The following is a 110,628-nucleotide window of genomic DNA, read 5'->3' as shown; positions in this document are numbered from 1 at the left end:
CTGCAGCATATGAACGTTGAGGGGCGTTTTTTTTTTCATATGGTGTTAGCTATAAATTGTTAGAGATTTAAGTTGCCTATCTCATTGTTTCAGTCAACATTTTAAAAGGACCCATTCGGATGGCGGAAGTTAGTTAGCCTTGCTTGCTAACGTCAGCACTGACTCCCATACGGTGTTCATTTTGTGCTAAAAAAAGTGATCTCAAACAAAATAATAGGATTAAAGATCACTTTGGTTGCACTGCTCATAACTCATAGTGTTTATATCAAACCCATGAGAAGGGGTCACATGGAGAATATATATATATATATATATTTTTTAAAAGGCCAGTCAAAGTATATTGCAAAAGTTTAATCCAGATAACCTCGATTGTTAAATTGTTGGTTGTGTTGTGTCTTTTGAATGACGGGCGCAAAAGCATCGTTCTCTGACTTGTTTAATTACATTTCTATAAGTGACAAAAAGCAAGCATAATTGGAAAACATATGATACCTCTTTAGTTGTTAATACACATTTCTTAAAACATTTTTTTATTCATGTTGGAAGCTGATTGCCTTACTCATATATATATATATATATATATATATATATATATATATATATATATATATATATATATATATATATATATATATTAATCACAGATGGCTTTAAGCTGCAGTTGTGAAGGTGTCAGTAACACGCTCTGTTTAAATCTAATTTAGTCCCAGCCACTAAAGAATTCATATTTACAGCATTATTATATAGTACTTGCAGGTCAGTCATAATATTCATATACATCTTGAGTCCTGCATCATTTTAATCTCACACAGTTTTGCATACATTTACTCACAAAACACAAGCTGACAAGCTGTTTTGTCAGCAATGTCTATATCTAGGCTAACGTTTAAAGTGCCAAAATGTTCCCTTAAAATGGGGGCATGGCATTGACTTTTTTTTTCTCTCAAAAGCGCATACATACAGCCCGGGGTGATGGGCAGCCACCACATTCAAAACTGGATTATATTAAAAGTATATGTATATGCAAAAAGGCTTGAAAGGGCATTTGAAAATGAAGATTTCTTTTCGTCCGATGTTGGTTTTCATAAAGTCTTTGTCCAGTACTAGTGCTTGTCTAGATAAGAAAAATCACTATTTTTTTTAATATTTTGCACAAAAGGTTCCCTTCTGCCAGAAAGCCTCTCAAACTGAGGAGGACAGCACTTCAAGCTTAACCAGTTCACAGGAAACTGAAAAGTGAAAATGAACTTTGAACACAAGCCAAACACAAGGTTTTATGAACTTTTCAGCAAAGTGAATGCCAATGACAGTGTTGCATCTAAATACTTTTTACATAAGCCAGTTTCAAGGCTGTAGTTCATACTAACTATGGAGATTGTATATTATCTGGCCATATGTTGTTATCTGGAGATATACAACTATGAATGCCTGGTGTGTAAAGTAAAGTAACAAAGGACTTCGAGGATGTGAACAGATTTCAGTTTGAAGCGCTAATCAGAAGATGAATTTCATACGGAAATATGAGACACATGATCATTTTAAATGGTGACAGACAGGCTGCAGAATGACATGGATGAAACAAGGCCCTAATTGTGTAAAACCTGATGTATATACGTTAACAAAAGGTTATTTTGACAGTGCTGTGTTTGCATAATCATTTGGTTGCTTTATCACATGACGTAACCGCAGGGCTGTAATCAACAAGTCTGTTGAAGTGCTTGACAGTGCAGTGTTGATTAATTATGATTTTGAGCAGGGCAAAGAAACAAAAAGGAGAGGTTACAAAAAGAAAAGAAAATGACTGAGAGGGAATGGGAACGGAGAGGGAGGAGGAAGAGAAGAGCTGTCGTGATCATTTCAGAGAATATAATTGTTTTTTTTATCATCTGAAATCTCAGAAAGACTGAATATAAGAATGAGAGAGGCCCTCACCAGAAAACAGTTGAATAATCAAATCATCTAGCAAATGCATCACCGAAGAGACTGAAGTTATTCCGGCTCTTTTGAGATATTGATTTTACATATCAGGGACACCTCCTTCACTCTTATAACGCTTCAGAAATTCCCTCGGGATTCAAGATTTATTGGAAAAATATATATCAGAGAGCTGCGCCTTTGTTGAGGACCGACACATCTCTATTGTACTGTGAAGCATTTTGCTTCACAAAGACAACAGCATGAATATATTAAACAGCCACAAAATATATTCTCTGCTAACAACATTCAAAACCCTAATTCTCCCAGTTCCTACACAATTACACAATCAGCATCCTCCCCATTTACACCTCATTATAATCTATAATTAACTTGTTGTTTAACGTCTCTAATTTAAAGGTGGACACAAAAAAACAATGGAAAGAGAATAACATAAAGCAAAACATTATCGAGTCGAGCAGTTCCAGGCTGAAGAGTAATGGTTCTTCAAAAATAACTGAATTAGGTTTTACAGTCAGAACATTAACTACCAGAGTGACCTTTCATTATCCTGTAGTGCTCTTATGCTTTCAGAGCAAAAAGCTCACGGGACAAATGTCTGAGCCAGGCGGACATAAGAGCTCTGCTCTAATAAAGATTTTTGTCCGAATTGGAGGAAAGGAAGGAAGGTTCTTCCCTCAGCCTGCACGCACGCACGTAAACACACGTTAACACCGACATTAACTGTGCTAAATCTCCACCATGTACTGGTTATGTGACAGATATGGGGGTGTGGGATTACGCTTATTTGCTTCCTGCCAGCGAGTAATAAAACAACATTGATACCACTCTCACATCTGACTGTTAAACATAAAGCTATAGTAGTCGGTTAGTTTAGTTTAGCAGAAAGACTGTGAACCGGGAAACAGCCGGCCGGCTCTGGACAAATCCACCCAGCAGCAACTCTGAAGCTCACTAATTAACACGTTATATCTCATTTGTTTTATCCACACAAAACAACTCGGCGTCAAAACGACAAGGCATTGTTTTACAAGGGTGACCAATAACTTCTCGGAGCCGGGAAATAGTCCGGCACATAACACCCCACAGAGAGACCTAAGAAAACCTGCTTCAGAAATTATTTGTGTTTTTTTTAGCAGCATTTCCCATAATCCCAAGATCATCATGACTTTTGTTTTACTGTTACGCACCAAATCACTGAGCCAAATTCTTCGTGTGTATAACGTACTTGGCAATAAACAGTTTCTGATTCAGATTCTGAGTAAAACGTCTCAGCTCGACAGAAGTCCTTTGGCCACGATGAGTTCAGACATGTTTGTCATTTCAGAGAGAGCTCAAAAAGTGGGCTAAAAAAGAAAGCTACAAAATTTAAATTGGATTTTGTTTGCGTTGGCTAGATGCTCCCACGTGTTTCCAGTCTTTATGCAAAGCTACGCTAGGTCTAGTCTCTTGGCTGTATTTTCATATTTAACAGACGGATATGAAAGTGCTGTCATTCTTCTGCTGTAACTCTTTTGGAAAGAAAATATATATTTTCCAAAATGTTGACCGTCCGTGAAATCAATCTGCAACCCCAGCAGCAGTGAAAATTGAGCATCTCACAAAACACTCATGTCAGCCATTACATATTCACGCTACGTATGCACACACACACACACACACACACACACACACACACACACACACACACACACACACACACACACACCTTTTGGACTTTATTCCACTTTATTCCACTTCCTTCCCTCCTCGTCATATCTCGTCATATCTCTACTCTCTTAACACTTCTGTCAGATCATTAATTCATCTCTCCGCACACACACACACACACACACACACACACACACACACACACCCGTCGACACCCCCATAAACAGTGTTAAATCTCCACCATGTACAGCCCCAATTGTAATCTGCCAGCCAGTTGCTAGGCAACGGTGGAACTTGTAATAGCACTCGGGTATCATGGCGGGTGGGGTGGGGTGGGGTGAGGGTGTGGATCGGGGGTGCCGGGTGAGGAGGTTGCAAGTTTTTTTTAGCCTCTGGGAGGAAAATGACGACGCTCGACCACCCAACCATGTATTGAACCATCACGGGACTCAACAGTCGAGACTAATGCTGTTTCTGACAAGAGCCGTTCTACAAGAGGGGTTACAATGTGAGATGAGGGGCAGAACAGCAGGGACAAGTGATCGAATATCGCTGGCATTTATTTCCCCAGTATGTTCTGATAGAATAAGGGTGGCAGAAGGAATGGCTGTAAAGATTAAATATTTTAAATCAAACTTGGGCTGCAACATTTGACTAGACAGCATAAATATCAAAACCTCAGTGCACATAGCACTAACAACAAAATACAAAAACAAGTCATTTCAGCACAATAACCTTTGCCTGTTATGAATTAATCAATTAAATGATCGATTCAGATGCTTATTATTTTCTTCATTAATTAATTGATATTTTGTTCTATAAAGGCAAAGTCAAAGTCAGCTTTATTGTCAATTCTTCCACGTGTGCAAACATAGAGAATATTTGAAAAAACGTTTATCTCCTGTTCATCACAAAGTGAATACAGATAATAATAATAAAGTGCAAATAGATTTAAAAAAAAGAACATTGAGACATAAGAATAACTATCAGTCTGTATTATAGCAGCAGTCAGAGTGGGAGAGTGGGACTAGAAAAATTAAAACTAATGCCCAATATAATTTCCCAGATTCCATGGCGTTGTTTAAAAATGTTGTGTTTTATACAAGAAATAATCTTACTTTAGTTTAGTTTAACATCATATGTGACATATGTGTACATTGGAAGCTGGATTGTTTTGCATAAAAAAGACTTAAAAGATAAGTTGGTTATCAATATATTCAGAAAACTTAAATAATTGATTTATGGATTTAACTCTGCTGAGACTACTCATGAATCCTACATTGAGCAGTTTGCTACGTCTAATTAAACACCTTCACATTGATACATTGATGTATGTTTTAGAAAATTGGTCAATGTGTTAGGAAACGCAGAGACTTTTCCAATTGGAAGAAGGGCATCTCCCATCCTCCTTTCAGGCGGACACGTCATCCAACACCCATGTGATACACTCCATCCCTCATCCCTAAGAGGCAACCTGGGAGCAGAATTGTCAGACTAAGTCAGGCTTACTGCACCTTCTGCCTGTCACCAAGCAGAACTAAACTAACCACCCCAGTGCAGAAGGAGCGCTGCTCACTGGAGCTCAACTGCGCCAAAGGGGGCAATTTAAAAAACATTATAATCACATGAGGAGAAATGTCTCTGGCTTGATAATTAGCAGTGGCGAGTGGGGACTATCTTTGATGCTGTTTGGTTTGGCTGCAGTGCAACATCGTAATGGGCTTGTTCATTATCCTGTTTCCAGTTTTCTCCAAAGTACTTTCAGCAGGAAGGAACAACACACATTCATAATTTATGCAGGTTTTAGGGCAAAACAGCTTTTATAGAAATTCATCCATAACCATCCATAATAGGCACCGTTGTTTTTAAGTGCAGTAAAAATGAATCCAATGCACGTTATAAAGGACACAGTTAAAGAATAGTTTTATATTTTGTGAAAATCCCGTCATTATGCTTAGTTCAGCTGACTGGCTGTAGCTGGCTCTGTACTGAACAGGGATCAATGGGATCAATCTTCTCATCTAACTCTCGGGAAAAAAAGAAAACAAGCTTATTTCCCTAAAATACCGAACTATTACTTCAAATCAGAGTCGAGAACAGCAACTCAACAAGGCTGTTTGGAACCTGGATTGAGATTGTCAGTCAACAGCCATTACTGATGCGGCCATATGTTTTGTCATCCTCTCTGGAGCACTCAGACTCATACACACATGCTCACAGCAGCAAGGTACCTCAGCTACAACAACGGTGATATAGTGACAATGTCTGAAACTGTAGCACCGCCACAGATCGCCCAGGCATATCTTCACATGGACCATTTGTTCTTATTGCACCATGGTGCCTCACTCTGGCTCTGCTCGCCATCAGCCTTTATGGCCCCTGACAACTCATGTGACAAATAGCCTCCAGGCCGCTTCTCTCCTGATACCTCAACTCCCCCCCAACAATCTGCACTTCCTCTTTGATGATAATCGTCTGTTGGCGAAGACTGACCGTGTGCATCAGCCATGGGGAATCACTGTCTGGCATGGGGATCCACCAGCTGCCAGCGTCAATCACCAAGTCTGATTCAAAGCCACTGGTTGTATGTTGTAGTGAAACCATGCCACCATGTGGAGGGAAGAGCCTCAGAGCCCATCAGTTTGATGAGCAGATCACAGGGCTGCATCAAAAGCTGTATCGAGGATCCAAAACTTCAGTTCAATTCATATTTTATGGATGTTGTGGAGGTTTAACTCTCCACAACATCCAGGTGGCAGGTCTTCCTTGGCAAGAGGCCAAATTCCTTCCTTCCACTTATATAATTGTGTTACTGACCTAATCAGGAACAAGGCCTATTGGACTTTGGCATTATTGGTAATTAATAAGATCGCTGACCTGTTGATGTGGGATGTTTGGACAATCTTTGTTTAACCCCACAGGACAGTGTATTTCATTCTACTCCTTAGACTTATTAATTAACGGGATATTTATTTAGAGTTACACTGGCTGCAGTACCTGTATCTTTTAGAATATATTTGTAAGAGGTTTAGTTATAAAGCTTTAAATTACCTTGCTCTTCCTACATTTCATGTTCCAGCCAGATCAGTAAGGTTTAGTTTTTGAATGTTCGTATGTGTCCCATAAAAGTACAGATGGGCGCTTTCTGTTTTTATGCCCCTATATAGTCTTAGTTTTTAAATATATATATATAAATAAATAAATGTTTTTTTTAAATAAACCTTTTTGACCATTGTTTATTTGATTTCTTTCAACATTTTATTGATTTATTGTAATAATAATGTAATCATTTTCAGTCTTGCAAAATTGTATCTATTGTACCGTCTATTTTTGTTGACATTTTGTGTCTGTGTTACTTTAATATACGTAGCTGTGTAAAGCACTTTGGGCTACATGTTTGTATGAAAAATAAAGTTAAATTGAGATGAAACAAAACTAGAGAAACAGAAAGAAACGTGGGTCCGCAAACACTAGTTATGTACAGGATCTTTTTGAAAACACTTATTAGCTTTCTTGCCAAAACTTAGGTGAGACACACATACCCACATGTCTGTTTGGTAAATAGGCATGCAGATGATGAATTTAGTTTTGGATTTAGTACAGATTAAAAAAGATATATAACATGTTAATCAGCCTTTGTATACATATTCTGTCTCCATAGATGTGGTTTGGTTAACTTACAGTTCAGAGGCTTTTTTTTCTTTGCCTTTTTTTGTGTTTTCAGGAAACATACATAGTTTCGAAAAACATAAAATGTACAGAGGATTATAAACAATACTAACACATTACATATAATTGACAACCACCCTGACCCCAAACCCAAGATTGTGACCGGTTGTGACGGTTACTGTGTCAGAGTTGCTCTCTGTAAAGTCACAACAATGTCATGACCTCTTGCTGCGGTTTTGCCTTTTCCTGAATGGACCAGGCAGGGGATTTTTCTTCAGAAACTTCTGCATGTTTTATTGAACTATTTCGAGTTTTCTTGTTGAAATAGTCACTGTCGGTGTTCATCCCACCATCTGCATTGTTTGCTGCTTCTCTCTTGAATGTCCTCTCCATCGTCCTGTTTTGACCTCTTCCTTGACCCTCCAGGCCGGGGGTCTTCATCTCCCTGGTTTACTGCAACCTCAACCCCAGCACTAGTACCAGCCTTTTCTATCTTCATTGATGTTATCAATATTGAGATTGTAAGTGTCATATTCACTGTCGTTGTTGATGCCGTCATTGTTGTTGAGGCTGTCATGGTTGCTATTGTTGTCAATGTTGCAAACATTATCATTGTTGTCATCGTTGACATTATCATTGTTGTCATTGTTGTCATTGTTGTCATAGCTGTCCTCGATTTCATCGTTGTCATTGTTGTCATCGTTGTCATCGTTGTCATCGGCACCTTCGTCCTCAGGGTCGTGCAACAGGTTCACTGTCGTAACTCAGCGCAGCTGCCTTAGTTTGTGATTCAAGAAAGATTCCATCCAGGAAACACCATGAAGTTGATCTCCTCTTGGAGGAATACAAAAGTTGAATTATGGGCCTGCAAGGTAAATAATCACGTTATCATTATCATTTATTGCATTAAACTGAAAATCATTCTTCCTTAAAGATGGAGTCTGTGATTCTGGAGAAAGATTCAACAACCAAACAAATATCTCCCTCCAGATGTACCGTCCCTATCACTTCTCATAATGCATCTGTGGCCTCTCTCCTGCTGGAACAGTGTTGTGTGGCTCATAGAGTGGTCCTGGATAGTGTAAAACTTCATTCATAATGTTGACAACCCAAATTATTATTATTATTATTATTATTAACTTCGCTTAGTGTCCATAAAGTGTTTTTTTCTTTCGAAGCACCATCGTCTTATTTCAGAGGCCTTCAACACTTTGTGTGGCTGCTCCGAGAGGTTCTAATTGAAAATCTCTCCAGCACCCTGACAGCGTGGACACAGAAATAATGAGTGCAATACCACACCTTGTACCTTCTCTTCCTCCCTTTCTCTCTCTATCTCTCTCTCTCTCTCACACACACACACACACACACACACACACACACACACACACACAAACAATTTTCCATGTGGCTGGTTTGTTCTCCTGCTTGCCACACATCAAGGGAGGCTCACCCGAATCACCAGGCATTCTAAGCTTCATTTGAAAACCTCAATAGAAACTTTGAACGTGAAAAGAAAAATATAGTTGGTTGTTCCAAAAGTGTTTTTGGATTAGAATTGCAGACTCCACCTTTAAATAGCATCCTACTTTAAATATTTACATTTCAATTCTGAAACTTAAAGCTGTCAAATGTTATATTATTATAGCTATACTTTGTGTTTAGTGCTAATTAGCAAATGTGTGCATATGAGCAGTTAACATGGCATTATACCTGCTTGGCATTATATTGTTTTTGTCAATATGCCGAAATGAAGAATTTGAAACAGGCATGACTCCATGGGTACATCGTCAGTTAATTTAGGGTTTAATATTTCCGTTTTTAAGCAACAAAAATGTTGGTGGACTCATGGTGATCGTTTAATTTATGCACGAATAGCACACAGATGATTCCAAATTGAGATCTGTGTGCTGCAGCTTTGTCAACGTGAGTCAATATGTTTGGCATTAGTTTTCTTCCGTGTCCATCTTGCCAGCTGGAGAGCAGCCTTCTACAATCGCGTTGCAGCTGCGTCTTTTTTTAGCCTCCACGTTTGCAGGGAGTCTAACTCGCCAGCTCGGGTTTTGCAAATTGCGTCCAACAACTCTGGTGAATGAAGGCTGCTGTTTGGCCCAGGCCTTTCCGAGCTTCTCCTCTGGGCAGGGACCACGCTAGCTAACACTCACAACAACCAGGTAGAAAGGGAGCAGCGGGGCAGCCGGAGCTCCAGTTTGCAGCCCCGGTGTTAAATTCTGTGTGAGGCCGCCGAGTGACGCTTGATTTCGGGGAAAGACTCGCTGCAATGGACCGGTGAGACTTCCACTGACCACAGCATGGACACAGCATGGCGATTTGACCCAAAGTATTCTCAAATCAAGCCAGAGAGTCACGTAATGTGTAAGAGGACTGGTTGACATGTCGGTGTTTGAATGTATGGTTACATATGACAGGTGCAGAACAGGTTGTCTGTGTGCATGTGACACATGTGTGTGGGTGCGTACATATCATTTATTTCTATTATTATCATCATTATTTTGAAGCGTTCCCTTCGCATAGTGTTCTTTAATTTCATTATGATCAATAGACAATTATAACAGGTAGTGGTACTGATGTTTTTCTACAAACCAAATCAAATATAAATATTTAAATGTGCAAACTGCATGAATTGAAATTACTCAGACAGAAGAAATGATCTCGTTAAAACTCAGAAAATCTATTCTCCTCAGTACTGTTTCCATTTTAAGGACAGTGGAAATAGGACTGTTAAAAAGAACATCTACATTTGCAATTTTCCCTTTTAGTTTTCTTATGGCTCAGGGAGGCATTTCAGAGTGGCATACATGCATGTTGTAACAGTGGTGTAATGGTCTCTTTTGTCCCATCAGATTTGCTAGAGTGGAGCACTATAAAGCAGCCATGTTGCTGAGTGGTGTTGGCGATGCTCTGGGATACAAGAACCAACTCTGGGAGTACAATGAGTCGGGACCAGCTATTCATCAGGTCAGTGCAGGACTATACTAAACCACTGCTGAAGGTGTATTTACCCTACAATGACCTTTCTCTCCTTGCAGGAGCTGAAAGAGCTTGGTGGTCTGAACAACATCAAGGCCGAGCTCCCCGACTGGCCGGTGAGCGACGACACCGTTCTGCATCTGGCAACGGCTGAAGGACTGGCCACTGGTGAGGTTAAAAACATGTATCCAGTTTCTGTCCCTCTTTTGCTCATTTAGTTTTAAACAAGCAGTTTATTGGATTGATCTGATAATCAGTGTTGTCCTGATGAGCCCTCACTAGGACACACACACACACACACACACACACACACACACACACACACACACACACACACACACACACACACACACTCTTCATAACGAAAAGGTCAAATCTAATTTCCAGTCTTGCCTTGATTTGCCGCTCTATTACGGCTCTGCACAAGTGGAATGAAAATGGTAGAAATTCAACTTGCCCTTTGCAGTGATAAGGCTAACAGCCCATCTTGTAATAAGGACAACGTTTTCAGTTTGAACAAGTTGACTCTGCGTTGTCTCCCTCGTAGGGAAGCCGGGGGAGGAACTCATGCATGAGGTGGCTACTCGATATGTGGAGGGTATGAAAGACATGGATGGGAGGAAACCAGGGCCTTCAAGCATTTTGGGTGACACAATGTTTTTTTTTTTAAATCACATTTATTTTTAGTTATGGCAGAGATCTGACTTGTGCTCATTTGCCCTTAAAGGAGTCTCCCAGCTGAAGCCTGGAGAGGAAGGAGGCTACCGCGTGCCCTATAATCCAGAGGGGACGGGCTGCGGAGCGGCCATGAGGTCCATGTGCATTGGTCTCAGGTAAGACCCATCGCTCACCCGGCACTTATCTCGCTCGTACACATTTTTAGGTGTTCTTCTATATGAAAAGCTTACTTGGAAGCCATATACTGACTATCTAAATAAGTATTGTGCCAAAACTGTGACTATTGTGGCCAAAAGAATTAACGATAAACAATATTATTGCAATGTCCTGAAATAAAATTATAATATCAGTGAAATTCATATTTTACTTGTGCTTTGTCTATTTTTTTGGCAAATGAGTTACACTCTAAATATAATATGAGTGTAGGAAGATGAAGAGAGAGTCTGTAGCCATAACTCTGTGTATTAAATTAATTAAGAGGTGCTGGATTATTAATATGGTATCAATATTTTCATGTCAGACGACAAATTACAGCACACGTATGTGGAACAAAATTTAACCGCTCAGATCCGTCTCTGTCACTGTTTAAAAAACATCTTCGTTATGATCTTGTAATTCAATTATTATATTCATCAATCAAAAATCCTAAGAATAAAATTACAATAACGGTCTAATCGTAATGCATTCCAGTTTCAATGTTCAGTTTTCTTTGTCCAATTTGTCATTGTCAATCATATTGCAGTATTGCCTTTTCGAGCAATTTAATGACTAAGCAAGGGAATGTAGTGAAAAGGAAATATGTTACAAATTGATATCATTAATTAATATCTTTAAATGGCAGATGTTTGAGCAACTCAAGGTATGTTTGACATACTTAATGTTTGCAGTAATATTATAAGGGCATTTTAGTCATGAACCACATTTATTTACAAGTAAACTCAATGTGAAAAAAAAAAGAAGCAAAGAACCCAAATCCACCTCTCAGACACAGACGGTAACTCAGTTTGGGTTTCGGGGTTGGGGCATTACAGTTGCCCTCCTTGGTATTTGGTAACATGAACATGTTTCTTAAAAGAAATGGCTTGATATATGAATCCTCCCAATTATTGATATGTTTTTAAAGTGAGAAAGAGTTGCCCTTCTTATGTTACTGACATGACTTTCAAAGTTAAGGTCAGAGTCCAAAATAACTCCTGACTTCCTGTCTCTGTACGAATGCATTTCCTCACTCTGGTTTTTGGGATCTACAAAATGTATCTAAAGGAAATAATAAGGGAGCTGATGATTCTTTTTAATTGAGTGATAGTCTGATTATTTTTGATCAATTAATAAAGTGTAGCGAAAAATGTCCATCCCAGTTTCCCAACTCTTAAAAACAATCTAATCTTTAGTTTGGAGAATGTCAGAGTGTTTGACATTATTGCTCAAAATGTGATTTCAATGTGAGTTAATCAGTCAACAAAATAGTTGCGATTAATATAGTGTAGATCAAGTAAGTGATGATTCCGCTCATCGTTTAAGCTCTAAACCAATCACATTTGGTTGTAGAGAAGAATTAATCAGCTTAATTTTCATCAGCTTCTAAACTGTTACCTTTATATAGTAGAAAGAAAGATTCAGGCAGGTTCTGGAAAAGGTTAGGATCATGAGGCAAAATACCAATGAAATGTCAGTGGAGTAACATTATAAAAAATGCAAAGTGCAATTTGGTTTGGTCACCCAAGGACACGAAGAAAACGTGAACATCTCACATACACATTTACAGTTGAAGCACGCAGCTGCTGCTCTTATCCAAAGTCATTTATAATAAATGCAACGGTGGAATAAGTGCACGGTCTTTGATCACGAAGCAGAAAATAACCAAAACAGAGTTCCAGGGTGAAAACAGCCAGAACCAGCAAAAAAACAAACAAACATGATGTGGAGTCAATTAAAGCATGACGAGAAGTAATTACTATAAACAGAGTTTGTATCCAAACAGAATACTAACACAGAAAACACATTTCTCTCCTGTATGATGGACCTCATTAGGCTCACGGTGAAGCTTGCAGCTAAATAAATTATAATAATAACATAATAAATGCTGTTCAGGACCTAAACACTTTGTCCCCATCAGGTACCCAAAGCCTGACCAGCTGTTGTCGTTGGTGGCGGTTGCGGTGGAGACGGGCAGGATGACCCATCCTCACCCTACTGGTTTCCTGGGAGCCGTAGCATCGGCCCTTTTCACAGCATACGCCGTCCAGCGCAGGCCAATCAAGACTTGGGGTCTAGGCCTCTTGAACGAGGCCTGTCCGATAGCGAAGAGCTTTGTTCAGGGTCGAGGCTTCGCCGTGGAGGAGGCCGAGAGAGACTGGGACTTTTTCTGTGACAAGTGGCAGTGGTATGAGCCGCTGATTATAGGCTTTGTTACGCTGTCATGCTGTATTTAGATTCTCTACATCAGTGGTTGTCAAATGGGGGTATGTGGAGACACTCCAGGGGGTACGTGAGATTTCTTTAGATTTATTAAAAGGTTAATAGAAGTTTGCTGATTCAGAGCCTACAGTCTTTTTACAGTCTCAAGGTTAATAGAGGACGACATGAGATTTGAACTAACACTGGTTTGGTTTGGTTTTGTTCAACAGCGCTGAGCTCATTTTTATTATAACATATTGCTCTTGAAGATAATATAAAATTCATACATAAATATGTTGCTTACTTTTCTGTTTAAACAAATACATGTGTGGATATATACAGTATATACAGTATAATATAATGTGTGAAAGTGAAGTAATAACTCATAGACAACTACCTGACATATGTATGTGTCTGGTGTGTGTGTGTATATACCCACACACATGCAGACAGTTGTAATTAGAGGATAATGTGGATGTTAGTGAAACCTCTTAAATCTGTCCACAGGTACCTGGATACAAGGGGCATCTCTTGTGGAGTGGGGCCTGTGATTTGGCCCTCCGCTTATGGCCCAGCTGAGAGAGACGAAGCCTACAAGAGTTTCAGCCTGTCGGGCTGGGCGGGACGCAGCGGCCACGACGCTCCGATGATTGCACTGGATGCTCTGCTGGGGGCGGGTTCAGACTGGCAGGAGCTGATGAGCAGAGCGGGCTTCCATGGAGGTCAGAGATTCGAACAAGATTTTTTTTTTTTTTGGCAGTCTTCTGGTTTAGCTTGATAATCGCAGCATGGCTCCTCAAGAAGACATCCTTTTCGCATCCTTCGGAATTATGAAGACCGGCGTTTTCATATCTACAGTCAGGGCACTCAGACGAGCCATAAGGACTGATGGTCTAAACCAGGGGTCTCAAACACAACTTACCTGGGGGCCGCTGCAGGTAGAGTCTGGGTGAGGCTGGGCCGCATCAAGTATTCCACAAAAAAAGGGTTTCAAGTATTATTATTTTTTATTATTATTTAAGTACAACTGATCCAATCTTCTCCATCTTTATTAATAACAGTTCAGAACATGAACGGGTTCTTCAGAACATGAACAGTTCTTCAGAACATAGGCTTCTCTTGCCTACTCCTTACTGCCAGAGACCTGGCAGCGCTTCCTCTCACACAGATGAACCACATTTGGCTTGAGGGAGGAAGCAGTTGAGACCCAGTATGGCTGCTCATCAGTAAGTTTGGACTTTTACTTTGACTTATTAAAGTTCATGGTGGAGAAGAGCTTTTCACACATATATGTGCGCCCAAAAAGGCACATGGTCCGCTTGAACATCCTGGTGGGGGGCAATTCTCCCAAAAATTGTCCAAGCTTGTCTGCTTTTCCATTCACCTCCCTGAACTTGGCTTTTAGTTCAGTATTGCACTGCAGGTCATTGAGCTCCATTTGAAGCACAGGAGGGGCATCTTGCACATCGAAGGAGAAGGGGTCAGCACACATTTGAAAAGTGGCTCTGTGTGTCTTGAAGTCTGCAAACCTGTGATCAAATTCCTTCTGTAGCTTTAATGGCATCAAAATACTTCTCACCACTGAATGGTGTACCCGCATCCATGAGTGCCTTGCATGCTGGGAAATGGCAGAGGTTTGTCTGAGAGAGCCAAGCTTTCCATAACACACAAGTTTTGTGGAGAATGCTCTGACGTTGTCATAGGCAGCACTGACCAGCTGCCCCTGGCCTTGTAAATTATTTTTCAGTACATTCAGCTCCTGCGTGATGTCAACAAGAAAAGCTAAGTCCATGAGCCATTTGGGATCACTTAGCACAGGAACAGTCATCTTATCCTTCTCCATGAAGGCTTTCACTACTGCTCTCAACTCAAAAAACCTCTTCAAGACGTTTCCCCTGCTGACGTTACCTCGGTGAAGTGGAGCACATCCTCATATGCTGACTCTATTTCCTCCAAAAAGGCGCGGAACTGCCTGTGCTTTGAGCCCCTGGATCTGATATGGTTGATGCATTTCTAAACGACAGACATCACATTGTCAAACTTCAGGCATTTGCTGCAAAGGGCCTGCTGATGGATAATGCAGAGCAATGGCCTCCTCCACACCCTCCTCTTTCAGTTTTCTTTGAACAAGTGCCACCAGTCCATTTCTCCTCCCTGTCATTGATGGCGCTCCGTCGGTTGTTTTTCCAGGAAACCTCTTCCATGGTAAACCGGTATCCACAATGGCATCACACAGCTGGCGGAATATCTCCTGGTCTGGCCATGCAATGGAATCAGTGAGCAACTTCTCCATCACTTAAAAATTGTCGTCAACATCACGGACATACATTGCGCGCTGCGCAGTATCAGTGATGTCTGTGCTGTCATCCAGAGCGACTGAGTATGCACGGAAATGTTTGGCTTTCTCACGCAGTTGATCGTATATGTTACCTGACAGGTAAGAAATGCGCTCTGACTGGGGCTGGGTGACAGGATATATTTTCCTTCCACTTGGTGTCACTCCGGAATCACGTTTCAACCAAGTGACTAACGTTGCTAATTTGCGTTGTACATATAAAACGCCCAGGGCAACGACTCGGCAAAAAGTTGCGTGTGAGAAAAACGCGCGGGCCGCACTAACACTAAACCTAGTCAAGTAGGGGGCCACAAAATATCGTACCATGGTCTAAACTCTTATTGGTCCTAATCTGTCATTGTCACTGTTGGGCGGCACAAATTAAGTTTAAGGGAACGTCATTTATTCAGCAGGTTGTGACCAAGATGTCTTTACTGCAAGGTCTGATATAAACAAATCTACTAATGAATACGGTATTTGCAGGAATCCTGAAGTTACATTTAAAACCTTTTCATGTCACTTTCTGTACATTTTAAGACCTCATTATCACCTTGAGTTCTAATCGGTTAAATCAGCGATAAACTTTCACCAACATTTACTTTACATTGATTGTAAGATAGTCCAACTAAACAGACAAAGTACTTTAGTTTGTGATAACTCGTTGGACCACTGTATTGCAATATCATTTAGAAAGTGGAAACAAAGCACGAGATATTGAACTGAGCGACCAATCCAATGCAATGTTTATTCAAAAGAGTAATGTCAGTATTCTACAATACGCAATATTGTTCCATATAAAACACCCACTATAACTCTGTTATTAGGCGTCCATATATTGATTATTTCTTTTTATCCTCGGACAATTAGGAATTGGAGGTCAAGAATTTCACTATATATATATATATATGTATATATATATATAAAACCAGTATTTCACTTTGATAAAAGTTAATATATGAAACGTTAATACGCAAGAAATCCTTTTTTAACAAATACCCATCACGACATGTGCACATGCATGTAACAGAGACAATGCCTCAGGGCCTGATGTGGATTACACATATGTGAGACCAGGTGCACACAGTGAGATAGCTGCATGTGAAATAAGTTGGCCATGAAACATGAGGCAAGGAACCTTGTAGTAAAACCTTGTTTATTTAAATTGTTTGTCACTTTCAGTGATTTATGCAGTCAACAAAGCCTTCTATAACATTTCAAATTACAGGCACATTTATGAACCTAATTTTAAGTTATTGCTAAAGGCATGTGATTTATCACTTTGACATTTCAGACAGTATTTGTCAGTTACTGTTGGAATGTATCCTGAATTATTTTTTAAAGTCTTTCAATATGAGCTATAAATGAATCCTGAATGTCTGACGTGTAATAATAATCACCACCATGATGGTTTATAGCATTTTTGACATATTACTTTATTTTACTTACTATAAATACAGTTTTGGTGACTTTCTTCGACATGCTATACCAGTGGTAATGTCTGTTCATTCTTGGTTGAAGGCTCTGGTCTCGCTGTCCACTTTTCTCTTTTTGGAGACGCCATGTGGAATAGTGTGTGTGTGTGTGTGTGTGTGTGTGTGTGTGTGTGTGTGTGTGTGTGTGTGTGTGTGTGTGTGTGTGTGTGTGTGTGTGTGTGTGTGTGTGTGTGTGTGTGTGTGTGTGTGTGTGTGTGTGTGTGTGTGTGTGTGCGCGCGCGCGCGCGCGTGTGTGCGGTTTGTTTCCTGGAGCGCTGAACGAGTGCCGTAAAGGCTAGAAAAGCTGCGCCGGTTAAAACAGAAGCGTTAAAGTCTCACCTTACTTCGTTGAAAAAAAATATAGTGTACTTGCTACCAAGCAAGGGGCCTAACATTCACACACAGTAGGCACAGTTTACGGGAGATATTTGGGGTTGAAGTGTCTTCCCGCTCTATAACTGAGCCGCAGACACCATAGTACAGTATTTCATAAAAAAGTTTAAAAGGCCACGCTAGTTTGTTACAAAAAATGCCATAGTATGTCTTTAAAGAAAGTTATAAACAAAGTAATTGTATAGTCATAAAACATGTCAAGGCATCTAATAGCATGTCAAACAAGAATTACAGTTGTAGGCTTCCACCAACATCTGCCCAAACTGTTATGTTATTATATTAGACAGTGTGAAATTGTCCTAGTTCATATAAACACTGTCAGCTCACATAGAAAATGTCATAGTATAGTACGTTTTTAGGCCATATTGTAGATAAACATCTCAGTATGTGAAGTTCCATTTCTGCTTTTCTTCCTGCCTAGGAGACAGTGCCAGCACAGCAGTGATTGCTTGCTGTTGTTGGGGTCTCCTCTATGGCACCAAAGGGGTTCCTGAAGGCAACTATTCCAACCTCGAGTACCGGGACCGACTGGAGCGCAGCGCCGAGCAACTCTACGCCCTGTCACACTGAGAAGGACACCACTGCCGGCTGCACAGACAGTGTGTCCCAGCATGTTACTCCTGAGAGGAAACTAGGCCACACACTGACACATTGACATAGAGCTAGCTGGCATGGTCTGCAGTACATTGATCGAGAGGGCTGTCACCGAGCCACAACGTGTGGCGTCATACTGCCTGAAGGGGACGCAGAGTGCCCCACTAACCCAAAGAGTCATTCCCGCAACAAGGACTGTGCCTCACGAGGCTGGTGTATAAGAGGGTTCCCCCTAGTGACCATTTTAAATTAACATGCAGAATTGCACCACTGAGTGGAACAAATTCAAGCTAATGAGAATGTGAAGAGAATCCAAAAATCCCCCTAGGAGGTAATTACTTAATTTTTCCAGCCTGACATAATCGCAAATGTGATTCAAATTGAATGTGCTCTTGTTATAGTCTAATGAAAAATAAAATCCTGTGTCTCATGATGGCTGTCAACTGCTTCATGGAGAGGTGCAAAGCGGTAACTGCAATATCCAAAACAAACAATCAATGATACAATAAATTAAAACAAAGCTTTGAAGTTGAGTTGAAAACTTTATTTTTTGGCCATTGTTGTTTTAATATTTTTTTTTGTCTTGTTTTTTTATTAATTATATTTTCCTAGAGGAGAGAAGAAGCAAAAAGATGGTTTTAACTACTGTATCGATTATTTTTTTTAAAAGAAAAATGTTCTAAAAATCTCCTCTCCTCTTCAAATCTGTCCTTTCATGCGGTATTCGTGAGAATCCCACGACAGTCTGTTTCCCATTTGTGTCATGGTACTTACAAAACCGCACAAGGCTAAAAACACTGCTGGAAGATGCTGTCTGCTGCTACTTTTATTTTTATTTTATCCACATGTTTTCCTCTCCAACTAGTCCACCCAGCAAGGTGCCTCATGTCTCTAAAATGGGAAGAAGTTGGAGAGAAGAACAGGATGGCAGCAACGCTCGGACATGTCATCATCAGCATTAAAAAGGTCCTCCTCAGTGACACCCAGGTTTTTTTGTACTGATGAATGTTGCAGCAGAAGAAGAATAAGGTGCTGTGAGACTTTCTGTCCTCTTTCTCCTCTGTACGATCCTTTCAGTTTGTTTTTCACGAGTCACGTTCAGTCTGGGCCAACATCCAGCAGGCAGCGGGGATGTTGGGGCTCATTCCTAAGAACAGTTTGGGAGGTGGGGAGGAGGGTAGATGGGGTTTAGTTTCCAGGCTGATGGAAGGGAGCAGGGTGCGTTTGTACCTGCATTGCTGTGAGGGAAACAGAAAACAGCAAACACTATAAATGCTACACTTCAAGCCACAAAGAGGATGATGGGATGGCTTTGGCTTTTACGTCTCGTACCTTGTGGATGTCCTATGTAAAAGTGTTGATGCGCTCCTTGCTGTGGTCCATGCTGGGGATGCTGGGGCACTGAGCCAGGGCCCTGCTGAGGAGGCGGCTGCAACATCACCAACTGGGGCTGACCGTGGTTCCCCGAGTGGTGGGGACCCGACATGGCTCCCTGTACATGGGCCTGGGAGTGTAGATGAAGTCATTTAAATGCAAAAGCCATTTGCAGTGATGCATGAGCAGGAACCATACAGCAGAAAAAGTGTCAACACCATACCTGTGCTAGCTGTCCAAGGGGATATGTTTGTGGGATACCCTGGTGGCTGTGGATGCTGTAGCCCTGAATGGGGTAAGAGCCTTGTGGAGACGTGTGGCCCGGCGGCATGTTGGGTGGGGTCGGTGCTGACAGGGGACCTGAGTGGTACAGGGACTGGGGCTGTGGGCCTGACTGGGCATTCTGAAAGGAAAGATCACCAAGTCAAAAGAGATCATTAATTAATCCCAATAACCATGTCACAGAGGCTGGATTCTCTGAAGGATGAGAAAAAGAGTCCCGAGTCCAGGCTAAACAGGCACCACCTCCCCAAATGAGAGAAAGTAGAGAGCCTTTTCACTTCTCTTGACCTTGTAAAGGCTACAATTCAACACATTTCTTATGTCTAGGATCATTTTGGTCGAGGCTTTTTGAAATGGCTTGTCCACCTGTTATAATACAATTCATCTAGAAATCCAAACTTTGAAGGACACAGCAAAAGTGTTTCGGTATATTTGGGGGTAATTCCAAGCAGTCCTGTGTATCACCTGTCCAGGGCTAGGTGCAGCGTGCTGGGGAGGGGGCTGGTTGCCTGTCGGGGTACTGGAGGGCTGGGGATGATGAACGGCACCCGAGTGGTGGGTGAAGGACTGTGGAGCTACGCACAAAAAAGAGATCATTAGTGTCAAACTGATGCTTTATACTGTTTTACTATCAATACATTGCAAGACTCTTTCTGGAAGTATGAACAACTTCCCATCAAAAAACTCCACTCACCGTAGATGCCCTGCTGTGGTCCCTGAGATCCGTCTCCCTGTGCAGCGAACTGAGGGCCTCCTGGGGGTCCCAAGGCTTGTGGGTGTGGACCCCCACCTTGACCTATCATCCTAGCTCCACCTTGCAGCATGGAGTACATCGGCTGAAGAGGGGGGAGAAAAGAGCTTACGGTGAATGTTTTTAACAGATGTTGAATAATAAGCTCCCAGAACCACTTGTGTTTATTTTGATGCTGCTGCAAACACTCAGCTGACCATTTAAACACTGAATAAATAAATTAAAAAGATGTTCGAGGGCAGACTTCCTACCTGTCCAGGGTAGGGTGACATGGCCTGGAGAACCTGCTGCTGGCTGTACTGCTGTGGGTTGTACTGAAGGTAGGACTGAGGGTAGGGGGACGCGACCAGTGGGGCCCCGGCTGCTGACGCTGCAGCTTGCAGCATCGGCGGGGCTGAAGAACCATGGTCAGAACGCTGTGCCACGACTGCGCCTGGAGGACGTGAAGCATTAATCAAGATGACAGAAACACGGATGGAAAAACAAGACAGCTTTAACCCACTAACAGCAAGGGGCTGTTTTTAAACTGATATTTTGTTTAGCAAATGTCACTGCACTGTTCATCATATGTTATAGCTATCTGGCTTTAACAAGAGCTGACAGGACATTAATCTCAGAAGCAATTTGCGAAAGATGTAAACTAAGAATAAAAACCACAGACATGCAGCGTGGGAGAGAAAAACACTGCTCTTACCTTTGGTCCTGGGGTATTTCCCCTGGCTGACTGTAGACATGGTGTACTGGTACATTGGTGGGGGCTGAAAGACATAAATTATTAAATTTTATTTGCATTACCCAATATCACAAAAATTCTCAGATCTTGAATCGGATAAGAAAAAAACTGCCCCCGAAAAGCCAACTAGTAAATAAAGAAGGTAGAAACCTAAAACCTAATTTGTATGGGAAGGAAAGGTGCAAAAATAAGAAAAAGCGCTGAGCAAGCAGCAAGACTGGAGGGGGGATTTAGCATGCCTAATTAAATATTTGACAACTGGGCATCAAATACACAAAAAATACTAAGTTGGCAATATGAGCGAGTTGGACTGGTGTAAAATGGAAAAGCATCTCCTGCCACTTGCAGCTTTGACATACTCTCTTATTTTCTGAGCACAGTTGTTTTGTTAAACAACTCAGACACAGTTCCGCAAACACTTCAGGCGGTTTAACATTAGTCTATTTGACTTGTTATGCAATAACCATCTATTTCTAACATCTAAATTTGACTGCCTACCCGCTTTGGAATAACAAAAAACAAGACTTGTTTTTGGATGGCACAGTTGCAAGACTTGAAAGATCGGCAAGTATCAGCTGCCACAAGGCAACTTTTTCTGCCATCTCCAGGTTTCACCGCACAACATTTCCTCACTGAGGACGTGTCACATATTAGATAAACTATTTAAAAAAAACGTTCAGATGCTGTGCAGGTATGATATGATGTCCCATTAAAAGCTTTAGTAAAAAAATAAAATATATATATATATAAAATATAAGACAGCAAACGCAAAGCAATGAGACGACCAACCAAGAAATATAATGAAGACTTAATACCATCATCTGCAAGTACTGGGCGCATAAAACGATTCAGGACTCTGCCATTGGTCTGGTAAGCTATGATGGGCATTTTATACTATCGTTTGACTTTTTACAGACTTAAGACTTCTTTTTTTTTTTTCAAAGACTGGATTCTTTCTCATCAGGAATTTTTATTACACTGTTGATGGCCAGACCAGTTGTTGTGCTACACATTTGTTGGGTTTCCTTGTCTTAAAACAACATAATTATTACAAATGTAAAAGTGTATTTGCTCACCTGCACAGAGTGGATCTGTGATACATAGGAGAGGTAGGGGGTGTTGTACAGGGGTCCCTGTCCGCCTGGGTGCTGGAGGACCACTGGGCTGGGAGGCGTCGGCCGAGGAGGGGTTGGCGCAGTGTTGGGCTTTGTCTGTACGACAACCAGAGGGAAATAAAACCGGCATGTCACTTTGCTAATCACAGGGGTTTCAACACATTTTATTAGAAAGGCACTGATTGCAATTTTCCATGCTAATTCTGATTATTTAAAAGTCTGACCTGACGATTCCTTATACAATAATTGACAGATTGTTCCAGGCTACCATTCCAAAAAATGTATTCAACCCTCCCAAAGTAAGTGTAAACTGTCAAAAATGATATGTTATCCTTTTGCTTTGTTATCATCAAATGATTAGGAAATAATAACTTTTGATTCTTTTTTTTTAAATTTTTATAATTATATTATTCAATAGAGGAACATATAACAAAATAGCTGCAGTAAGTATTCGTCCTAAACAATAATATTGATTATAATTTTTATACCATTTTAACATATTCTCTGATTACTAAAGTGCTCTTAATATATTACTCCAACTTGTCCTTTTCAAGGGTTTAGCAGGAGTAAATTGGCTTACCATCGGCATGTGAGGTTTAATAGGGTTGAACTCTTTAGCGTTGGGGTTTAAAGTTGATTTCTTTACTTGCCTGAAAGATATGGGTGAAAAAAAAGTGTTTACAAATGACAAAGGTAAGCAAAATTGAATCGTTTACAAGAGAAATCTCTTTTTAAAACTCACTCTGGCACGCCCTCTGTCCGCTCCGTTGACTCCTCGGTTCCTGGGGTCCTGGCTGGCTGCGGGGTGGCTGGTGAATGCCTGTCTGAAACGGGTGCTGTGCTGGAGCTTGTAGCACCAGGTGTAGTTGTGGTGTCCTTGGTGGCATCCTCAGCAGGGGCTGCTGAAGGCTGAGGTTGGTGCTGGGAAGTACTGGGAGCTGCAGCCTGAGCTTTGGGCTCTGAAGCTGGGTCCGATGGCGAGGGTTGGGCGACCTCTCCGACGGCAGGTGGAGCTGCTGTTGCTGGGGAGCTGGGCGAGCTAGAGCTGCCTCCACTCGGCTGGAGCTGAAGAAGAAAAAAAGCCAACAGATGAATGTGATCTAATGCATGTATCTAAATGTAATCTAATCATTAACTCAAGTATTTATTAGACAATTTCTAGCTTTTTGTCTGGAGAATTAAATCATTTTAACAACTTTTAGCTATCAAATCTAGTGAGTGGCCAGTAGCCCCCCAGAAAATGACTGACAAGCTGAGGTTGTGTCCAATAAAACAGATTCTAACAGAATCATGGTCAAAATGTCAAGACACGGCGAAACCGGTCTGAACTTCAACGACAAAAATGGCTGCACAACAGTAAATAGTCACATCAAATAACTTAATAATAAAACACTACAGTTCCTAATGTACAACCAATGTTTACACTAAGAGGTGTTGCATAAAAAGAGAATATACTTCAATGTGAAACAAATGGTTACAACCAAGTGAATAAAACACAAGGGATGTTTTAAAGAAATCGTCTAACATTAGTGATGTCTCAGCCTCTCGATTAGTCACAGATTTTCAAATTTCAAGCTTCATGGAAAGACAACTCAACTCTTACCCTGAATTCCTTGCCAAATTTACGCAGCTCCTCAATCTGCGACCTTTGCTGAACAGAGGGAGCTGGTGGAGAAGAGGAAACAACCGTTAATCAAAATGTGATCATTTGGGAACGGCAAACTCAGGGCATGTTTCCAAAAACATACAAGGAATCCAACAATGCACAAGTGGATTGTATATCTTTGTATGTACGTGTCAAGTTAAATTAAAAGCCTAATTTATCAAGACTAATCATTAGTCTAATAAACACACCTTTACTATTCTTGCTGTCCTCTGTGTTGCTGAGGTTCTCAGCAGCGCGCTCCTTTGCGACAAGGATCTCATTCACTGTAAAGACGAGACAAAAAGGTCATGTCATCATAGAAAAATGGTATTGACTTTGATTTCAAACTGAGCTATAAAACAGGAGGCGAGAAGTCAGACAGTACCATCGACAGGGAAGAGAGGGGCGGGGCCAGACGTCTTATGTGGAGGCATGGACACAGACGATGTGTCTAAATAAGGCGTGTCCTGGGAAGAACCTGATTTAGGAGAACGAGTAGCTGCATGGACAAGACGGTGAAGAATAAAAGGTTAAGTTTTACGCAGAATCAATCAACAACATAGAGGACTTTGTAACAGTTGACTGAATGTACCTGTGGACTGAGCGTGTGAGTTTGAAGTACGGACTGTTCTGCTCGACTGTGGAGGCCTTTGGGCTTTGGGAGATGTTCTGGAAGAGACTGAAAAGGCAGAACAAAAATCTCCTTACAGTTTTTTGCAATTCATACTGCCTCCGAAACATGCAAAAATGCTGTTAAAACACTTTCCAACAAGTCTAAACACTTACCTCCATTAACAGGCCTGCCAGCGTCAGCCAGCGAGTGTGGGAGTGAGTGGGAATGAGGGACTGTATGTCCGTGTGGGGCAGGGGGACTGGCTGGAGATGAAGCCGCAGAGGCTGGCGTGGGCGCCGGTCCTCCTTGAGAGGCAGGTGTGTACGGGCTCGCAGGGCCAGGGTTCGGGCCTGGGCTTGGGCTTCCCTGGGGGTGGTGGGGAGCGTAGGCTCCACCTCGGCCTGAAAGAGGGTTGTTTCTCTCTGAGGGAGAAACGCCAGACTGGGGACCAGCAGCAGAGGCCAGTGGGGGTCTGGGGGAGGAGGAGGATGGAGGGTTGGATCGATAACTTCCGCTTAGACGGTTGTGGGGTGGAGGTCCACCAGGCCCTCTCTCAGCTCGCTCCCGGTTCATCTCTCTCTGTCGTTGAGGTAATGGAATGTACTTGCCGTCCCTGTAAGAGACAGATAATACAAAGAGTGGGAACGCAGGGGATACAAGAAATACTAGTGCATCGAAACATGATGAAAACTAGTAGAGGTTTAAAGTTCATTTAACATTTTAACTGGGCGGATTGTAATCTATAATCTAATGACAGTAGCACTACTTCTCTACATGCCCAACAAACAATCGGCCCCACTCACCTGGTGCTGGATCCGGGGCTGTCTCTGCCCCTTTCACGCTCTCTGTCACGGGGGCTTTCACGGCCCCTCTCACGATCGTTGCCATCCCGCACCACAGCACTGTATTTGTCCTCCTCACTTTTGCCCTCATCATTCTCCAGGCCGACACGATGGCGATACTGGGGGCTGGACTCAATCTCACTGGCTAGGCGAGCGGCACGTGCCTCCCTCTGACGAAAATTGTCAGAGGTGCCCTTCTCCAGCGGCACACTGGACAGCAGGAGAAAGTGGGACCAAAAAAAAACCGTGATGCTCATATTATCATAATTATTCAGACTAGGAAATAATAATAATCGTATTGACCCAAACAAGATTTTTCCCTATTTCTTGAGCGGGTAAAGATGTAGGGTGCTGTTGTTCGACCCTCTAAAAAGCCACCTAGCTACAATAGCAACCATGATGCGTAAAACAGGCAATATTTCCCAAGTCACCATTACGAGAGTTAGCAGCCATGATGTTGCTTGCATTGTCATGGAAACGCAGCCACTTTCCTAGTATGTCTCCACCTCATCAAGTTATTTATTTTATAGCTGTGAGTCTGCCTGGCATACTCTGTCAGTGTATTGCATAGACTGAAGTTAGAAACAACTATTGCTACCAAGAGGAATTGGAAAAAAAACATTGATGAATATGTATTACACTGCTAACATTACATTCTGACACCGTATGATTACCTGTTTAATACACTTGACCACAAAATAAAGACACACCATCTTTATTAAATTATTCCTGAAGGCAATAAATCCCTGTGGAAACTTACGTATACATAGAAAGGCTTGAATCATATGTTGACGTGACTCCATATTTCACTTCATTGAAACGGAACATCTCATTGGCATCCCAGCCATTGGACTGAAAGAACAAATATAAAAACAAAATAAGAGATTAAATACAGCCTAAAAATAGTCAGTACTTTTAAATAATGCTAACTTGGTAAAACGGTGAAGGAAAAAGTAATGATACACATTCAACTTGTTTCTTTGATTGAGGCATGAATAATCAACTAAATAAGAGCCTGTTTGCATAAAAGTATGTATATTATACAATTTCTGGGTCCGAAAGGAATTTATTTCATGAAATGATCAGTTTGTAGGGATGTTCTGATCCAATGCCCAACATTGGTCATGGTTTTGATCAAGGCATTTATTTAACAGATCGGTATCTGCCATATCAAGCTATTGAGCAGGCAAGTGTTTTTACTCACAATGCTTTCATGCACACAACAGTCATCAATTCTCCAACTTCCCGCCGAGTGTGTCAGAGCAAGAGATTAGTCCAGCATGCGGTTAAACCCTCCCACACACACCATAAACAACAGCAAAACGCAGTATAAGACTGTTTATTCATGTTATTTACCCAATTTATGTGCACTTTTTCCATTTCAGCTCATGCTGTCATGTATGAGCCCCAGAGCAAAAAGGCAAAAAGGGTAATATATTAATGCAATCCGTGCAATTTTTTTTATACAGCCATTAAAAAGACACACTAACGCAATACAGTTCATTCAGGTAGCTCAGGCAAAGGTTATGCCAAAGCAACAAACACTGGAGGACACTTTTAAAAGAAGAGAAATATTTACTTGAGACAGCGACAAGGCCATAAAGACTAGAGGGAGAATTTGTGATTTTGTAAAAAAAGAAATGAATAAAAATAAAACCATTGAGGAACAGCTTGGATGCAGGTATGTTTTTATGCAATGCGGCGCTATTCAATGTAAAGCATATACATCGGATTGATTTTAATGACTTGAAGTGTGCACTGTGCAGCTGTATGGCCACGAAAATAGAAGAATTGGATTGGGACCCTGAATTGGCAGATTCTCAATATTAAATGGCATGGAATGGGACATGTCTAGTAGTTGGTGTTTACGTATGTGTGCGTTAAAGAGACAGAGTGACTCACTGCATCATTTTCCAGATCGTAACTCTCTCCATTGCTGTCTCCTCCCTCCCATCTTTGCAAAACCTTCTCCTTGTGGTCTCCATTGACGCGAGTGGCGCTGATGGCTGTATCTGTGAAGGTGTCTAAAATCCAAGACAAAAAAACTGATGAAACATTCTCCCAAGTGTTTAATTTGGCCAGATTAGTTTACATCCAGCATTATTTGAGTCTCAAAATGTTACATTAAGCACCATTATGTTATCATTGTTTACTTAAAACCACATTGCAGAATATACATTATTTTCTCTCTTTTTTTACCCCACAAGATTAAGAGGCAAGGAACATGTCATGTCACCCAACAAAACCATTTACTTTAAGTAAATGTACTTTAAGTCAACGCTTCAAATGCATCACAAGTCTGTACCCTGGCCACATGTATGTATGTGTGTTCGTACCTCTGGTAGCAAAGTTGAGGTCAACGTCTTTGCAGATCATAGTCACAAGGTCTGAGGGGCTGAAGATCACAGTGTCAGTGATGTCCTCCCTCCGCGGCAGCAGTGATGTTGAGCACTCCTCCTCACTGCGTTTGTGTACAGCGTCCACAGCCAACTCACACTATGGACCAAACATTAAGATGAGGACTATGTGAGCTTGCACAGAATGACTTACAACAAGTTTACCTTTATGACAGAAATACTTGCAGTGCTTCATTAAATTGGCAGAGGAAAGTACATGACGCTAGCTTCTTACCCGAGAACTGAGAGTCTTGAATATGCCTTCGAATACGCTGCCATTCTTCACCCTTATGTCACAGGTGGAACCCTGAGAAGTTAACCAGATAAATTAGCCACAAACAAATTGTTATTTAGATAAAGAATAATTCCAAAACTGGAACAGAGTTTGTAGATTAATTTTACATATTTTGTACACTGCATATTTTTCGGGGTAGCTTTGACACAGGATGCATAACTTGCCTCTCACAACCTAAAGTAATATATGCTGGAGTCATATGGAAAAGGAATTTTAACCATGCAAGGCATGTCTAGAAAAATCCTTAGTCCGAGAACAACATTGATAACAAGCTAAATGACTTACAACAACAGCTGTGAGGAAGTGAAGCATTCTGGCATTGTTGTACACACCCTCGAACACCTGCGGATGGGAAAGGGTATTAAATATCTATCAAGCAAAGTTTCACAAAGACATAACATAAAAAAACAATCACACAGTGACATATCTAAAAAACAACATGGTTTAATGCGTTAACCACTACATAAGATTAGGTAGCCAATTCCAAGGGCAGGGGGAATACCAACACTCTTTTTTACAGGAGAACCACTTAGGCCTATCACACACCATCCCGAATTTAGGGTTTGAACCATTCATAAAGACTATCGTCACAGGTTTAATCCTGATATCAGATTAAATGCACACACTAGTTTCTGATTATATCAAATATATTTTACATCAGAAATGTTTGTAAACACAGGAGAATAAAAACTTCCATATGTTTTAACCCAAAGGTGCTCATGTCCTAACAAAAAATGTAAATCATCACGCATGTATATGTATGTGAATACACCTAAAATATATTAAGATGGTGATGGATTGGAACATGAAAACAAGATATTTCTTCAATATTGTACAATATATAGTGTGTTTGTTTGCTGTCCAACTTTTCTTAGGTTACTCACAGGAGATGACTGGAATGTCGGTTTTGCAGAAGTTCGATTCCTGTGGAAAACAGCACAGTTAAAAGATCTTGTCGTCTTAGAAACGAAAGGAGTGCAACTTGTTTTCAAAGCCTGTCAAGGCAGTCTCACATTGCACATGTATACAACATATAGTGAAGTTCAGAGAAGTTGACAAGCTTACGTAGAGCCCTGAAAAAGTTTCCATATCAGCATTCCTACTGCACTGAAAATCTACAATGTATACTTGGACTGTAGAATAACCCACTATTAATGTCTACTTTACAGATACTTTCCACCTCACATGCACCTTCCATCTGTGTGGCTTAGAGCAAAAACGCTTTGAGCGGCACAGAGGCATTTTTCAATAAAATGCTTTGTATTAATTTAGATCTTAAACTAAACTTCCATATTGGTAAACATATCAAGACATTGTGTTACATTTCACTACAGTCAACAATGGGATAAGATCAATCTTGATACTAAGTGCCCCCTCCATTAAGAAATTAAGAATACACACATGGGAAGGTATCAGTGCTAGACTGTTACAAAACTAAGACGAAGCTGGCAAGAGTTCAGTAAACACACACACACACACACACCTCTGTGACTTCGATGTTCATTGTTTTGTTTGTATAACAGACTCTCTTAGCTACAAAGGAACATTTTTTAATTATTTTTGTTCCATCATCAACGCTTTTTCTCTGGCACTGAGAGGACAAATACACTTTGAATAGCCTGTATGCGGATTTGCTAGCAGCTCACCGCTTTCACCAAACTGGACCAACCTCACTTGTTTTAATCTTCGGTTCAATGTGGGTATTCTCATTGGTCCAAAGCCCCTTTCAGTCCAACATGAGCTAATCTCATTGGATGGAGAGAAGCTCCACATCCGAGACACGCCCACTGAACACACAGCGCCTTAACCGGTAGGCCTCCCAAGTACCAGGACAATCCCCGGACTGTCCTGACCGAAATCCCCCAGCCCGCTTACCTCCCGGCCGGTGTCCTGTTGCCACTGTTGATGCCGCTTACTGGAGGAGACATACCGACGGGGCCCGAGGTTCCGTTGGACGCCTTTCTCCCGCCTGAGCCGGGTTGCTGCTGTTGTTTCAGCATCTCGAAGCAAAAAGCGTTGACACTACCAGTTGTAAGATTAAGCTAACTTACAAACACGGATACCTCACGATGTGAAGTTGCTTTAGAAGCTAACTATCTTTAGGGATATCACCTGTCCCGTAGACCGCAGAGCCGGTGTAACCTCAACAAGACCGGCTGCTGAGCTAACGCTACTCTTGCTAAGCGACTCGCTTGTGGCCTAAAATGTAAAGGCAAAACACCTCCCTATTTAAATTAAATGTAACATATAACTTAACAATCCCCCCCAACTACCTACTCTGTAACCACAGCGGTTATGTCAAAGCAAGCGACTCGTGAAATCACACGAGTTTCCGTGTGATTTTAAAGCAATGGCCGGCTGACTTAGCATTAGCTGTGATCCTCAAGCTCACTTCGGGCGCTTTCCCTCCGGGGTTTACTTTCTTCTCTCTGTCGCCTTGACTGCGACACCGCTGACCCTTCCGTTAAAAAAATGAAGGTCTCGGCGTTACTGTCAGTTACCTAAGGAAGTTTGATTGTTCAGGTTTCTTACTGAAACCCTGCTGCGGTCGGTCAACACCACCTCTCGGTAGGTTCACTTGACTCAATCCGCGCGCGGCTGACTGGAAACCGGCTGGAAGGGGGAGGGGGCGTGCACGTGCACGTGCGCGTGCGTTTTTGACCTAGTAGTGAGCGCGCGTACGTGGAACGGTGTGTGCGATGAATCGATACTTACTTGATTGATCCTTATTTATCTCTGTTATACACAAGGATGAGTGGTTTCTACTGCACACGTGGCAGTCAGCAAAAAAGAAAAAGATTATATTATTTTGCCGACAAAGTATTACTTTGATATTTATTAATTCCACTTTCACTTTCTGCATTTTCGTGCGTAAACTGCTGTTGCTTTCTTTATGTTTTTATTTGTTTTGTTTTTTATTTCATTCACGAATTCGTCAATTAATTTAAAGGACAGCCAAAGTGTAGGCAAACCGACTTGGAATAGTAAAACAACTTTGTCAGTGCGCCCATACACCAGTCATTACGACGGTAGGCTACAGACAACATGGCAGCCTCCATTAACAGCGTTTGTGTTACATAGCAGGAGTTTCTCCAAGGATCTTCATCTTTCTTTGAAACTTGGTTTCTTCTGACATCATTCTGGTCATTAAACTTAAGACTGCCTTCGTTCTTTGTCAAAGAAGTTGTAAGTATGCCATTATTTTATACTCGGAAGTGACTTGTTAGTTGCAATGAAGCGATACCGTACAAAACCAGAACTGTTAGGTGTATCTGTGCCTACATATAAAAGGATTTGTCAATCTTCTTCTGATCCGTTATAAAGATACATGGAATTTGAACTCTAAAGGGTATTTACATGTTGTGATGTTTATAGATCTGATAGTTAAACACTTAACATAAATGAGGAGTATACAGTTTGGCCAGTGCTTTTGAGTGGAAATTAACTATGCTATCATGTATTTTAAGTAAAACTATACTTTGTAATGTCAAATAGTCACCCGTAAAGGCTTGAAAGGTGTTAGCATTGTCCTTCATAGAGAACCATGGCTCAAATGCATTACAATAGATTTAAATAGTGACACGTTGTCATAAATTAAAACAAATTCAGATCAGTTTCAATATTAAAATAATGGTTAAATGTCAGACCTGATGCAACACAAATGTAACACTGCATAACACCCATTGGTCTGGCATTGGTAATACCTCTACCCTTTAAAATCACTATTACACTTTGGTAAACTATTGAAGCATGACTTTTGACGGAGTACTACTCTAATTAACAATCAAATAACTTATATTTAACCAAAGATTAAATTATCTCAGTTGGTTCTGATTAAAAGGTCACAATGTCCACATGTCTGACCATCTAACCCTCACTCTGCAGGTATGCATCCCACATGTTGACAAAGAAGCCTCCCGCCCTGCAGAGTTTCCTGTCACTGGTTTCTAGACGTGCCAGTCACCATGTCCGACAGCAGTATGATGTCATTGTTGTGGGTGGGGGTCACGCCGGAACTGAGGCAGCGGCTGCAGCAGCCAGAGTTGGAGCTGAGACACTCCTGATCTCACAGAAAATACAAACCATTGGTGAGAGAACGAGACAGTTTGCACTTTACAAAAAGGTTTCTCATTGTGCATTCTAGATTTTATATTTGATTCAGTTTTTTTCTTCTACTAAAATGTACTCCTTCTCTCATAACATCCCTTCAAGGTGCCCTGTCATGTAACCCGTCCCTGGGAGGAGTAGGGAAGGGCCAGCTGGTGAAAGAAGTAGATGCTCTGGATGGGCTTTGTGGCCGAGCAGGAGACTGGGCTGGCATCCATTTCTCCATCTTGAATCGCAGAAAAGGCCCCGCTGTGTGGGGCCCGAGGGCCCAGCTGGACCGGCAGCGCTATCGTGACTTTATTCAGGTATCTCAGAAGCTGATGTGGTTTCATTTTCCGTCTTTAGCATTACAGATTTTTGTTCTGTGAATTGATTTAAATTGTTGTTCACTATGTTGCTGCCTGCTGTTTCTCATTCAGTCTGAGCTGCTGTCCACTCCCAGGCTGACGGTGTTGGAGGGTTCAGTGGAGGAGCTGTTGGTATCAGAACCAAACCCAGAGGAGCCGGGACACCACAGAGTCACTGGGATACAATTGGGTAGGGGAACAAATGTTCACCTTAGCTATTTTATCCTATTTTGGGCTTAGGGTGTGAATTAAATTAAGAAGTCTATCAGTTCTTACAAATACTGGCTAGTTTATCTTTACTTGTCTATTAGTCAATTTAATAGGAAACCAAGCTATATATATTACACGACTACTCTATAAGTAGTTTAAAAAACGTAATTTGGTTTCAGGAAAACTTAAACCGCTGATGGCATATAATATATACTGAATGTACTATTACTGTGGTCAAGTTTTTCTTAAATGTATTAACAGTGATTAATACACAGTGGCAAACACTTACTAATTTAAATTGCTACATTATAATTTTTGTATATGTTTGATGTGTCATCAACACATTTAGTCTTGGCTTGCCACTTTTTCCTTTTTTAATCATCAAACTATAATACATTTTCATCATTTATTTTATACTTTGTTTTCGTCAATGTGTTTTTCTTTCTCTATTAAATGATTGTACATGTACAACAAGTTTGTTGTTTGACATTTGATCCCTCACAAATATGGCAACCATTAAATTGCACCTCGAATCAGTTTACTTTTTGTTTAAATTTCATATACAGAAATCAGTTCATGCTTTTGCATCTCTTTTGACAACTTCTCAGCAAATGGAAGCCACCCAATCTCAGCCAGCTCAGTGGTTCTTACTACTGGTACTTTCTTGTCTGGCTCCCTCTTCATGGGCCAAAGCACGTCGCCTGGGGGGAGGATTGGAGACGCTCCATCGAGTGCTGGGCTATCCCAGACACTGAGGGAGACGCTGGGGCTCAGGATTGGCAGACTTAGGACTGGTACCCCTCCCAGGATTGTGAAGGATTCAGTAGACCTTTCCTTGGCTAACCTTCATCCCCCTGACAGCTATCCAACTCCATTCAGCTTCCTCAATACACACACACACTGCAAGGTAGAGTTTACATTTTCAAAGTTCACATTACAAAGTGCTGTCTATAACATGTTTTTGTTCCATCAACAAAAGGCCTTCTAAATTATGTATTTTATTTTGGAACTAATAACTTCTTCAGCCTGAAGAGCAGCTGCCTTGCCACCTGACCTATACTACCCCTGGTGTAGAGAGAGTGGTGAGGGAGAGTCTGCATCTCAACTGTCACATACAGGAAGACGCCAAGGGTCCTAGGTACGTACGTATATATATATATATATATATATATACACACACACACACACACACACACACACACACACACACACTATTACACAATTGTACACAGCGTGTTCTGAAACTCAAAAGTAATAACTCTAATCTTTGTATATCACAGATACTGCCCCTCCATTGAGTCGCGAGTGCTTCGTTTCCCAGGCCGACAGCACCAGGTGTGGCTGGAGCCTGAGGGGGTGACTTCTGACCTTTTGTACCCTCAGGGTCTGTCTATGACCATGCCCCCTGACGTGCAGCTCCGCCTCATCAGAGAAATTCCTGCCATGCACAGAGCTGAGATCCACACGCCAGGTGTGATCCGCTTAGTAACAATTGATTTACAGTACATATAAAAGTGAGTTACACTGATATGTTTGTATGTTCTGTGTTGCTTTAATGTTTCTTATATTTTCCAGGTTATGGTGTTCAGTATGACTTTGTGTGTCCCACTCAGCTGAGCCCTGCCCTGCAGGTCAAAAGCACCCAGGGTCTCTTTCTGGCTGGTCAGATTAATGGAACAACAGGGTACGAGGAGGCTGCTGCACAGGTAGCTGCATTTGTTTGTCACCCCATATTCAGCAATTCAAGGTTCATACAAATATTGTTGGTCATACAAGATGCAGTGAGTCTTCTGCTTCTACTTCGCTCTAGTCTACACACTCTGGATCCAAGAAAACTGAGATCTGATTATTTTAACAATCAGTTATTCAATTCCAAATCTTCTCTAACTGGACAAGAATATTGTTAATACACAATTTTTAAAGTAGTGGTGTTTTCCCTGCAATTCCACAACAGCTCATTTAACCTTCACATTGCAGCTGAATAGCAGGTGATCCACATGTTATTTTTCAGGTATAACAGAATGAGGAGCTTGTTGTCTTTCTGATATTACTTGTATTTGCAGTTTGTATCACTTGGAGGTAGATTCTTCTTCCTCATAGCAAATGTTGGGCATCAAGTTTGTGTACAAATTAGGAACTCACAGCTTTACACTCACCCAAGTACTATTGTTTGTGTCTGTCAGGGCCTGTGGGCGGGAGTGAACGCCGCCCGCTGGGCTCTCTCCATGCCTACAGTGGCATTGTCTCGGACAGAGAGCTATATTGGTGTTCTCATTGATGATCTGGTGAGTCGAGGCGTTACAGAGCCCTACCGCATGTTCACCAGCCGGGCTGAGTTTCGAACCTCACTAAGGCCGGACAACGCTGACCTCCGTCTAACTCTGAAAGGTACGAATAGTTTCTGGGACTTCATGAGGGGTCCGAGGATTTGTTCAACTTTCTGCTTTTTAGTTTTTCTCCTAATGAACGTTTTCCTCTGCCAGGGTTTGAGGAGGTGGGATGCGTGTCCACCATGCGCTACCAGGAGGCTGTGAGAGTTAGGGACAGTTTGCAGGATGCACTGGCAGTCCTTCAGGCTCTCGCTCTGTCCACCCACAACTGGAGAAAAAAACTGCCCGACATGGGTATGAGTGAGACCAAGAACACCTTGCTGACGTGAGTGACAAATATGTGGAATCTACATTACATTTCTCTGACGCTTTTATCTAAAGCGACTTACATGTTAGCTCTATACACCGTAGACACAGCAACGGGGAGTAATTAGCGGTTAAGTGTCTTGCTCAAGGACACAACGACATGGACTAGCAGAGCCTCGGATCGGACCACAGACCCTCTGATTGAAAGACGGGCTAACCACTGAGCCACAGTCGTCCTACACTGCAATGGACTAAATGTGTCCAGCTCCTTTCAAGATTCAGTCAAAAGGTGTCGCTCTTTGGTCCTGACTGTTACTTTGTGGCTTATTTTTCAGCGGTATGGACGTACTGCGGTACAACGATGTGTCCTTTGAAATGTTGGCATCTGCATTCCCAGAGTGCCTTTCACCTCACATGGAATTCTCACAAAGACTCAAGATAGAAGGTAAAAAATAGATTTGGGCCTTTTGAGGCAGTGCAGAAGGATAACTGACTCATGAAGACACGGTTCCCCTTCCCTGTTTCCTGATATTGTGTTCTTTTGAGCTACCATAACATTGTTAATTTCCTCTCAATAAAACGTTTCTCCTGTTATTTAGCTGTGTACAGGCCTCACTGTGACCTACAGAAGAAAGAAATTGAGAGAATTCAGAAGGAGGAGAACATGCCTCTCCCACAGGACATAAACTATTTATCTCTGCCGGTGTCTCTATCTCACGAAGTCAGAGAGATTTTGGACAGAGTTCGACCCACTACTGTGAGTATAAAGTATTTGTTGCTCACGAATAACATTTTGTTCTTTTAGACTCTTGGCTAAATTAAATTAAATCAGATTAATAGGAAACTAATACCACTCTTTTCCTCTAGCTGGGTGCTGCTACTCGTTTGCAAGGTATAACTCCAGCTGCAATCATCCATCTTTTCAACTACGTACGCCACACAGAGAGGAGAACTCACAGAAACAAACCAGACCAAAAAGAAGAGAGGAAAGCGCAGCTGTCCACGAGAAATGCATCTTTACTTCAGTGATATGATGACTCATACAATGTCTTGTGAAAAATACATGTATTCCTGAAACTGTACAGAAAATAAATTATGGTATTTGTTTTACTTGGGGGAAAAATACCTCTTTCTATTGTAAAAAAGCATTACAAAATAACATTTAACAGTAAACATATCAACATCTTTTATATACAAGTCTTTCCTCAAGATAAGAAGCCCTCAAAACTTTGAAAGCTCCCTAACTGCTCCAACGTTAGCTACGGGAAGAATTCTAATCCTATTAGTAACATTACTGTGAACAGCATTAAACTCCATTTGACCTTCTCAGTTACACTGCCGTTGATGACAATGTGCCCATCCAGCTCAGCCGTGCCTCGAGTGAAGAAACCAAACGGAAACTTCCAGTCAGGCTGAGGCGAGCCTCTGGGGGGTTCTGGGTAAACCGTAGTGTCGACAAACGTCACCTCAGTGGTTAGAGAAATAGGGGATGACGTAGGACACTGAAAAAAGAGAGGAGAAGAGTATTTTGGATATTTTCATAGAGGCGAAACAATGTGTGCTGCACAGAAAATAAGAATTTCTGATGCTGGCCTCACAGTGAGAAAGTATAATATGTGCCTACCTTGACATTTTGACACTGGAACAGGTATTTGGCCCCCAGGATGTGGTTCTGAGGAAGGTCTAAGAGACCCTGGCGGGCCCACAGTACTTGGATAGAGAGAGACTTGGGGAGGACGCAGCCTGATTCACATGTTTCCTGTGAGAGGGGACAAACAAGTCACTTTAAATAGAATAACAAGCTTATGAATTCAAACCAGAGGCACACACATTTCAGATAATTCTAAAAGCATAACACTCAAAGTGCTTGACTTTGCTGTACCTGCAGGCTGACAGGACATTCCTGTGTTATGACTCTTGTCCACTCCGGTTGGGAACCAGCGTCCATTGCAATCACATCTGGAGTAGCAAGACCCTGCAGGATTCCGTATATCTGGGAACGCAGCTCTGAGCAGTCACTAGATCGAGAACTAAACAGCACACAGATAGTGAAATGACATGTGAAAGATTGAATAAAACTCACCATTGCATCATTGTCATTTTTAATACTGGGACTCATTTTCCGCAACTCCCCCACTAATCTTCCTGTAAGGAACATCAGTTATAACTATATGCGTACTTACCTGAATGTGCAGCCAGTGAAGGTATTGTGTGTGAAGAGGATGGGTGCTCGTCTGCGGGGGTCAGAGGAACACTCCACACTCTGTGACATCCCCAGTGTGTTCAGCTAAATTACTGTCAAGGAACCATGGTGCCTGATTGATGCAAAGCTAGCTTGATAAATGAAACAATAACTTTAAGAGAAGTTCATGATGATGTTTGTAAAGATACAGGCTTCAATTCTCCATCAAAGCGACCAATGACAGGGGTTCCCACTTTCAATCCGGCAGCAGGTGTTGGACCTCTTGAAGTTGAGCTGGGTGTTGCCAGCTGGGAGAGAGAAATGGTATTTATCTTAGTGATTGAATCCATACAGTGGTTCATTTAGAGATGAAATCTGTGGCTTTAACTGGCTACCTGAAATTGTACAGAGTGTGTCTGCAACAGCAACTGATTTGGATCCACATCAGCTAAGACTATGTTCACTGTAGCATATGTGAGTTCCCCTCTGCCTGTGTATCCTATGACAAACTCCACCTACAGGAGAATCAGGAAAAGGAGAACTTAGTTTGACAAATTTGTGATTTCTGAAGCAATTTTTTTTTTGCAAACTGTTTTCTCTACTCACATTTGTCACCACATTGATACACAAGTTGTTTTGTTCACTTGGTGCAGGCCAATCAGACAGCGGAGTAACTGGGATCTGAAACAAGAGTTCGTAGAGCACCTTACTTTGGAAGAAAAACACGTCTTTAAATGGCATTCAATCCTTATCATATAAAGATAATAGTATGTAAGTATTTTAATGCACACACTTTTTTTACCTGTTAGTTAACAACACCTAACAAGTTAATTAGTCATGCTACAGATTCTGTCTTTTTGTAGATACAGTATAAGGGATGCTGTTTCATTCTAAGACTTGTGCTTGACGACATACAGGAGAAAACCCCAAATGCTATTGTTGGCAGGTGAAATCGTAGGCTGACTGAAACTTGTGCAGAGGCTGTGAAGTGTAACATGAAAGTCTTCCTGCTAATACCATGTATGGCTTTAAGCTGCATGTAAAATGATTAACTTACCAGAAAGTCTGATACTTGTGCCGTCTCTACTATTGGAATCTGTAATGAAAAATATTGATGTTAGTCTATCTACTGTGAGCTTCTCATCAGTATTTGTTTTACATAAAAGCATGCAGACTTGATGACCTTGATCAGGCTCATATCAGAGAAGTAGGAACGGGCGTTGAAATTTGGATCTGTGGTGCACAACTGAGGAGACAACATGCGGCTACAAGACAGAGACGCAGACCTCAAGAACTCTGCAAGGAAGAGGAAAACAGAAAGCGTTTAGAAAAACAGAGTTACGATGGTTAACATGGTGGTGGTATACAGGTGCAATATATTACACACAGAGTGGAGTAATGAAACAACTGTTTAGGCACATGGTGTATTTTTTATAAAAACACAGCACAAATACAGAAAAGAAAATGCCTGAAGATTCGGTTTGAGCGTAGACATCATTGACTGTTGGAGATCCAGATAAAGGGGTCTTCTGGCAAATTATGATATTATGTAATTTTCAGTGGTGCACTAAGAGAGTGACATGAGAAAGACATTGCTCATTCTTCAAGAGGAAGTCACTGACACAAATGTGTAACCTAGATGCCATCCAGAGGTCTGGCTTAGAAAATATTTTGGGAACCTCTACTACACCGTGAAACGCAACTGCTTCACATTCTTTTTATTTGGTGTGAACTTACTTGCAGGGTTGCTGTTGATGCAGAATGCAGCAGCAGTTCCTGGAGATGGCTGACGAAGGAGACCCCATACAGTCGAGTTGGAGAAATATGTCTGGATGACATCATCAACCTACAAAAATAAGTCTTTTATGCATTTAATTCACTAAATATAAACTCTACGATTCCATTTTACTCTTTAATACTTTATAAACAATATATATATATATATATATATCATATCCGTTTACCCTGTAGAAGTCTCTGCTGTGACGGCTGCTTGTAGGTGCAGGTGGTGAGAAGTGGTACGAGTCCCCTAAAACTGGATACTGCGGTGGCGCTTCGATGGACGGGGATGCATTATCTGTTGGGGGATGCATATTTATAACTACTTAGTTGGGAATAATTTCATGTTGCTCATTGATGGCTATTACAAAATGAGTTGTAACATAATGAGTGATTGCCATGTTGACAGCACTGATGATTGTGAATTCATTTCAAATGAATATATTCTTATTACTTCTACTTACTCTCAGACCTGACACAAAACAACGAGTCAGTCACAGTGACAAGAGACAAATCCACATTAGCCGTGAACATTAGCCATTTCTCAATGCAAACTCCTGATCTGTAAAATAAAATGAAAAAACTAATGTAAAAACTAAAATACTAAACTGCCTTATGTACTATATACCTTAGAGCATGTACAGAAGACTTACATGGCTTTCTGTGGACATCTGGTGAAGACCGTACTCAAGTTCGCAATGCCACAATCAACTATGTCGCAACAGCAGCCGATGTCACAGAAATCAGGCGTTAAATTACAGAGACAACCTGGAAAACAATAGAAAAGACTTGTGTTAGTCAGTCAGGACAACATAATGTTAAGAGGTTCACTGGTTTAACAAGAGTAAGATAGAAAACAGTGGATAGTGTAACACTGTTACTTGGTCAAATAAACAAAAGACTGCTGCAGAGTGGAAACACAACATGAAAAATACAGTAGACCTTAATTACCCTCTAAAGTCACCAGAGGTTGGACGGTGGATGTAGGGGGCGCCTCAGTAAAGACAGTGGGAGCTTCAGACACAGCCAGCGTCGTGCTTGCCATTGAGTCCAGAGTGGAGGAGTCCAGGGTGGAGGAATACAGGGAGGAGTCCAGGGTGGAGGAGTACAGGGTGGAGTCCAGGGTGACCGCCTCACTGGTGCCGACACTGGCGCCGTCCAGGGCCGCTGTGCCGCCCGGAGCAGGAGTTGCTGAGCTGACAGGCTCCCCATCAACAGAGCTGGGAGTGACAGTTGAAGTGACCCCTGAATCTGTGGCTGCCTGAGCCAAACGTCCACACAAGACGATACAAATCTGAAAGGAACAATACCACTGGCGGGGATTCATTTCCTCAAAGAGACATAGCTAATAGATACAATATGCGTAGCTAGCTAGTAAGATAGCAAGCTAACGTTAACTGTACACGTAACGTTAGCTTTGCTGAAATTGTTTCTACTAACTTACGTCGCTCGTTGCAACTTCACACTCGTGAATTATTCTTACAATAAAATATAACGGCGGTAAAATGAAATAAAGAACTCAGAAAATGTTTTAAAATTGATGCATTTCACTATAACACTAAACATGCTCGAGGCATAAACACAGCGAAGAGCAAGCTTCTTTTGGTTGCCAAGGAAGTTGTCATGTCGACTTCCGTTCCGAAGAAAAGATTACCGTAAAACCCGTAAACGAGAAGAAGTTTCACGACACCAGATCTTTACTACCATAACATGTCACATTCAAAATACACATTTAGGGTTTTATTTTACAACACTTTGCGTCTGTAGATTTCACCCAATTAACCAAATGTCAGCAAAAGATATGCATCATTAGCATATTTAAACATACAATTCCAGAAAACTTATAAACTTATAAAATAATATAAAATAAAAGTTTTAATGTAAGCAATCACGGGGAGTTTAATGGTGATATATATATATATATATATATATATATATATATATATATATATATATATATATATATATATATATATATATATATAGTTTAATTTATTTCCCTCTATTCCCCTGTAGTAAAATATGCCTAATTTGCATATTTAAACATAATTTAAGAAAAATTGCAATACAAATAATCAACTGGAGGTTATGGTATATTAGTTAAGATGTTTAAATATATCATATTATATTTGTTCATGTAACCATTCAGCAATGGTCTCCAGACTGTAAATTTGACTTTATCTGAGGTAATGGTTGAGTTGAGCTGTTTCCACTTCACTCGCATATACACTCACCTAAAGGATTATTAGGAACATGTGTTCAATTTCTCATTAATGCAATTATCTAATCAACCAATCACATGGCAGTTGCTTCAATGCATTTAGGGGTGTGGTCCTGGTCAAGACAATCTCCTGAACTCCAAACTGAATGTCAGAATGGGAAAGAAAGGTGATTTAAGCAATTTTGAGCGTGGCATGGTTGTTGGTGCCAGACGGGCCGGTCTGAGTATTTCACAATCTGCTCAGTTACTGGGATTCACGCACAACCATTTCTAGGGTTTACAAAAAATGGCGTGAAAAGGGAAAAACATCCAGTATGCGGCAGTCCTGTGGGCGAAAATACCTTGTTGATGCTAGAGGTCAGAGGAGAATGGGCCGACTGATTCGAGCTGATAGAAGAGCAACTTTGACTGAAATAACCACTCGTTACAACCGAGGTATGCAGCAAAGCATTTGTGAAGCCACAACACGCACAACCTTGAGGCGGATGGGCTACAACAGCAGAAGACCCCACCGGGTACCACTCATCTCCACTACAAATAGGAAAAAGAGGCTACAATTTGCAAGAGCTCACCAAAATTGGACAGTTGAAGACTGGAAAAATGTTTCCTGGTCTGATTAGTCTTGATTTCTGTTGAAACATTCGGATGGTAGAGTCAGAATTTGGCGTAAACAGAATGAGAACATGGATCCATCATGCCTTGTTACCACTGTGCAGGCTGCTGGTGGTGGTATAATGGTGTGGGGGATGTTTTCTTGGCACACTTTAGGCCCCTTTGTGCCAATTGGGCAGCGTTTAAAATGCAATGTATGTACTCTAGCTTTTGCTAAAACTCCTTAGATATTTTGTGCTTTTCAATATGCATGTCAGGACATACAAAACTGTTCCATACAAATGAGGGAGCTAGAGCTGCAATGAGCAGATTTTCCTCAGCTCCAAAAATGCTCGACTTTAGTAGTTACTTTAGTTGAATTTAGTATGCAAATTAAGCAATTTATTCTAAAGAAATTAACCAAAGCAGTGTTTAACTATAGGGCAGAAAGTTGTTTTGCTGTACCTCTCTTTGGATTGTACAAAAGTATAAGGTGTTTGTGTCACAGTTGAAGCCTGCACAAATCAGGAAAAATGGTGAAGGAAAAGCAGTGCCTCTGTGTGGTCAGTGTACAACCACAATGGTCTCAGTCATGTGAATAAAAGTGTTTATGTATCTCTGTCCCTTTACCTAAATGTATGTAATGGGGAAAGTGGTAACCCCGAGAGTTATCGAGCATCAATCACAGTACAATGACAACAACAAATATCTCATCAGTTTTCCTGCTCTCTGTGCTGTTTGTATAAATCCTGCCTTCATTTCTCCTACCTGATCATGTATAAAGGATAAACATGGCACATGATGCCATAAAGACAACCTGGTGAGCTACTTCTACTTTCATTGTATGAGTCTGGCCTGAATCAGGACCCTAGGAGGGCTACGTGCCAACGTTCAGGAAAGGAGAGTGTAAGTAGATTAAATCACATTCCTGACCTTCAATCAAACAGATTATTACTATTTGTTCCAAATTTCTTCAAAAAAATACGTAATGGGATCCATGACTATCAATAAGCAGATTTCTTGATCTCACTGTTTTTCCTCTTGATATACTTAGATAACTTCAGTGGCCATGAGCCTAATAGCACCATGCAAGGCTGCAGACTGCAGTGAAAGCCAATAAGAGGAGAACAACATGTTTTTTGATATAATTTGTTTTCTTTGGCTCTTTTCCCACTTATTTATGAGGTGCGCCCAATGAAAATTGTCAGATAACTGATCACATCAAAATGTATGATTTATTCCAAAAATATAGATCCTGTACTGTAATTCTTACTCACAAACGTAAAACGAAAGGCTATTTGTTAAATTTGTAATGATTAACATGTATCTTAAATTAAAGAAAGTTCAATTGGTCTCCAAAGGGATTGTTTAAAAAATCATTGGACATGAAGAATAAATGAGAAGCGCACATAGAGAGGGAAAAGTGGTAAACATCTCATGCTCAAAGAAGACTGCAACTAACATGAATTATTGCTTTTGCTAGACCTTCCTCTGCAAGTTCCCTCATCTTTCAAACTCCATGCTCACAGTTTAAAATACAGGTTTCCTGCCAAAAATCTGAAGTCTTGAGACTTTATACAAAAGATCATAAAACAGGCTGAGTAGTAACCATGACGAGTAAACTAGCCTTTGCGTCTATAAGAGCACTACGCCTTTGAAAATTAAGCAAAGACAACAAAAAAGAATACCAAATATTATCGCTACTACCCCTGCTGCAATTACCACCACCATTACTATTACTACATGAATGATCTAAAATGATCAAAATCTAATCTCTTTTAACAAAATGTTTGGAACAAACAGGCAATGAATTGAAAGCCGGTTATGATGATCTAACTGTCACAGTTTCATCTCAATATTAAAGCAAATTGGTGTGTTTATTGTTCAGCTTTGTCAAACCCTTTCCATAGTTTGCAGTTGGCTGGATGGAACCCTTTCCAGCTGCCCTTTGGTGGTTGCATGTCAACTATAACGAGCCTTTAGTGTCTCTACCAGGTTATGAACGCATGATTAACGGGTTTGAATATACAGATAAACAGTGAGGATTTTCTATTCTCATTAGAGTCTCAATAGATCCGAGCAGATAATTAGTGCTGAGCATTAAGACTTGCATTTTGAGATTTACAATGTGTATTGCTGTAAACAGACCTCGCTGTGAAAATTAAAATTTATATTATATGCAATGTCGCCATTTTTCAAAACCGACTGTCTGAAGATGAACATTTGTCTCAGTGAAGAGAATGCTGTACAAATTAAATAACTGAATATAAAATGACCCCAATGCAAAGGGAATAAATGTACATGAAAACATCAAACTGAACCTCTCAACTTGCTTTTATTACTCAAGTATTTTTCTGCATATATTTTTTATGTGCTGCTGCAGGTCTGTATCTATCGCCTGTAAATAAAAGGATGTCATGACTCTGTAAACGATTCACAGAGAGGCTTACAGCAGTGGGCCCGGTCTGCTTCTATTGCTTACTAATATCTTTTTATAATATGTGCCTGGTTCCTTTTAGTTTTTTGTGAATAGTACCCCCAAAGTGGTCAATATTGAATTGAGTAAAAAGATAATAATTACATGAAGCAAAAGCTAAGAATGAATTTCATGATGGCATTTTTCCAAGTACATTTTTTTTCATGTAATTTTTCATCACAGTGACCTCGCCCAGCCTCTAACCTTTCTCTCACCTTTCTCAACGTATCCTCATATTTGTATGAAATCTAATGAAAGAGAAACTCCTCATGAGGCAACAAAACTACTTGGTTAGGTTTAAGAAAATACATATTTGTTCATGTTTTGGCAACAAAGCAATTTACTTAGGTTTGGAAAAAGATAACTATGGAAATGTAGTAACTTGCTACGTGACCAAATCCACGTTGACTTGTTGTTTCACACGAACATGGGCCCCCTGGTTGATAGATGGGTGTTTGTTTAATTAGCCAGTTGGCTGCCAAAGTAACACTGAGTCAGCCAACTACAAGCTAAAAATGTTGGTAAATGCTGTAAACCGGCATTTTGTGTTCAAACACACTGTGTCTGTGTATGTTTTGAAAATCCTGAACTTTGGCAGGCAAAAGCACAAAAACATGAGATAAACATTTCAATTTCCTTTTGTTATCTCTCATCGTCCTTGCAAAAACTCTTCAAAACATCCTGTCTGCAAGTCTAGCGCCACTCTGTCTGAGTCATACTGTTAAGTTACAGCTCTGTCACGGGGAAGCCTATAATCTATATTTCAATCTGATGTAAAGCAAATGTTCATGAGATCCAAAATGATTTCTTCTCACCTGCGAAGAAGGTGTTTATTCTAATTATTATATTGTTAACTTTCTTCATCTTTATAGTACAATTTAAATTTTTACATGTCATTTAATATAGCGCAGAGTTCACGTTGCAGGTTGCTTTAAACTTTAGATTTAAACTTTAGAGATTCTTATGAGGTTCTGCACTTAAAAAGACAGGACTCAAGATCCTTGGAAACTTTAGGAAACAAGCTCAGCACGACTTGTTTCCTATTTTTAGTGATAATATTGTTTCTACCTTCGGCAGGATATTGAGTGTGGAACTCCTGGAATGTGTATTCTCAACTCTAGCTCAACTCTTTCATTTCCAGCTACACATTTTTGTATATGTTGCAAGCTTATCATGAAATGAGAAGGGGCCCTTTTCAAGCTATTTTTTTTTACTGCTATTGGTTTTTCAGTTGTATTACTATAAAAGTTTGGGTCCAAAGGTGATTTTCAGCTGAAGACTTTCAACATGTTTCTCACAAAAGTTTAAAAAAAAAGCAGACATGAATTCAAGCCTCATCAGATTAACTGCTCAAACAATCCTTTGTACTCTTTGTGTGTGATTATAGTGTGCCTCTGTGGTGTGTAGGGCTCTTGTAAGAACCTCCCTTGTTCCTTCCTCAAATTACAGAGCAAGCAGTTGTGAGGAAAAGTGGAATTCATACGTAACTGTGAATGTTACGTAAGGGCACTTATAGGTCTGCCTGTGCGAGTTCCAGTGATTGCAGACAGACAAGAACCTGTTACAACCACTCAGACAGCCAGGTTACAGAGATAGAAAGAGGGGGGAAATAAACACATTTTCGAGTGACTGAAGCACTCAGGCTTCAGCCGGTGGTTCAGGAGGGTTCCTTTTTTAGATGTCGGAGAGGATTGAGGCTGGAAACCGGAAGACATCAAGAGGACTAAACCAATACATTCAATTCTAATCAAACAGGAAGAGAATTGCAGACAGGAATTTATTGGGGCAGTTGGGATTTATTGGTGCAACAGTGAATGTTAAACAACGGATCAAAAGTCAAAGAAGCTGCTGAAGCCGGGACCCCAGAGAGGAACCAGCTTTAAAACTTTGGCTGCTGGTTCTTGGTCTCCTCAACTAACACAACTCTTGACAGTGTCAGTCATGTCGAAGGAAGAAGAGTTGTCCTACAGCGAAGCCATTCAGAGGGCAGGCGGCTCCCTCTCTCGCTTCCCTCTCATCCCAATCAGAGGAGTTCCTCTCATGTGCTACATCGCCAACAACTGGGAATCCATCTGGGCTTTCTGCCCTGACCCCTCAGACCTCCTCATCGCCACCTACCCCAAAGCAGGTAATTTAGTTCAGGTCTAAATGGATTACCAGTTTTGGGCAGGACAGTTTTTTTTGTGTCTTGTGTTGTATTGTTATTGACATAGTTGGCACCAGTGGTGAAATGTAACACGTTTGAGTATTACTTGAGTATTTACATTTTCTTCTAATCATCCATATATGAGAGGAAACTAAAACTCCACTATGTTTATTTGACAGCTTTAGTTACTTTTCAGATATACAGTTTACATGCTAAACATTTAGCCTAATCTTATAAAATATGATGAATTGTTCAATAAGTTTAACACACAATGGGAATACTTTTATAGTGTGGTATTGCTACTTTGACCTAATTAAAAGATCTAAGTACTGAAATGATGGTATCTATAATAGAATACATAACATGATGACTTTCAACAATGAAAAAGTACATAATCTAAATGTCTTTAAGCAAACCAGTAACCACTGTGAGGGCTAACATTCAAATGGATATGTAGTGGAACCACGTGGTAATTTCTGTGAAATTGTCAAAAAAAAGGTTTGAGTCAATGTTTTTTAGTTTTGTACTTGACTTATTAGTTTTGTACTTGACCTCAAAGCAGTGTGGTTCAATACATGGAAAGTATCCTATTCATTCAACCCAGTGTTGATTTGTATTTTGGGGACATAAGGGACCACATGGACCCAGGAGATAGTTGACCTGCTCTTTCACAACGGAGATGCTGAGGCCTGCAAGCGAGCTCCAACACCCGAACGTAGTCCTTTCCTGGAGATCTTCTCCCCACCACCCATCCCCTCAGGTGTGTATTTACAGTATGTTGCTATGTTTGTAAGTGTGTGATTGACCAAATAAGACCTTCTTCAAGTGTGTGTCCACTTTTGCTAAGACATTATTTCCAAATACATCTTCCAACTAGGTCTGTCATTCAGCACTCCAACTCCTGGAGGAATGTTTTCGTAACGGCTTCTTTTGACACCTTAATCGGGGTCAATAAGCTATTAACCCATCCTTCAGTGCCAAAAATACCCGAACTGCTCAAACGATTTAAACATGTACAGACTGCAGTTTCTCGCGGTGTTAACGTAGTTTATCACTGAAGTTGTCAGGTGATTCCTGTCTCTTTGTTTTGGCCACAGGAGAGCAATACATATAAAAAGAGAACAATAGTGACCTACTTACAGATTCTTCAGACACATTCAGCATTCATTTGGATTTTATGACCACCCGATGTACACACACTTTGGTACTCACTCCTGAGTTGGTTAGGTATCTTGCTAGATGCTTAACTATGGTAGCTAGTTGCTACTTCAAACTTTTGTTTGGTGCTGGGCAGTGATGAAGAAATAGCAGTTGGGCAGGGCAGACTTGCTAATAAAATGATGTCAAGCAAATGCTGGCCCCCGACTGTTGACCCTTGATCTCATTCATATGCCAACTGTGGGTCCTGAATGCAAATGCTCCCTTCCTGTCTTTTGTTTCCATTTGGGATTGCAATCAGTTCGATCAAGTTTTCTCTCTACCATTTTCATCCTCTCAAAACACTGTGTTGGCTTATTGTATTAAGTGCTTCCATTTCATTTGCTCTGGGTCAATTTACCCGGAACATTTTGGGAAATATGTTTATTGACTTTCTTAAGTAAAGTTTAAGGCAAATAAACATTTGCCAAAATGTTGATGTATTGCATTAATCAAACATTACAAAAAATGGGAACAATCATGTAGTAAAACAATGTCATAAAATAGGCAAAGAAAAAGTTGAATGGTAGGTTAAAATTGTGCAGTAGCTTTAAGTCAGTTGGTATATGTATCTCTGTGGGACTCACATCACATTGAATCTGAGATAGAGTGTAACAAAAGTGTGTTTAAACTTTCATACGTACATATACTTTTTCCTGAACTAATGTCTCAGGTCTTGATATTATGAAAACCATGGACCCTCCAAGGATTATCAAGACACATCTTCCTTTTCAGTTGGTGCCTACAGGATTTTGGGAAAACAAGTGCAAGGTAAGACTCAAACTGTCAGAGTCAACTGAGAGCAAAGTCCGACAGGGAATTGTTTGTAAATGTATGTTGAAAGAGTAAATGTCAAACATGAAACTGCTTCATTAAGTTACTCATTGTGGTTATCAAACTCTTTTTATATGCCTCATTGTGTGAAAAGGTTATCTACGTGTCACGCAATGCCAAAGACAACCTGGTGAGCTACTTCCACTTTGATAATATGAATCTGACCCAGCCTGAGCCAGGTCCCTGGGATGGCTACATCCGCAAGTTCATGCGAGGAGAGTGTAAGTAGATTAAATCACATTCCTGAGTGTCGTCTTACCTATATTGAAACTGGTCATTTCTGTTTGCACAAAGCTTTTAGCTGAACAAAGAAATAAGAATCCCACTGGTACATTTACACGCTCCAGCCACGGTGCTTCTGTATTTGAACAAATGTAGGTATAATCAAAGTTCTGCAATCCATGACACCTGGGAATACGTTTCCTAGCCTTGCTTTTGTTCCTCGTGAGAAACATATTACACCTCAATGGCCATGACAGGATTAGCAGCACCCTGCGAGACAGCAGAGTGAAGCGAATGCAATCAGAAGAAATTGTTCCTTCAGATCTGCAAAAGAATTTAAACTGATGTATTTTTATACTTCATTTCTGCTTTGGTGTCCAATTGCCAGCAACTGCTACTTTACTAACACAGCTGCATTACATTTTTTGGGAGATCCATTTAGCTTTTTGATGAAGTTGATAACCACTTTGTTGTAAATTGTCATGTTTTGAATATGTCAAACTGTTAATATCTACCAAATCCAATCATTGCTATTGCTTTACAGAACAGTTGCAAGAAATAACTAATAACATCACTTGAGAAAAATCCCTTCATCTGGTGTTTAACCGGCATTACACGTGTTTTTCTTTTTTTAGCTCTTTAAGTTATCAGGAAGATTACTCCAATAGATTATTAGACCACTTACCCTCTGGGAAAAGGCTACTGGAACTCATTCTATTCATTAGCAATTCACTTACATTTGCAACTGACCTCGTGGGAAATTTGTAAAAGAAAACACTTGATAACTTATCTTTATTCAATATTTGTATGTTAACAATGGACAGTATGACCACAGGTGCCGTTAATAGCAGAGAATAATTACAGGATCAGATAACAGCAAAAGTAATTCACACGTCTGCAATTGTAAATGTTGTTTAAAGGGTTATTGCAAAGATACATCCAGCCAGCAGTTGTATATATTATCAGGTTTTAATAAATGGACTTTGCCAGAAGTGGATTAACTGTCCAGCAGTGATTAAAGAACTTTGCAACCCAAAAGTCAATGAACTGTAATTAATCTATAAAGATAAGTAAATGTATTAACATTATTAAAACATGTGTTGCAACTTAAATTGGCATAAACCTCTTACTGAACTGGGAGTAATGTTACATGAAATAATTCTGTTTCTGCAGTATCGTGGGGCTCCTGGTATGACCACGTGAAAAGTTACTGGATGGAGAGAGAGAAGAAGAACATCCTTTACCTCTTCTATGAGGACATGAAAGAGGTACAGAGAACACATGGACTCAGTACGACCAAATCATGTTGTACATTACAACATACTCTTACCCTCTTATCTCCCAGAATCCTCGGCGTGAGGTGGAGCGCATCATGAGGTACCTGGACTTATCCGTCTCTGATGAGGTCATCAGCCGGATTGTGGAGCTCACGTCCTTTAAGAACATGAAGGAGAACCCGATGACCAACTACTCCTGTATCCCAACTCCAGTTTTTGATCAGTCCATCTCTCCCTTCATGAGAAAAGGTGCATCAGTCTGCTGCTAGTCTTGTCCAGAAGCAAGATATTGATTAAAAAATAACTAAATGAGCAGGGAGTGTACCAATTCCAACCAAATCAACAGTAGAAGCTCCACATAGACAGGATGCATTACTGTTATTGGGTTGTGTCACATCTTGTCTTCGTTCTGTACTTCACAGTATAGTGGCGCCGCCTAGAGGCTCCTGGATTTCTTGCCTTTGCTTCTGTTTTTCTTTTTTTATAGAATATAAGAACGTTTTGTTTAATATAGCTAACATTAACAGTTGAAAAATGGATTGGTCTATTTGCAGCAAATTAATTGAAAATATTATTATTATAGTGTAGTAATTTTTGGACTATTTGAAGGCGTCAGCTTTGGACATTTTTCACTGTTTTCTGATATTTCACCAATTAATCAAATAATCAACATAATAATTGGCAGATGAATTGATCAGGATAATAATCTTTGAGCCTTACTGTTTAAGGATTATTATTTTTAGGGAAAATAAATTGAGAACTTGCTTCTCAGTTATTTTCTAACTAGCATATGTAGTGATTGATGTATATATCTAACACTGCTGTGCTTTATTTGATCTCTTTACAGGTGAAGTCGGTGATTGGAGAAACCATTTCACACCCGAGCAATCAAAGATGTTTGATGAAGATTATGAAAAGCAAATGAAGGATGTCAACATACCATTTAGGGACATTATCTAACGTATTTGTTTTTTTTCCAAACTAATGAAGCTCTTCAAACCAAAGACAGATGTACTGACACTGTGCAGCAGTCAGAGAGCAGAAATACTGTCAGCAAATTTGACACAAGCTAAATACCAAAACAAAAAATGAAACATAAATTAGTTTGAGCCTGTTTATGTTAAACACTGTAATCATTGTGCCTCCTGATGCATTTTCGGTGAATTAGCAAACTCATGGAATGCTCTTCCACACAAATACGCACACACAAAAACGTACAAGACATTCAAACATAGCCTTAAGAAATGGCTTGTTGCCAATGAGGTGTGCAATCATTAATGCACTGTCTGTCCTGTACTGTCTGTCCTGCCTGCTTATTTGGTGTATGTGTGCATTTGTCTTGTTTTAGTGTTAATGTTTTTTTATGTGCCTCCAGTGTATTATATATGCATCTATTGTGGATACACTTTTCTTTGATGTGAATCAGTTGTGTCTATACATTACTATGTGTCTATCTTAGTTGTATTGTGTTATTTAAAATGTATTTTCAGGCTGCCATAAAAAAAAAAAATCTGGCCAGGGACAGCAGATGAAAATTAGCCTCTCTGGCTAACTCTGGCTCACTTACAGTTGTTCTGTTGATTAGTGGTCATTGTCCCTGTAAAAATAAACAAATAAATAAATGTGTAGGAAAATCATCTACTGTATGCTTAAAGGATCAATAAAAATGTGCTCCGCAATATAAGTACATGAGTTTGTAATCATAATTTTATTGCAGCTTATCACGTAAACAATATATAAGACCACAAGTGTTGTGACTAAGTAGACATGCCCATTTTACGTCATGAGACCTCCAACAGAGTCTGCTGACTGCATGGAGCCTATAGAGTGCTGGCACGTGGAGGCATGTAGTTTTTCTGCCCATATGAAGTCATTTTGCAACCCTACACCACACTGTACAAAGCCCAGCCAAACAAGGGAGGCTGCACGAGACACGAGCAACAAAGACTAGAATAAAAGAAATGAGCTGGAAAGTCAATCATATGAAAATGGACAGAGGACACAAAAACACAACAGCTGAGAATATCCAAGTTTAACAAAAAAATCACTTTTAATACATACTTTATTTCTGAGAATAAAATCTTAAATATTTGAATACTTTATTGGCAGGGATACTTCCCTTCATTTGAGTCAAATTCTTCTTTCTTATATAGAGGTTATGCTTATGCAGATTTTTTTGACAGGTTTTATTGAGTTTTCTTTTTTTCAAAATAGGTTTTCCTGTGTTTTCTCCTTTCTCTTATTGGTTGGCTCAATATGGCTCCCCTCTTTGGTTTTGATCCTCCTCTCTCTCTTCTCCGCCTCTTTCTTGCCAAACCTTAAGATCCTCTTCTTCTACATCTCTATTTTTCTGTACCTGGTAAACAGAGAATGGATAATCAGATAGAGAAATGGTTTTTGGACACATGCTTTGATTTCAACAGTGGAAACACTTGACAAATGAAATCAAACAACACAAACTTTCTTTGCAAACAAACAAGTCAAAGTTCTAGAAAGTTGCCCAACGTTGAACTAATCTTACTAAGAAAGCATGATGCCATCTATAACATAACCTCTCACTTCAGAATAATTGATCATTGACATCAAATATAATGAAAGCAGCAAGCTAACTAAAATGGTGTTGCTGAAGTCATTATGCATGAAGAGCATGACAATCTCATTTAAAAATATTTCATAAAAAGTTTGGTAGCACTTTATTACATCATCTCACCCCCATTTATAATTTAGAAGCAGTATGTGAACATATAATAAACTGTTTGTAACACCTTATAGTGTATATAACATTGTATGTGTTTAATAATATATAGTATATTCAACAAGTACAACTTCCCCATTAGAAAATACCCTATATAATAACAACAGTGTAATATTGTAATAACAGTCTTTATCTGCTCAAACACGAGCATGCTGGGGAGAGTTCAAAATGTTATTTAACTCCATCAATAACACTTTAAAAGCCCTTACCTTTGTTCCCAGCTACATTATAGTGTGTTACAAACTATTAATTATATGTTTATACTCTGCTTATAAATCCTTGTAAAATAAAGTGTTGCCAAAGGCTTTTTGTGGGACACTGATCATATCAAGCCTTTTACAGAAGTGGTACCAGAACAGGCATTGGTCACACTCTTATATACAGACAGAAACAACCCAACAAACAAGCTGTACGGCTGACACTGACAGCAGCAACTCAGGTGATTAGCTCACCTTCCAACTAGACATAAAGGAGGACATCAGATATATAAAGCATTACTCTGGGATTTCCCCATTCATTAGTCATCGTGTCACCTTGTCAATTGTGACAGTTGCTAGATTCATGTTTTCAATTAAGTCATCAATTAATTAAGAGACTCTGGAGTTCTACATCTAAAGGAGTGTGATAATATGCAAAGTAGACCTCGCTGAGGACTGGTTTGCATATGAGCAGGAGCATATGCGACAAAACAAAAAATACACCAGCATGCACATAAACTACAGATACACAGGCACAGAGATAACCAGTAGCAGTTCAAGCTGTGGAATACCTTGATTTAGTTACAAGCTAAAGGTGGTGGGTTGACTGAATTTAGTCTGGAAATCAACAAGGGGTGTTAATGATGAGGGAGTGACGGAATAGGACAGATCAAAACACACACATTATTCAACTTATGATGAATTTGCCGACCGAAGAGTTGATGTGATGAAATTTGGTTGACAGCACAGGATGAAGATGAAATGCATATACACAATTACACAGTTAAAATATCAATGAATGATTAACATAATTATTAAAAAAAGATTACAGTATTAACACACTTAAATCACATTCAAACTGTTATTTCAAGAAATAAGAGGGAAGTCTTAATTTGTTTTAATATGTTAGAGTGGATGTATAAAAAGTGAGACTACTTACATTCAACGTAGTTGCGGGCCACGAACTTCAGCACCTCATCAATAAGGATGACGGGGAAGGAAAGCTTCAGGACTACCATCCACTGTTCCATGTTCAAATGGGTCAACTTGAAGACCATCTGGGGGGCAAAGCAGGGGAATCAGAACTGCTGGGAAACTACAGTGGAGAGCAACTTCGACATATACTCCACGTCACAATAACTAAATATAATTAAATCAATCTACAGAGAGCACTTGTGGCTGACTTACGGGCAGAGGGTCAACATAGATGATCATGAAGTGAAGGGACATGGAGAGGGTCATGGCAGAGAGCAGCCAGAAGTTGCTCCATGGGGGCATGCGAATCAGAGACTGGTTCTCAGACAAGCTTGAAAAAGAAGAAAAAAAGGTGTTATGTAAATAAATGTTTCCAGAGGAAACCACTGCAGTCATCATAAAATGTATCATCATGACATGTGAAGTATTACCTGTTGAGAGCGTTGCACATCTCAATGGTGACCAGCACAGACAGGGCCATGGTCATGGGGCTAGAAGCCTCAAAGATCTCACATTCGATTCCGGCGAAGTCCTCATTGTCCTCGTGGCACTGCATGAAGTGGGACTGTACAGAGAGAGGAGAGGTGAGGTTATTTATTGTATGCATGTGTGTGTGTGTGTGTGTTTGTGTGTTAAAGACAATGAAAGAGACTCACAAGCTGGTGGTAGGAGACACCGGGTCCAGATGGGTCATAGATGAACCAATAAGCAGCACCGCAAACAGTGGCAGCACCGACGTATGCTGTTAGAGAAAACAAGACAGTGTTGGTTTTGGCAAGAGTGTGTCCTGCATTTAAACAATACACAAACATAATGTCTAAAGTCCTACTTACCACCAATAGCCATATATCTGAAGAACAGCCAGCCAGAGATCAGGGGCTCCTTGGAGGAACGTGGGGGCTTGCCCATGATGTCCAGATCTGGGGGGTTGAAGCCCAGAGCGGTGGCGGGCAGACCGTCAGTAACCAGGTTGACCCACAGCAGCTGGACGGGGATCAGAGCCTCGGGCAGACCCAAAGCAGCGGTCAGGAAGATACTGAGAGAGTGAGAAAGGAAACAATATAACAGGCCGAAGTTTCCCAGAGGCAGAGAGAAAGATGGCTGAAATGTGGCGTTTAGCTGTGGACCAGAGTGCATGTTACGTAAGCCACTCACCAGACGACCTCACCAACGTTGGAGGAGATGAGGTAGCGAATGAACTGCTTCATGTTGTTGTAGATAGCTCTGCCCTCCTCAACAGCAGCCACAATGGAAGAGAAGTTGTCGTCAGCCAGGACCATCTCAGAGGCAGACTTGGCAACGGCAGTGCCAGAGCCCATGGCGATGCCGATCTCGGCCTTCTTCAGGGCAGGGGCATCGTTCACACCATCACCAGTCTGGAATAGGGAGGAGTGGAGAGCATATGTTAAATTACTCTTCAACTACACACATGTACAGGCAAACCACACACAGAACAGCTGAAAAACACATGGACTGCAGCTGTGTGAAGTCAGGTTGTATTTCATGCTGCTGAGTTCTCACCATAGCAGTAACGTCATCATTAGCCTGCAGGAACTCAACAATCTTGGATTTGTGGGATGGCTCTACACGGGCAAAGCAGCAAGCTCTGCGCACAGCCTCGGCCTGTTCATGGAGGGGCAGATCGTCAAACTCGCGTCCGGTGAAGGCCTTGTTCTCAACATCCTCATCCTCTTTGAAGATGCCAATACGACGGCAGATAGCGATAGCGGTTCCCTTGTTGTCACCTGAAATATAAAGGAGGAGAAGTTTGATGGAGAGTTTGCGAAATAAAAGTTTCTGAGGTGTAAAACAGTGGCTTTATTTAAAAATATATATTCCACACGTAACACTAACCAGTGATCATAATGACACGGATTCCAGCCTCTCTGCATTGCACAATGGAGCCACAGACCTCCTTACGAGGGGGATCCAGCATACCCACGCAGCCGACGAAGGTCAGGTCAGTCTGAGGAAAGAGGTTTGAATAGAGTCATTCAAAATAACTGTTTACATGTAGTCACATTTACATCCACACATCTCAATATCAAGGTGTTTAAGCTCTCACCTCGTAATCGGCGAACTTGGTTGCGTCCTCAAACTTCATCTCGTCCAAGTTCAGTGGGGTGTCACGAGTGGCCAGGGCCAGGCAACGCAGGGTGTCACGACCGGTACCCCACTCTCTGATAACAGCCAGGATCTTGTCCTTGATGACGTCGGTCAGGGGCACACGGGTGGTGCCAACACGCACATATGCGCACCTGTCAATCACACCTTCGGGGGCACCCTGTGGAGGAAGAAAAAATTATCATTTAGTTTTATGTTGAATGCTGAACAAAGGATGTGAGACGGAAAAAAGAAGAAACTTGCCTTCACGAACATCTTGGCACCACCATCACCCTTAGTGGGAGTGCAGTACACAGACATGGACTTCCTGTCACGGGAGAACTCCAGAGTGACGTTCTTCTTCATGAGCTGCTTGACCACCTGTTGGATGAAAGGGCGTTTTATTAGATAGGCAGTTATCTTAGGTTGGCCAAAGTTAAAAACTTAAATTATTTGGAACAATTTGAACTGATCCACATAACTAATCGTTTTCAGTGGTTTGCAATTAGCTGTATAAATAAAAATGTGAATTATCCTCAAAAAGTAGCAAATGGTAAGAGGAGATTTACTGAGCAGCAGGCGTTGGCTCTCTCAATCCTGGACAGGTTCTTCACGTTGCTGTTGAACACGTTCATCTTCTCAACCAGGCAGGACAGGGCAGTCTCAGTAGCCTCGCCGACCTTCTCATAGATCTTCTTGGACTGAAGAAAAGGAAGGAGATGGATATCATTGGTTACACTTTGGAAGGTCATGAGGTTTCAGTGTAGCAAATACACTGCATGACTTTATGACTTTACCTCGTTGTAGTCCAGAGAGGAGTCGTTGCACAGGGCGCAAATGGTAGCCAGCTCAACAAGGCCGTCGTATCCGCTGCAGTTGATCTTGGAACCTCCCTGAGAGCTGAAAGACAATAAATAAAAAAATAAATGAGGGACGGTTCATGGGCACATTAATGTATGCCTGATACTGGAATTGAATAATGAAAATCAACTTACACCTCGCCCTCGGGGGTGTACTTGGAGCCAGAGATATCAAAGGCATCAAGGGAAACACTGTCGCCAACAGCGTTCTTGATGATGAACATCTGTGGCGGAGGAAACAAAGAAAGTTTTAACAAAAGTTTGAACTGTGTCCGAAGTAGGCCGGTTTTGTAGACAAACTCTCGACAACACGATTTCCTTCTTGAGTGTGAAATTGTTTTTTCACCCACCTTGGTCACACACATCTGGTTGGTGGTGAGGGTGCCAGTCTTGTCTGAGCAGATGACGGAGGTGCAGCCCAGGGTCTCCACGGAGGGCAGGCTTCTGACGATGGCGTTCTTCTTGGCCATACGGCGGGTACCAAGGGCCAGGCAGGTGGTGATGACAGCGGGCAGACCTGAGAGACATTGGTGAAAACTGTGAGTGAGAGGAACAAGCGGTGGAAGAACACACACACTAACTCTGACTGTCACTTTCTGGTTACAATGCCGTGCTTCCCTCACCCTCAGGGATGGCAGCCACAGCCAGAGCCACAGCAATCTTGAAGTAGTAGACAGCACCACGGATCCATGAGCCTCCGTGGACGGGGTCGTTGAAGTGGCCAATGTTGATGGCCCAGACAGCAACACAGATCAGGGAGATAACCTTGGACAGCTGCTCGCCGAACTCGTCCATCTTGGCCTGCAGAGGAGTCTTCTCCTGCTCGGTGGCAGCCATCTGGTCACGGATCTTACCGATCTCAGTGGAGACTCCGGTGGACACAGCAATACCGATGGCCTTGCCGGAAGAGATATTAGTGCCCTACAGAGGAGACAAGCAGAGACAATTGAAAAAACAGGCAATGCTAGTTAGATGAAAAAAAGGAGTAACAAGAACAGGCTTGAGACACAGGGAATATGAAATATTGATGTTGGTGAAGGCACTTACAGAGAAAAGCATGTTCTTCTTGTCCTGGTTGACGGCTCTCATGTCGGGAACAGCTTCAGTGTGCTTAATCACACTGACGGACTCGCCTAAGGGAGAGAAAATGTATTAATAATGGCCAATGTAGAAAAACATGTCGTGGCAGTTTTAAGGTTTCTTGAACACCTACCAGTAAGGATGGACTGGTCAACACGCAGGGTGGTGGACTTGATGCAAACAAGCCTGATGTCAGCGGGGACTTTGTCACCAACTGTTGGGAATAACAGAGACGTCATCATTATCATTAAATCAGCATCATTAAAATGAATTCTTGTAAATTCTAATAAATTGGGATAGAATGCGTCAATATAAAATAAATGAAACTACGGTGAGTGTATATCTGTTTTATTAAATTTTAACCTTAACATTCAAGTGATTGTAATAGTTATAAGTAACACAATTTATGCCACTCATAATTAAATCCTTGGTAGGCTTGTGCAGAATAGTGATCGGATTGTATATTGTATATATTTGAGCTGCGCTCCATAAGAGTAGTAAATAATATGGATATGAACTAGATTTTGATATTAGATAAGTTAACAATGTTAAACGGGACATGATGCTGTGATAGTGTCACACCAAGCAGACTTTTAAAAAGGGAGCCAATATTTGAATGGAGGAGACATTGCTATCAAATTGACTATCAAATATATTTAAATGTTTTAAATAAAATGTTCACACTCTTTTACAAAAGTTTATTCATGTGACTTTAACTGTTTAGAAGCTTAAAGGTGTGAATATTTCAAAGCTCTGGCAGACTGGAGGACTATGATGTAACTCCTATCTGGCGCTTGGATCACTGTCAGCGATCTTGAGTAACCTTATGATATGAAAATAGAAATGATCGCACAACCCTAATCCTTAACTGAAAAATACTTTTACAATTATGCAACATTATGGTAGAAGGTATTCTAAATTAAGACAACTGCTAAGAGTAACTTTTTTTTACTTAATCCTTGGATTTCATAATGAGGCAGAAACTAAACTGACATGCATGGCCATGTAAGAATGAACCACACATGGTGTGTGAGGGGGGGCTGCCAGCTAGAGAGACGACAGGTGTACACTGACAAATGAACGGACGTGGGCAATGGCAGCAAGGGGAGATGAGGTGTGGCAGGTGCCAGTGAGGGTATTTATACTTGTGATTTCGCTTTCCTTCAGTCAGCATATCTTCATTGAAGTGCGACTCACATTTCCTTAAAAATACACAAGCCTTTGCCATCGGCCTTTTCCAGACACATATAAGTTGAATTTCTGTCTGTCTTTCTTTCCCTTAAGAGAAATTTAAGCAGCTCACAGGATCTTTGTTGTCTCTTTTCACAGCTACATTGTATTTAGACAGTGACGACTGTTTAACATAACAGACAGTGACTAACAGAGTCCGATTCCCCCGACATGAACGTTCATAGATCGGCTTACGAATTGGGTCCCGCCTATAAAAATTCTGAACAATGATGACGTTTCTTACCAGACACCTCCACAATGTCTCCAGGGGCAATCAGCCTGGCCTTGATCATCTGCACGCTCTTTCTGTCAGAACGGTAAACTTTGCCCATCTCAGGCTCGTACTCCTTGAGAGCCTCAATGGCATCTTCAGCGTTACGTTCCTGTGGCACACACAGACAAAAAGTCATTAAAAAGTCAAAATAAGTCAAATGCAGACATTTTGAGCCACACGTTAACAATTATCAATAAACTAATCCATACACATGTTAGCATAAGTCCTCAATGTCCTCAAGCAGCTTTAAGCACAGCAATTACACAACCTACTGATGACACACGAGTAGGTCAAATATATGATCTGTGCCATTCCATCTTGAGATACTATGTATTACAGGTTGTCCAAATAAATACCAATGATTGTGTGGTCAGTGGGGCATAGATCTATGCTTATAAACACAATTTAATGGAGGGAGTTTGCAACAAGAAAGCACACACTACTCTGAGATAAGATCTTCTAATAGCAGGTTGCTGATTTGGACACTTGCAGAGGATTTGTTTACAACAATGTTCCCGTAGCCACTGATGCCAATAACTTAATGACCTGCTTGTACAAGAGCATGACTTGCACAATGTGTAACATCCATCATCTATCTGGTTATCTCATCATATTAATCTTCTTTATTCTAAGAGTGAATAATATTGTTTATCTAAGGTTTACTCTATGTTGTAATAGCTACTTTAGAGCACACAACAACTATTCCAGTTGAGCAACCACGTCTGGGTAGAAAACATGGCAGTAACTGGAGCCGGTGTTCTTTCTGTCATAAGCAAAGGATATGTCTGATTGCTCAACACTGACCTGCCACACTCCAACAATGGCGTTAGCGATGAGGATAAGAAGGATGACGAAGGGTTCCACGAAGGCAGTGACGGTCTCATCACCTTCCTCAAACCAGGCCAGCACCTGAGGTCACAGTGGTAAAGAGCAAATCAGTATTGGTGTGAGCACAGCAGTGGAGACAACAGTGACAGTGGGCCATACTGCTCTTGAGAAACATCACGCATACATCTGTATTTTATGAACTTTTAATGGACAATTAGTGTTATTTAAACTTTGGGATTGTGCCTAAATGCCTAAACTCCTATGTAATGTTTTAAGTCAGAACAATAAGAGGATACATATTCAGTGATTATGGAGGCTTTCCACTAGCATTTATAGTTGTTTTTTAATGCATTGAGCATGTTTCACATGGCATATGGTATACAACAACATGTAACAATGTGAACAAAAAAAATAATTTTCAAATCATAAAATTTAACAGGGCATTTTTAAGACTTGGTCTTCATCTACTTTGACAATGTGTAATCAGTTCTTTTCTTTTCCTAATGTAGTATATATTTGTCATATAATGATTTCGCAATTGTTTTTACTTTGATCTTGATGTCCCATAACTCCTTGCTCCTTCTGACTTCAACCCTCTCTCTGTGGAGGCCCTTCGTTCCTTCCTTCAGGCCTGACCTTTCCCGAAGGATTCAGTTTCTCTCCTCAGCTCGGGGCTTTCTTAAAATAAACCCATACCCCTCAGCCCCCCTATACTTTCCTGACCCCCATCTCTCACTGGCTCCTCAATATTCGCCTTCTAAGGCCATCATGACAGCTGCCTGAAGGGGTGAACTCTGGGTATAGGGATTAATACACCTCCTACAAGCCTTTGCATTCTGTCTCCGTCCTCTCAAGTTGTCTTCCTCATAAATACATGGAGAGACGGAGGGGGACAAGAAGTTATGTGGACAAACTGCAGAATGCATTTTTTCTGAGTTTGTGTGATGGGTTCTTGATGGTTGGCAATAATGTAAGAGGGCCAAGAGATTATTCTGGCAAAAATGTCAAGTTTATTTATTTTATGGTGTATTCTTGTGAACAATAATCTTTTAAAAATGCACTTTCGTAGATAAAAGTCAAGTGAAGTGTCTGATCCCATGTGGTGTGGAGTTTGTTGCTACTATGTCTACTACAACATTTGTGATTTGTGATTTTGGGCTAAGAAAAAAACATTTAATTTAATTTAATTCCTACTGTTATTACTTGAGTTTAAAATGAACGTGAGAGGAATAACCAGAGTTTAGCATTACTGACTGGTTTAAATGAACAACAACACATGTTGACTTACAAAAGAGATACAGGCAGCCAGCAACAGGATCCTGACGAGCAAGTCCTCAAACTGAATAGCGATCAGCTCCCAGATGGTCTTACCTGGATGAGACCGACAAAGAAAAGAATACATACAAATCAATGGATAATTATCACATAATATGAATGTGATTACTAATGCTACATTTATTTCAGTGCAAATGGAGGTGTTTACAGTATAAAGCATGGATGTAGAAGAAGAAGGAAGGTACACTTCTCTATCACTATCAGTGTCACTATCAATGCCTCTTGGGGGGAAATTCAGTTTTCAAAATGTTGTTGTGAAAGATGATGGTCAAAGAGTTTTTTACATTGAGTACAATGTCATTAGTGTGTGTAGCATCACACAATCAAATTGCTTCAGGCATGTATTATTATTACAACCCTTTTTAGAGTATTCGCGATGGTTTTCCCATCTGGGTCGAATCAGGTGTCTGGAGGTTCTTGTACAGATTTACATATTACATAAATGTGGCTGGATAAACACTCACCCTCCTCAGCGGGCAGCTCTGGAGTTGGACACAAAGATCAAGGAGAAGAAAGGTCGTGGAGAAAGAAAGGGAAAAGGATGGTCTGTTAAAATTAATCATATTCAGGAAAGAAACATGGCGTTCATCAAGAAACATGTTCAACAAAACTTTGGGCGAAGAGTTAGACTTATTGGTATCAGATGATAAATATGACCTCAAGATTTTTGGCCTCAAACTCTTTCAAAAATCCCTGTGTGATTTACACTTAATGTAATCAAGCACTGTAGGCATGGCTGAAATTAAAAAGCCTTTCTACCGGATTTGATATAGAATCAGGTTTTTAATTCTGACCGAGGCCTAATGGAAACCTCACTGCAGCGGCCGTTCACTTTATGACAAAATAAAACATTACGTTTAATGTCAGCTCACTAAAATGTTACAAGGAAGCAGGAACATCACAGTGAAAACAAGAATGATTTTGAATATAATACTATATTACAGAGTCTTTGCTGGTTATTGATTAGCAATCATATTACAGATCATTTAGACATAAGCCATCTAAGGACCTCCCTTTTCTACCCGGCCTAAAATTATCCATCCCTCCTGTTAACGGCCGCCCCATATATCACCCAGGAAGCTTCTTGAGCCATCACCTGTCTCTCTCGCTCTCCAGCCATCTTCTTTGGCTATCTTTAAATAGCTCTTCAAAGCCCTCAAAGTCTTTGCTTCTCAATGTCTCTGCATTTCTACCAGCTGTTGCAACTCCCCTCTAAAAAAGCATCACATGCAAAATCTCAACCCCAGCCCGACTCAACAAGTATCTCCTAACGGCACTCCTGTGGACTCCGGAAAACACTTCCACAAACTATCCCAGCAGATGTACGTTGTGGAATATTTTAAATGCAAACACTTAAATTATTTAACTTTGAAGTGAGAGGTTTATCTATATGGCCTAGTTGCCAAACAGTGACTTTTTGAGTCAGTCTTCTTTCAGTAGGCCTCCCACCCCATCCCTGATGCCCAAACTCTCACCATTGAAGCCATACTTGTCCAGGTTTTTCTTGCACTGCTCTGGAGTGAGACCGATTTCCTCATTCACCCCGAAGTAAGCCAGGCATTCAGCCGTGGACTTTGCGTGTGCGTTCTCCATCCTTTCAGGATAGACAAGGGATTGCCCGTCTAACCACGCTCTTTTACTTCTTAGTTATTCTTTGCAGTTTTTTCCCTTGTTCCACCACCCTCGCCTAGAAGTGTGGCACCCTCCAATTCAGGAGTACTGGACAGAAAGAGCGAATGTTCAGATACATGTTCAGGGTTTTATACCACCAAGGGGCTCAGGATTGGTGGACACCCCACCGGCACACGCCCCCAAATTCCAGCATGTGAGGGTATGGTGGAGGGGCGCGGGTGGGGCTCGAGGTGGAGCAATGGGGAGGTGAGATGGTGGACTTAGATTGGGAAAGGAGGCAACGCAGAGTGGTGGTGAAGGGGCTGGGGGACGGGGGGACGGGAACGGGGTGGGGTGGGATTCACGCTGTGGATGAAAATGAGATCTGTTTTTGGAACATGCATGGTCAGTGGAATAAGACGAAGGGAGAAGGTGAGAGAGTGAGACAGGAGCTCATCCAGAGTGGAGGGAGGGGGGGCATATTGAGTGATGGCTCAACTGGTTTCTGCTGAGGAAGGTGGCTGAGCCAGAGGGAGAGAGAGGAGTGAACTAGTGAGAGATTGAAGGAGTGAGATGGTAGACGAATACTCTAGTACAAGAATTTTACACGGAGAATGTGAGTTAGACATGTCGGCACATTGACACATTAAGTTCAAGGCTCGAACCAGAAACAAGAACTTTAGATAACAGAACTGCATCCCCTAATGTCATCAACACTGCACATGTAATTCAATTCATAATAACAGAGACTATACAGACCTGATAATACACCTAAGTAAGACATGGGAATGATAAAGGAAAAGTGTGTGTGTGTGTCGTAGAGGAATGATCTCTGGGGGACATGAATGCCAAGAGGACAGCCAGTGTGTCCCACTAGTGCACAGCAGAGACTGCAGATACAGAAGGATCAAGTTTTATTTCTCTTTTTTTATGAGGAAAGGAAGGCCGTGGGGAGATATGGAGCGGCTTAGATAGAGGCACAACAGGTGATCTGTCCACAAATGACAATTCAGTGATGCACATTGGCCTCTTGTGGTGGATTCACAGCACTGAATATGTTATAGACAAATAACAATACACATGATTTAACAGAGAAAAGAACATGTTACTTGATATGATGAATTTTTTATTTTATTTATTTAAATCCGAAAATCTGTTTGGTCGTTATTGATCACTCATTATTTGTTCTGTTTCGTTTGCCTTTATGACAACAATAGATCAGTAACACTTCATGCACTGAACATTCAGTATAAAACATACTGTTGAGCACCCACTCTGTTGATTTATTATCTGTTTTACCGGCAGTAAACAGGCTGCTTCGTGGTGCAGACAGGAATTCAAGTTACTGTTGCTTATCAATAAACTGACACGTGCTCCAGTAGGAACAGCAGTGGTCACGGCTCAACACTTCTGACAGCTACAGGGCACATTTATGCTGCAATATACTTATTCTTGTGTTACGTTGTCGTGTAATGTCACAGTGCCAGCCAGAACCAAAGATCAATTTATTTTCAGTGTGAGAAAGGCCTTTACTCTCAATGCACGCATCAGCAGTTATTGCATAACAATTTGCATTCTCCAAGGTTTATTTTTGGTCAAACCGCTCCAGAAAAATGTTAACAGCTGTCAGTGTCAGCCGTCTGCATCATCAATGGTGTTGTACTGTATATTGTGATTGATTTTGCTGTGTCATATTTCATTTGAAAGCCACTATGAGGACAGTTTGCTTTCAAATTAAAAGTGTCAAAAAGTGTGGCCCTCACATAAACTGGATGTTTCAGCAAATTCAAGCCAATCAGGTCAAACAAATTGTGCTTGAGGGAAACCCAAAAACTATTTGTGTATGGCATGACAGTTTCATGGTCTATACAAGGGTAATGCATAGAACAGCATGTGATGACAAATAACAATAAATCATGTCGGTGAAGTGTTGTTTGAACTGTGAATGATGATAATAGTGATGATAATTAACTTTTTTTTGCTCAAAATTTCTAAAAAAAATCTTTGGGTGTCACAATCACTTATATCACAGCAAGGTTCACCACCAGATTTACACATTATTTTATAGCTGACAAATACTGCTAATTTCACTTTTCTATGATCCAGCTTTTTATTTATTTCTAATTCATAACAACTTACGCCATAGTTCAAGTGAGGATTTTCCTTGTGTCCATAACAATTAACTTGACCAATCAACGACTCACATTCTGGTGTGAACAAACATAATGTGAGCCAACAAAACTGATAAAGAATGAAGGCCGTAAAATCCATTTAATTATACCACCATTTAAAAGGTTTTTCTCTCATGTCTATATATGGAAAACATGTTTGTAAAAGAATGACACTTTTACTGATGTGTTTAATACAATATTAATGTTGTATGGTTAGTGTTAGTGTATTGACAGATGGACAAGAGGACAATTCAAATAAAAGATGACAAATAAACATGTGCAGCTCTGAAACAGACTCAGTGACTTGCCTGCTAGAGCAAGTCACTGATTCTGTTTCAGAGCTGCACATGTTTATTTGTCATCATTTAATTCATCCAGTAATGGAGGATTTTACTCAGGTTGAAGGGCGGCTTCTCCAAGGACCCTCTGGAACCGTGGACTGTGAGTGAGTCTGCCCATAATTTGTGTGGGAATAAAGGAAAAAATTTAACATATCAATATATACATTACATATATATATATATATATATATATATATATATATATTTATATTTATATATATATATATATATATATATATATATATATATATATATATATATATGTGTGTGTGTGTGTGTGTGTGTGTGTGTGTGTGTGTGTGTGTAGTAGTGATACATTTGTACAATGAATGAATATATACTTTATTAATCCCAAAGGGGAAATGTGTTGTTGGAGGAGCAGCAACTTACAGACACAAAATAACATATAAAAACAACAGGTATGAAAGATATATACAAAAATAAAAATAAAATAGCTGGGATGAAAGATATGTACAGAGCAGAGAGTATTAATTTAGGAAATGAAATGAAACTTAAACAATAGAGAAGTGCAAAAATGCAAAGTATGTATGTGTAGTGTATATGAAGTAATACATTGGTTTACACATGTCATGGATCTAAACTTAAGATATTCTAAGCACAAACAGGAGCTTCTGCTGCTCCTCCAACATTTCTAAAATAGAAAGTTGTTTTTGTGGCAGCCTTCAGGTTTCCCATCAGCTCCTGGTTACCAGCTGACCTGGCCCTCTGGCCTGCTGGTGAAGGCAATTCCTTCCCCAAAATATACAGAAATGTATCCATGATGTAGAAGAGCAGAAAGCCTTTACTGTAATGCATATTTGCACAAGTGATGGTAAAGCAATACACTTCACATCTCTTTTGAAAAGCTGCTTTGCAAAGCTGGATGCATGCAAATATATTTAGATTTTCTTCATGATTCAAGTATTGGATATGATCAAATTTTCAGTACACATATATATCATAATTTCCTTTAATTTCACTGAAATTCAAAACGATATGAGAACGATTAGTGTGATGATGATATGTGCGCAAACTCATGTAAACCTACAATCCACACGGTTGTTAAATATCTACAGGCCATCCAAATGTAAAAGTACATTATAAACTTCAAGGGGTGAATCTTATCAATGTAGCAATACATTCATGTTGCATAAACTTTTTTTGTTCCCAGACATGTTGCTGAAACATTTGATCCTCATTCTGTTCGGCCAGTGTTCCCATCTCTGTTTCACCCAGCCGTTCTCCAGGCCTCAGCTGTTGTACAGCCGTTCTGACCTCTGAGATTTGGGAGCTGTGATAGGGGTCGGCCTGTCAGTGTCTCCCTCAGGGCAGAGCAGTGACATTTAACTCAATATCCCAGAAGGATAAGGTTTCTCCCCCGTCCCCTCCGTCTTCCGCCTAGGTCTATTGCTGAAGTATCAGTAGCCTGTGGTTGCAGGGACTACTACAGCGTGAACCCCTGCAAGTTGGGACACCCATCACTTCCAACTTCCCCCGTGGCGCTAACATGCCACGCCCTCGTGCCAGGCTGAGGGATCACCATGTGCCGCCTTAACCCATGGAGCCCTCCCTCCTCCACATGTGAACTCTGTACACGTTCCCAGTTCTGCACAAGTGTTAAGTGCTGTGGAGGTTCAGCAGTACGCACGGCTAACTGATGCAACTAAGTCGGTCTCTGCTGACTTGCACAGCACACGCAAAGTGAGAGGGACATTTGTCACTTTAAGACGAGGGGCCAGGAAAGACTGACATATTTCCTGAAGAAGGTTATTGTGTTTCACAGGACATTCTGTGGGTTGAACGTTGTGTACTGTGTAGCTGATGGACCCTCCTTTACAATAGCTGGTAGTTACAAACACGTTTCATTCCTCTAGTTTTATGAAAAACAAACTGAACTAATTTGTCAGCCAGCCAGGAAGTGTAATTGTTAATTTTCTTTTAATTTCTTCAGTCACATATTGATTTAAAAAACGCTCTCAAACTCAACAGGCTCCAGGCAATGGAGGTACTGTAATAGGTCAATACTGCAGCATCTGCAATTAGTCTAGCGTCCATTCAAATGCAGTATTGGTACTTTAGCTATTAAAGTTAGCGAAATTAGGTTACCAAAAGGTTCACTGACCAACCACATAAAATCTAATGACATGTGTGGTATTGACAGTGAGGACATAATTAGTACTGGGCAATAAGGCAATGGATAAAGGAGCTACAGTGTCGGTGTTAGCTGGGTACTTGTTACAGCATTAGCTAATAGTAATAATAGAAGTGGCAGCTGAGTCTCTGAATCCAAAATTCCTCACGGGATATAAATAGAGCAGGTGACACTGTGCTGCTGGGTATGGCACCGCGACAGCTTTGCAGCTTTTTCATTTCAGAATGCTGGACCTTTAGCTCAGGCACGTAAATGCAACTTTCAACTATTGGGGGAAAATAAGACAGGATGTTGGGGCACACATTTGACGCCACAGTGTCATCAGTATCCGTGTTGTGCGCTGGGACGAGGAGTTCCTGGTTGTTCACACCATTCCACACACTTAGGGCTGTACTATATAAGCCTCGGGGGAGTCGATTGGAAAGTAAGTGAGCCTGTTGATCAAAAGTGGCTTTCATTCTATTGATGGGTCATACTTTACTTGGCTCAGCATTTTTGAGAATGATGTAAATGTACAGGCAGAGACATTTTATTGGGAGCACTCAAGATCTACAGAATCAAGCACAGCATCCTGTTATCTTTACTGGCTGAGAAAAAGTCAGATTTGACTTTGACAGCTGTCTCGAGTCAGTCAATGTACATTTAGAAGTATTCACAGTACCTTTTTAGCTGTACAAGGTTTCACGAATCTACACACCATTCAGAGTTTAGTCTACAATAGCATGAACTAAAGAAGTAGCTAGTAATGAGCATACAATCACCGCAGAACACACACACACACACACATATATATATATATATATATATATATATATATATATATATATATATATATATATATATATATATACATATATATATATATATATATATATATATATATATATATATATATATACATATATATATATATATATATATATATATATATATATATATATATATGTGTGTATTGTTTTATATGTTGATGTAGACATGCAAATGTTGTCATGACCTACATTTACCCAAAAACAGGGGTTTTTTTATGTGCAATTTCATCACAAATTGACCACAGACATAAATGTGTATTCAATTCTTTATCGTATTTTTTCATGAAGTTACTCAGGGAACTTTCAGTAAATTTGATTAATTTGTGACGTAGAAGACTACTTTTATTTCTACTTGAACTTTTCAGAAAGTAAATTAATTGAGTGCTCTTTCTTCACCTCCAATGACATCGTCAAGCCCTCTACTCACATGCACTTTGGACCACACAATACATGTACTGGCACACTTCTCTATGAAGGAGATTATATTTCATGAGTGAATACCTACATTTATGTCAATAACAACTATATTCCCAAAACAGCAGGATGCACTGACAAGTTTTGTTTTTTAAATGTCTGCAGATAAACAAAATCCTTCTGGAGTTTCATTATAGCAGTCATAAATGCAACAATTTATTATTTCATGCCAGCATAGCTACCTAGTACATACAGTATCTGGTGTCATCTGAAAGATGAACTCTTGGAAATATACTACATCTTCAATATCTTGTCTATTTTTAGTACTCTTATCTAACCAAGACACTATTTAGAGGCTGTTTGCTATGACTGTTTGGCACGCTGCAGCCGCAAAAATGGATTGCAGCCCATAATACATGACCCAAAGTTTGATTTTCACCCTTTTCTAAAAGCATTGAATACAGTGAACCTACACACAGCAGAGACAAGGACACATTTGCGTCCTTATGACTCACTGACCAACATTTTTGGAAACACAATTTATAGAAGTGCCGCAGTCTGACGCCACACAGCCGGTGATAAATTGTAACGACCGAGGGTGACTGAGGTCTTCAAGTATAATGCCCCACTATAAATGAGGATTGGACTCCTGAAGGCAAAAGAGAACGGCTGAGGCACCCGATGGTCAACAGATTCACAGTAAGAATGTGGTTTCTATTAGAAGTTCAACAACTCACAGATATATTTTAGTCTTTGCCACATAGAGGTTTGGAAAGGTAACAATTGCTTCTGCAATCAGGTGTTATCAAATTAATGAGAAATGGGGTCTTTATTTTTCACAACTGTTTTTCCAGAAAACATACAGGTGGTCTTCACTCAACTGGACATTTTCTTTAGATTTTGAAACAACTATTTCTATCAAACTACAGGACAGGGATTTACAGAAAAAGTATTTCCATTCAAAAAGCTACTGCTCTTTAAAATCTCAACCCCCTTCAGATGTACCCTTCACCTCTCACCTCATTGGTCCTGTAAAAGGAAGGCAAAATGATAGACGGAGCGTCTTCGAAAAGAGTGTTGATGACAGGAAGACGAATGAATGCAAAAAGAGCCAGAGAAATACCTAAGAAAGAAATGGGATCCTTTTTTGATAAATATAGAATGGGGAACGTAAAAGAGAGATGCACACTTTTCTACACAGCCGCTGTAACAGAAAGTGAATACGACCCCTCTAACAATTATTTTACAAATTGATTCAAACAAATTATTGGACGTATGATTCTGTACAAAATGTTGCAACTACTGCAGCCGCCATAGTTTTTCTGTTTTTGTCTCATAGTTGGCTCAACAGCTCCTCCTTGTGGATAACAGCTGACAAAAGAGCATGATGCAGCAGAGCAAGTGAATTACTTCACTAATCTGTAGTTTGAGTCTCAGTCAAATTGCTGCTTTTAACTGTCTTTTTATGGGGAGTGAGCTATAAATATCACCTAATTTACTATTTGGAAAAAAATCTCTTTCAGGGACATGGTATATTAAAATAAGTTACATAATTCAAAAATATAATATATTTTGAGTTGAGGCAAGTTAAGAGATATTACATAGATCCAAATTGTTCAATACCAAATAAACATAGAGTAATAATTATTTGAATAAATATGAACAAAATATGCAATACAATCATGATAGGACATGATATGACATGTTCTGGAAAGCCACAAAGCACTGGAACACCCTGCATGATGTGGTGAAGAGCTGCAGCTCCATCAGCAGTTTTACAACTATTTAAAAAAATCTGTTGAAAGCTGCTTCAGCACTGTACTCATTATGCAAAATTATTATGTTTTTTATTCCTTACTTTCAATGTGCTACTCTGTATCTTTGTATTGTGTTCTTCTCATCACATATGTTGTATTGTGTCTTTCCTCCTGTACTGTTTGCCATTGTGTTAGGTTTGTTATGACCTGCCGAGAGACTACAGATGCAAATTAGCTGAAGCTATAATCTGGAACAGTGCATCAAATGGTGACATTCATGTTTGAACTGTACATGGTCCCTTTTAAATCAAGATAATTCATTCCGAGCTGATCTGTCTATTAATTAACTGCGCAACAAACTATTAATGATTGTGTAATTGCTTAAGATGACAAACAAATCTGCTGGTTTCAGCTTCTCAAAGTGAGGATTTTCATTTCTTTGTTTAGCAATTTATAACTGAACAATATATTATCCGATTTTGGGTCATTTGATGGACAAAACAAGTCATTTTATGGTATCACTTTGGTCTTTCGGAGATCGTGACGGACACTATTTTCTGACATGTTACAGAACAAAGGATTAATCAAGAAAATAACAGATGGATTAATTGATAGTGAGAATAGTCAGATACCTTTTTCAAAACCACCTTAATATTGGAAAGAGCGGATTTCATCCAGCTTCTTTAAACAGTGAGTTTACTGCGACTCATTGAACAGTCATCGTGAAAAGATGCTCGGTGATTTATTGACCTATTAAAACTCAGGCAACTCCGGGTACTGTGAGGACTTGTAAAGAGATATGCAACAATGTATTTGCAAGAGATTTAACTATAAAGCAAAGAGGCAGCTGTGGGGGAAGGCCTTCAGATCTGCAGGTTGTCGAGCATGTCGTCCGCAGCTCACTTTCGCTGCTGGATGATGGACAAACCAACACTACAACTGACCTCTCTGGAGTAAACAAGCATTGCTTGCCAGCGCTGCAAGCAGCATGCCAAGCAATCAGTCTGTTCCAAACAGCCACAAGCTTAACAGTTGCCCCCCCCCCCCCGATAATACTGCAAGCAGCAATACCGGGAGCAAGGCTATTGGCCCGTTCTGATCGGTCATGCAGCGAACAGGCACTGAACTAGTTATTCACAAGTGCACTTATGTACATCACATGGCAGATACAGCATTACATTAAAAATGACAAGTAGACATTGTAGCTCAGATTCTCGCTTTATTGGTCAACTTGATGAAAGACTACAAAACGAATTCACAAAAAATCTCATTCAAGTAATCAAATCTGTACAAACCTAAACTGTATGTTTTTTTTTACAGCTCTGGCTCATATGAATCTGAAGAGTCATATGCGTGTGTGTGTGTGTGTGTGTGTGTGTGTGTGTGTGTGTGTGTGTGTTTGGGTAAGCACGTCCTTGCTCTTCTTAGACGAGGCGACATACTCGTTCCTGTTCAAGGATACCGAGACGCCACGCTCTGAAAGGCAAGATAGCGCATGCATGCACGCACGCACACACGCACGCACGTACGCACACACACACACACACAAACACACACACACACACACACACCTGTGATGGAGATTTTACAGTACAGAGGACAGGGAAAACAAAATACTTCCCCCCTCCACAAGTACACACACGCCACCTGCTGGCAGGGGTTCGCTGCTAAAGTCATCATGTCAGCAATCTCCCACTGTCTCCCAAACCCTGCTTTTTCAGTTAAAATTACTGTACAGACAGACACTGTGGTTTTATCCTTTCCACGGGAGGAGTGGTAAGAGAGAGGGGAAAGTATAAATCTCTAATACTCTCACACCAGTTGTACACGTGCACACATGATTTTAATGCTCACCGGCAGACGAGACACATTTTGTCATTTGCGCACGCACGCACGCACTCACTCAGACAAGTCGTAACATTAAATGTTTTAAGAAGTACAGATAAAAAAGGAAAAAAGCCCTGGGTATAGGTTTCATTTCTGGCTGTTTGGTGAAAGAAAGGAGAAGAGAGGTAGAGAGGGCAGAAGGGGTGGGTTGGAGGTCGAGGGCAAACTACTGCTGTCATTTCTTAGCTTTCCTTGGGGGGGTGACTGGGCGGCCAGAGCCCATCCCCCCTCCACCGCCGTAGAACAGCTTCTTGTCCGCAGGTTTGAGAATCTGTAAATAGGCAAAGGCGATAAAACAGAGCCAAAATTAACATCAAAAACATTTCAAATCTAATACGTAGGATGTGTGTGTTTATCAGAAGCCTTTCTTACCTGGAATGAGCACATGAGGGTCTCATCTACACTCATCATGGCTCCGGCGTTGTCAAACTCACCACAGTAGTTTGGAGCTGAGAACAGAGTCACCAGCTGCCTCTTTGCAAAGAACTCATATCCGTCCTCAACCACCTGAAAACAGATTAACGACATGTGAACAAGTGGTATTTTAAGGACATACAATAGGATATACAATAAATCATCCACAAAAACAGAACCACACTGTAATTAATTTACAGAATGTTAATAAAAGGGCGTATACAATATAAATGCATTGCTATCGGTTAAATTGCCTACCTGGTTATCAGTAAAACTGGCTGAAATCCAACTGTGCTGAAATGGCCATGGGGCTGTCAAAGTACTTGAGCAGTTCTCTTTACTTTTCTTCAAATATTCACGAACAGCTGGACACGCTAGTTTGATAAAAGTGCTAGCCTTGTGTTAACTACAGAAGGAGTTTATATGAAAAGGAGACAAAAATACTGTAGAGACACAGATTGAGATGCTATCCCATAACAAGATACAGTTCCACACCTAACTCTTTGCTGTTTAACCAGATGTACAGAGGAGGGGTGGCTTACATTTGAGTGCATTCACTGGTTCTATTCGTCTCTATTGGCTTTCCTTCCTACATCTTAACCTTGGGCTCAAGATCGTGCACTGACCTGATGGGCCCGACAAATCAGGTCCATGTCGTGTTTGTGGAGGAATTTTGTGACCACATCGGCGCCAAAGGTGAAGGAGACACCACGGTCGTTCTCGCCCCAGCCGAGCACATCCTTATCCGGGTCGGCCCACAACAGATCGCAGAGGAGGCCCTGGTCAGGCACATCCGTGGGGCGCATGACCCTTCGCACCTGCTCCATAGACTGGAGGTCTGGGGACAGGCCTGGAAAAGTTCAATGTAGAAATATTAAATGTTAGAAAGAATTAAAAAAAAACATACAGTATGTTTCTTGATGTTTTGAAGTCTAGGTTTGGTATTACGGCCTAAAAGTTACAAATTCACCTGAAAGAAAAGATTCATACAAATTTCTTAATATATCACAATCCCAACCAAAACAAGGCAAATCACATAATAACAGATTTTCTAAAATAATAAGACCGGCAATCAACCTAAATTCCGGTTCATACGTTTTCTTTATTAAAGAATTACATTAACTGAGGTGTTTGTTCACTTTGCTAAACGATTGAGTGTAGTGTGCACTTAAAATACAATATGCTTTTGTTGTGTTTTGTGTTATGTAATTTAATGTTTGATGGGGGAGATGGCATTTACCGTCATGACTATCTGTGCCCGTTTGTGTCACATTGTCTAAACCCGTGGGCTGATTTTATTTGTATTTACACAAAATAAGATCGGTTACTAACATTTGTGTAACTTCCATACTTTTTCAATCAAATGTGCTCAAGTACTCTTTCATCAGCCCCACCGCAACACATATTTAAGTCTCAAGTGTACAGAGCGATAGGCTCCTCACATTTGGCTTCTACTCTCTGAGCTGAGCATTTTGAGAGTGACTGCCCAGGGCATGTGTTTGAAACAGTCAGTTGTTTAAGACCATTACCAGTATATACATTTTTAGGACATATGAAATGCATTAAAGCCCACATGAGACCAATCATATTGGACAGACGGCATTGCCTTTGGTATATTGGTACACGCTTAGACCAGCAATGCCATAGTCATAAGCACAATCTGATTCAATTGTACCTGTCCATCAAAACTGTTTTCTACTTGTTAGAATCACTGTTTGTGCGATTAGAAGAAAAAAATGCTTTTTAGCCATGACCACTGAACAGGACAAGGATATATAAATATACTTAGACAACACATTAAGATCCCACACAGTCTAGCAGGCCTTTGACCATTATGTTGACAGTAACCACAGTGCAGAGGCGAGTTTGTGTGTGTGCACATTGGAAAGAAGCCAAATGAACTGTTTGAAGAGGATACCTCCATGGCAACAGAAAATCTTCTCATCAACAATGGCTGCAACGGGCAAACAGTTGAAGCAGTCAGTGAAGGTCTTCCACAGCTTTATGTTGTATCGCCTCTTACCTGTGGGAGGAAACCAAACTTGATTAGGGCTGCAACTAACGATTATTTTAATAATCGATTAATTGGTTGATTATTTTTTCGATTAATCGATGAATCGGATAAAAAAATCTTTTTATCAAAAAAGCGTTCATTTCCAACCCTTTATTCAAAAACAGAAGTGACAGTGCAAAACATCTTCAGAAAGTGCACAAACAGGTTGCTCCTTGAACATCCATGAGCTGTTAATTAAAACAACAAAATGGACTAACACTAAAAACATACACATCTATGCTTTACATCTGCCAAATGTGAGCCCTTTTTACTGTAATTGATCCCTCCAGAGGCTGCATTTAGCATACCCTGCGTTATCAATATGTATGAAATACTGGGACAGAGGGAAGCTGTACTGCTCCATATAGAGCGTCCTCTTCCTTAAACTCTTTCATTCTGGGTCTCTTATGACCACGACGTCACGTTGTTGGCTAAGCCCAACGACATGACTTGCTTCATTCTACTTTGAGTAAAAAATAAAAAAAAACCTGCAGCCAGATCCGCCGGTGTGCCGGTTTAACGTTAACGAGTGACAGCGTGAACTGAACCAGACCGGGGGGTGACGGCATGTTTCATCACGTTACGTTTTTTTACAAGCAAGACTGAACTGTAAAGGAACATAACGTAACTTTAACGACAATACACAACCAAACACGTTAGCTAACGCAATAGCAAGCTGACTAGCTTCCGTTAAAAACAAGTTTGAGGAACATGAAGACGCTGATTGGCCAAGACTCAACTTGTCAAAGATCTTCTATTTTTGAGAACATCACGACCACAGCTTTTCTCGTCTCTCACTCCAATCTCAGAAACGCTGGCCGGCCAGTTGCTCTGCTCCGCTCTTTTTTTTCTTCTCCGCGACTTATTGCCCGACGTAATAATCGCGCGACACAACGAATCGATAATGAAATTCGTTGCCAACACTTTTGATAATCGATTTTTATCGATTCGTTGTTGCAGCCCTAAACTTGATCCCAATCTAATCTTGAAAACAATAAAATGTATAGAACCTATTTCATCACATTAGGAACACAATACTTTCCATAAACATGACTCTGAATAGCAGAGAAAGACATGTGAATATTTACTGCTCATACTGCCTTTTCACACACTCCCCAGCCCAAAGCTTGGGAGACCAAGGCGTTATCTGCGTTATGGCTTTAGTTGTTACAAATTACTGTTACATTTTTTTCGTCAACTTCTAACAATACAATAAAAATTGTCCAGATTTTTTCATTCAAAACATCTTAATGCACACCAATGACTGCATTACCATGACTACACAAAAGCCTTCAGGCTTGGGCTTACATATTTAGCAAACTTTGGGTATTCGTAAATAAAAGTGGTAACATTAATGTATGTTTGTATCTGTGTGAATCCAAAATGACTTACACTCATCGTAGAAGCCATATATTCTGTTAATGGAGGCGCACTCATGGTTTCCTCTCAGCAGGAAGAAGTTTTCTGGGTATTTGATCTTGTATGCCAACAACAGGCAGATGGTCTCAAGGGACTGCTTGCCTCTGTCTACATAATCTCCCAGGAAGAGATAGTTGCTCTCTGGTGGAAAGCCCCCATATTCAAACAGCCTCAGCAGATCATAGTACTGCCCATGAACATCACCTGGTGAGACAAGGAGTATTAGAATGGGAACAGCAATGATTGGTCAAAGGTGTAATTATCATGCTGTGTATATATGCACAACAAAAAGGTAAGGGACTTGGATAGAGGTACAACACTTGGCACCCTGCAAATTAACAACAGCACTTCATATCATGATTGGCCATGCATTACTTAAAATTAACACTCTATTGTGTTGTTTGACTTGTTTCTTGTGATGATGAGACAATTAACTGAATGAGCAAGTGTGCATTTAGGGAGAGGATGCTGGTGATTCTCACCACAGTGCAAACTTGGCCAGTTCCTGAAATCTGTAGACTGTTTCTTTAAACTAACATGATTCTTCATTAAGTGGCCTCAGCAGTATGACGCGGGAGGGCAAATCCAGGGAGAGTGGGGGTGCAGAACAGCACTGCACCGGCAAGCCAGTGTTACCAGCTCATCCCTATAGTTCTGTAATGATGTGGCAAGGTCACAGCCATGCACTATATAACGTGAATGTAAGCTTTCTCAGTCCAGCACTATAAGCTACAATCTAGGAGCTTGTAAATGCTTTTTGACCACACTTGTTGTACTCGAAAGAACACAACTAAAGCCTCACCACAAATCTTGAGGGGCGCCTCAAGTTCGAGCAGAATTGGCTGGCTGAGGAAGATCTCCCGGGATTTGAGGCAGAGACCACGGATTTCATTTTCTGTCAGCTGAACATTTTTGCCAGGTCTGGAGCCTTTCACTGTGAAGAAAAATGCAACAAGAGTGAAAAATTGCACACTGGAAACAAAATAATATAAACACAGTAGAGTGCATGATTCATACTCATGTGTTATTAAACATTGTGTGAAAAAAAAAGAGATTAGAAATTATAACACTATTCTGATAGAAGGGCAACATTTAGGATTTCTTTCTAAAACGGGGGAAAACACACCCTAAAATAAATGTCACATGTGATTAGACTTGTTGTGTGTGTGCACGCTTATTAGTATTCATTCAATCATGGACTCTTTCCGCCATCATACAAGCAATCATTCTAATATTTGATTTAAAGATTAAAATGTGGAAGAAAAGATGGTACTGTAGATTCAACGTTTTTACAATGCATATGTGGATGCCGAGTACTAATCTACAACTAAAAGTCAACAATTGACAGTTTTTAAGTAGTAAATATGTACAAATATTCTACTATGCCCTTAAATTAAGCCAAGCAGCAGCTTTTAGAGACAACTCCTAGAACTGACCCATAAATAGTGAACTCATGACTTCCTGAAACTACAAACAGTGTTATTACATAGATGTGGGGATCTTTGACCTCGCGCGAGAATTGTAACTCGTTTGCATGTAATAAAGCAAAAGAAAATACTTCAGGACCACGATGTAACTACCAACTCAAAACATGCCATGTATGATAGATATACAGTAATACATTTAAAATATCTTACAATTTGAGGTTCGCATTGTATTTATATGTTGATCATTCTGCTTAAATGGCTACAAAGAAGAAGTACATTTCGTCCAAGGATGTGTTGAACGACAGAATTTGCCAGATGCTTTACATTGCTCCAAATACATCATTTTTTTGGAAAACCGCAATTCCACTTTCACTAACCCGACTCACATAACGTCCAGTATGATCACACTTCCCAGGCCATAACTCAGGCGTATAGACGGGTTACTCGGTATTAATGTGGGAACAACAACTGGCTCATTTACTGCGGGAGGGGTGCGACTGACCAAACGTAGCTGTCGGCCAACAGCCTGTGTTTCGTTTGCAAAAAGAGATGAACTCTGACTAACACAGGTGGCTGTCGTTGTCTAGCCCCCGTTAGCTAAAATGGCTACCTAGGAGAATAAATATCGAGCGGCACAGCCTTACCTTCCAGCAGACGTTGTATAATGGAGTCGATGTTCAACTTATCGGCTTCGGCCATGCTATTCCTCTATTCTGGTTGGTTTCTAATCACTCCTTCGAACACACGACTTAGTCTCCGTTAACCGAGTTACCGTTCCCGCAACTAGTTTAGCGTTAATCAGCTACCGTTAGCCCGCTAGCTCGCTAACCTTGGGGCAGAATTGTCAACCTCAAAATGTGAGGCTTGGTGCTGAATTGTAAAAGATGTGTTGGCTGTCATGTACTTCAGAAATCCGTCTGAGTCAACTATTTTCCATCAGATGTCCGAATTAATTCTCAGTATTTGTTATTTCCCGCGACACCTATATTTCTGCCGTAGCTGCTAGCACCATGCCATCGACAAAAAAAAGGCTAGATGAGCGTTAGCTCAAAGCGAGGTGGAACGGAAAAAGGTCTGACCATTACCGTGCTCCCATTGGCCAGTTTTGCCAAAAGGCGGGTGCTTAGGGAGCTATAACTCCCCCGGATTGGCTGTTTTCAACGTCGGTCAGCATTTGCTTATCTCAAACCACAATGTAAAAAGAACAATCGTTCTCGGCTGTATGTCACGGTTATGTTGGCCGTAATCGAAATATTGTATCAACAGTGTGAAATAGACCGTGTTTGACCGCATTTACTCAATTATTGGTGTTTGTATCGGTCTGTTTTTGTTGCGCAGTAAAGCGACACCCACGGAAGTGACCAAGATGGGAAGAATTGACGACGTATGTTGGCATGACGCAATGTCCTAGCGCCTGGCAACACGTACCGAGTGAATCATTGGGAAGTTGAGAGATGGCTTTCTTAGTTTTCCTATTGACTGTAAGACAAACATGACTCTAAATCGGATACACGTAAAGCTATCTACTTTACTCTAGTACTCTTGCTTGTGTATATTACACAACCATCCAACCATGAAGTTGCTCCATAAAGACATTGAAAAAGATAATGCCGGGTGAGTGACTGGCTAATGTTAGCAAGCTAACCAGCATGGTATTTTACAGCTGATTGTAACGTTACATGTGTCTGCTTCATCGTGGTAAGTATCAATATGTGGTTTACTTTCCCCTGTTCTATCGGGTGGAGACGTTGCGAGTTTTGGGCTAGCTAGTTGGTACAAATAGTCCCTTAGTTAATATGTAATAAAACACACACCCAGGACACGACATTTAACCACATAGGTTAAGCATTGATTGTATGACTGAGCGTATACAAAACAAAGTAAGTTAACACAACTAACCCTATATTGTTATAATTGATATTCACTCCATAATTACTGTAGCAGCATGGATTCATAACTTTACCATAAGTAATTATTTAAGTACGAGCATATCCACAGTTTAATTTTGTGGTAATCAAAAACCACATGAATAACACCAACTCAGAACCTGGCTTATTGATTGCTTGCACGTCCGCAGCCAGGTGACTCTGATGCCAGAGGAGGCGGAGGATATGTGGCACACCTACAACCTGCTGCAGGTGGGGGACAGCCTGAGAGCCTCCACTATCAGGTAACCACTAACTTTTATGGCATACAGGGAAGGTTAAAGCTGTGTAGTGCAATGTACACCCACATATCTGACAGTTTCCCAGTCTCACAGAGAAGGATATTGGCTTTGTTATCTTGTAGCACAGAATAATTGGCAATGCAACATCTTTTTGCTTCATGTTTCATGTCAGTGCTTCATTAGTTGATAAGGATACAGATTATGCTACTAGTTGCTGTATACATTTATATACTATCAAAGCTACTCAAGGTTTAGCTTCCGTCCACCTTAATTATATACGATTTGATCAAAACAATCAATACAGCTGGCCACGCTAGTGGACTTTGTAGTAACTTGAAAGATCTGAAATGGAGAGTTGCAACAAAAACCTGTATTGACTTGTGCTTTTGCAAAAATTCTGTTTTTGCAAGACAAACACATTTCCTGCTCTGTCTTGTATCTTCTCAGCAATATAAATACTGCAAGTCTGCTTCAGACGCATTGATCATGATAGGAATCACAGGACTTTAATACCATTTGCAATGTGTGCAATATGTCAGGATGGTGTGAAGGAAAGTTGGCACCAATGTAATATTTTCTTGACCAATAAACAATATATTGATATACAATATCTTTCAATGTCAATCTTTCACAATGTAGCCAATAGCCATATTGTTTAAAAACTAACACTTGAGCACTCTTGAATTGGCTGGATTCAACTTCATGCCTTTGCACAACACAAATGCAAATATGGGGGTGTAATGTTTCCAATACCCCACTGAAGCTCTTGCTGTAAGTCAGTGTTCAGTTTAGCTTTATTTAAGCTTTGTTTATTTAAGTCAGTTTGTGTTTGCAAATGATTGTGCTTGGTTATCAGGTTCCCTATTTTTCTCTCACTGTCTATCTGTGTATCACTCATTGTTTTGGTCTCAAATACCCACACAGGACTAAGATCCCTTTCCCGTATTCCCACAGGAAGGTGCAGACAGAGTCACCTACTGGAAGTGTGGGCAGCTCCAGAGTTCGCACTACTCTGACCTTAAGTGTGGAGACTATCGACTTTGACTCTCAGGCCTGCCAGTTGAGAGTAAAGGGCACTAACCTAGAGGAGAACCAGTATGTCAAGGTCTGAGATTTTTAAGCAACCTGGCAGCTGTGCTGTCATGTCACATGTATAGATGTTTTTGAAGTGGGGCAGGTAGACTAGAGTAATACAATTACAGTGGCAAGGCAATGAACAGTCAATACTTTGTATTAGTTAACATAAGCAGAATTACATGTCAAAGAATAACAGCTGTGTCATTTAGTATTTTTCACGCTCAAAGGGTCTGAAGATAGTTAGCATATTAATTGTATTTGCCATAATCAGAAGACTCTGTTTCGTATGCTGCATTTTTTTGATCATTGCTCAGCTTTACAATTTGTCCTAATGTTGACGCCTGTCCTGTTTGATATAAGAAGTAGTTGTTGTGATTGATTGTGTTCTCTTCTTCATTCATCAGATGGGGGCTTATCACACTATCGAGCTCGAGCTCAACCGGAAGTTCACTCTGGCTAAAAAGAGCTGGGACAGCGTTGTGCTGGATCGAATCGGTAAGCAGGTGCCACTGCTTACATTTGACTGAGATTCTGATTTGTCTTGTTCGGTCAGATTAATCGCAGCAGAAAACCCCACACTTCTCACTTGCACGTTAACCAGGACTTGTAAACAGTAATCACCTGGACTCACAACTATCTTGTTTACCAGACTGGATGTCATGCTTTTTAGCAACTGCACACTCAGCTGTCAGAATCTCAGCATCCAATTCCTTACACAATTAAAACTGCATGTGAGAGTGATTTCTGGTATCTAATTCAGATTAGTTCCCACTCCTAACTAGGGTTGGGTACCCGAACACGTGTTCCAACACGTCCGGTAATTACCGGACCGAAAAGCAACGCAGATTTCGGTGCTTCCTTCCGGTGCCTGAGCCGATTTAAATACTTTTTTGTTTACACTACTCTGTAATGTTGCTCGGTATATAGATGCTAAAAAGGTAGCGCGGTACCCGTACGAAAAAAACGATAGGATTTTGATATATCGATACAAAGCGCGGATCAGAGCTCACTCCTCCATTCTCTGTTGTCCGCCTCATGCAGAGCGGGGCTCGAGGGGGCGGGGCTTCCAGCGCTCACACAACACTCACAGCGCGCGCACACAGAGATCGCTGCAGACACGAGCACGAGCTTGCTGGAACAAATCTCTCCCAGTTGATATTAATGATGACGTGTAGTCCAGTAAAGCAGCAGTTTGTAGAATCCAACAGTGTCTGAGTTCTGTTGCACACGTTCCCAATCAGGCCACCTGATTTGTGTCTGTTCTTTTTTTTAAATATATATTGTTTATAGTTTGAAGTTAAAAGGTTTGAAGCTGTAGTTTGAAGACAAGTGTGTTGCGTGTATTTATTTATTTATTTATATGTAAAGTATACTTTAAACCAGGGGTGCCCAATACGTCGATCGCGATCTACCAGTCGATCACGGAGGTAGTGCGGGTAGATCGCATGCCATTTAAAAAATAATAATAATTAAAAAAAAACTTTAGCGACAAAACCCAGCTCCCAGTGTGCAAATTAATGTCAATCACTACGGACGCTGCGCCCGCAATGGTTGGCCGCTTGAATGGATGTATTGCCAAGTACAGGGAGATGTTTTCCCCGACTTCCTTAATTACCACTGCACAATACACCAACAAGCATTATGCGCTACAACGCTAAACATGAAAGAGATCACGGATGTGGCAACAAAGATCGTCTAATCGAGCGAGAGCTCTTCAAAGACGGATGTTCTGTGCGCATCTGGAGAAGGACTGCAGCCACTCTGACTTCCTGCTGCACACTGATGTGAGATGGCTAATAGAGCTCTGTCCGGAGATACAGGAGTTTCTCCATGTTGTTAAACATGCAGAATACAACCAACTAAGAGTATGTCAATATGCTCACGTTTCTGAATTACAATTTAAAACGTGTGTAAATTGTGTGTTCCCCTGAAGGAGGGAGCAGCAAGACGTGGGACTGTAATGAGTCATTTTGATTTACTTTTAAACCCTTGCGTTTTAATTATCGGGTAGGATGGACAATTTTTTTAAACTTTTGGACTTTGAATGGCACTTGCAGCCCAGTTATTCTTTAGTTATTTTTGCACTTTCAGAGGCTTGATTGATATGTTGAGTTACCTTTAAAGCTTTATTTGTACTTTTTCTTTATTTTTAAAGCATATTTGCACTTTAATTTGTATTACTATTTAATTTATTTGTTATGATGATGTTCTGATGTTCAGATCTTGTTACTCAAATACATTTGAAGTTTAAATTCCAACATTTTGAGTTACTATTCTTAATTTGCTATGGGAAATAGTCATTAGATTAGTCGATTAATCGAAAAAATAGTCAATAGATTAGTCGTTTATGAAAATAATCGTTAGTTGCAGCCCTAGAGTCAGCCTTTTCCCACATGAAAAAGATTAAGTTCAAACACCATTCCACCATGACTGATGACCATTTGGTCTGCCTGACGCTGACTACCAGCAGCTACTGTCCGGACTATGCAACCCTGCTGGTTCCATGCAGTGAAGTCATCAGAGCAAAATGTAATGACCAAAAATGTACAAAATTGTATTGTGTCATAAGGGTTCATGCAGTTATGCAAGGTTCGCCAATGTTGTAAATATAAAGTATACTCTGTATATTTATACATTAATAATGCTTTATATAGATATAAGCATTATTAATGTAGGTAGATCTTTTTGACTTGGTCATTTTAAAAGTAGCTCGTGAGCCAAAAAAGTGTGGGCACCCCTGCTTTAAACAGTTAATATATTGTTCAATTTTAAGAAAAGGAATTTCCTTGGCAATAAAAAAAGTATCGGTTCAGGCACCGTTTAGGCACCGGTATCGTTTTAAAAGTATCGGTTTAGCACCGGTATCGGAAAAAACCCAAACGATACCCATCCCTACTCCTAACCGACTGCCAATAGTTCTCTACAAGAGGATTAAGACATTTCACCCATTCTTGGTGCAGTTATGTGATGCGCTCCCCAGTGTGAATACATGTTCTCGACTGACCAAATGAACCAAACCACTGAAGGAAAAGATTCTAGCGTTTTAAAGAAAGTATTCCGTATTTGGTCTTGGTGTTAACACTGTTATTAACCACTGTGATCCTGGACAACTTGAGCATTCTGCCGAATTGATTCACATGTTTTCACTCTGACAAAACATAGACCTTTGCCTCCTTCTGTCAAGAAGCAACAAGTAATTGTGACCTGAGCCGATATGGTTAAAACAACACAAGGAGTCCAAGTATTTATGTAAATCCCTTTGCTTGAAGAATTCCAGATTAGATGTTCTTGCTTTCGTTTGACTTCTTTTTATGTCAGCTAATGTCTTATAATGATACGATGAGGTGCTCTAGATACCGAAAATTATAAGGCAAATCAAAACTAATAAGGACTGCATTGCCTGACTGACAGGGTGACATATTAGCTGGTTTTCTTTTACAGAAAATGCACAGTCCTCTTTTATTTACATTGCCATGAAAGAGAGAGTGTTGTCATTGGGACAGAATAGTGAGAAACGGGAAGACTGAGGATTAGAATAACTAATGGGGTTCATGTATTTGGAGGAGGTCCATTGAGTCATTGCTTCACCACAATAACTTACATTAGAGAATAAAGTGTTTTTTTTGTTGTTCTTTGATCAACTACAATTACCAATAATACATATTACTGGATTATGTCACAAAGTACCCACAACCTCACATGTATGGTTGCCTTGTCTCCCCTTTAGAGCAGGCATGTGATGCAACCCAGAAGGCAGATGTGGCAGCCGTGGTGATGCAGGAGGGTCTGGCCAACGTGGTGCTTGTGACCCCCGCCATGACTCTGCTCCGTGCAAAGGTGGAGGTCACCATTCCTCGCAAGAGAAGGGGAAGCTGCACTCAGCACGAGAAGGTAGATCTGCACAGCCGTAACCAGCTCAAACAAAATATGTTGTTCTTAAGATTGAAATATAAATCTAGAATTCATAGTAAATATTTACAGTAAGTAAAATAGTGGACATCAATAACAGAAAATGAATGTACATACAAGCCTTCGCGAGCAGGAGAACTTCACTTTCTCGTTCAGTATAGCATGCACTGAGGAATGTATTGCTTCAATTAAAAATCAACACTGATTATACATCCACATTAGTGGTGCATTTTCCCTTTTAAGGCAAGAGTCAGGAAGAGAGAGTGTCTTGGATGCATAATAACATTTTTTGTTTCGTTATCATGTGGGTAAGATGACCCCAGTTTTAAAACACAGTGCCTCAGTACTGGGACTTTGTGTATTAGTCATGTGCGCTGATGTGGAGCTGTATGTTACTCTGTTTGCAGGCGCTGGAGAGGTTTTATGAGGCTGTGATGCAGGCAATTCTTCGCCACATCAATTTTGATGGTAGTGTTGCTGTGTAGATCCTGACATATACACACTTACACATGCTTACACATAAAGTATGTTCCTGTTCTGTGTCAAACACTTCTCCTTTTTATTATTGTCGCCACATAGTGTTCTCTCGTTTCTGTTGAATTCCACATTCTGACAGTTTTGATTTGATTTCTCTTCCTTGCCTTCTACTAGTTGTAAAGTGCATCCTGGTCGCCAGTCCAGGGTTTGTGAAGGACCAGTTCATCGCCTACCTCTATAGAGAGGCGGTGCGTCAGGACAACAAAATCCTGCTGGAGAATCGACCCAAATTCATGCTGGTCCACTCGTCATCAGGTCACAAGTACTCACTCAAAGGTACAAACTGGTGGGCAATAAAGGAGAATTAAACAATTAAATCTCATCACAAGGTAAAAACTTGACTCTTTGTTGTTTTGCAGAAATCCTTTCTGACCCCACTGTGACAAGTAGGCTTTCTGATACCAAGGTGATTATACATCCTGCTTGTTTTATCATCTTGTAAACAAATGCTCACAAGTTGACAAAATGACTCACTGGTATTTATGTTTAACTTTCAGGCAGCTGGAGAGGTGAAAATACTGGAAGATTTTTACAAGATGCTCCAGCATGAGCCTGACCGAGCCTTCTATGGGTGAGTGATAATGGACTATAGCAGTCAACAGGAAGTGACCCACGGAGTCTTCAACATTCACACTGGTAATTCACAATCTTTGTGTTTTTGCATCCTCACAGAGTGGCTCATGTGGAGAAAGCTGCTGAAGCCCTCGCCGTTGACACCTTGTTGATAAGCGATAATCTGTTCAGGTACATGCCGAGACATTCTTTAGGTTATCGATTTTAAATCGCAGTGTATGTTTGTTTTTACAGACAGACTTGTCGGGTTAACCTAGTTGCTGCTGAAATATGTTTTAGCTGCTACCAGCCAATATTTTCAACAGGTTTCTCTGGGATTGTCTAATCAAATCAAAAATATATGCCATCAGAATAATTCAAAAGATACTGAATTCATATTAAATTGATTTAATTCTCAGTTATTCACACATTTCTTGTACCTATTCCTGCAACTTTCTGGGCTTTAAACCTATCAATGATGAAAACACAATGCATTTTTTGTGTCATCCATACATCCAGACATCAGGAAATCCCCACGAGGAGTCGTTACGTTCGGTTGGTGGACGGTGTGAGAGACAATGGCGGCAATGTCAGGTAGAAATCATCCTTTTGACTGATAATATTAACATTCATTAAGAACTGGCTGAGTATCCTTTGTCAAGCATTCAGCTAATGAATTTTCTCACTTTTTCATGCAGAATATTCTCAAGCCTTCACGTGTCTGGTGAACGTAAGTTATAAAACACTGATTTGTATTTGTTCTACATTAGAAGACATGAATATTCCTTAAAAAACATATCTGAAGTATTTATTTGACAAGGATTTTGTCAAACAAATACTAGAGCACAATCTACTTATTGAAGCATTTTGTGTTTCTCACAAAGGCATTGTGGGTATCCTTGACGCCTAATAAAACTGTTAAATGTATTCTGTTCCTCAAACATTTGCAGGGCAGATTAAAAAAAAAATATATTTTGAACCTTCATTGTTTATGTCCGTGTTTGCTAACGTGCTTCTTCTTTACTGACTTCGTTGGCGCATTGCTGCCACCAGCTTTTTTTCTGCGGAATGATTTGTATTGCTATGACTGCTTGCATGTACATCCTTTTCCATGAGTCAAACAAAACGGGCAGCTGCTCTTAAAACATTACTCTATGGAGCTACTTGTGGTGAAAAACTCCAGTGTCCCTTTCATAAGATCCATTGATTGACGCCCTGACTATCTCTTTATAGATGACCTCCAGTTGCTCAATTTCTGGCTGTGTACGTTCCCCTTTTTGATTTATCCTCGACTCTCTCCTCAGAACTGACTCAGCTGAGTGGAGTGGCCGCCATCTTGCGGTTTCCCATTGCCGACCTATCAGAGACGGAGGATGACAGCAGCTCAGACGAAGACTGAAGGTTGTCCAGCGTTGCAGATAACACAAGCATGCATTGACTGAGTGTTGTAAAACAATAAAACGTATTAGTTATACTCTATGTATGCCACCTCTGCAACATTCATAGCTCAATCTTGTCTGATCTACACACCTCCTGTTTTCTGAAAGAGGCCGTATATTTTAATAATTGAATGCCGTTTTAGGTGCATTGGCGCTTTTGTTTGAAGGTGACGGTGTGTTTGAAAGCAGATAAGAATGCCAATGAAAGGAATCCAACATTTGTTGCCAAGTCCAAATGAAAGCAGTTCAAGTTTGACTGACAGCAATAGAAAATAAAATGATTTTTCTTTTCATATGTATATACAATATATCTCTCAATTGCAATTAAACAACAGAATAATTCATCCACATGCATAATTTGACTTTGTCACAGGAACTATCACCATTCCTAAATGGAATACATGTTGGGGGAAGATGTAAAAAATATATAATTTATTAAATACAGTTATGTCATTTTCAATTTAAAAACTATTTTGGTTATGGGTAATATAACCCAAAACTACTGCATTTCAACAAACTAAAAATCAAGTATGCTCAGGATTTTTAATTTGGTATATTGTTCTTTGAGTTCCACAGTTTCAACACTTTAAGTTCCTCTTATTCTGCTCTGACAAAATGTCAAATTGCAAACTTCCCATGTGAAGAATTTCAGCAGCTAAGACTAAAGTGCCTTTTGAATCAACTTGATCTCTTTGTACTTTACTCCTCCTGTCTCATTGAATCCTACATCTCATTTCTATAAGCGCAGCCTTGAGTGTATACATGTGTACTTTATACACTTTGCCTCACTCAGTAGGACACTGGTAGGTTTTTATCCAGGCTAAATCCTCCAGTGTGCCCCAATGCAGGTAGATAATTGAGCAAATAACCATGACATGCATTATCTGGTGGCTGTTGCCCCAGTTGTCAAACAGGCCAGGGATGAAGCGCTCAGGGATCTGGATGATGTTGACCAGCCCACCCACCACAGCCAGAGAGTCCATGATGACAAAGAGGCGCAGGGAGTTTGGGCTGCCCGCACCATTGCCGAACACCCGGAACAGGAAGAGGCTGAAGCGGAAGGCGGCCTGCCAGGCGAAAGCTTGCAGGCGCAGGATGTTGGTACGGGCCGTGGTGGCACAGTAGATGCTGTAGGATGACAGGAGGATGTAAGCCAACAAGGCAGTCTGTCGCATGGCTGGGTAGCAAAGAAGAGTGATGTGTATGATGGGAAGTGCACCTGGTGACAAGAGGGAAGATATACAAATTAATAAAATAAAAGTCACATGTTGTCATTAGCCACTGTGTAGTCTTGGACTGGAATCAGATTTTAGTTTTAGCATAAAAATATTCAAACCAACAAGCTGTAAGTGTTGCCACTGTGCGCTAAATAAGGCTATAGCAAGCAGCTGCATAGCATAGCTCAGCATAAAGACTGGAAACGTGGAAAAAGATAACCTGGCTCCGTCCATATTACAAAAAGAGAACTATTTCTTGCCTGAAAGTAGTGATTTTGGGAAGTCTCTGCTGGTTGTCAACAATGGCAACATAACGCCCTGTGACACTATAAATATATATTACAATAATTATATTATGATTATCATATATATATATATATATATATATATATATATATATAAAATGTTTTTTCTTCTTCTTTTCAACTGCATCTCACATTTTTTATCAGACAACTGATACACTGATGACGACTGTCAGGTGTAATTTGTCCGAGTTGAAAATAGCTTTGACTCGATGTTGCACTCATTGCAATAAATTCCAGCAGACAGCAGAGCCAATTAGCATCAAGGACCTACCCAGGGTGTTAACGAGGCAGACCCCGAACATGTCTAGGGAGAGCAGGGTGTCATACACATGTTCTCCTCCCACATGGTTCATGAACACGTGGTAGACAACCGAGCCCACGGTGGGACAGAGGCAGGCCAGGTAGTGGACCACACAGATCCAGACGCTGTCCACCTCCATCCAGGGGATACTAAAAGGCAGCAGCACCAAGAAAAGGAAAAAAGGGACTCCTGAGGTAGAAGATTAGGAATTGAAAGGAGAAAGAAATAAAGAAAATTAAATGGAGGTAAAGAAAAATGAAAACATTTCAGAAACCTACACAGATATTAGTTCTTTAGAAAGTCCTTTAATTATAAATCATCACCCTTAAGTATTGTAAGAGAAGGTAATGCCTTCAATGTGTCCAAAAGTTTTAAAGGTTTGTGAGGTGGACATCATGTAGGCTAATGGTATCATGTTTATAACAGATGTTAAATATCACATCATGCAGTGCAGTATGAGGAATTAAATACTCTGTTTTATTCTTTACCGGGAATAATGTGAAAGACATGACTGTTGACAATATGCACGAGGAAACCAGACTCTAAAGCTAATGCCCTTCACTTCCCCCTAGTAAGAGTGTTAGTCTTAATGAACTTATGGGATAGCCAAGGATAATGGAGCAAGAGGAAGATGCACTCAGAAGTTCAAGGTTGTCCTGGTTTCAGTTCTTTTTTTTAATTTTTTCACGTCTTTGCACAACTTAAGCCAGGCTTTAATTTGTCTTTGAAGTCATACATCAAAAATACAGATTTAAAAAATACGTTAACATCCCCTAATTTTGTATGCAATTTAAGCAAACATGTGGATCTCCAGGATGCTTTGCCCATTATGATACATATGTGTATTTACAGCTGGAATGTGTCAGCCAAACACGCACCTAAAGACCTTGTTAACTCTAAGATATTTCCAGGACAGGGATTCCCAGGGCAGATTACAGCTAATGCCCCATATCCTCATTACACACCCTGTCAAGTACGCTTGTAACTGGCCATAAGTGAGAGTAGTGGACATCTGTCACCTGTTTTGTTTTTGCATCACCCGTATGAGTTAAATCATTAGAACAATTTGCTAATTTACTGTAAAGATATAATTTCAGTTGGATAATTCAGATATAAATCAAATACAATAATTGTAATTGTTATATTTATTCCGGATTGGCGTTTAAAGCAGTTTAAAGCAAAGGCATGCACCGTTATTTTCTGTACTTACCATGGGTGTAAATGTTGCCCAGCTCATTGTGCATGTAGAAGAGGCTCCTGAGGCATTCTGGAGCTGTGGACACTGGCCGGTAACCCGTCAGGACATATTGGTTGAACTGAAGGTGTTGAGGGGTCTTTGCAAAATCCAACAGCCGCGGCCCTTTGTAATGCACCATCACAACTTCCTGCAGCCAATGCCCTCACATTTAGTTGACAGTGTCGGTCCCTCACCATTTATATCTTAAACAAGCTCACACTCAGGACTCTGAGGCACAGTCATGTCCACAGGTAGCCAGAAATTCTGCTCCTTGAAATCCATCATTGGACAGGTGTAATTCCAAGCAAGCGACCTGTTGAGCTGGCCAAGTGGCATGCTTTCAGTAGGGCCAATCAGCAAAGGGCTCTGATCCCTAAGCCGGGGTAATCCTCACAAAAAGCCATGTGCACTAGCGCAGCTGCTCCTTGTCATGGCTCATAACTAACACCTAAACTTCAACATAGGTATATTCTGTATTTCCCTTATTAAATACTGCACACACGTTCCTATTCTCCATGTGCATATACAACTGTGTTGCATTCAGGATGATCTGGGTATTACAACACTTGAAGAGGTGGTTGTTTTCTTAATGACACTCATTGGCACTGATAATTCCTTAGCATGAATTAAACATATTCATAACTTTTGCCGATGGAGCATTCTAAATGAACAGAAACACGTACAAACAAGGGCTTTTACACTGTTGGTATTCACTGATGGTTTTATTCAACCACATTCTGTACAATAATAAACAGATGTTTGGCCACAAGTGTAAAAAAAAAACCAAAAAAAAAAAACCCATGCTAAAATAATTTAAACTGAATCAAGTTTCACAGTATTCATTTTTATCAGGCAAGACTGACTGTTTCAATCAAAAAACTAACAATATACATCAGACAAACTCCATGTCCCCACCAACCAATTATCTGCATGTACATTGAGCAGTAAGCGAAGGACAAAAAGGTAAGGCAGGGGGGTGCATAAAAATATCAGAAAACCCCACAACTCAAAATGTTTAAATGCTGTTTTATCGCTACTAACAAACACAAAAAACAGAACTATTCAGCAGACAGAATATAATTATTATATTATACAGATAGGAAACATTCAAAGATAATATACAACGGCAGAAAAATATTATGCCGTTGTCGTTGTCTGCAGGGTCAACCTGTATGGAGAAAGAGAGAGATGGTTGTACAGCAGTCTGCAAACTGAGAATGGTAATCTTTGCTCTTATAATAATAATGATACCTTGATAGCCACTATTCCCAAAGAAGCCATTCAAGTCATATTTGCCGTTCTTTTCTCCTAAGGACAAAGAAAAGAAACAATTCAACTGTTATGTGAACGTTTTCAAAATACTTTAATATCTCGGAATATTACTTATAAATGAATCTGCCCGGATTTTAATATTTGGCACTTAAAGGAATAGTTTGACATTTTGGGAAATCCATAATCACACTCTTGCTGAGAGGTTAATGAGAAGATTGATACCACTTTCATATCTGTCCATTAAGTATCAAGTTTAAATAGCTTGAAGACTGGAAATGGGATTGCCTGGTGTATACAAACACAACAAGTATCATACTCTATAGTACAGTATCCACTTGCCTTGTGGGTGAAAATGCAGTTTGAGATGCTGCTGAATGTGTATCTGACGTGGCAGCTGCTGTTGATGAATCAGGTCATCCGGTTGCTCAAGCGCCTGGGCCACACCCTGCATTTCTGTAGCGGGTGTGGAGTCAAAAGCGAGGCTGGCAGTGCCCGCAGGTTCAGGCAGGTCCTCAACACCTGCTTCAGGCTCCACATCAGGTGTGTAGGACTCCACAGGCAGATAGGATGGGACAGAGGGGTAAGCCAGGGTGGGGCTGGGAGTGGGAGCTGCAGGAAATGCAACGACTATGGAGGGAGAGACACAATACAAATAGAAATATTATAAACTAAGATTTAAATTTCGTCTTTATTGTCTATGCACCATGTATGCAATTAAATGAATAGTGTGTAGGATTTAGGGGATCTATTTGCTGAAATAGAATATAATATTGCTAAGTGTTTTCATTAGTGTATAATCATCTGAATCGAAGATTTGTTTCATTTTTGTTAGTTAGAAGGAGCTGTTCATATCTACATTCCACGGAGTCCACCATGTTGCAGTGCCATTTTTCTACTGCAGCCCAGAATGGACAAACCAAACATTGGCTCTGGAGAGAACCTTTCATGTTTTTACGTTATCTGAAGGCCACCGTAGTTCACCCACACACTTGGAAAGTGAGAACTAGATGCCACTAAATCCTACACACTGCTCCTTTAATACATTTCCTAGTTTTACCTTCTGGTTGCACTTGTCCATTTATATAGCCCACATTTTCTGAAAGTGACAAACGGTTAAACATTACCTAAATGCATTTGGGCCACAAGAGATCACCGTGTAGGACTACGTACTATATACTTACCGTAATTATCAATGGACATCCTATCGTCTTCAACTGCAATTGCTGGTATCTGTGCATCTCCGTTCACTAAGAGGTCTGAAGTAAATAAACATAAGGTAAGAGTCTGGGTCGGAAGCATATTTGGCCTGATAATCTTGTAAAAAGAAATCTGTTATTCTGACGCACCATAAGAGTTTCTAGCTGAATCTGGCTCAAGTGGGAGGGGATCATACGGTGAACCAGCTGCATCTGTTTCAGGGAAAACAATTTATGGTTACTACATTTCTAACCCAACAGGTGAGAGGTTAGTGTCAATAATGACAAAATACCATATTGTTCACCAGATCTGCTTTCAGAAGCAGATTCAAGGGACTGCGACGGGTATGGACCCGGGTTATCTGTTTAGAGATTGATATGAAATCATAATTTAGTGAAATGTTATAAATTATTGTCATGAAAAGGGCTAATAAATGGATGTACTGTACCATATATCTCAAAAGGGTTTGCTTCAGTCCTAAAACCAAGAGCTTCTGGTGCATAGGGAACTTCACCACCACCTTAGCAGTTGGCATAGAGATGTCAAGTTAAAGCAAATAAATAAACAAACAAGTAACAATTAGAAGGTAGATGTCATGTTTGCTCAATCTCACCATATTTGCCTGTTAATTGTCCGTGCTGTCCAAGTGGTTCAGGCTGAAATGGGGACCCAGCCATACCTGGAAGAAAACACATGAATAAATAAATTAAATAGCGTGAGTATATTTGTCTGAAAAACTAGCCAACCTATGGTTTCGTGGCTCTTGCTCCATTTTCATTTTCTCATAATTCACATTTTCATGGACTAATCATTTTGGGAAATACACTTGTGTGCTTTCTTGGTGACACTAGGATGAGAAGAATGATACTACTATCATACCTATGCACTAAATAGGAAACTAATACCAGCCAGCAGTCAGTTAACTTAGCTTAACATACGGACTGGAAACACGACAAATTGCTGTTACAAGAGGTTATGTGCCAAACTATTTCTTGGTTGAGGGCTGTAATTTCCTGGAGTATTTGCCTGTTGGTTGCAAGGCAATTTACAAATAAGCTAAGAAGAGTATTCCCCAAAATATGAACAAGTCTTTACCATATTTGCCAGACATGGCTTCAGGGCTTAGTCCAGCTGGTTGAGCTTCATAAGGCATTCTTCCATAACCTGTAGACAAGATGGAGAAATAATAAAGAATAATACACGATTAAGGGGTGAGGTGTGAGTCGCAAGCAAAGCAACAACAAGGGATATCAAAGTTAATTATTCACCATATTTGCCAGGTGTATTTCCATTACTGCCAAGACCAAGAAGCTGCCCAGCGTTGGGGAACCCACCATATCCTGTTCAGAGATGGAGGGAAAACAGTACAAAATGACCTCAACATGGACCCTCAGAAGTCACGTGTAGGTTTTTTTAGATGTTTCCAGTGTGTGCGTTTCTGGAATGAAGATAAAACTATCCAATGCAAAATACAACAACATTTTGTCCCATCACACTGACCATATTGTGCGGGTGCAGGATCCCCTGCCATGCCGGCACCAACACCACCTGCAAAGTATTTGGAATTAATATCATGAATATCTCAAGCTAGACAAAAGGCCTTTGTAGCTCAGTGAAAAGAGCACGGCATCAACATGCCAGGATTAACTGGTTTGCTTCCAACTTTGAGACAAACACTCAAAAGTTAGCCTACTCATGGAACGACACATTATTTTGAGATGCAACATACTGCTTGAGAAATGACTCACCATATTTTCTAGATGATTGGCCATCTTTAGCAGGCCCATAGGGGCTCCCACCATAACCTGGATAAAATTGAGACAGTTGGGACACACATGGACTCATTAGACTCACAATGCATGCTTGTATTGATTCTTAATGGGCTATAGTGACTTGAAAAGAAAGCATGTAATTATATCATAGACATACCATACTTCCCTCCTCCATTAGTTTCTGTACTGAGGGGCTGTCCACCAAATTGCAACCCACCAATGCCTAAATCAAAGTAAGCAGTGATTGAGCATAAAATAATGTTGGTTCGCACATAAATAGTGACAAGTTTAAGATTGATATGAGAGTTGTGAACACTAAGGAGCTACAAACTCATGAAGCCATAAATAAAACACCCTATCCAGGCTACATTTAGTCAAAGAATACGACCAGCAAGCACTCACCGTACTTGGTGTTTGATTTCTCTGCACCCATTCCCAGGGTCTGACCGCCAAAAGGCAAGCCACCCATTCCTGTAACATTGGAGAAGGTTTTGGTTCTGACATGTTGCATTTAAAAGAACATGTTTCTTCAGTTAATGTACATGGGGGCTTTCTGTCCTTGCGTTTTCTTGCGTTAAAGATTTGAAATAAATAAAGTTGTAAATACCATCATACATGCTGCTCAATTTTCCATTTGGACCAAGGCCAGCGGACTGAGGCTCAAACTGTCTCATTCCTGAAGTGCATACAAACACATGGCTAGATCGACAAACTATATATAATAGAAATATTGAAATACTGAGCTTGACAACAAATTAGATAGAAAAGCTCCTCAATCAAATACAACACAATCAGTTTTCACTGGATTATTCAACTCACTGTTGAATCATATTTTGTATATGATGGCATATTTTACCATCTAGTCCAGCAGCAACCACTGGTGCTCCATTGTAAGGCATCTGTCTGGCACCACCTGCAGAATCAGCAGTACATTGGACAATAATGGATTATTTTCACTGTTTCACAATCCATGCTTTGTTGATCTAATTTAGTTTACATTTATATAATATTTATCTTTAACTGATTCCTCACTTGATAATATATATCAAGTAATTGATAAATATCATACCTGATTTTTCATTAGCAGCATGGCCAAGACCTGAAAAACAGAGAAATGCTTACTTTTACTGTAATTCCCACAAAATGAAATGAACAAAATGTGATATAATAGCACATACTTGCGTAGTCAGGTTGTACATTTCCATTTCCTGCAAAAAAAATCATAAACTACTTTAGTGCTCTGAATTTAAGACTAATATGCTGAGCGAAATGGCCCTCAATATTACAACAGCAACTACCGGAATATATCATCTACCAATTTATAGTGTTTTATATCCGTTCATGTATTCAGTGCTTTAACAAAGTTAGTATAAACCTCAAATTCTACCTATTTTGGGTTTGCCTGCTTAACCCAGACCTGCATTTTCCTGAGAACAATTGTCGAATTTAAGTGAAACTCTACATGTTATACTAGAACAATTCAAAGACAGTTTTTTGGGGGTCCAAATTCAGCCTTATAGTTCATAAAGCTATGTTGGCCTCAGGTATCATCTTAAAAGTTGAATTAAAATACAACTATTAAAGCTTATCCTTTCAAATTGTACCTCCATATGAATTTCCATATCCAGCTCCAGGATACGTCCCTTGTCCGTAACCTGAGAGCATACAGAACAATTATCAAAACACAGTCCACACCTCAAATTATAACTATTCCTATGCCCTATATATGAGGTTATATTTATTAAAAAAAACACTCACTAGGTTGTTTAGGCTTCCCTGCATAAGGATTGCCAAGGCCTGCTGCACACATAAATGCAAAGGTACTTTTAAAATCACATCTGAACTTCCTTAAGTGAAAGAGGAACCAGTAAATATAGTTTATATTGACAGTAAATGTTACCATAGCCATTGCTGCGTCCAGGAACAGGGTAGCTTCCTGCTCCATAACCTTTGGATGAACAAAACTTAATTGAGAAACATAAGGTCTTTACCTTCACCTTTATACCATGGAAGAGAAAACAAGTACAGTGATATATAGGTTGATATATTGAGTATTATGTATCTTACTTTGTGGATTTAAAACTTAGATGTTGACCTAATAGACATTTTATTAGCTGGCTCCTTACCTGGTTTGTTTGCTTTAGCTCCACCTCCATTTGAATACCCCCCTGCTCTGGCAGCATGTCCTAAACAATCACACAATAGCAATTATCATCTGTAAAATGCTCAATTGTGAACAGTTCATACACAGGAATATTGACAATGAAGAACAACATGTATTTACCGTTGGGTTGAGCACCATATCCGTTTGGAACACCTGCTCCTGCTCCATAACCTAAAACCAATTAAAGAATCATCAATAATTCATAACATAAACAATACGTTTTATTTTATTCTATGCAAAAAAACACTCCTGTACCTTTTGTGTTAGTGCCAGTGGATGCTCCAGCACCTGCATTATCACCATGAAATCACAAAAACAATGTGTACAGTTAGTTTTAGTCATCTGCCTTGTCTCTTTAGTCAAACGTAGGGTTATAAATAAGTATTGCAATCAGTGGATTCATGTATAATCTAACCCTCCCTCCAATATTTCACTGAACAACTTAAAAACCATTCCCCTTCCACATTGTACATGTAGTCAGAGTAATTAGCATGCAAATGCTTTTTGACCATTGGAGATTATAAAACTCCCAGTTTACCAGATCGCGGTATTTTCATCCATTGTCCGTTTGGTACTCCTGATGGTCCACAGTCTAGAACACCAGCAAAAACAAGTATTAACAGCACTATTCAAGATTTCAAAGTAAACAAACATTTGTACCTACAAACGAGCAATCAACCTCCAAATAAGCAAATGTTGTATTATTGTGGTTTTACTATCATTTCAGATTTGTGTTTCCATTTGAAATCTGATTTAGTGAACATCATTAATCACTTAAGCACATCATCAAAACCCCAAATGCTCATAAATAATCACTATTATATTAGTTTAAATGTTAATGGGACTTATTATCATACAGTGCGCAAAAACCTCTGGGCAAAAACCATGCGCATGAATGACTTAAGCACAAATAAGACACTCATTAATATTTTATCACCTGAATTTATTTTTACACAACAGATTTTGACTTATATTCAAACCACATTCATTCGAGCTTACATGCTAACATGCTGATTTTTAGGTATAATGCTAATTATAGTCACCAGTTTAGCTTAATTAGCACATGTAATGAGCCCTAAAAGTAAGAGGTATTGGATATATTGTGGGGATCACCAAAGTTGTTACACTTCATCCTGAGGGGGTCATGAATGTCTGTAAGGCAGGACTCAGATTTTGTGTTGATTCAAAGAAAAGAGAGAAATGTTTACCAGGTTTGGTTGGTTTCGCTCCCTGTCCCTTGGAGATTGAAGCTCCTCCTCCGTTCTCTGAAAGTCAGGAGGACAAACAGTCTGATCAGGATTTAGCTGGAAGTGATCCATGTACAATTTTTAAAATAATGTTTCCCTTGAAACGAGTAGACTACAATATGATAAAAAATAAAATAATCTGTGGGTTAAACTTAAAAGTTACCTCATGCACCATGAATGCAACAAATTAAACTTTTATAAGGATTAAGATAACACATATCAAAAGAACAAAACAACAAAAGAACACATTTAGTCAGGAATTAGTTAATTATCAAATGGCTCCACATGTCAAAGCAATAGTTTGACATTTTGGGAAAAACACTTATTCGATTTGTTGGATGGATACCACTCGGTAAATATGAACGACCAGGGGCCATTAGCTTAGCATAAAGACTGGAAACGGAGGGTAAACAGCTAGCCTGGCTCAGTCCATATGTAACAAAATCCACATCCCAGCATTACTAAAGCTCACTAACTAACACATTATGTATTGTTTGTTTAATCTTTACCAGCCCTTTAAGTGTAAAAAGACCAAATAGCGGGTTTACAGGCCGGTGTACTGTTTCCAGTCTTCGTACTAAGCAAAGATAACCGTCTCCTCGAGGTTCATATTTAATGGACAGATTGAAGAGCGGTATAATCTTTTTATATTATTCTCGGTAAGAAAGCAACACAGGTTATTGCTAATTTTCTAAGCCAACTCTGAAGAGAGTGTCCAACACAGAAACAAACAAATCTTGCAGGATCATAATGTCTACAATTCTGCAACAGACTCAGGACAAAGTTAGGACAAATCCAGTCGACACATGCAATACAATGTTAGTGAATACACCCAAATCAAGACTTAGTTTACCAGTTGCCCCAGTTCCTCCTGCATTGAGACCTTTGACATATCCTGCCACAGGCTGACTTTTGATGTTTGTTTCTTCTGGTGCGACCTCAGACACACCAACATCCAGTGTTCCCTCAGGGATGATGCTCCCTGTGTTTTTAGCTGCAACCGTTTCAGGAACAGCTTTGGTTTTTAGGTGTTTAGCGCTTTTAGGGGCAGCATCCGCCTCAGTGGCATTTTGCTACTTTACTAATGTTAAATCATGACACCAGTGCAAAAACAATGTCAGATAAGAGAATACTAATACTCATTAAGTGTAAAAAGGTGCATATACGTATCTTAAGTAAGGTAGATGAGTGTCACATGTGCTATAATAAGTTGGAAAAATATAACTATATTGATATGCTTTTGGGAAGTTACATTACTGTGAAAACAAGCTCAAATAAATGAATAGTTTCACAGGCAACAATGATTTTGTATTTCTTATCATTTCTCTTTTTTAAATTTAAATTAGTAACATGGAAGATTCTTTATTTAATATAAAATAATTACAGTAGGTGGCTCTATCTAACAGAGCAGATTATCTTACTGTGCCTCTTTAGGGGAACATTCATCTTTAGTGATGCAAAGCCTTTTTTAAATATATATATATATATATATATATATATATATATATATATATATATACATATACATACACACACACACACACTTCTAGTAACTGAGAGGATCCTTTCCTGCCACAAAAGTTTGGCACAGATTCAGGTTTGGGGTACTTGCCTCGAGTGGGGACGGCTTCCAGCTCTGCTGCTGGATTAGTTTGAGGAACCACTGGTGCCGGTCCGGATGTGGCTACCTTCGGACCCTTACCCTTTGGGCCCATGGGTCCTGGTCCAGGTGCTGGTTCAGGTGCAGATTTTGGGCCTTTGCCTTGAGGAATTGCTGGTTCTGGTGTAGCCTGAAGGATTAGTGGTGTCTGTTTGTAGTTTTTTCCTTGTGGCACAGGTGAAGGCCGCTTTTGATATTTATCTTGCGTCACCATAACAAGGATACCACTCGTCGGCTCGGGGGAAACTGGTGCTGCACCTTGAGTTACTGCTTGTGGAGGTACAACAACCTCTTCTGGAGTTTTACTCGGCTGCTCAGGAGGGAGAACTCCACCTTTCAGACCCTTTTCATTGGACGCACCTGCACTCTTTGTACCTTTCCTATTTGGCACCATGTCGTAGCCTGAGGACCAAACAGATATGTGGGCAAAAAATAAATACATTTAAATGGACATTGTAGAGTAAAGCTTTAAACATTCTGTAAATTATACAGCAAAAGAGATAAAGCTGAGAAAACACATGCACGTATAGGATAATTTACCAGCATTAGCCTCTTTAGCCAACGGTCCGTTAGGTACACCAGCTGGACCACCATAGCCTGTAAAAAAACAACAACATTTTAATAAATAAATTCTCAGATCCAATAAGCACTGCAGACATTGTACACATATGATTTGCATATCAATGCCAGAGACAAACGGATGCCCAAAGTGTACATGCATCGTTTGTTTGAATCAAATCATTATTCCAGTCACAAGTGTGATGACACAGCTTAGGGGGCTTCAGTTTGGATATCACAAACGTTGCATTTGTTATATATATATATATATATATTATACAGAATTCTTCTGAGTTTTTGTAACACCTTCATTGGGCGGCACTGCTCCAACTCCTTTGTTAGTTTGTGGTTTCGAGCCTCCATATCCTGCAAACAATGGTTTATAGGTATTTATGAATAATATTTTCACAGTATAGGACACAGTATAGTTTCAAGGCAGAGATAAACTGGCCTCCACAGACAACCCTCAAAATTAACTTTGACATATTGTATTCAGAGCTTATAATAATAATAATAACAATACTTTGATTTTATTTAACGCTTTACTGAATACTCAAAGACACTTTATATAGGAATCATTCACCCACTGATGAGGAGCTACCATGCAAGGTGCAACATCAGGACTATCTAACATTCATACACCGTAGCCACAGCTACGGGAGCAATTTAGGGTTAAGTGTCTTGCTCAAAGGCACATCGACATGGGCTAGCGGAGCCGGGAATCGAGCCGCCGAGCTGCTGATTGGAGGATGACCCTGCTCACCACAGTCGCCCCCAATTTATTAATTAATAAAGTACATTAGATAGCTTACCGTTGGGTTTACTTCCATATCCACCGAGTGCAGCACCATTTCCAACTCCATGACCTTAAAAAATATAAACAAGAGGTAAGCTAGGCTGGTAGTAATGGAAGATCTTAATGCATAAATCAAAACAAAGAAATAAGGTGAAATACAGTACATGTCCTTGCAAGCATTTCTTTTTTTTTGTAATAATTTTCTGTGTCAATTAAATGAAAAACATATTAAAAGAACAATTATTTGGCCTGAGTGTATTTATGTTTCAGTGCTGTCCAGCAGAGAGCAGCATAGACCTGCACTTACTAAATGTTTCCATGAAGAGGTGCAGAGGACCCAATCAAAGCTTGGGGGTGGAACACTATATTTATGAAATGTGAAATAACTATCCATTTAACATACACTTTTTTCATTTTAATTATGTCAAAGTGAATGCATATGTAAGAAGGAAATACAACACAATGTGTCATTTCACTTTATTTCTTTGTTTGACTTGTAATGTCGGCTGAAGTCTTCCACATATAGTAGTAACCCACACATCACTGTACTGTATATTTTAAGAGGTGGTCACCATTGGGTTTGGCTGCATAGCCTTTGGTTACATCAGCTCCGGCTGCAGCTCCGTGACCTTGGGCCAAACACAATATCACGTAAAATACCGTCCCACTAAAACAGAAGATCATTCTTCTCAATTAGGGACATTTATAGCACCTCAACACTAAACTCACTTACCATTTGGTCTAGCTCCATATCCTTTGTTAACCGCTCCATGTCCAAAACCTATGGTTAAACAAATCCTTACAAAACAACCTCATTACACAAATCCTCATCATATCTAACTCGGTCCTTGTTTTGTGACCCCCATGTAGAATACTAGTGTTACCTGGCTGGTGTCTCATAGCACCTCCTCTGGTGGCTCCATATCCTGCAACACATTCATGAAAGCTTGAGAAGCCATCAAAAAATAAATACGATTTTAAATAAATACAAAAATTGAAAAATAAGTGACAGTCTTACCGTTGGGTCTGGTGCCATACCCATTTGGAATATTGCCATAACCTATCAAAATGAAATCAGAGTTATGCTGCTTATGATGCTTCATAGAAAGATCTACTTAGACATTTAAACTTGAACATAGCTATGGAAAGGTAATACTGCACTTAAATCCAAATATATTTATAAATAGTAATTGACAGACCATTTAACTGGGTTTGCTGGCTTAATAGCTCCACCACTCGAGTATCCATAAGCTTAATAGTTTCACAAACAGCAAGAATTAGCCTAATTTGGAATAAAATAAATGGCTCTGGCTCCACAATGATCTTCACATTTGACAACATACTGTTTTAGATTATTATCCTTAGCAATAGTAATATAATAGTACAATTCTGACAAGATGTATGATGTCGCTGAAAACGCTTTACAACAAAATGCAACACAATCAAACAAGGACAGATTGACAATAAAATTGGACAATAAAAAAACATTAGAAGCTAAAGTATATATGTGAAAATTAAAAACAGACCATAAGCAAAGGTTATACACTACCGTTCAAAAGTTTGGGGTTACCCAGACAAATTTTCAGTTTCTTTGCAATTTCTGGCATGGAATAGCATTCATTTCTAAGAAAAAGAATAGACTGGCGAGTTTCACATGAAAGTTCTCTTTTTCTGGCCATTTTGAGAGTATAATCGAACCCACAAATGTGATGCTCCAGATACTCAACTAGCTAAAGGAAGGCGAGTTTTATAGCTTCTCTAACCAGCATAACTGTTTTAAGCTGTGCTAACATAATTGCACAAGGGTTTTCTAAATCATCCATTAGTCTTTTAAGGCGATTAGCAAACACAATGTACCATTAGAACACTGGAGTGATAGTTGCTGGAAATGGGCCTCGATACACCTGTGTAGATATTTCATTAAAAAACAGACGTCTCCACCTAGAATAGTCCTTTACCACATTAACAATGTATAGTGTATTTCTGATTAAATTACTGTTATCTTCATTGAAAAAAACAGTGCTTTTCTTTGAAAAATAATGACATTTCTAAGTGACCCCAAACTTTTGAACGGTAGTGTACATTGTATTGAATATTATTTATAGGTTTACCATTGGGTTTTGCACCTTGCCCATTGGGCAAACCAGCTGCAGCACCGTAGCCTGAAAATTCAACAATTGTCAAAAGGGTTCAGAGGAGGGACATGTTATCCAAAAATGTAGAGATACAATTTGTTCTTGACATTATAAGTATTTCTACCAGGCTTCGGTCCCTTCATTCCTCCATTCCCATACCGAGGTCCCAGACCCATACCAGCGCTGCCATAACCGCCGTTGTAGCCTGTACATGCATTAAACACATATATTAACCACTAGTATTTATGTTTTATTCAAAGTAAGTGATGTCAAAAAGGACTGACTTGTGTATGACTCACCTCGATTGGGTTGCGCTCCATAACCATTCCCGCCATATGCTAGAAGAACAAATAAACAAATTGTTACAGGTGTATTAAGTGGTGATCTGAGAGCTGAGAGGTGGCCTTCACTCACCTTGGTTCCTGGCAAGCTGAGGTACTCCCATACCTCTGGATCCCATCCCCATACCTGGACCTTAAATCACAGAAGTACACATGTATCAAAGAGAATGTTACAATTACTCGGAAAACAAGGTGGCAGAAGGTAAGTTACCTGCACCATAATGTGGTCGTCCATATCCTTTTATAGGTTTACTTCCACCTTCCCCCTGTCCTGTGAAATACAGAGATATGTTTTAAGTTCCATAAACAAAAAGATGAACATGTTTTGTGTAGTAAAAACTCAGAGTATCATGCATTTCAACGTGACCACTCTTACCATTTGTTCTTGCCCCATTGCCGTTGTATGGGCCGGCTGTGGCTCCTTGACCTAAATAAATTATTATTATGTTCCGTGATACTGGATATACATTTATTATATTATATAACGTTTTTGCAGACATTACCATTGGTGTGAGGCCCATTTCCATTAGGTACACCAGCTACAGCACCATAGCCTGGTAAAGAGAGACGTTTAATTAATCTACATAAAGAACCGTAGATGTAGAAGAACTCAATGCAACATGTCTCTGACACTACAGTTTAAGACTAAACAAACAAACATTTCAGTTAGGAAATAGAATTGTGTATGATGTACAAACAGGCTTTATAAAGAAACGTATGTCTTTCACATGAATGCATAGAACCTTTTGAATTTAAATCCTTTAAGTGTTGCTTTGGATACTAGCCACTGTCTAATTTTACCAGTGCCACAAGCACATCACCGCCTTTGCACCAACATTAAGTTGATTTAACACTGTTGACTTCTGACACAGATTTTAGTCAATGCTTTCTTAATAAATACATATATGCACGTGTGTGTGTGTGTGTGTGTGCTTTCATCATACACAATCAGATCGTATCAATAACATTCAATCAATATATAGACATTGTAGAACAATGCTGTAAGAGCGAACGTACCGTTGCCTTTTGTTCCATATCCATTAGGTGCAACTGCTGCAGCGCCGTTACCTACAAATAGATACAACACAAAAAAGTTAAATATATAAAAGGTATGAATATATATGTATATGCACATACATATGTGTGTATGTGTGTGTGTGCATGCTTTCACCGCACACTACCAGATTGTATCAATAACATCCCATCAATATATAGACATTTTATAACAATGTTGTAAAAGCTATCGTACCGTTGCCTTTTGTTCCATATCCATTATTTGCAACAGGTGCAGCACCGTTACCTATAAATCAGAACCATTTATTGCCATTTATGCAATCACATACATGGAATTTGTCCTGGCGGAATGTGCATACATTTAACATTTTGACAATAAACATTTAACAATAAACAGAGTGGAATAATGGGGAGATAGATACAATACATAAAAGTTCTCTCTCATATCATCATCAATGTATAAATAAATATACAAATTAATACATAAAAATATATAAAAATATCTATATATGTTTGTGTGTACGCATGCTTTCAATATACACTACCAGATTGTATCATTCACATCCAACACAAAAAGTTATCTCAGATCATCATCAATATATAAATAAATACACACACATACACACATATATATATACGGTATATATATACCGTATGTATGTGTATATATGTATGTGTATATATATATATATATGTATATATATATATATATATATATATATATATATATATATATATATATATATATATATATATATATATATATATGTATGTATGTATATATATATATATGTGTATGTGTGTATGTGTGCATGCTTTCAACATACACTACAAGATTGTATCATTTACATCCAATCAATATATAGAAATTATTTAACAATGTTGTAAGAGCTATCGCACCGTTGCCGTTTGTTCCATATCCATTAGAAGCAGCAGCTGCAGCGCCGTTACCTACAAATAGATACAACACAAAAAAAGTTCTTATCATCATCATCATCATCATTAATATATAAATTGAATAAATGTAATAAATAAATAAATATAAATATATATATATATATATGTGTGTGTGTGTGTGTGTGTGTGTGTGTGTGTGTGTGTGTGTGTGTGTGTGTGTGTGTGTGTGTGTGTGTGCATGCTTTCGCCATACACTACCAGATTGTATAATCCAATCATTATATAGACATTTTATAACAATGCTGTAAGAGCTATCGTACCGTTGCCTTTTGTTCCATATCCATTAGGAGCAGCAGCTGCAGCGCCGTTACCTACAAATAAATACGACAAAAAAGTTGTCTTATCATCATCAATATATAAATGAATAAATATACATGTATAAATAAATATAAATATGTCTGTGCATGCTTTCACCATACACTACCAGATTGTATCATTCACATCCAATCAATATATAGAATTTTTTTAACAATGCTGTAAGAGCTATCGTACCGTTGCCTTTTGTTCCATATCCATTAGGAGCAGCAGCTGCAGCACCGTTACCTACAAATAGATAAAACACAAAAAAGGTCTCACTCAGAACACATATATATGTGTGTGTGTGTGTGTGTGTGTGTGTGTGTGTGTGTGTGTGTGTGTGTGTGTGTATATATACACACACACACACACACACACACACACACACACACATATACATACATACATACATACACACACACACACATACATACATACATACATATATACACACACACATACACATATATATATATATATATATATACACACACATATACACACACACATATATATATATACATATACATACATATACACACAAATGTATATACACATATAAATGAATACAAATATAGTTTTAAAAAACTGTATGAATAATGTGCATGCTGTCAACATACACTACCAGATTTCACTATTTATAACAATCAATATAATGCCATTTTTTAACAATGCTGTAAGAGCTATCGTACCGTTGCCTTTTGTTCCATATCCATTATGGGCAACAGGTGCAGCGCCGTTACCTACAAATAAATACGACAAAAAAGTTGTCTCATATCATCGTCAATATATAAATGATTATATATGTATAAATAAATATAAATGTGTACATACTTTCATCATACACTACCAGAGTGTATAATCCAATCAATATATAGACATTTTATAACAATGCTGTAAGAGCTATTGTACCGTTGCCTTTTGTTCCATATCCATTAGGAGCAGCAGCTGCAGCGCCGTTATCTACAAATAGATACGACACAAAAAAGTTCTCTCATATCATCATCAATATATAATACATATATACAAATATGTATACAAATTAAAAATATATATATGTATAAATAAATATATATATATATATATATATATATAAATAATTATGTGTGTGCATGCTTTCACCATACACTGATACCAGATTGTATCATTCACATCCAATCAACATATAGAAATCTTTTAACAATGCTGTAAGAGCTATCGTACCGTTGCCTTTTGTTACATATGCATTATTAGCAACAGGTGCAGCGCCGTTACCTACAAATAAATACGACAAAAAAGTTGTCTTATCATCATCATCATCAATATATAAATGAATAAATATACATGTATAAATAAATATAAATATGTCTGTGCATGCTTTCACCATACACTACCAGATTGTATCATTCACATCCAATCAATATATAGAATTTTTTAAACAATGCTGTAAGAGCTATCGTACCGTTGCCTTTTGTTCCATATCCATTAGGAGCAGCAGCTGCAGCGCCGTTACCTACAAATAGATACAACACAAAAAAGGTCTCATTTAGATCATCATCAATATATAAAATAATATAAATGTATGAATAAACATATTAAAAAAATATATATATGTGTGTGTTTACAAATATAAATATATATATGAATACAAATAAATATATATATGAATAAAAATATACGTGTGTGTGTGTGTGTGCACATGCATGCTTTCACCATACAGTACCAGATTGTATCATCAAATCAATATATAGACATTTATAACAATGCTGGAAGAGCTATCGTACCGTTGCCTTTTGTTCCATATCCATTAGGAGCAGCAGCTGCAGCGCCGTTACCTACAAATAGATACAACACAAAAAAGGTCAAACTCAGAACATCATCAATACATATACACATATACATACATACATACATACATACATATATATATATATACATATACATATATATATATATATATACACAAATGTATATACAAATATAAATAAATATATATATAAAAAAAGTGTATGAATAGAAAGAAATGTGTGTATGTGTGTGTGCATGCTTTCAACATACACTACCAGATTTTACTATTTATAACATTCAATATAAATAAAATTTTTAACAATGCTGTAAGAGCTATCGCACCGTTGCCTTTTGTTCCATATCCATTATGTGCAACAGGTGCAGCGCCGTTACCTACAAATAAATACGACAAAAAAGTTGTCTCATATCATCGTCAATATATAAATAAATATATATGTATAAATAAATATAAATGTGTACATACTTTCATCATACACTACCAGAGTGTATAATCCAATCAATATATAGACATTTTATAACAATGCTGTAAGAGCTATTGTACCGTTGCCTTTTGTTCCATATCCATTAGGAGCAGCAGCTGCAGCGCCGTTATCTACAAATAGATACGACACAAAAAAGTTCTCTCATATCATCATCAATATATAATACATATATACAAATATGTATACAAATTAAAAATATATATATGTATAAATAAATATATATATATATATATATATATAAATAATTATGTGTGTGCATGCTTTCACCATACACTGATACCAGATTGTATCATTCACATCCAATCAACATATAGAAATCTTTTAACAATGCTGTAAGAGCTATCGTACCGTTGCCTTTTGTTACATATGCATTATTAGCAACAGGTGCAGCGCCGTTACCTACAAATAAATACGACAAAAAAGTTGTCTTATCATCATCATCATCAATATATAAATGAATAAATATACATGTATAAATAAATATAAATATGTCTGTGCATGCTTTCACCATACACTACCAGATTGTATCATTCACATCCAATCAATATATAGAATTTTTTTAACAATGCTGTAAGAGCTATCGTACCGTTGCCTTTTGTTCCATATCCATTAGGAGCAGCAGCTGCAGCGCCGTTACCTACAAATAGATACAACACAAAAAAGGTCTCATTTAGATCATCATCAATATATAAAATAATATAAATGTATGAATAAACATATTAAAAAATATATATATATGTGTGTGTTTACAAATATAAATATATATATGAATACAAATAAATATATATATGAATAAAAATATACGTGTGTGTGTGTGTGTGCACATGCATGCTTTCACCATACAGTACCAGATTGTATCATCAAATCAATATATAGACATTTATAACAATGCCGGAAGAGCTATCGTACCGTTGCCTTTTGTTCCATATCCATTAGGAGCAGCAGCTGCAGCGCCGTTACCTACAAATAGATACAACACAAAAAAGGTCAAACTCAGAACATCATCAATACATATACACATATACATACATACATACATACATACATATATATATATACATATACATATACATATATATATATATATATATATATATACACAAATGTATATACAAATATAAATAAATATATATAAAAAAAAAGTGTATGAATAGAAAGAAATGTGTGTATGTGTGTGTGCATGCTTTCAACATACACTACCAGATTTTACTATTTATAACATTCAATATAAATAAAATTTTTAACAATGCTGTAAGAGCTATCGTACCGTTGCCTTTTGTTCCATATCCATTATGTGCAACAGGTGCAGCGCCGTTACCTACAAATAAATACGACAAAAAAGTTGTCTCATATCATCGTCAATATATAAATAAATATATATGTATAAATAAATATAAATGTGTACATACTTTCATCATACACTACCAGAGTGTATAATCCAATCAATATATAGACATTTTATAACAATGCTGTAAGAGCTATTGTACCGTTGCCTTTTGTTCCATATCCATTAGGAGCAGCAGCTGCAGCGCCGTTACCTACAAATAAATACGACACAAAAAAGTTCTCTCATATCATCATCAATATATAATACATATATACAAATATGTATACAAATTAAAAATATATATATGTATAAATATATATATATATATAAATAAATAAATATGTGTGTGCATGCTTTCACCATACACTGATACCAGATTGTATCATTCACATCCAATCAACATATA

General features: G+C 39.7%; 9 protein-coding genes across 9 annotated transcripts; 4 read left to right on the top strand and 5 right to left on the bottom strand.

Annotated features, from left to right (window-relative positions):
- Positions 1-10,146: 10,146 nt before the first annotated feature.
- On the top strand, positions 10,147-18,589 carry adprh (ADP-ribosylarginine hydrolase; the record flags this gene model as incomplete). The annotated part of the gene is made up of 7 exons (XM_079214522.1): positions 10,147-10,230; positions 10,302-10,410; positions 10,790-10,888; positions 10,970-11,075; positions 13,037-13,303; positions 13,825-14,039; positions 17,939-18,589. 7 exons carry the CDS (start codon positions 10,147-10,149, stop codon positions 18,085-18,087), a joined length of 1,029 nt encoding a protein of 342 aa, XP_079070648.1. The 3' UTR covers positions 18,088-18,589.
- Positions 18,590-18,652: 63 nt separating this feature from the next.
- Positions 18,653-30,157, bottom strand: LOC306752179 (ataxin-2-like protein; the record flags this gene model as incomplete). The annotated part of the gene is made up of 23 exons (XM_079235905.1): positions 18,653-19,258; positions 19,444-19,615; positions 19,709-19,888; positions 20,233-20,342; positions 20,462-20,603; positions 20,770-20,951; positions 21,213-21,276; positions 22,328-22,462; positions 22,947-23,016; positions 23,109-23,431; positions 23,970-24,031; positions 24,221-24,295; positions 24,397-24,510; positions 24,604-24,690; positions 24,798-25,237; positions 25,428-25,676; positions 26,227-26,318; positions 27,369-27,490; positions 27,803-27,962; positions 28,098-28,169; positions 28,443-28,499; positions 29,042-29,081; positions 30,033-30,157. The coding sequence occupies 23 exons, from the start codon at positions 30,155-30,157 to the stop codon at positions 19,197-19,199; spliced, it is 3,135 nt and encodes a 1,044-aa protein (XP_079092031.1). The 3' UTR covers positions 18,653-19,196.
- A 1,898-nt stretch (positions 30,158-32,055) lies between these two features.
- On the top strand, positions 32,056-36,500 carry mto1 (mitochondrial tRNA translation optimization 1; the record flags this gene model as incomplete). The annotated part of the gene is made up of 12 exons (XM_079214195.1): positions 32,056-32,245; positions 32,370-32,569; positions 32,684-32,801; positions 33,430-33,728; positions 33,847-33,959; positions 34,102-34,292; positions 34,397-34,527; positions 35,005-35,209; positions 35,305-35,476; positions 35,793-35,902; positions 36,057-36,214; positions 36,325-36,500. 12 exons carry the CDS (start codon positions 32,056-32,058, stop codon positions 36,484-36,486), a joined length of 2,049 nt encoding a protein of 682 aa, XP_079070321.1. The 3' UTR covers positions 36,487-36,500.
- A 201-nt stretch (positions 36,501-36,701) lies between these two features.
- On the bottom strand, positions 36,702-40,745 carry LOC306753794 (tectonic-3-like; the record flags this gene model as incomplete). Its single annotated transcript, XM_079237712.1, has 14 exons — positions 36,702-36,959; positions 37,082-37,216; positions 37,340-37,487; positions 37,641-37,744; positions 37,849-37,947; positions 38,035-38,154; positions 38,246-38,320; positions 38,697-38,735; positions 38,823-38,935; positions 39,377-39,485; positions 39,604-39,716; positions 39,883-39,980; positions 40,072-40,186; positions 40,370-40,745. 14 exons carry the CDS (start codon positions 40,743-40,745, stop codon positions 36,717-36,719), a joined length of 1,887 nt encoding a protein of 628 aa, XP_079093838.1. The 3' UTR covers positions 36,702-36,716.
- A 5,902-nt stretch (positions 40,746-46,647) lies between these two features.
- Positions 46,648-52,580, top strand: sult1st6 (sulfotransferase family 1, cytosolic sulfotransferase 6; the record flags this gene model as incomplete). Its single annotated transcript, XM_079237700.1, has 7 exons — positions 46,648-46,834; positions 47,484-47,612; positions 48,723-48,820; positions 48,978-49,104; positions 50,279-50,373; positions 50,451-50,631; positions 51,230-52,580. The coding sequence occupies 7 exons, from the start codon at positions 46,648-46,650 to the stop codon at positions 51,340-51,342; spliced, it is 930 nt and encodes a 309-aa protein (XP_079093826.1). The 3' UTR covers positions 51,343-52,580.
- On the bottom strand, positions 52,410-63,737 carry atp2a1l (ATPase sarcoplasmic/endoplasmic reticulum Ca2+ transporting 1, like). Its single transcript, XM_079237698.1, has 23 exons — positions 63,495-63,737; positions 62,484-62,501; positions 61,973-62,055; positions 60,661-60,765; positions 59,827-59,965; positions 58,486-58,566; positions 58,320-58,405; positions 57,896-58,193; positions 57,623-57,789; positions 57,408-57,496; positions 57,210-57,312; positions 56,982-57,113; positions 56,677-56,793; positions 56,375-56,593; positions 56,164-56,275; positions 55,831-56,054; positions 55,465-55,685; positions 55,143-55,345; positions 54,966-55,051; positions 54,741-54,874; positions 54,523-54,640; positions 54,275-54,392; positions 52,410-52,738 (listed from the first exon to the last, which is right to left on the bottom strand). The coding sequence occupies exons 1-23, from the start codon at positions 63,610-63,612 to the stop codon at positions 52,725-52,727; spliced, it is 2,985 nt and encodes a 994-aa protein (XP_079093824.1). The 5' UTR covers positions 63,613-63,737; the 3' UTR covers positions 52,410-52,724.
- Positions 63,738-72,473: 8,736 nt separating this feature from the next.
- On the bottom strand, positions 72,474-79,453 carry ppp1cab (protein phosphatase 1, catalytic subunit, alpha isozyme b). The gene is made up of 7 exons (XM_079213927.1): positions 79,119-79,453; positions 77,850-77,981; positions 77,021-77,251; positions 75,494-75,598; positions 74,202-74,425; positions 73,534-73,668; positions 72,474-73,432 (listed from the first exon to the last, which is right to left on the bottom strand). Exons 1-7 carry the CDS (start codon positions 79,171-79,173, stop codon positions 73,337-73,339), a joined length of 978 nt encoding a protein of 325 aa, XP_079070053.1. The 5' UTR covers positions 79,174-79,453; the 3' UTR covers positions 72,474-73,336.
- Positions 79,454-79,896: 443 nt separating this feature from the next.
- pelo (pelota mRNA surveillance and ribosome rescue factor) lies at positions 79,897-88,683 on the top strand. The gene is made up of 13 exons (XM_079213964.1): positions 79,897-80,088; positions 80,552-80,644; positions 81,596-81,746; positions 82,123-82,213; positions 85,446-85,609; positions 86,035-86,095; positions 86,279-86,440; positions 86,524-86,570; positions 86,662-86,735; positions 86,837-86,908; positions 87,236-87,310; positions 87,415-87,446; positions 88,021-88,683. The coding sequence occupies exons 1-13, from the start codon at positions 80,048-80,050 to the stop codon at positions 88,113-88,115; spliced, it is 1,158 nt and encodes a 385-aa protein (XP_079070090.1). The 5' UTR covers positions 79,897-80,047; the 3' UTR covers positions 88,116-88,683.
- Positions 88,684-88,940: 257 nt separating this feature from the next.
- Positions 88,941-91,354, bottom strand: LOC306753569 (progestin and adipoQ receptor family member 4-like; the record flags this gene model as incomplete). The annotated part of the gene is made up of 3 exons (XM_079237454.1): positions 88,941-89,374; positions 89,949-90,167; positions 91,189-91,354. The coding sequence occupies 3 exons, from the start codon at positions 91,352-91,354 to the stop codon at positions 88,941-88,943; spliced, it is 819 nt and encodes a 272-aa protein (XP_079093580.1).
- Between the last annotated feature and the right edge of the window lie 19,274 nt (positions 91,355-110,628).

This window comes from Taurulus bubalis (genome assembly GCF_910589615.1).
Source record: "Taurulus bubalis genome assembly, chromosome: 2".
NCBI lineage: Eukaryota > Metazoa > Chordata > Actinopteri > Perciformes > Cottidae > Taurulus > Taurulus bubalis.
The sequence above is the reverse complement of the archived record's forward strand: the minus strand, read 5'-3'. Positions and strand labels throughout refer to the sequence as shown.

What these genes read in the sequence shown, in the direction of transcription:
- atp2a1l (XM_079237698.1), bottom strand. Translation starts at nt 63,612, where the DNA reads ATGGAGAACGCACACGCAAAGTCCACGGCTGAATGCCTGGCTTACTTC. An exon ending in TGACCAGTCCATCCTTACTG is followed by an intron (nt 58,406 to 58,485) that starts GTAGGTGTTCAA and finishes TCTCTCCCTTAG; the next exon opens with GCGAGTCCGTCAGTGTGATT. An exon ending in ACCAGATGTGTGTGACCAAG is followed by an intron (nt 57,497 to 57,622) that starts GTGGGTGAAAAA and finishes CCTCCGCCACAG; the next exon opens with ATGTTCATCATCAAGAACGC.
- ppp1cab (XM_079213927.1), bottom strand. Translation starts at nt 79,173, where the DNA reads ATGGCCGAAGCCGATAAGTTGAACATCGACTCCATTATACAACGTCTG. An exon ending in TGATTTGTCGGGCCCATCAG is followed by an intron (nt 73,669 to 74,201) that starts GTCAGTGCACGA and finishes ATCTGTTTTCAG; the next exon opens with GTGGTTGAGGACGGATATGA. An exon ending in CCCTCATGTGCTCATTCCAG is followed by an intron (nt 73,433 to 73,533) that starts GTAAGAAAGGCT and finishes GCCTATTTACAG; the next exon opens with ATTCTCAAACCTGCGGACAA.
- pelo (XM_079213964.1), top strand. Translation starts at nt 80,048, where the DNA reads ATGAAGTTGCTCCATAAAGACATTGAAAAAGATAATGCCGG. An exon ending in TCGCCACATCAATTTTGATG is followed by an intron (nt 86,096 to 86,278) that starts GTAGTGTTGCTG and finishes GCCTTCTACTAG; the next exon opens with TTGTAAAGTGCATCCTGGTC. An exon ending in GACAATGGCGGCAATGTCAG is followed by an intron (nt 87,311 to 87,414) that starts GTAGAAATCATC and finishes TTTTTCATGCAG; the next exon opens with AATATTCTCAAGCCTTCACG.